The sequence below is a fragment of the Mobula hypostoma genome, chromosome 6 (assembly GCF_963921235.1).
Source record: "Mobula hypostoma chromosome 6, sMobHyp1.1, whole genome shotgun sequence".
Classification (NCBI taxonomy): Eukaryota; Metazoa; Chordata; class Chondrichthyes; order Myliobatiformes; family Myliobatidae; genus Mobula; species Mobula hypostoma.
In genome coordinates, this window is record NC_086102.1 from 30,942,014 (window position 1) to 31,045,753 (window position 103,740).

General features: G+C 40.8%; 2 protein-coding genes across 4 annotated transcripts in view; both read left to right on the plus strand.

Annotated features, from left to right (window-relative positions):
- LOC134347769 (uncharacterized) overlaps window positions 1-13,429 on the plus strand; it is a 21,792-nt gene extending 8,363 nt beyond the window's left edge. The window contains exons 5-10 of the mRNA XM_063050173.1: window positions 3,905-3,978; window positions 4,224-4,421; window positions 6,187-6,324; window positions 8,118-8,207; window positions 10,516-10,659; window positions 13,301-13,429. Of these exons, the coding sequence (XP_062906243.1) occupies window positions 3,905-3,978; window positions 4,224-4,421; window positions 6,187-6,324; window positions 8,118-8,207; window positions 10,516-10,659; window positions 13,301-13,429 (773 nt within the window). The remainder of the gene's footprint in view (window positions 1-3,904; window positions 3,979-4,223; window positions 4,422-6,186; window positions 6,325-8,117; window positions 8,208-10,515; window positions 10,660-13,300) is intronic.
- Window positions 13,430-36,993: 23,564 nt separating this feature from the next.
- Window positions 36,994-102,541, plus strand: LOC134347901 (uncharacterized). 3 transcript variants are annotated; one of them, XM_063050497.1, is made up of 11 exons: window positions 36,994-37,029; window positions 54,983-55,405; window positions 64,019-64,130; window positions 64,675-64,827; window positions 80,521-80,688; window positions 83,799-83,872; window positions 84,103-84,300; window positions 88,629-88,766; window positions 93,846-93,935; window positions 95,172-95,315; window positions 100,083-102,541. In XM_063050497.1, exons 2-11 carry the CDS (start codon window positions 55,154-55,156, stop codon window positions 100,209-100,211), a joined length of 1,458 nt encoding a protein of 485 aa, XP_062906567.1. In that variant the 5' UTR covers window positions 36,994-37,029; window positions 54,983-55,153; the 3' UTR covers window positions 100,212-102,541. The 3 variants fall into 3 exon arrangements, with proteins under 3 accessions (XP_062906567.1, XP_062906564.1, XP_062906565.1); XM_063050494.1 differs by having other exon boundaries at window positions 37,008-37,137; XM_063050495.1 differs by lacking the exon at window positions 36,994-37,029 and adding an exon at window positions 37,056-37,141.
- Window positions 102,542-103,740: the final 1,199 nt, after the last annotated feature.

Sequence of the window (103,740 nt, forward strand, 5' to 3'; positions counted from 1 at the left end):
CTTTGGACTGTGGGAGGAAACCGGAGCACCTGGAAGAAACCCACGCGGTCATGGAGAGAATGTACAAATCCCTTACAGATGGCGCCGGAATTGAACTCTGAACTCCGATGCCCCAACTGTGATAGAGTTTCACTAACTGTTATGCTACCCTGGCACCCAAAATAGACACTATGCAAAAAAATTGGGAAGTAATTAGAAGCAGTGTACACGTTCAACTTTGAATTTGGGTGAATGTTTAACAATTCATTTTCAGGAACATCATTGGCAAAACCAACATTTGTGGCCCATTCCTAACTGCTCTTGAGAAGATGGCAGTGAGCTGTCTTCTACAGTGACCTGCAGTCCTTCAGCTGAAGGTTACAATACCTTTGAACAGGGAATTGCAGGATTTAGACCTATTGATGATGAAGGACTAACAATATATAGTATGTCCAAATGAGAATGTTGAGCAGCTTGGAGGAGAATCTCTGTAATGTTAAGGAGAACTAGTTTTTATCCAGTTCTTTTAACCTATGTGCAGAGATAGTGAGAAGGCAGAAATAAATAACTTAATCCTGCACTGTTGCACAAAATCTGTGTCTCTGTAATCAATGTTCCCTCTAAGCTGTGCGCTTGCGCGCGCGCGCACACACACACACACACACACACACACACACACACACACACACACATATTTTGGTACTAGTGCACAAAAGGTTGTGACCCTCGACTTTATTGCCATGTTAAGTATATTTCATGGTCGTACACAATCACATTTTCTTTTCTGGTTTCTGATGTGGATGGTATTGATAACATGGAGTTTGCAATGATTTGTCTGCAGATTTTAGAACAGGATTATTTACACTGTTTTTATTGAAGAAAATATTCAGTGTGCTCACGTTGTTGTCGCTGGGCAAAATATTGCACAGTACAAGATTTTTGTGCACACTAGTCATTACAAATCAGAAGGAACATTGTTTACAATGGTTACTTATTTAAAAGCACGCTTAAAGTTTCAAGTGTTTTTAAATAATCTTTTATAGACTTGGCTTTCTTCATTTGTAAATGCTTTCACGGGATCAGCAGTCTTTTTCAAATAGCCACAAGGATACCTCCTACCAAGACTGAAAAGCCTTTGTCAAATTTGCCTTCTCCACTGCCGTGTTTCTCCTGATTTTGAACCTCCAAGCAGACAATCACTTCAGGGTAGGGATTCTGACGATCAATAGAGCTATTGTCTTTGTTCCTAACTCATGTTAGTGTCATAGTCATCGATTCATAGCACAGAAACAGGTCCTTTGGCCCAAATGATCTATGCTGACAAATGCCTGCCTGAGTTAGACCAATTTGCGTGGGTTTGGCCCATATCCCTTTAACCTTTTCATGTTTATGTACCTACCTGGATATCTTTTAAACCTCTACCCACCTTTACCACTTTCTCTGGCAGCTTGTTCCACATACGCCACCCTCAGGGTGTAAAATCTGTCCTTTCATGTCTGCTTGGAGCTCCACCTAGTGCTCTGGGTCATCCTGATGCATCTGCTCTCCCTGCCTCACTGAGACCGTTTAAAATTTCTCCATTCCTGGTTATCAGCCACCCGGTTCTGTCCAGTATGTCAGTGATTCACCCTACATTGTCCCTTCTATCTTCCCCTTTCAGGTTGATATTAACTCCATCTGGCCTTCTCACTTCCCAGTCTCTTTGAGCTCCCCCACTCAGGGTAATTTCAGTAGCTCACTGCCTTCTCACTTTCAGTACGGCTTGAGCACTTGACTCTGCCTTCTCACTGTCTGATCCGCTCGATCTCCCACCCGCTTTTCTCCTTTTCCAGGTGATTTGCGCTTCCACCCTGCTTTCTTCTTATCAAGTCATCTTTAACTCCGTCATGTCCCTTTTACATTGGTTTCAGATCCACCTTGTCCCTTTCAGGTCTGATTTAGCTCCACTTGTCTCTTTCACGTCAAACTAAGCTCAATTCCACCTCCTTTCACGAGCAGCTTGAGTTTAACTTTGCTGTGTCCCTCTCAGATTTGCTTTACCCCTGCTTCCCTTCAAGGGTGGCTGGAGCTCTTCTGGTCCACTGCAGCTCCCACCACTGGCCTTCCCCCTGTTTCGTCCACTTGAGCTGCCACCACTGGCCTTCCCCCCATTTCATCCACTTCCCCTTGTTTCGTACACTTGAGTTCCCCGTTATGTCCGCTTGAGATCCACCTGGCTTTCTGCCTGTCACGTCCACTTGAGATCTACCTGATCTGTTCTCCCACTACATCTTCTCCCTTTCCTCCCTATCTGGTCCATTTAAGCTTAACTTTGGTTCCTTCAATGTCTACTTGTGCTCTTACCCGCTGGTTCTGCGTTCTCCTTTTCAAGGTGAAAATTTCCTACCCTGCCTTCTCTTTGCTAGGACAGCTTGAGCTCCTGTCTCTCTTTCAGGTCTGTTTTGGTTCGGGTCTGTATTAACTGCATCACGTCTTCTCCTCAGAACGGTGGTTTGAGTTCAACCTTGGTTTCTTTCAGGTCCGACTGAGCTCTCACCATTTCTTCTCCCTACCAGGCCAGGTTCAACTCAACTTTGTTGCATTAATTTCAGGTTTATAGCCATTTCACTCACTTTGTGGTATGTTTTAGTTCCATTTGGCTTTGCCCCTTTCAGGGCAGCCTGAGCTTCCAGCACATCACCTTTCTTTCCTCCCTATCTAGTCTGCTTGAGTTAACACCACATCCTCTCCCTACACAGTTTCAGTTCAGCTTTGCTGTGTGGGAGGGTGGATGAAGTAAGAAGCAGGGATAGTTGGAGATTCCTTCTTCTTCAGCCTTTTATCTCTTCCTCCTATTCCCTCCTGGCTTCTTTCAGTGGAGCAATTATTGTTCTAAGTGTGGCACAATGACACAAGAAACTACACTAAGACAAGTGACAAAAATATAACTCAAAGACCTGGGTTTCCCATCGTACTTTAAAGAAGTAAAGAACTGGTGAGGCATAGAGGTGCTGAGAGTGAAACTTGGAACATGGAGATGGAGCGCAATCGTAGGATGAAGGTGTTCAGAACTATGAAGAGATCATCTTCTGAAGAACAGAGATATCATTTGGTCTATAACTGGGAAAGATTTCTGAGGCCAAATCACAAACAAGGGAAGATCTGCAGATGCTGGAAATCCAAGCATCTTGGCCCAAAACTTCGACTGTACTTCTTTCCATAGATGCTGCCTGGCCTACTGAGTTCCTCCAGCATTTTGTGTGTGTTGCTAAGATTTCAGAGGTGTAGGGAATGGAGGCTAAAAAGTGATCAGTAACTAAAGCTGAAAATTTTAACAGCAAAGTTCAAAGTTAAAAATAAATGTATTATTAAAATACATATATGACAGCATATACAACCCTGAGATTCATTTTCTTGCGGGCATACACAATAAATCCGTAATAGAATAATAACCATAATAGAATCAGTGAAAGACTACACCAACTCAGCTGTTCAACCAGTCTGCAAAAGACAAGAAACTGTGCAAATACAAAAAGAAGCAAATGATAATAATAAATAAATAAGCAATAAATATTGAGATGAAAAGTCCAGAGGCTGTGGGAGCATTTCAATGATGGGGAGGTGGTGAAGTTGAGTGAAGTTATTCCCTTTGGTTCAAGAGCCTGATGGTTTAGGGGTAATAGCTGTTCCTAAACCCGGTGGTTTGAGTCCTGAGCCTCCTGTCCCTTCTCCGTGAAGGTAGCGGCAAGAAAAGAGCATGACCTGGGTGGTGGGGGTCCCTGATGATGGATGCTGCTTTCAACACATCGTGTAGGGGTGCTCAATGGTGGGGAGGGCTTTACTTTGATGAAGTGACTGTATCCACTTCTTTTTGTAAACTTTGTTGAAGCAGAATCTCATATTTGTTTCTAATAGTAACACGCTGAAATAATCTGTCAAATTTCAGTTTTTCAATATTTGGAGATCATGAAAGATTTACTTGCAAAGTTGTTCTCAGAACACATTACATCAGACGGCAAGGTTAGTCAATACTTCCTTTTTAAAATCCTATTCTTTTGCTAAACAATTTAAAATTTTCTATTCCTATCTAAAACTTCAACCTCTGTTAAATAAAGAGCTAAACAGCTCTTTAAATGTTACTGATTCTTGTAATTATTTTATAGATAGCTTTAGCTCATTTGGTTTGATGATGGAGTAAACATAGGTTTCTTAGTTGCAGATATGTCCAAAATTATAATTAACAATTTCATTTTTCTTTATTGCAGATAGTAGATTATCAATCCATGGCTGCAAATCCAGTTTTTGAGGAGTATTGTCAACATACAACGCAGTTACAGCATATCGATATTAGCAGTCTCAGTAGGATAAAGAAGCTGGCATTCTTCATCAACCTGTACAATATATTAGTCATTCATGGAAATATTAAGAACGGACCTCCAAGAAATGCATGGCAAAGATATCAAGTATGATGGCAGACGTAGTCTTTACTTGTTCTGAGCACATAGATATATTTTCTTCCATAGAGAGGTTGCTTCCTAGAATGGGTTCACGTGCGAGTCAGGTCAGGAAGTGATGTGAAAAGCAGTAAAAGCCAGGGACACTCAGCAGGGTCAGTGATTTGACCCTCAACAGGTCAGGTTGCGCCTGTGGAAACAGAAGCTGAGTAATGTTTCAACCAAGTTAAAACCACTTTCTCCAGGACTGGGATAAAGAGAAAACATTTAGTTCAAGTTCCCAGTAAAGAGACAAGTGATGTTTTCTTTATCCAAACTTTTACGGTTAGTATTTATAAAGTCTTGGAGCATACAGCACAGAATCAGGCCCTTCAGCCCTTCTGCCCTATGCTAGCCAAGTTCTCACTTAAGCAAGTTCCATTTGCTTATTTTTAGCCTAAATCTCCCTAAACCCTTCCTATCCATGTAATTCCCCAAACGCCTTTTAGATGTTCTTAATATACAGTACCTGTCGCAACCACTTCTTCTGGCAGCTCATTCCATATAAAGACCACCCCTTAGGTGGAAAAGTTGCCCCTTAGGGTCCTATTTAATCTCTTCCCTCTCACCTTAAAAGTATGGACTCTATAGTTCTTGGTTCCCCCAACCCTGGGGAAAAAAGACAGGGTGCATTAGCTATTACTTAGCTGAGTGCATTAACCCTACCAATGCCGATCATTAAGATCACCCTCTCATTCATCTGTTTTCCAATGAGTAAAGTCCTACTCTCCCAAACTTCTTTCTATAACTCAGTTCCTCAAGTCCAAGTAACATTCTCTTTAATCTTTTCTGTACACCTTCCAATTAATGGTATCTTTCCAATAGTAGAGCAACCAAAACTGAACACAATCTTTCAAATACTGTATACCCTCATCTATGATTTGTGCAACTACAAAATAACATCCTAACTTTGTACCCAATGCCCTGACTGATGGAAGCAAGAATACCCAAAGCCACCTTTACTACCCTGTCTATCCGTGACGCCAATTTCTGCAATCTATCTACTCCTAAGTCCCTCGGTACTACATTGCTCCTGGGGCCTTACCATTCACTGTAAAATTCCTACCCTGATATGTCTTCCCAAAATGCGACACCTCGTACTTATCTAAATTAAACTCCATTTGCCATTCCTCAATCCACTTACCCAGCCGATCTAGATTCCTCTGTATTTTCTGGCAACCATTTTAACTGCCATTTACATAGTTCATTAAAAGGACAAAATAACCAGATGGTGGCCCATCATGCCTGCGTCAATGTTTTGAAACTCGATATATAAAGGTTCCATCATTTGTTTTTTACCCCCCCCCCACATAATTCTTCCTTATATTCATTTCCTTTTGAAGGTGATAGCTAAAACTTTATCTAGCAGTCTGTATTAGTTGGTGCATTTGAAATCCTAAATATTTATTGCATAACGGACACCTCCAGACCTTTTTGTTAATTGATAGAAATCTGTGTCCTCGGGTTATTGAAATAACAGCCATTGGAAACAATTTTTCTTTGTTTACTCCATCTAGTTTTGCTGTGATTTTAAACACCTCTTTCAGATATCTCCTCAATCAAGAATTATCCCTCACCATATTTGCTGTCTTCTGATTGAAGATGTTGAACAGATCAAATGCCATATTAAAATAAATATAATAATTTATTTTGAGGAGTTTTCCAAAGTGGATACTTTTTTATTTGATTTATGTTTATAATAATGTCCTCTGAAATCAATTTTGTACCGTTTCAGTTTTTTAATTCCATAAGTTACAAGATTGGTGGAAAGGTGTTTTCGCTGAATGATATTCAAAATGGTGTACTTCGTGGTAATCGAAAAGGTCCAGCTCAAGTTACAAAACCATTCTCAAAAAATGATCAACGTCTTAAGGTTGCTTTACTGCTTGAATATACTGCTGAATTTATATAAATAAGTTAACTCTGTTGATTAATGTCCTTAAAATAATTATAATGATTATTCCAGCACTTGAACTTTTTGGTGAATTGTCTTCTTTGATTGCAAATCCTAGTCTTTGTTATGTTTTCTCCAAATCTCAATCTTATAAGATGATCTAGGTATCATCAGGAATATATGTTTTTACTCTGCCTGGATTGTAACTGTCCCATCAAATTATTACAGCAAAAATCTCACTAAAAATCAAAAGGAGATTTGGCAATGTGGGATATTTGGCCAATATATGAGCAAGTTCCAAAAAAATTATCTGGTAATGCCGCAAGTGCTTGAACTATTGGGTTTATCAAAATTTCAAATCACCAGTGATTGAATACTTTAAACAATAAAGGATCAAAACAACTTACTTCGAAAGCTAGTCTATAAGAGTGCATGCTTATTTTGCTCTTTAAGGCAATACTACATAGAATCTGTAATAATTGAATGTATTAAACTTTCTTCCATTTTGCACAGAGTTTCATCAATGCAAAGTGGATTTTTATAAAGGCTCTACTTGACCATTGAGCAGAAAATTAACGTCAACTATATTCTATAATATAATCTTTGATATAAACTAATTTCACTGTTTTAAAACACAAACAAGAGATAATCTGCAGGTGCTGGAAATTCAAGCAACACACACACAAAATGCTGGAGGAACTCAGCAGGCCAGGCAGCATCTATGCAAAAGAGTACAGTCAACGTCCCGGGCCAGTGAAGGGTCATGGCCCGAAATGTCAACTGTCTTCTTTTCCACAGGTGCTGCCTGGTCTGTTGGGTTCCTCCAGCATTTTGTGTTTTGTCACTGCTTTAAAAATACAGTTTCACAACTTAGGTAACCCAAAAACTCAACAACTTTATTATCTAGAAACTGAATCAATCTACATGGGAGGTTTTGGGTATATGTATGATGATGCAAATGTTAGAAATTCCCTTTCATGGTCCATGATCCATGAACCAGTCCTCACTGGGAGATTAGAACATTGACAAACTTCTATAGATGCATGGTGGAGACTATATTGACTGGTTGCATCACAGTCTGGTCCCTGTGAATTGAAAATCCTACAAAAAGTAGTGGATGTGGCCCAATCCATCACAGGTAAAGCCCTCTCCACCACAGAGCACATTTATATGGAGCATTGCTGCAGAAAAGTAGCATCCATCTTCAGTGAATTTCACCAGCCAAGTCATGTTTTCTTCTCACAGTTGCCAGCAAAAGCTACAGGAGCCTCAGGATTCATACCACAAGGTTCAAGCAGTTATTACCTCTCAACCATCAGACTGTTGAACCAAAGGGGGTAACTTCACTCAATTTTACTTGCCCTATCATTGAACTGTTGCCACAACCTGTGGACTCACTTTCAAGGACTCTTCATTTCATATTCTGGATATTTATTGCTTATTTATTTATTTTTATTTTTTATTTTTTTTCTTTTGCCATGGACTCGGAGGTCAAAGGGCTTAAATCTATTTACAGATGAGATGATGATTTTTTAAAAAATATTACTTACTGTGCTTATTGTTCATGATGGAGACTCCTCTTCAGTGAGGTTATCAAAAGAAGATTGATCAACTGCTTTGAGCAACAGATCAATTAATTCCTAAAGCATGACCTTGAGGGTCTAATTACTTGGCATTTTCATCATTCATTCAGCTCCCTCTGCCCTTGGCACTTAATGGTGTTTTTCTTTTGCTATCTGAAATGCACTGTAACACCTTCTTTAATTTTTCAGGTTGCACTGGAGGGGGTAGAGCCACTTATTCATTTTGCTTTGAACTATGGAGCAATTAGCTGCCCTCCAATCAAGATTTACACCGCCGAGGTTTGTTCCAATTACCATTTTAAACCATGTGCTCCAAGCTGATTCCACAACCTATGGACTCACTTTCAAGAACTCTACAACTCATGTTCTCAGTCTTATTTATTGATTATTAATTTTTTTTGTATTTGCACAGATTACCTTCTTTTGCACATTAGTTGTTTGTCAGTGCTTGCGTACAGTTTATTTATTGATTCTATTGTTTTTTTTTGTTCCACTATGGTTGCCTGCAAGAAAATAAATCTCCTGGTAGTATATGGTGACATAAATATACTTAGATGATAAATTTACTTTGAACTTTGGCCTGTCCCCTAAAACCCTCACTAATTTTTATAGATGCACCGTAGAAAGCATTCTTCTAGTGTGCATCACAACCTGGTATGGAAGCTGTCCTGTCCAAGACCGGAAGAAGCTGCAGAAGACCGTGAACATGACGCAGCACATCACACAAACCAATCTTCCGTCCGTGGACTCACTTTACACCACACGCTGTCGGAGCAGTGCTGCCAGGATAGTCGTGGACGCGACCCACCCAGCCAACACACTTTTTGTCCCTTTTCCCTCTAGGAGAAGACTCAGGAGCTTGAAGACTCGTACTGCCAGATTTGGGAACAGCTTCTTTCCAACTGTGATAAGACTGCTGAACGGATCCTGACCCGGATCTGGGCCGTACCCTCCAAGTATCCGGACCTGCCTCTCGGTTTTTTTTTGCACTACCTTACTTTCCATTTTTCTATTTTCTATTTATGATTTATAATTTAAATTTTTAATATTTACTATTGATTTGCACTCCAGGGAGCGCAAAGCGCAGAATCAAATATCGCTGTGATGATTGTACGTTCTAGTATCAATTGTTTGGCGACAATAAGGTATAAAGTATAAAGTATAAAACTTTAAACTTTGAACATTCGAAAGTTTTCACTTTCTGGTGTTGTCTCCTTATTTAGGATGCATTTTACCAATGACTTATTTTATGTTGCAATTTTTAAATCTCATAAATGACTGCCTGAATTTTCCAACAGTCTTTTCTCTTTTCATATAACTTGATGATATCAGAGTATTATTTTGACTTTTTTTCTGATGTGATGGAAAGTTTAAGTCTATACTTGATGGCCTAATTGACAAAGAAGGGCAAATAATGGTCCAGCAGGATACACTTCCTCATGACACAAAGAATGTGGGTGTTGAAATCTAGAGTAAAACATAAAATGTTGAATAAACTTTGTGTGTTGCTCCAGGTTCTCGTGTCTGAATTTTGTTGCTCCCCCACAAAGTCCCTTCAAGGTATGCCCACTTTGAAGAAGTTCTCCTCCTCTCTTTGGCAGGAGGTCTGTAAGATCCTGTCTCACTGCTCCCCCTCTTCAACCACACTATCACCCAGACTCACTACTAAAACATGTCTTTCCTTTGTACTGATCTCCACTGCCTTCTTGTCTTGTGTGGCTTCCAACTCAACTTCCATACCTCCCATTTTGGTCCCAGCCAAGATCTAAAGTATTTCTGGTGCTATTTCCAATCTCCACTCCCCAATCTGCCTGTCACACCTCCTCAAATGGATCCATTTGCCAGCTCTTGCTCCACCCTTCCCTCCATCTCTTTATTGTGGCTATCTCCCCAGTATCATTCAGTCCAGATAAAGGGTCTCAACTTGAAATATTGACTGATATAAATGCTGCCTGGCTGTCTGGATTCCTCCAGCATTTTGGGTGTTGCAGGAGACATTTGCTCCTCTGGCTAACTTGAACTGGTTAGCTGATGAACTCAGAACGCAGAATTATAAAATGAGCTATGTTGCAATGTTTAAAGAAAATTTGGAGATTGATAACAGAATGTCCAGGTTCATTTTAAAGTGTATCTATAAAGGAATGTACAATTTGCCCAAAATTTCATACTAATTTCTTTTTCATCATGTTAGCTGATTTCAACTTGAGTATAAATAGCCTTTGGGTCCCAAAGTCACTGAAAGGCAAGGGCTGTCAGGGCTTCTGAATGGCTCCTGTAAGGATTACACATTCCCATGTATTGTCTGAAGGTGAAATCAAGCTCTATACTTTTCTCTGCCGTAGTTAAATGAGCTTCCTGTAGGCAATTAGCTTCTCACCTGATATCCTATCCAAAATGAGTAACATTCTGAAGGGGTTCCAGAGCCTGTATTATTTATAGGCGTGTATAACGTAGTTATTTTAAATTACTTGGTGATACGTGACTTTCAGATACAAGTCAAAGCTGCCAAAATATATTTGGATGGATAGCAGAATGCAGATGGTGTAGAACTTTGCAACCAAAACTGTGCTTTAATCCCCAATTCCAGGATGTTGACAATCAACTAAAGATTTCAGCTGAAGCTTTTCTTGACTGCGCTGATGGCTGCCAAGTCAATGTATCGAGAAAGGAAGTTGGTCTCAGTCAAATTTTTAAACGGTATAAGATTGATTTTGGTGGAACAAATGAGAAGGTAAAATATTCATGTTGACTTCCAAACTATGCTCTTGAACTAATTGAAAAGAACTGACGACAAAGTATACAATTTTCATAAAGCATCATGGTTTAAGACAATTTTTATCCATATCAATTTATTGATTAAAATGTTCAAAATTAACACAGATTCAATTAAGAAAAAATAATCACATTTCATGGTTTTAATAATGGAAGATACTTAACCTTACATGAAGGTAACTGTTAGTAGCAATTAGCTTAAAAGTAATAAAAATGGAAAAGTTTAGTTCAACTCTCCACACCAACTCACCCGAAGCATTCCCATTAATTGGCACACTAATTACCACTCTAAATATTCATTTGTTTCAACATCAGCATACCATCCAAGCCCATAAACTGATCCATCAAGAATGAGACAGCAGCCACGTGCATGGGAACACCATCCCCTACATTTTCTCCACCAGGTCATACGGTATACTGACCTAGAAACAAACACTGAGAATTTAATCCCATCACTTTTTTTTTCCAGAGTTAATTAGATTGGGCAGTGAATTATGGTTTTGATAATAATGGCCGCATCCTGAAGACTTGTAATTTTTGCAATTCTTTTGAATGAGTCTGTTGTCAAAAATAACGTGAATAAATAAACTGTCGTTAACTTATTTAGCATGATTTGTACTCCATGGCTTTATTTTAAGGTCCCATAGATTAATTAGTAATGACACCAACCTTCGAATTCAAGCTTTGCAGAGCTTGATAGTTATAAGTTTGTTCTAGGCTACAGAATTATATTAATCAGATGGTAATCTGAGTAAGATAATAGCAGATGGAATTTTATACCTGTCAACTTGTCAGATCTAATAGGGACACATACAATCAATGATTGGGCTCTGGGGAGTTTAGAGGTACAAAGGGACTTTGGTATACAAGTCCAAAGTTTCCTGAACATGGCAGCACAGATAGATGGGGTGGTGAAGAAGGCATACATGATGATTGCCTTCATTAGCTGTGGCATAGATTACAAAAAGCAAGGAGGTCATGGTACAACTTTATATAGCATTGTTTAGATCACAGCTGGAATATTGTGTGCAGTCAGGTCACTGGATGTGATTGGACTGGAGAGGAGATCCACTGAGATGTTGCCTGGAATAAAAAGTTTCAACCATAAGGAGAGTATGCGTAGGGTGGTTTGTTTTCCTTGCACACAACTGAGGTGTGCAGAACTGTGGCAGGCAATGAGAGAGTGAAAAACTGCTCCCCATGATGGAGATGTCCAAAACCATAGGGCATAGATTTAAGATGACGATTAAAGAGATTGAATGAATATATTTTTTCACCCAAGGGTGATTAAAATCTGGAATGCATTGTCTGAGAATGTCAGGGAGGCAGGTACCTTCCCAACATTTAAGAAGTTTCTGGATGAGCACTTGAACTGTCTAGGCACAACAATCTATGAAGTGCTGGAAAGGATTAGCCTAGACAGGACTTGATGGTCAGCATGATCTGATGGGCCCGTTTCTGTGCTGTATGACTCTATGCCTCCCACTGTATCGAGTTAGAAAATGTCATTTTCACTAGATCACCTGACACCCATGTTTGGCAAAGTGCTGCAATCATAGACACAGGAGCAGAATTAAGCCATTTTGCCCATCGTGTCTGCTCCACTATTCCATCATGACTGACTTATCATCTCTCTCAACCCCATTCTCTTGCCATCTCCCTGAAACCTTTGACCCCCTAACTAATCAAGAACCTCTCAATCTTTGCTTTAAATCCACACAATGACTTGGCCTCCACAGCTGTCTGTGTAAATGAATTCCACAGGTTCACTACCCTCTGGCTAAAGAAATTCTTCCTCATCTCAGACCTAATTGGACATCCCTCTATTCTAAGGCTGTGCTCTCTGGTCCTAGAGGAAACAAATCATAAGAACATAAGGGATAGGAACAGATAAGTCCTTTATCTTTTATTCATTTTACAGGATTGGAGCATTTCTAGCAAGGCCAGAATTTGTTGCTCATCTAATTGCTGTTGAGTAGGTAGTGTTGAACAGCTGCAACCCCTCTGGTGAAGGTACCTCCACAGTACTTTTGGTTGTGGAGTTCCAGCTTTTAAACCCAGTGACCATGAAGAAACAATGATAGGTTATGAGGATCATTGAGAGCATGGTAACAAGACACATAGAAAATCATAATATAGCAACAACCTTCTAGGAAAAGAAATATGTTTCCTAAATCTAATAGAATATTTTGAAGATGTTACTAACACCATAGATAAGTTTGAAAGGACTGCCACATAGAAAATAATCAATTCCATTATTTTAAAAAAGCATATAAATCCTCCTTGATTTTCACCATCACTCTGTTATTGAGAATATAAATTAATTGGTTCAATTTTCAAGATTTTGTGTGCATATCAGTAGATTGCATGTATGTATTTAAATGTAAAAGGAAACTGATTGGATGTCAAGTTCTCAGATGTCCTGAAGTGATAAGGTTTGATTAAAAAGGTAATTTCTCACTGTCAAAAAAGTGATAATTTCTCAAAGACTAAAACTTGCTTCACCCTTATTTATTTCTACAATTGAACCTAAAATATTCCTGAAAGCAAGACAATATATTATCTGGTTGAATGTATTTGTAATTTGATCATTTGTACAGTTGCTGAAATGGGTGTTGGAGCATCTCCAAGATTCACCAAAGAAGAAAGCACTGAAAGAACTCCTAGACCATGGAACAGTCAAAATTGTTTATTTTCTATTTGATTGGTCAACGAATTCTAAAGACTGATGATAAGAGGCATTGAAAGCTATTGGCTCCGTTATATTCACCATCCAGTGATCCTTACCAATATTGTCTAATATTTTTTGTTGTTGTGTTATGCTATAGATTTACCAACCATTAGGGTGTTTGATATAAATATCTGCAAGCACCTTAGTATTCATTACAGTTTGTTACAGTACTTTGCTCTCTTATGCAATTGTATGACAATGCAGAACTCATGTCTTCAAAAACAGTCTAAGCTTGATGTTTTAGTCATAAAAGAATAACTAAAAGGAATAATAGCTTCAATTTTTTTCTCCTTCTCTGACTAAAACGGTATGGAATATGTCAATTCAGCCAAATGTTTTTCAGACTGATATTACCATCTCTCTAACTATTTTTTTGTGAAGACCTTCATGATGAATTATCTGCTAATATAACTGTAACAAGCGCTTTAGTGTTTGCATGTCAGCTACGAAAGGTTGTATGGATATAACAGTTGACTTTCTCAGACTGCCAATAAAGACAGTGCAAGACAATTAATTTCAACTATTTAATTTCAGTTTTATTGAATATTTTAGAAAAAGGCCTCTTTTATTTATTAATTCATTTTCAGCATCCAAGGATCACAGCAAAGGTTAACATTTATTTCTCATTCTTAAATGCCCTTTGGGAAATGGTGATGAGCCACTTTCTTCGAGCTTTCAAGTTAGTTCTTCAATGTTGTTGGAGAGGGAGTGCCAGGATTTAAGCCCATAGACGATGAAGGATTAGGAATATATTTCCGAGTCAGGATGGTGTGCAACTTGAAAGGGAACATGCAGATTATGATGTTCCCAGGTGCCTAAAGCCCCCAGCATTATAGCTTTTAGACGTTGTAAGTTTGTGAATGCTGTGAGAAATGGAAAAATTAAGCTACAAACAGAATTTGTCCAATCTTAGAGAGCTTTTTTGAGGAAGTTATCAAGAATTTTGAAGAAGAAAAGTTAGTGGTCTTTGTCTGCATGGACTTTAGCAAGGTCTTTGACAAAGTCCGCACGGGAGACTGGTTCAGGAGGTTAAATCATTTGGCATTCAGGATGAAGGATTTGCCTTTGCTAGAGAGCAGTAGTAGATTGACTTTATTTGTACAAGTACAATGAAGCGTACGGTGAAGTGTGCCATGTTCATCAAATAAAACCAGCAAGATTGAGCTGGGCAGCCTGCAAGTGTTGCCACACTTCTGGTGCCCACAAACATGCCCCCAACTCACTCACTACACATTTGTCTTTTTGGAGTGTGAGAGGAAACTGTAGCACCAAGAGGAAATCCATGTGGTAGCAGCAGGAACTGAACCCCAATTTTACAGCTGGCGTTGTAATAGCATTATGCTCACCACTTCGCTAGCATGCCATCCCATAACGGGAAGCCTGTGATCAGTGGTGTGCCACCGGAATTGCTGTATCCATTGTTGTTTATCTTTCCAATATTTTTATTAGTTTCTACATAGAAGAATACAGTACAATATATATAAAAGGTCAAAAAAGATTTTAAAAAACTATCAATTACATTATATCTATTCATAATAACCATCTCATTACCCCATATTCATGTAAGTTAATCAATAATTATATTGAAATATACAATTTATTACCAAAAAAAAAGAATCTAACCCCTAACCCCTACCAAGACCGAAGCTGTTTATTAAGGAGGAAAAGGTTTCTCATATAATAAAAAATAATAATAGTCAACATCTGAATTTAAACAACGAATAATTCAGAAAAGGTCCCCACAATGTTCGAAAGTCTTGACAAGATTCAGAAATTGAACAACGAACCTTCTCTAAATCTAAGCATGACATAACGTCGCATAACCATTGAGCATGAGTAGGAGGAAAGCATCTTTCCATTAAAACAAAAGTGCCTTCCTAGCTATAAGAGAGCTAAAGGTCAAAAAATGTAAATCAGATGTCTTCAGCTTGATATTTTGTCCTGCAACAACACCGAATAGGGCCATCAGAGGATTAGGCTTAAAATTGGCTTTGAAAAGTAAAGAAAAAGTTGACAAACTTCCTTCCAATATTTTTCAAGACTCAGACAAGTCCAAAACATATGAATTAATGAAGCTTCTCCATTATTACATCTGTCACAGTAGGGAGATATATCTGAATAAAAACGAGATACCTTACCCTAAGTCATATGAGCTCTATGTACCACCTTAAATTGTATGAGGGAATGGCGAGCACATAACGATGAAGTATTAACTAGTTTAAAATTTGCATTCCAAGTTTCCTCAGATATTGATGTCTGTAAATCTTGTTCCCAGATATTCTTAATTTTGTCTGAAGGAATATTCCTCATCTCCAGTAACATGCCATAAATATTAGATATTGAACCATTATGAAAAGGTGTCAAATTGAAAATTATATCTAGTAAGTTCTTATCTGAGCTTATAGGAAATGTGCATAATTGAGATCTTAGTCTCTGATTTGTAAATATCTAAAAGGTGAGTTTTGGGTAAACTATATTTAGCTGACAATTGCTCAAATGAAAAAGGATTTCCTCCAACAAACAAATCCCAAAAACATTTAATACCCAACCTGTCCCATTCTTTAAAAACTAAATCAGTCATGGAGGGTTTTAAAAAAAGTTAGAATAAGTGGGACTTGAAAGGGAAAATCTCAATAAACCGAAGTGTTTTCTAAATTGTATCCAGATCCTCAGAATATGTTTAACTATTAAATTTTCAGTTAGCTTACTTACAAATAAAGGAAGTTTTTTGTTAAAAACAAAAAAAACTCAAAGAATCCTGGATCATTTACATTTGGGGCATACACATTGGCAAATACTATTAAGTTATTATCTAGTTTTCCTGAAACTGTAACAAAATGTCCATTGGTATCAGACACAATGTTGGACAAAGGAAAGTGTATTATCTATAAGAATCAAAACTCTTCTAGATTTGGCCTGAAAAGAAGAATGAAAACAAAGTCCATTCCAACAGCTAAAAAAATGTAAATTATCACATTTGCGTATGCGAGTTTCTTGTATCAAAATAATAGGGACCTTAAATTTCCTAATATAAGCAAAAATCTTATTACGTTTAACAGGGTGATTTAACCCTTTCACGTTAAAAATGAGTAAATTAATAGTTTGGTCCATTTTTAATATTATTTAAAGGACGGGTTAAAATGTAAGTTAAAGCCGACCCATAAACCTTGAGAAATGGTTTCTTAACTTTTGGGAGGAGGAGAAGATGGCGGTGCGATGCAGCGCCCGCGGCCGCTCTGGAATGATATGTGTATTTGTTAAGTAGGGTACCATGCACAATTCTGATTTGATGGAGACAGACGTGAGGGCACGGAGGAACATCTGGAGAAACTTCTGAAATGCCCACTTCGCTGCCACTGCTACTGTGTGGTAACCGGAATCTCTGGAGGAGTAGGCCTCTGAGTCTTCGGCTTTGCCTGTCTTGGTGGCCGGGACAAGGTTGAAGGTGCTTGACAGAGGATGGCGTTCGGGAGGCTGTATCGGAGGGGCTGGTTGGAGGCTCTAAGTTTTCGGACAGACTCAGTTGGCTGTGTCGGGTGCTTCCAATGCATCGGCAGTTGGCAGTTGTCGGTGCCTGGAGGTTTATGGCAGGGGAGTTTCTGGATCGGGACTTGAGACTTTTTTTACCGTGCCCACGGTCAGTTCTTTATCAAATTATGGTATTGTTTTGCACTGCTGTAATTATGTTATAATTATGTGGTTTTGTCAGTGTTAGTCTTTGCTTTGTCCTGTTTTGTGTGATATCACTCTGGAGGAACGTTGTATCATTTCTTAATGCATGCATTACTAAATGACAATAAACGAGGACTGAGTGTCCTCATAATCTAAATCTAAGCAACAAGTTGGCTAAAAATTCGAAAACAGCTTCTGAGAGAAAAAACCATACCCCCGCCTACCTCCCAAAGAAAGAAGGCAGACCAATAGAAAGCCGACATCTACAACTACGGACACCCCCCCAAAAAACCTGGTGGTCGCTCCAATTAGTTTCAAGGTTATTTATATTCCAACCTAGACAAAACAATATCCAAACAAGAAATTCAATTCTCATATATCAAAAATACAGTATTAAAAAATACAGAAGGAAATTAGTTACAAAGATTTACCAAAAGTGAAAGATGCAATTATTTATACAGAAAGACATTAAACATTTAATCTTGTATCTTCATGAAAAAACAGACTAAGCAGTTAGCCTTCAAATTTAAAAGATCTTTGTGCTTAAGCATTCAAATGAAACCATTCGCAGGATCCATCCTTAATGAGATTCTCAGTCAAACTGGGTAGCCAGGAGATGGCTTGAAACCCTTGTTAAAAAAAAATCCAACAAAACTTGTTTAAACTTAGCATGTCCCTGCATAACCTCAAATGAATAATCTTCGAGAATCTTAATATTCCAACCTATAACCAATCATGCTCCTTCAACGGGATTCGCGAATTAAAAGTTTCTCATTTAATCTTGTGTCTTCATGTAAAGACAAATTAAACAGCTAGCCTTCAGATTTTAAAAACCTTTGTGCTTCAACAGTCGAGCGAAACCATTTGAAAGATCCATCTTTAAGTGTGATTCTGAGTCGGGCTGGGTAGCAAAGGGAAGGCTTGAAACCCTTGCTAAAAAACACAGACATAACGTTGTTGAATTTAGCATATTCCCGCATAACCTCAGGCAAGTAACCTTCGACAATTCTAATCTTACGATCATTATAGTCAATCATGCCTATTCAACGAGATTCACGAATTAACAGCTCCTTTGTTTTAAATTCATGAAAACAGATTATTACTGATCTTGGTTTATTTCCCTTAGGAGGTCTAAACACAGGAGATCTGTGAACTCGATCAATCATAGGCAAAGACGTCAAAATTTCCGGAAATAATTCTTGCAAAAAGTTTGCAAAAAATTCCATAGGATGATTACCTTGGATTAATTCTTTGAGACCCAGAACCCGTAGGTTGTTTCTTCTACTTCTATTTTCTAGGTTGATCATCTTCTGTCTTAACTTTTCGTTGGAATTCAATTGCTTTTCACAAAGCTTTTGCAATTCATCCACTTCCGTTTCCAGAGATGACAAAATTGCTTCATTATTTTTTATGCATTTATTGTGTTTATTAAGAGTTTGTTGAATAGAATCCAATTTACCAACTATTTATTTAAATTCAGAGCTGAATTGTTGAAACTTCTCAGAGGCCTGTCGTGTATGACTTTGCAGCAGATCCATAATAGAATCCAAAGAAGCAGGGAGATCATACTTTTTAGGTTCTCTGGCACTCCTTCCAGTCATCATGAAAGAATATCACACTTAAAAAAGAAGTTTCAGGACAGGTTGGAAATAGCAAGATAACTAGTGTTGGAGCAATGGCAGATTGCTGTTACTCCATCAGCCACCACCAGGAAAATCTTCTATTGTTGTTTATCATCTATATTAATGATTTAGATGATAATGTGGTAAACTGGATCAGCAAATTTGTGGATGACACTATGACTGGCGGTGTAGTGGACATCAAAAAGGCTATCAAAGCTTGTGAATTGATCTGGACCAACCAGGAAAGTGGATTGAAAACTGGCTGATGGAATTTAATGCAGACATGTGTGAAAGGGGAGGACTTAGTGAATGATATGGCACTGAGTTGTGCGGTAAAACAAACAGTTCAGGGAAAACAGATCCATAATACCTTGAAAGTGGTACATTGGCCTTCATAAATCATAGCATTGAGCACAGGAGTTGAGATGTTAGGTTGAATTTGTATAAGACATTGGTGAGGCTGAATTTGGAGTATTGTATGCCATTCTGGTCACCTACCTCCAGGAAAGATATCAATAAGCTTGAAAGAGTGTAGAGAAAATTTATAATGATGGTGCCTCAACTTGAGGACCCAAGTTATAGGGAAAAGTTGAACAGGTTTGGAATTCATTCACTGAAGTGCAGGAGTGTATGCATGTGTATTACCTCTGAGGTTGGGCAAGACTAGCACTGGAGGTCATAGGTTTAGGCTGAAAGGTGAAATATTTAAGGGGAACATCTTCATTCAAAGGGTGGTGCGAGTATGGGATGAACGGCCAGTGGAAGTGGTAGTTGTAAGTTCCATTGTAACATTTAAGAAAAATTTGGATAGATACATGTATGAGAGGAATAAAGAGCTATAGCCTGCGTGCAGGTAGATAGGGCTAGACTGAAGACAAGGCTGGCATGGACTAGATGGGTCAAAGGGCCTGTGTCTGTTATGTTGTGCTCTATGACTCTATCCCGTTTAAGAACTGCAGTGATGGGAAAAATTCTGATAATTTAGCTGTTCTAAGCAAAAGAAACAACAATAGACATTACTGGCAGAGAAGAGGCCTTCAATGACTACGTTTATGTTAGGTTTTGCCACAGTTCATTTTCTTTTCCCACTTAACTTTATTGAGTATTAAGATGTTGTAATGAAATATAACGAAAAGTAATTTCCCTCCTACAACTGAGCATTTCACAATTAAAGACGAAAACTTCAGAAAGCCAATTTAGTGATTCAGAAAACAAGATCAATTTAAAGTGAGGATTTGAGGAAAATTGAAAATCAAAACATGTTGGCATGAAGAGGGAGCAAAACAAAATCATAGAATGAGGAAATAATTCCTTTCCTGGTCCCCAAACAGAACACAGCTAAGTGTTTTCTCTTCCAACATTAGTCTTGATAGATGTTCTTAATATATCTTCCTAGAAAAACCATTCGTGTTTCAATTTCCCATAATCCAAACCCTTCCTCCCCCCCTCCCATGATTCCCTTGTTTTAAGTGGAGATCCGTACCTATGAGATGTTTTTCTCAGTGGCCACTGAGTGTATGTCCATGGTCTTCAGCTGCTGTAGCTCATCCACTTTAAGCTTTGATGCGTTGTGCATACAGATGCTCTTCTGCAAGCCACCATTGTAATGCATGGTTATCTGAGCTACTGTTGCCTCCGTGTCAGCTTGAACTAGTACGGCCATTCTCCTCTGACCTCTCATTAATAGGGTGTTTTCACCCACAGATCTGCCACTGACTGGATTTTTTTTTGTTTGTTTTTGCTCCAGAGACTGTATGGCTGAAACTCCAAGATTAGCAGTTTTTGAGATACTCAGACCACCCTGTCTGGCATCAAGAAATGTGAACTGAACTTCTAAAAAAGCAATTGAAATTATTTGTTGTTCTGATTCCACATTTTGTATTTTTATTCCATAAAATTCTGCAGGAGTGAATTTTCATTTATATCTCAAATTTTCTGGTAGAGATTTGTGAAATTCCATTAGGGCAATTTTCCATCGCCCAAACAGCAGTAACTCAGGGTACACTATATGTAGCAGATTACAGGGATAATTTACAGTCATTTTCTAGGCATTCAATTTTAGAAATTAATATTAACAAGAGATTTTGCTGGTGTTATATTTCTCAGATATTGTCTTGTCAAGTACTTTCGTTGTCTGTTCCTATTGTAGATTTCTAGCATCCATGTTTTGTTTTTGCTTTTCAAATAACATAAAACATAGAAGACTACAGCACAGTACAGGTTCCTCATCCCACAATGTTGTGCTGACCTTAAACCCTACTCTAAGGCCAATCTAATCCTTCCCTCCTACATGAATCTCCATATTTTTTTATCTCCATATGCCTTTCTAAGTTTCATAAATGTCCCTAATGTACCACCACCCCTAGCAGTGTGTTCCACACACCCACTAACGTCTGTGTAAAAAACTTAACTCTGAAATCCCCGCTATGCTTTCCTCCAATAATCTTTAAATTATGCCCCCTCTTATTAGCCACGTATTTCACCCTAGGAAAGAATTTCTGGTTATCTACTTGATCTATACCTCTCACCATCTTGTACACCTTGATCGTCATTTCTCTTCCTTCTTCACTCCAAAGACAAAAGCCATAGTACACTCAACCTATCCTTATAAGACATGCTCTCTAATCCAGACAGCATCCTGCTAAATCTCCACTGCATCCTCTCTAAACCTTCCACATCCTTCTGATGAGGTGACCAGACTGAACAGAATATTCCCAGCACAGTCTAGTGGTCTTATAGAGATGCAACATCACCTTGCAGCTCTTGAACTCAGTCCACCAACTAATGAAGAACAATGTATCGTACGCCTTCTTAACAACCTTATCAACTTGCGCACCAACTTCCAGGGATCTATAGACATGGACCCCAAGACCTCTCTGTTTCTGCACACTACTAAGATTCCGGTATAAAACATACAAAATGCTGGAGGAACTCAGCAGGTCAGACAGCATCTATGGAGAGAAATAAAGAGTCAAGATTTCAGGTGAAGACCCTACAAGAATCCTGATGAAGGAAACAGGTGGAGAAGCGGATCGGGGAAACTGATCGAGAGGGGATCGGGGAAACGGATGGAGAAGGGGATGAGGGAAATAGATGGGGAAAGGGAATGGGGGACAGATGGAGAAGGGGATCAGGAGAGATGGAGAAGGGGATCTGGGGGTAGAAATATGAAAGTGGATTGGAGGACGGATGGAGAGGCGGATTGGGGGATGGCTGGAGAAGAGGATTGGGGGATGGTTGAAGAAGGAGATGGGGGGTTGGAGAATAGGATCAGGGTGACGGATGGAGAAGGGGATTGGGTTTACAGATGTGGAAGTGAATTGGAGGATAGATGGAGAAGCGGATCAGGGGTTGGTTGAAGAAGGGGATCAGGGTGACGGATGGAGAAGGGGATTGGGGAAATGGATGGAGAATGGGATTGGGGGATGGATGGAGAAAGGGATCAGAGTGACAGATGGAGAAAGGGTTTGGACTGATAGACGGAGGAGAGGATCGAGGGGGGTGGTTGGACATGGGGATCGGGCGGATGGATGGAGAAGGGAATCGGGACCATGGATGGAGAAGGGGATTGCGGTGATGAATGGAGAAGGGGATCTGAGGGTATAGATGTGGAAGTAGATTGGAGGACGGACGGAGAAGTGAATCGGGGGGGGCGCAGATGGAGAAGGGGATCGGAGAAATGGTTGGAGAAAGGGATTGGGGGAATAGATGGAGAAGGGAATCAGGGGATGGTTGGAGACAAAGATTTGGGGACAGATGGAGAAGGGTATTGTGGGGATGGAGAAGGGGGTCGCGGTGACAGATGGAGAATGGTTTCAGGGGTTGGATAGAGAAAGGGAGTGGGGTGATGGTTCGCGAAGGGCATTGGGGGATGAATGGAGGGAAAAGGGGGACAGATGGAGAAGGGGAATGGTGGGTACAGATGGAGAAGCAGATTGAAGGAATGGTTGAAGAACGGGATCAGGGATTGATGGAGAAGGGGAATGAGGGTACGGATGTAGAAGCAGATTGGGGGACAGATGGAGAAGGGGTTCATGTGGGCAGATGGAGAAGAGGCATCAGGGGGATGGATGGAGAATGCGATCTGGCGGAATGGATGGAGAAGGAAATCGGGGGGGGGAAGCGGATCTGGGGGGGGGTACCGATGGAGAAGGGGAGGTATGCGGCAACCAATCAACAGAGTAGGAGTGCGTAAAAAGAGCTACCTTTGCAATTAGGTCCACAATCAAGGTTTAAAAGGCAGAGCTTTGTGGCAGTTTCTCCGAGTTGCGTCGTAACCAATCAGCAGGGAGGGATTCCTTAGGATGGGAGACAGGTAACTCAGTGACAGTCAGGAGGAGGAAGGTAAATGCACAGCCAGTGCAGAGTATCCCTGTGATCATTTTCCTCAATAATAAGTGCAGAACTTTAGATACTTTTGAGGAGGACGACCTACTGGGGGGAGCCACAGCGACCGGCTCTCTGGCACCGAGTCTGATGCTGTGGCTCAGAAGAGCAGAGAGTTGGGGGGGGAGGGGCGTCACGTTATGACGTGGGATTGAGACGTGTAATTCCAGCTCTCCCGTAAAAAATCAGCAAAGTACCATTTAAACAACGTAAAGTTAATAAATACTTTCCGAAAACTACTTATAAACTTCCTATGACTACTCTACGATATGCCTCGTAAACCGCAACAGAAGAAGTCTGTTGTTGTGAAGTCGCCGTGAGATGGGAAGAAAAAAGGGCCTACTGCAGCGATGGAGCCTTGGATTCAGGTTGGATCTCCTTCAGAGGAGACGCATTTTATCTCTGGTGTAGAAGAACAGGGAGCAATGGCGGCAGTAGCGGTCTCTCGGAAGAAGATACCGGAAATGTGCATGCGTAAAGAAGTACGCATGCGCAAATCGACACAACTTAAACTACAAGAACCGACGGCCACTGCAACTGAAAGCGACTCAGAGTCAGAATTGGATATCACGGAGAATACAGACGAAGAAGAGGAGGAAGACCTGGAAGAGACTGGAAGTAAAGGAGACGACGGAGACATAAGAGAGGCCTTATTAACAGCTGAACTAAGAAAATTAAGAACAGAGCTTAGAGACGTGAAGATGTGCTATGATAAAGCTATGAAAAGACAGGATAAAATGGATAAGAAACTTCAGAAAGATGGAAAGAACAATGGAGCATATTAACGATAGAGTGGAAAAAACAGAAAATGATGCGATTGTCTGGAACACGGAAAGAAATCGACTCTTGGAGAAAGTGGACGTGTTGGAAAATTTTAGTAGACGTAATAACATTAAAATTGTTGGTCTTAAAGAAGGTATAGAGGGGGATAATCCAAAAGAATTTTTTCAAAAATGGATCCCGAAAACCTTGCAAATGAAAGAGGAAGACCGATCAATTGAAATTGAGCGGGTACATAGAGCTCTAAGACCAAAACCACAAGATGACCAATATCCACGATCAATTTTAATAAAATTCTTAAGATTCCAAGACAAAGAAAAGATTCTACAGGCGGCTGCCCAAGCTACCAAGAAGAGAAAAGGGCCACTGATGATAGAAGGGAAGAAAATTTTTTTCTACCCTGATATAAGTTATGAACTTTTGAAGAGAAGGAAGAAATTTAATCCAGTGAAAAAAGCCCTATGGGATCACGGTTATCGATTTATATTGCATTATCCTGCAACCTTGAAGACTTTTCTGGCTGGTGGAGAAAAAAGATTTTTTGACGATTACCGGAAAGCGGAGGAGTTTGTGCGAGATTCTTTGAAGATTCACCAGATACAAGAACAAACTTAGGGGAGCGAGATGGATTGAAGATGAAGACTGGATCAAGGATTAGACCTGTTGGATTTTTAGGCGGATGAATATATAAATATATTATTATTTATATGAGGGAGGGGAAGAAAAGTTAAAATTTGAGGAATATTAGTTGGGAATAATGATATTAATTTTTCTTATATATATACAATTTTTTTGTTATGGGGGAGTTGGAAGAAACACTGACCAATCGCTACGTTATTCATGTGTGCAACGTGGCAATAGCCACGACCCGCACAATGGAGGGGGGTAGTGTTGTGTACCTTTTCATTCACAACATTAGTGGGGGGGTATTTTGTTTTTTTTCTTTTTTTGTATCTTATTTTTTTTCTTTCTGCCTGGATGATTGGGAGGGAAACACATAGCAACATGGTGAAGTTCAAGAGATTCCCCAGGGAACTATGAGAGTTGAGAAGCTAAGTAATGTTTTAGATTTTAAGAGATAAATATGAAACATTTTTGAATATTTGGAGCCCTTATCTATAGCTCCGATGATAAAGATCTTGGTTCCTTGGGGAAAGTAACAAATATATATTAAATTTATTTTTAATCCCATGGAGCACGTGCAAACCTTCCAGTATTCAGGCAGTTCCCTTTTTTTTCTTCTTTTCTTTTTAGGTAAGAGTATATATCAGGGGGGGGGGGAGGGACGGTTAAGGGGAGGGTAGATACATTTTTTTCCCATGTATTTACTTTGAAACTCAGTAAAAATTATATTAAAAAAAACCTGCTGTAAGATAGAAATACCCATGAATCTGAATGGAGATTCCTATTCTGCAAATAAAATGTATTTTTTTAATTAAAAAAAAAAGAAGAGCAGAGAGGTGAAGAGGATTGCACTGTTGCAATCCTCTAGAGAGATTCTCTAGTCAGAGGAACAGAGACAAGATTCTGTGGGTGCGAGAAAGACCCTCCTAGTGCACGGGTCAGTGGTGTCTCAGACTGGGCTCATGGCATTCTCAACGGTGAGGGTGAGCAGCCAGAAGTCTAGGTGCTTACTGGTACCAATGGCATAGTTAGACAAGGTGAGGAGATCCTGAAGAGAGATTTTAGGGGCCTAAGTAGAAAGCTGAGAAACTGGACCTCCAGGGTAGTAATCTCTGGATTGCTGCCTGTGCTGCCTGCCAGTGAGGTTTAAAATATGATAATCTGGGAGGTGAATGCACGGCTGAGGAACTGGTGCAGGGGGCAGGGGTTCAGATTTATGGATCATTGGGATCTCTTCTGGGGAAGGTACCTCCTGTATTCTGGATAAGGTCAGGGTAAGGGTCTCCTTCACCAACTGAATATGATGCTATTGTTGAAATTGATTGACAGAAGATAAGTTGTATTTTTAATGTTTGGTTCAAACTGTAGCAAAATTCTCACTGCTACTGCGACTTCAGTTTAAGGTTAAATGGTCAAACATTAAGCTGAATTTGACATTTCTATGATTACACTGAACCGTCTCTGGTTGTTAAAGAAATTTGATTTAAATTGATTGGAAGTCAGTCAGACATGGATTTCGAAATAAAGAGAGTGTTATTCATGATATCATGGAGAGCGGAGCCTCTAACAGTCGGTATCAAACTCCAAATAATATAGAGAGCACAACTCCTTTTATGCATGTACAAATGGATTGCAAAAGTAAAGACTGTTCTGTTAACCTTGTGAATTAGAAAAGATAAGCTAGGTTCACATGCCGTTCTCTTCTGATAAGCTATACCCATAGCAACAGCCAAAAATTAAAAATTCAGTCCTGTGTACATCTTTGTATTAACAAACAGTTTGTCTCATATCCTTGAGTCTAATTCTTGCAAGAAAAGCAACTGCAAGTATTTATTCTAAGAGTCATCTTTGCTGAGAGCCAAGGCCATATCAATAACGAACTAAGCTGCAACTTGGTTTCCATACTCAAAATGCCAATTAACTCTTTTTCTATCAAAATCTTTAACTCACAATATTTTCCTCCACACTGGGACAGAAGATTTATTTGTTCTGTTTTCTCAAAGTGACCTTGATATAAAGTGGTCAGTTTCATTATCGATGCCCAGAATCTTCATAATTATTATTTCTGTTTTATTAACAAATTTATTGAATAGTGAGGTATGATGACATTACCAGAGAACATAAGAACATCAGAACATAAGAAATAAGAGCAGGAGTAGGCCATCTGGCCCATCGAGCCTGCTCTGCCATTCAATAAGATCATGGCTGATCTGACCATGGACTCATCTCCACCTACTTGCCTTTCACCATGTGGTAAACCATATGACTGCTCCTGTGGCTCCTCCCACAGACCCCTGAATAAAGGCGATTGTGCTATTGCTCCTCCTCTCTCAGTCCAGGGCAGATACTCAGCATGGTGGAGGTCACATTTTACTGCTAATAAAAGCCTTTCAGCATTTACTCTACTTCCAGTCTTTTGGAGTTATTGATGGTGCATCACCCCAGAACCCCTAATTCCCCTACTATGTAAAAATCTATCCTACTACTACGTTGACTCAGGCCTAGGGGGCCGGCTTCGGACACAATGATGGACTCTCCACTTCTCCCTCTCCCTCATCAGTGTGTTCAGTTCATCTACATTAGCTGCACCGCTGTCTTCTAGGAACGTGTTGACCATAGTCTTGGGAGGGTGCCCAGGGTTCACCCTCCCATGCATGGGCTCCCATATGATGACTAGGCTGGCAGGTAGCTCAGGGTGGCGTAGACAGTGCCCCGCTAGTTGCAGTCTTCTCGCCTCGATTTTAGTGGAGAGCACCGGTAGGTTGTCAGAGAGCTCAAGGTTCGTCATGTGCTGTTGCCAATTCACGTCAAGAGCCATCCGGAGCATTCGTGTATCGCAACCATCTAGAAACTTTTGCATCGTCTTGGTGAGTGTCCACGCCTCGCATCCATACATGAGAATGGACTCCATGACTGCTGTGAAAATCCTCCAACATTTTCTTAGATATATTTACTGAAGTGGCCTGTACTGCTTCATTGGGCAGAGAATTCCACAGATTCCCGACTCGTTGGGAAAAGCAGTTCCTTCTCATCTCCGCCCTAAATTTACTCCCCTGAACCTTGAGGCAATGTCCCCTAGTTCTAGTCTCACCTACCAGTGGAAACAACTTACAGGCCTCTATCTTATCTATCCCTTTCATAATTTTTTATGTTTTTATAAGATCTCTTCTCATCCTTCTGAATTTCAGCGAGTACAATCCCAGGCGATTCAATCTTGCCTCATAGTCTAAACCTCTCATCTCTGGAATCAACCTGGTGAACCTCCTCGGCACTGCTTCCAAAGCCAATATATCCTTCCTCAAATAAAGAGACCAGACCTGCAAACAGTACTCCAAATGCGGCCTCACCAGTCCCCTGTACAGTTGCAGCATAACCTCCCTACTCTTAAATTCAATCCCTCTAGCGATGAAGGCCAACATTCCATTTACCGTTTCAGTAGCCTACCGCTCCTGTAAACCAAGCCTTTGTGATTCATGCACAAGCACTACCAAGTCATTCTGCACAGCAATGTGCTGCAATCTTTTACCATTTAAATAATAAGCTGATCTTCCATTTTTCCTTCCAAACTGGGTGATCTCACTTTTACCAACTTTGTACTCCATCTGCCAGACCCTTGCCCACTCACTTAACATCTCTCTGTGCAATTTGCTTTTCCACTCAATTTAGTGTCATCAGCAAACTTGGATACAATACACTCGGTCCCCTCTTCCAGATCGTTAATGTATATCATGAACAGTTGTAAGCCCAAAACCAGCCCCTGCAGTACACTACTCACCAGTGATTGCCAACAAGAGAAATACCCATTTATTCCTACTCTCTGCTTTCTATTAGTTAATCAATCCTCTATCCATGCTAATACATCACTCCCAACTCTATGCATCCTTATCTTATGCATAAGTCTTTTATGCAGCCCCTTATCGAATGCCTTCTCGAAATCCAAGTAATGTCAACTGTTCTCCTCCATCCACTGCACTTGTTATGTAAGACCATAAGATATAGGAGCAGAAGTAGGTCTTTTGGCCCATCAAGTCTGATCCGCCATTCAATCTTGGGCTGATCCACTTCATTCAGTCATCCCCACTCCCCTGCTTTCACCCCATACCCTTTGATGCCCTGGCTAATCAAGAACCTACCTATCTCTGCCTTAAATTCACCAAATTACTTGTCCTCCACAGCTGCTCGTGGCAACAAATTCTGCAGATTTACCGCCCTCTGACTAAAGTAATTTCTAAGCATCTCAGTTCTAAAAGGACGTCCTTCAATCCTGAAGTTGTGCTCTCTTGTCCTAGAATCCCTTACCATAGGAAACAACTTTGCCATATTTAATCTGTTCAGGCCGTTTAACATTTGGAATGTTTCTATGAGAACCCTCCCTCATTCTCCTGAACTCCAAGGAATACAGCCCAAGAACTGCCAGATGTTCCTCATAAGGTAACCCTCTCATTCTGGAATCATTCCCATGAATATTCTCTGAACCCTCTCCAATGTCAGTATATCCTTTCTAAAATAAGGAGCCCAAAACTGCACACAATACTCCAAGTGTCGTCTCATGAGTGCCTTATAGAGGCTCAACATCACATCCCTGCTCTTATATTCTATACCTCTAGAAATGAATGCCAACATTGCATTCGAAGAACTCCAGAACTCAAAGAACTGCAGAAAGTTTGTCAAACAGAACCTGTCTTTGATGAATCCATGCTGTGTCTGTTATGGTCCAGTCCATGAAGTCCTCGTTCCGGTTCATGGTCCGGTCTGTGAATTCCTTGTTCCGGTTCATGGTCTGGTCCGTGGACTCCGCACTCCGGGTCTTCCAGCTGTCCCTTGTTTCAGTTGGGCTTAATCATAGGCACCTGATGCTCGTCTTGAGGCTGGGAATATAAGTGGCCCTGGGGTTGAATGTGGGTGCTGGGCTCAAGTAGGAGAGGTGTGGTGACGTGACGTGACGTGACGTGACGTGACGTGACGTGACGTGACGTGACGTGACGTGACGTGACGTGACGTGACGTGACGTGACGTGACGTGACGTGACGTGGCGTGACGTGACGTATCCAGTTATGGTTGATGGAAATGTGACTGCAGTAACAAATAAGGAAAAGGCAGGGTTGTTGGCAAACACTTTTGTTATGGTACATAGTTCTGATAATTTGTCTGAGAGGGGAAGAAGAGATAGATAGAGAACAAAAGCTGAAAATATGGAGGCTTTATGTAGAAAAACTAACCTTGATGGTGTGCAAGATGTCCCTTTCAGCATGGGAGAATTAAGGAAGGCACTAGATAAAACAGGAAAGACTGTGCAAGGTAAAGATGAAATATGTTATAGTATGATAAAACACTTGAGTGAAGGAAGTCTGGAGAAACTACTGCTTCTGTATAACAAAGTCTGGGATGAAGGGAGAATACCAGGGAGCTGGAAAGAGGCAATAGTTATTCCAGTAAGGAAATCTGGGAAAGATGCCAGCTGCCAGAAAACTACAGGCCAATTGCCTTGATGTCACATGTATGTAAACTTATGGAATGTATGATAAATGAGAGGTTAGTGTACTTCTTGGAAAGTAGAGGTATGGTGGCTATGTATCAAAGCGGGTTCAGGAAAGGAAGGAATACTGTGGATCCAGTGTTGTGTCTAGAGGATGAAATAAGAAAAGCTCAAGTAAGTAAAGAGACAGTGGTTGCAGTTTTTTTTTGATGTTGAGAAAGCTTATGATATGGAAAGAGGGGCTCCTAATCAAGCGAATGTGAATTGGGGTTGGGGATTGATGTTCATTTGGGTTAAGGACTTTTTAAACGGGAGAACTATTCAGGTGAAAATAGGATCACAGCTATCAAGCCAGTATGTTGTAGAAAACGGATGCCTCAGGGGAGTGTAGTGAGTCCAACTTTATTCTCCATTTTGATAAATGATATATTCATAAATATTCCAATGGAAGTGGGGAGGTCATTGTTTGCAGATGATGGGGCTTTGTGGAAAAGAGGGAGAAATGTTCAACATATAGTTATGAAAATGCAAGATGGAATTAATCAAGTTGAAGAGTGGGGGACAAAGTGGGGTGTTAAATTTTCAGTGGAGAAGACAAAAGCCATCTTCTTTACAAGGAAAAAGTTTAGGGGACTTAATTTGAATCTGTATGGAAGTAACGTGGAGAAAGTTGAAAGTTTTTGGTTTTTGGGAGTGCACTTCGATTTGAGATTAACATGGAGAGAACATGTTAGATATGTAGTTAGTAAATGTAAAAATGTGATAAATGTCATGAGGTGTCTTGCTGGATTGGAATGGGGTGCTGATTTTGCATCACTGAAGTATATTTATGTAGCATTAATAAGATCAAGATTAGACTATGGAAGTATTCTATATGGGTCAGCAGCAAAATCTGTGCTGGCAGAACTGGATATTGTACAAGCTCGGGCTCTAAGAGTGTGCTTGGGAGCGGTTAGAACTTCCCCAGTGTGTGCACTCCAAGTTGAAGCAAATGAAATGCCATTGGGGCTGCGGCGTAAACAGCTGGAGGCCAATTACTGGATTAACTTAAGGGGGCATGGTGATAGCCATCCTACAGAAAGGGTGTTGCAGACATGCTGGGAGAAGGGGAGGACACAAAAAGAAAATTTTGGCTGGACTGGAGAGAAAAAGCAAAAGATATGGGTGTATATGATAAAGAGTTTTGTCCAAGTGTTGTATGGCCTGTCAGACCTTTCTGGGTATTAGAAAATCCCTCTGTAGATTCAGAATTGCTTAAGATGAAGCACAGTAATAAGATGGCTGATATACTCAGTGAATATCATAGTTATAGGGAATGTGTGTATAAAGGCATACAGATTTTTATGGATGGATCAAAGGATCCAGAAACAGGTGCAACAGGGTCTGCAATTGTTGTACCAAGTTATCGAGTGGAAATTAGCAAGAGAACACTTGATTGCTTGAGTGTATATGCAGTTGAAATGTTTGCCATATTGTTAGCACTAGAATGGAGTGAGCAGGTTGATTGTAATAATATTGTGATATGTAGCGATTCTGTATCGGCCTTTGCAAGCATTAAGGCGGGTACAGCTAGAGGTCACAAGGATCTGCTTTATGAAATCCTGTTTACAAATTCAAGACTGGCTAGACAAGGCAAAAATATCGCATTCGTGTGGGTTCCAGCACATTCGGGTATTATGGGAAATGAGACCACAGATAGGCTGGCAAAAGCAGCAGTCAAGAAAGGATCTATAGAGGTCAATGTTAAACTATCAAAATCAGAGGGGAAGAGCATAGTGTGGAGAAGGATAAATCAACAGTGGCAGCAGCATTGGGATAGAGCAATAAAGGGAAGACATTTACATTCAATTCAGAACAGATTAGATATGGGAAGAAGTAGGGGAGTAAAATGGAAAGTGCAAGTAATTATAAGTAGACTGAGAATTGGGTACAGCAACCTTAATGGCACTCTGGCCACATAAATAAGCATCCAACAGGTTTTTGCGATCTATGTCAGGAGACTGAATCAGTAGAGCATATCCCTATTTCATGCCGGAAATTTGCACAGGAAAGGCAACAAACGTTAAACAATTACGCAAAATAGGACTGGTAGAGAACAGTGTCAAAGGTTTATTGGAATGTGGGGAGAGTGACCAGAGGAGGAAATGGTTGTTTAGTTTTTTAAGAGTGACAGGACTGGAAAGACGGCTTTAAAGTGAATGGACAATGAAGAACAATAAATCCTGAAGATGGCAGTAATGCAACAGTGTGGATGCCAACTGCCGTAAAAACTCAAAGAAGAAGAAGTGTGGGTGCTGGTTTGTCTTGTCAGTATCCTGTCCTTGCCTCTGTGCGGTAAGTCAGGCTGTCTTTGCTGTTACCCTGTGGTTGGATCTGTTCCTTCCTGTCCTTGCCTCTGTTGGGTAAGCCGGGCTGTCTTTGCTGTTATCCTGAGGCTGGACTGTTCCCTTCCCTTTCCCTTCCTTCTGGAGCCTTGCCTGCAACCTTGTCAAGTTTAACCACTGGAGTGAGACCGGAGCCTTGCTGTGTCAAGATAGATAGATAGATAGACATACTCTATTGATCCTGCGGGAAATTAGATTTTGTTACAGTTGCACCAACCAAGAACAGAGTACAAACGTAACAATAGAAAAAACACAAACAATCAAATAATAATATGTAAACCATGCCAGACGGAAATAAGTCCAGGACCAGCCCATTGGCCCAGAGTGTCCGACCCTCGAAGGGAGGAGCTGCAAAGTTTGATGGCCACAGGCAGGAATGACTTCCCATGACACTCAGTGCTGCATCCTGGTGGAATGAGTCTCTGGCAGATAAGGAACTGTATTGTTGAGTTGGAACTTTCACTGTGTCCATGCTTTTGCTAGGTAGGTCTGGCCATTTGCCGCTACCTAGTGTTGGGAACCTATTTGTGTCCATGCCTATATTAGGTAGGTCTGGCTGTTTGCCGCTACCTTGTGTTGAGAACCATCTCTGTCTCCCAAGACCAAGGCTCTGTGTTCTGTGTTCCTGTCTCCCAAGATCAAGTCAAGGCTTCGGGGTTTCGTCCTGCCCTTGTGCCTTGCTCAGCCCAAGAGTACCTCATCTAGTCCAAGCCACGCCCAAGTACCTCGTCTAGTCCAAGCCACGGCTTTGTGTTCTCGTTCTGTGCAGGAGTTCCACATCCAGTCCTGTGGCCACATCATATCCTTGCCTAATTCCGGGGTCCAAGCCCAAGTCAAGACCTAGGTTCTGGGGTCCCTGTCCAGTCTCTGGCTCGGAGTCCTTGTCCAGGTTCCAAGTTCCTTATTCCCACTTTCCTAGTCTAGTCCTAGCCCAGGACCTGTATCCTAGTCTCGCCCAGGGCCTGTGTCTTGTTCAATGTTATTTCTTCCCCACTTCCCTTGCTTTCTTGACACACCTAGTCCTGTTCCTAGTACTTCAGTGTCTGTGTTTTGAATTTGGGTCTGCCATCAATGCCGCCCACCTTATGACAGAACAGTCCTGCCAAATATGGACCCAGTGACACAGACACTGCTGTTTTACTCTTGCTATCCTAAGTTCCCTCCTGTTGAATGCCCCCACCCCCCACCCGCCCATGTCGTCCTTTGTCCTGGAGAGCCTGTTCGGTTGCCAGGAGGCTCCCATAGAGGCGGGGGGCGGGGGGGGGGGGATACTGTCATGGTCCAGTCCGTGAAGTCCACGTTCTGGTTCACAGTCCAGTCCGTGAACTTCGGACTCTGGGTCTTCTGGCTGTCCCTTGTTTCAGTTGGGCTTAATCATGGGCACCTGATGCTCGTCTTGGGGCTGGGAATATAAGTGGCCTTGGGTTCGAGTGTGGTTGCTGGTTTGTCTTGTCAGTATCCCGTCCTCACCTCCATGGGGGTGAGACAGGCCATCTTTGCTGTTACCCTGAGGCTGGACTGTTCCCTTCCCCTTCCTTCTGGAGCCTTGCCTGCAACCTTGTCAAGTTCAACCACCAGAGCGAGATTGGAGCCTTGCTGCGTCAAGTTAATGAACTGTCTATCATTGAGTTGGAACTGTCTCTGTGTCCACGCCTTCACTAGGTAGGTCCGGCCGTTTGCCGCTACCTAGTGTTGGGAACCATCTTGTCATGTTCAGCATTCTGTGTATGATTCCCAACCCTACGTCCTGTTCCCAAGAAGGGGTCCCGGCTCTGTGTTCCATGTCCCCATCTCTCAAGTCAAGTCCAGTCCAGTCCCCATCTTCACCCCCCCCTCCCCAATCTACACAGGGAGCAAGAATCTCAGACCAGTTGAACAAGCTCAAGGGCTGGGGCCTGGTAGAGTTATCTAATTTGACTGTGGAAAGTGGCTAAACTGGAATGGGGCTAGATTGCTGGGTTGTTTCAGGACTAACACTGATCTGCATTTCTCTACTCTATTATTCCTCTCCATATTAGCATGGCCAAACAAAAAGGGAAGCTTCAACAGGTAGGTGCAAAATCTTCTGGGAGTTAATTGTAATTCTTCTTAACTGTTTCTTTTGTGAACAGGTGTGGGACTCGTAAGAGTGGTCAGTTCATCCCTTTCTTCTCCATCAGGTTAAAATTATTAAAAAGAACTATCACTGGCCAGTTAAACAATACCTTGATAGGGATTCATTTCTATTATGTGTGCTGTAACATATATAAAATGCTGGAGGAACTCAGCAGGTCAGGCAGCATCTATGGAGAGGGAAAAATGGTCACCATTTCAGGCTGAGACTCTTCATCAGCTCTGACCTGCTGATTCCTCCAGCATTTTCTGTGTGTTACTCTGGATTTCCAGCTTCTGTGCTTATGGGCTGAGTTGTATTTACCATCAGAAGTAATTTCCTCATTGACTTGTATTAGCAGTTTTACTCTGCCTCAACAGAAAAAAAATGCTTATGTGGTTGGGGATGGAGCAGGTGTGCATTCTATAATTTCCTCTGTTCCAGAAAAAAATAACTATGATTTAGAAGATGCTTATTACTTAAGATCATGGGAGTGTGATTTTGAAATGTTCATATACTGAAAATACAATTGTTAATGGCAATGAAATAAAACATTAATAACAGATCAGAAATATGAAGAGGAGTAAAGCATAAGACTTCTCAAGCTTATTCTACCTTTGAATAAGATCATGGTTGATCTTCCACTTTCACACCCTGTTTCTTTATTTCTTCATGAACCTTAATTCTAATGATTGGCAGAGAAATTCTGGAACTTCTGAAATTTAGATGTTGTCATTGATAATGGTAATATGCAGAGGTGAAGCAAAAGGTGCGGGACCAACCCCTATCCAGATGACTCAGCTTACAGTTAGACTGGAACTTCAGAGTTGTATTGTGTGAAGCACTACTGTCTGGGTTATGTGCCAAAGTAAACCTTGTGGGAAATGTGTTTCCTGTGGATTTCTGAAGTTCCAAAGAATCACTGCAGAAATTTCAAAGACACATGGAACATAAATGAGCTCAAATCAAAGTGTGTCCTCTTTATTGAAGGATTGCTGATAAACAGCCTCTCTGAAACTTACAATAAACATTGCTGTCAGAGTAAGTCACATGATACAATCTTCAAGATTTTATCTCCGTGAAAGGAGCAATTGTTCTTCACAATATATTTCATAATGTTACATGTTTTACACACTTAACTGAGCCATTAGTTTGACTAATGACTTCCTGTGACTTCTTCAACGGTGTTGGTGCCACCATGAAAAGGTTCTATATGTCCCAAAAGTCACTGGAATATTATTTTATTCCAGTCTCCATTTTGTTGCAACATCATGCCTTATTAGCAACATTGAGGTTCACCTGAGATTCACTTCAGAAACATCTTCCAATGTACAGTAATATACCCAAAATGCTGGAGGCACTCAGCAGTTCTGGAAAATCTAATCTTGTGGAGTAGGAGGAAAAATATTGGCATTGACAGAAAATTGAATAGTTGACAGAGGCAGAGAGCGGGCCATTATTTCTCATTGTTAAGTTGGGGGGGGACGGAGAGAAGGGGAGATAGATGGAGAAGGGATGGGGGACAGTTAGAGAATGGATGAGAAGGCGGTTGGGGGACAGATGGAGAGGGGTATCGGGGAGACGTATGGAGAAAGGTATGGGGGATGGGGAGGGGGACGGATGGAGAGGGGTATCGGGGGAGAAGGATGGAGAAGGGGACCGGGGATGCAGAAGGGGATCGAATGAGATGGATGGAGAAGTGAATCGGGGATACGGATGTAAAAGAGGATCAGTGGGAGATGGAGAAGGGGATAACAGGAATGCAGATGGGGAAGGGAACTGGGATGGATGGAGACGGGTTCATGGGATTGGTTGTACTGGGGAAGAAAAACGGACGAATGAAAATTACAGCAACACACATCAAAGTTGCTGGTGAACGCAGCAGGCCAGGCAGCATCTCCAGGAAGATGTTCGCGAATGAAAATTGCGGTTGATGAGGGTGATATGATCAGCGTGGATGGGTATGAGGATCGCGTGGTGACAAGTGTGCAGAGATGCGGGTCGGTCAGGATGAGAAGGGGTAAACGATGGAGATTGTGATTGGAAATGGACCTAGATGAGGATCGGGTTTGTTGAGGAGTGAATGTGGATGAGAGTCTGGCTGGATGGTGGAAGTTTGGGATCTTGCATCCGTGAGCAGTTCTGTCTCCGCATTCATATCGAGGAACAGATGCTCCAACGGATTCAGGGCTGGGATGACCTCCCGGCAGCCGCACCGCCCGCTCTTTGACAAGGATCAACATTGCCAGCGCGACTCACACATAGAACCGAACAGGCTTCTGCTCCTGTTCCCTTTCTCGTCCGGACAGCATCTCGCACCCAGATAAAAGTTCCGGCACTGATACCAATAAATATTCGTTTTTTTTAATCTATTCGTAATTAAATTCAGCCAAAAGAATCAAGCACAATTCCAGAGGCTTTTTTTATAGGTAAAATCAAAACGTGAAGCTAGAATGGCATTCAATAGGATTTTCATAGTGATATCAGTGGAATGTATCCGCTGTCGGACGTATTAAATCACGGGACCTCAGAGATCACCTATCCTCTCCTCACCCCTTTCAGGTTGGTGCATCGTCACGGATCTGCGTTAGGGCAGGGACAGTTCCTCAGCTCCGTGCGGCGGGGGAGGTAGTAGTTTGACGAGAGCAGAGGAAGGTGCAACAACGCAGAGTGAGTGAGTCCCCGCGACAAGGCTGTGTTTGTGTGTGGGTGAGGGACGGGTGTGAGTCGTCGTGTCCAAAGTCGGGAAGAGAGCCCCCTTGTCAAGAGTGGGCGGGGGAGTTGTGAGTCCCCGTGCTAAGAGTAGGGGGGAGGATGAAGATACCCCGTGTGAATAGTGGTGACGTACGGGTGATGAGTTCCTGTGTCAAAAGTAGGGTGAGAAGTTCCTTGTCAGGGGTGGAGTTGCTGAGCAGTCGCTGTGCTAAGACCATAAAACATAGGGGCAAATTAGGTTAATCAACCCATCAAGTCTCTACCATTCCAACATGAATGATTTATTATACCTCTCAATCCCATTTTTCTGTTTCCCTTAACCTTTGACGCCCTGACTAATTCAGAACCTATTAATCTCTGCTTTAGATATACCCAATGATTTGGCCTCCATTACCATGTGCCAATGAATTCTACAGATTCACCACCCTCTGGCTGAAGAAATTCCTTCTAATTTCTGTTCTAAATGGTCCTCCCTCTATTCTGTGGCTGTACTCTCTGATCCTAGACTCACCCGCTACGGGAAATATCCTCGCCACATTCACTCTATCTAGGCTTTTCAATAGACTTCAGTGAGATACCCGTCATTCTTCTAAACTCCAGTGGGTACAATTCAAGAGCCATTAAATATTAGAACATAAGAAATAGGAGCAGGAGTCGGCCATGTGGCCTGTCAAGCCTGCCCTGCCATTCAGTAAGATCATGGCTGATCTGACCATGGACTCCTTTCCACCTATCTGCCTTTTACCCATAACCCTTAATTCCCATACTATGCAAAAACCTATCCAACCTTGTCTTAAGTATATTTACGGAGGTAGCTTCCACTGCTTCACTGGGGTGATTCACCATTCTGGGAAAAGCAGTTCCTCCTCATTTCCGTCCTGAATTTACTCCCCTGAATCTTGAGGCTATGTCCCCTAGTTCTAGTCCCCTTTACCAGTGGAAACAGTGTTCCTCCCTCTATCTTATCTATCCTTTTCTTAATTTCATATTTCTATAAGATTTCCACTCATTCTTCTGAATTCCAGCAAATGCAGTCCTGCGTGACTCAATCTCTCCTCATAGTATAACCCCCCTCATCTCTGGAATCAACATGGTGAATTTCCTGTGCACTGCCTCCAAAGCCAGTTTATTTTTCCTCAAGTAAAGCATGCAGTACTCCAACTGCGGCCTCACCAGTACCCTGTACAGTTGCAGCGTAACCTTCCTACACTTAAATTCAATTCCTCTGGCAATTAAAGCCAACATTCCATTTGACGCCTTGATAGCTTACTATCAAGCTTACAACCAACCTATTGCGATTCATACACAAGCACTCCCAAGTCCTCTGTGCAGCAGTATTATCTAACCTAAAATCCAAAGCACTGTAAACATTCTGCCTAATATTATGGAACTCTTTTAAAAGTAATGCAACTTGCGTAACAAAAAGTAATTACTTGGATGCAAGCAGGTGGCAAAACCATTATAGAAAATACTCAATTCAGTTTCTAATTTTTGTTATTTTAATTTAAAACAAAATAAGATGGAAAGGGAACCTTTAATATTTTAAGGGAGAGTACGGTGGGTTATTTTGACATGGCTGTTTCTAGGGTGTGCCAGGTGTGAAATGTCAATTAATTTAATTTTCATAACAATCTAATGTGGTTTCGTGCAGTAAAAAATAATATGGGCCAAATGGATAGCACTTGAAAATGAACTTTGGAGGTGCAGGACCACGACATACATGATCAGTCCATTTGTCTGGAGGAGAAATATAATTTTAAAACAAGTAATATTAAGCACCACTTCAACATTATCAGTCTGGTAATTGATCTCCAGTACTTGTATCGCAAACATAATTAGATAAGTAATGTTTCTCTTGAAGCAGATGCTGCAGCGCCCCAAACTGAAGACCCCGTGATCTGGTCTTAAATAAAACTAAAAGTGAATCAAGGGAACTGGGGTTATACAGTACGGCAGTGCTGATGTAAAAATCAGCCACTCACTGAATGAGGAAGCAGACACCAGGAGGGTGTGACATGGAACACTCTTGCTTCAGTTTCTAAAGTTAACATGCCAGTATGGTTGTACTTGGTTTGGGCTCGTAATTTATATCCCATTGTATGGAGCTATTTGCCAAAGCCTGGAAATTGTGCCAAGGTAGACTTGCCTACCATATATGAAACCTCAGTTTTGCTTAGAGGAGTCTGTCTCAGCAGGTCTGAGCCTTTGGACTCTGGGCTTGGAACTAATTTGGGGTAGATTCTTCTAAATCTGCAGCTACATATAGCTCCCACCCCGAAAGCCACACTGAGCTGGGAGACTATATCTGGGACAATCCAAACACAGTGTGGTCAAAGATCGAGTAACCTACTGCAGGCTCGTTAGGAGAAGGCCAACTCAATGCACTATATATGCTTCAATGAATGAAAATCTGTGTGATGCAGAAAATATTCATGTTTTTAATCTACTAAGATTATTGCTCCACAAAGAGGAATAACTACAATGGAAGCGCACACATAACAGAAATGATAGAGGAGACTGATGATGATATAAAGAGATTGTACCTATCAGGAGCAATTGATAGTTTGACAAAGATGGATGTATATTCTCTAGAAAGATAAGCCTACTGGTGACCATGCAGAAATTATGAACATTGTGAATGTGTATGATGATGACTGAGATTCTACTTATAGTGCAACACACACAAAGCAATGGAGGAACTCAGCTCCTCATATGCTAATCTTTCCCTCTTGGAATTATTCTCGTGAACGTCCTGTGAACCCCCTTCAATGCCAGCACATCCTTTCTTAGATGAGGGGGCCCAAAACTGCTGACAATAGTCCGATTGTGGTCTAACCAGTGCCTTATAAAGCTTCAGCATTACACCTTTGCTGTTATATTCTAGTCCTCTCAAAATGAATGCTGACATTGTATTAGCCCTCCTTATCACCAACTCAACTTGTAAATGAATCCTGCTTGGACTCTCAATTCTCTTTGCACCTTCCATTTCTGAAATTGCTCCCAATTTAGAAAATGGTGTACAGCTTTATTCCTTCTACCAAAGTTCCTGACCATACACTTCCCTACACTAAATTCCATCTGTCACTTCTTTGCCCATCCTCCAAATTGTCTTCAGTCCTTCTGCAGTCTCCCTGTTTCCTCAACACTACCTATCCCTCCAATTATCTTTGTATTGTCCACAAACCTGGCAACAAAGCCATCAATTCTGTCATTCAGAGCATTGACATATAACATGAAAAGAAGCGGTCCCAAGACTGATCCCTGTGGAAGACCAGCAGCCAACTAGAAAAGGCTCCCTTTATTTCCACTCAACACCTCTTGGAACAACCTGGCCAGAAGCATAGATCATCAGTTGTGCAGCTGAGATGTTGTGTGATTCCCCAGTCTTTACAGTATCCATTGTTCTCAGCCATTTGCTGATCATACGTGGAGGTGTTTAGGATCTTGGATGGAAGCCAAGATGCATCATCTGTTGCAACTGTTTCAGCTCTTTCCTCAGCCATCTGCTGTAGGAATGTTGATTGGGGATAAATGTAAGGGCAGGAAATAGCTTCTGGAGATTCTGGGATTTAGATGTTTCAAAAGGGACTGGGAGGTAAAAGAAACATACATCAAAGTTGCTGGTGAAAGCAGCAGGCCAAGCAGCATCTATAGGAAGAGGCGCAGTCGACGTTTCAGGCCGAGACCCTTCGTCAGGACTAACTGAAGGAAGAGTGAGTAAGGGATTTGAAAGCTGGAGGGGGAGATGCAAAATGATAGGAGAAGACAGGAGGGGGAGGGATAGAGCCGAGAGCTGGACAGGTGATAGGCAAAAGGGGATACGAGAGGATCATGGGACAGGAGGTCCGGGAAGAAAGACGGGGGTGGGGTGACCCAGAGGATGGGCAAGAGGTATATTCAGAGGGACAGAGGGAGAAAAAGGAGAGTGAGAGAAAGAATGTGTGCATAAAAATGAGTAACAGATGGGGTACGAGGGGGAGGTGGGGCCTAGCGGAAGTTAGAGAAGTCAATGTTCATGCCATCAGGTTGGAGGCTACCCAGACGGAATATAAGGTGTTGTTCCTCCAACCTGAGTGTGGCTTCATCTTTACAGTAGAGGAGGCCGTGGATAGACATGTCAGAATGGGAATGGGATGTGGAATTAAAATGTGTGGCCACTGGGAGATCCTGCTTTCTCTGGCGGACGTAGATGTTCAGCAAAAGAAATGGGGTAGTGGCTCAAACCTCTACATTAGGGCTGAACTTGGAACCTTCCGATTCAGCAGCATTCTTAAGCCGGAACTGATCAAAATAAGCGTCTCTGGTAAGTGTGCTAACAGGTTTGGGACTGAACTTAACAGTGGCAACACCTACCACTTAGGCAAATGTTACCTTGACTTCCCTTTTGTAGGAACCAGACATTTGCCCAGGACTTCTCTTTTTTATTTCAGTTTTTTAGTATGTCAACACTCGTAGTAAAGGGAAATTAAATAGTATTATGAAATATAATAGATTTTTCAAAACACTTTTAGTCTTGATTAAGGGTCTTGACCTGAAAACTTTGACTATACTCTTTTCCATAGATGCTACCTGGCCTGCTGAGTTCCTCCAGAATTTTGTGTGTGTTGCTTGGATTTCCAGCATCTGTACATTTTCTCTTGTTTGTCAATAAATTGTATTGTTTTTAATTCTGATAGAACTTTTTTATTGGAGTTGTTTTGTGAATGCTTTATATCCTGTGAACTTGGTTATTCAGTCAAGTAGAAGTTGAAAATACTGTAATGAGGACAAGATAGTCAGCCAGGTGGACAAGCTAAGTCAGTAGTTTATTTATTTCTAAAGCTACGAATAGGCACTGGGTGGAGCTGGGGGTTGAAACTGGAGTCAAAGGAAGCATCCATTTTTTGCTGGATATGAAAAGAAAAAAAATTGAATCTGGTTAGATGTCAAAAATAATCTCAAATAGAAAATATAAATAGACTTTAAACTAAAAAAAGCAGGAAAAAATTAAAATAAATAGGTATAATCATAAAATACAATTGAAATCGGAGAGAAGCAGCTGCTCTGTTGTGACATAACTCTTCAAGGTAACATGCAGCCAATGAGCAATTTGCATTTCTGTTATATTGTGCCTAACTCTTAAAGTCTGAATTACTTCATACTTTTTAAAATTCTTTTGGAGTGCAGGCACTATTTTACCTTGGGAAGCTTCCACAAGCAATGAGGTAAACATATAATTTGTTTGTCTATAATTATATTGGTAATAAATTAAAAGTTTTTGCTCCCTTGGTGTTCACATTGTGCTGTGCGTTCTTTTACACTGGTGAGACTAGATAGTCACCTCAAGCAGGGCTTCCTGGTGGCCAAACATTTTAATTCCAAATCCCGTTCCTGTTCCGACGTGTTGATCCATGGCCTCCTCTTGTGCCAAGGAGAAGCCATCCTCAGAGTGGAGGAGCAACACCTTATATTCCATCTTGGTACCCTCCAACCTGATGTCATGAATATCGATTTCTCCTTACAGTGAACAAATCCACCCCCCCCACCTTTCCTTTATTCCCCACTCTGACCTTTCACTTCTTCTCAACTGCCAATTACTTCCTCCTGGGTCCCCTCCTCCTTCCCTTTTTCCTATTGCCCACTGTCCTCTCCTGTCAGATTCTTTCTTCTCCAGCCCTGAGCTTTCCCACCCACCTGGCGTCGTCCATCACCTGCTAGCCTCTTCCCTCTTCCTCCACCATTTAACCTGACATTGTTCCCCTTCCTTCTCAGTCCTGAGAAGGGTGTCAGCCTGAAACGTTGACTGTTTATCCAGCATTTTGAGTGTGTTGCTTCGGGCTCATTTAATATTGTATCTAACATCTGCAGTTCTAAAGTGATTATCTCAGTTGTCTTTTTAGGCAGCCTCCCCAGGATTAAGGATAACTTGCTTTATTCTAACTGATTCCCGATGAGTCTGACTGGTTCCCATAGATTCTGTCACTGAACAGACGGGTGTGGGCAGTTCTGGAGGTGGTGCATTCTTTCTGTTTTTGTCACTCTTTGTTGAACCAGTTTTGAAAGATCTATATTTTATAATTGCATATAATTTCCCTTAATATTCAGTGGTGTTGACTTGCTAATATTACTGAAATGTTCCCAGTAATTGGACTCAATTCTCAACTCCTCCTCCATTTTGAGCGGCCAAGGTCTAGGGATTAACTCAAATTGCTGGTGATGTGATGCTTTCTCAGAGATAGTATCCTCGTATCATGTCCTCTGTCCCCTTGGTAATTGCTTGCCATGATGAAGCTGAAAGCAGGATGTTCAAGAACTTGGCATCAGATGTGGGCTGGCTTTGTGTAATTGGGGCCTCAGTGCTGTGGGTGTTAGCTCGAGAGAGAATGCTCCTGTTGTATGGTATGTTCTGGCAGTGGATTTGGAGGACTTTACAGGGACTGTGTTAGTGGCATTTCTCCAATGCTTTTACACTGCTCTGTGTGATCCACATGTTAGTCAGATCAGTGTTATGTTGATGTTAGTCTATTGTGTTTGACACTCTAGAATTTGGTTTCAACCTACAAACATCAGAGTCAGAAGCAAGAACAGTGTGATAGAATCATATCTAAAGTTAAATTGAAATCTTACTTACACAGTAGAATTTCCAATCCTCAAAGTTATTGTAGCAAAGATTCAAATCTAAACAGCAGCAAAGCTTTCTGTCCATTCCAGGTATTTAACCTCTTACCTTTGTGAACTTCCCATCCACACAAAAATTTCAAGAAATCCCCCTTCGCTCTGCTAGTTTATTTAATTTTCAAAGCGTCGAAGTACAAGACTAAACTTTAAAATACTGAAGTGATCGGGTTGCAGGACTGTAAAGCATGTGATGGAAAAGTTCTTGGGACATTTTGGGTCTTTTCATGACTTTGCTGGGGTGTGTGCAATTGACGACAGGCTTAAGGCTGATTTATACTTGTGCGTACTAGCTTACGCTGTAGCCTACGTAAGTGGGCTATGCCGTTGTGAGCATTTATATTTGTGCGTTGGTGTGTCTGCGTCACTCTGCAATTCATCACCAAAACCCTAGTTGGCGGTGGGGTTTCTATGCTACTGTGTTGAGTCTCTTCGTCTTGAAACTCAACACGAAGAAACTCAATCTTCAAACAATGGCGACTGAAACTGAAAGAGGATGAATTTTCTGTGCTTGTCTGGCCACTGAGAGACTAGGAAATGCATTTCAAATATTTTCAGATGTGGGCAGGTAGATTTGATGATTTGGTTCATTGTCTCCAACCATTTATTTCGCATCAGTGTACGCACAGTATACTCAGGACTGGCAATCACTATTCGAGTTTTAGCTTCAGGTGGAAGTCAACAGGCTGTAGCAGCTAGCTACAAACTGGCGTCAAGCACAGGGTCCTCCATAATTTCGGAGGTCTATAAAGCTCTATGGAAGGCATTGCAGCCAGAGTTCCTTCCCTGCCCTTCAGTTGCCCAATGGGAAGCTATTGCAGCATACGAGGAAATGCGATGCTACCAAGCGGACCAATCACAGTTGTTGTGGTCTGTGTCGCCACGACGCGTAGTTACATTTTTGGGGAGGTGGGCATCAGGCTACAGCATAGGGTACGCGGCTACACCGTACCTACGGCGTTGATTTGACGTACAAGTGGCCTTTAGTGTTAGTGGTGTTACATAACCGGCAACAATGAATATCAATTGAGTCAGGTTATATAAAAACAACCAAACATTTATTAAACACGAATAAACAATAAAACACAAACGAAAACCTTAACCGGAGTTAACCGCTATGCGGCCATTCAACAAATCATCACTCGCTACTGGTTCTTAAAGCGATAAATGCGAAAACAGTTCTTAAAGCGGTAAAGCCAAACACAGTTCTTAAAATAGTAAATTCGAAAGTCAAACAGATTTATACATTCAATTGGGAGAGACTTCTCTGGAGAAGGATTTCTTCCTAGACGCGACTTTCCTGTTGGTTCTGTCCAAAGGATTCACGATGAAGGAAATAAACAGCTTAAAACAACTGACCTTAATTTCTAGAGAGCACCTTGCATGAACTTCCTTGCTCTTTTGGCAAGAGTTATCTTCGATGCAGCTCGCTACTTCTTCAACGAAGACTCAATAAGGTCGATCCTTTATTAAGTTGCCTAACATTCCTGACTTCTCTTAATCCTTCATATCCTGATTTTTTTTCAATCTTTAAGATAATGTTTTTTTTTAGGCATTGTAAGTGTTGTTACTTCTATTTACTCATGTTATTTTTCCTGTATAATATAACAATAAAAAGATTTGAAAAGAAAGAAGTCTTCACTCTCCAATGTTACTGAAAAGATACATTAACAAACCCAGCAGCGATTGTCAAACTGCTGGCTGAGACTTCTGTATCTTACATTAGAACATAAAACTCCGTTTAAAATCAAAACTGCGTCATACTACAAATACACAGTGGAGCGGAGTATCTCATTGACGTTCTAACTGGAAACTAACTGCGTCATCAGAGGTCTTCCCTTTTATACCTGTGGTGAGCATGTCATCACGTGACCTCGCATTGGGAAAATTACATCAGGTGACCTCCAAAAGACCATTACATCATTCTCACAAGAAAGTCACAAGATCTCCTTGTGGTATGTAACACCTCCCTCCAAGAAAAAATTTTGGTCTCAAGGAACAAAATTTTAACAATTAACAATTTACACAAAAAATACAAGGTATAAAATTTACAACATACACAATATATACAGTCTTATCTTTCAACACTTTACAAACTAATATACAGTAGGATTGTTACAAATGTTAAAATACCACTCCATAAGAACAAGTTACATTGTACGTTTAGCATCTAGATAGACAATCAGCAATCACATTATCTTTACCCTTAATATGAGTGATCAAAATATTGTACTCCTGTAACATTAAACTGTGATATTAAATTGGAGCTTGATTTCCTTAACCCTTTTTCTTAACAGTCACAGTGGCATGGCCAAATTCACTTTTAGTTAAGTTAGCTTTTGAAAGTCTCTCAAATAGTTTCTCCACTGCAGTAATATGTACTTTCCACCTCTTATTTCTGGTAACTAAATCATCAATATAGGTATCTGTATCTTTTAATCCATGAATCACACTATTAATCATCCTTTGAAAAGTACCTGGTGCATTCTTCATCCCAAATGGAAGAACATTATATTCATATAACCCAGATGGGGTTACAAATGCTGAAATCTCTCTACCTCTATCCGTCAATGGAACACGCCAACAACCTTTTAACAAATCAATCTTTGTAAGGAATTTGGCTTGTCCAACTTTATCCACACAATCATCTACCCTAGGGATTGGATATGCATCAGTTTTTTTGTCACAGCACTCACTTTCCTGTAATCTGTACAAAACCTAATACTATTATCTGGCTTAGGCACCATAACACACGGCGAACTCCAATTCGAATTAGAATGTCTAATAATATCATTCTCTAACATATACTTAATTTCTTGTTCAGCAAGTTCACATTTTTCCCTGTTCATTTGATACGGATGTTTTATGGGTTTTGCATCTCCAACATCTACATCATGTGTAGCTATCGTGTTTCTTCTAGGAACATCTGGAAGTAAATCTCTATATTTAAAAATTAACTGTTTCATCTGCTCTCTCTGCTCTGGCTGTAAATGAGCTAGTTTTTCATCAATATTTTCTAGAATTTTTGAATTTGGTAACCTGGCTGAAATAATGTTGGGTTTAAAATGAGTTTCAGATGAATCATCTGTTAAGTTTTTATCAAGATCAGACTCATTACTGATCACAACAGTCATAGTAGCAGCTTCTCTCTCATAATACGGTTTTATCATATTTATATGACATAGCTGTGTTGGCTTTCTTCGATCTGGGGGTTTTATCATGTATCTACATCATTTACCTTAGATTTAATCTCATAAGGACCATGAAATTTAGCTTGTAATGGGTTCATTTGCACCGGGAAAAGAACCAACACCTTATCTCCAGGCTTAAATAACCTCATCCTAGCTTCCTTATCATACCAAGTCTTCATCTTCTCTTGAGCCAATTTTAAATTTTCCTTTGCCAAGCTACAAGCTTTATATAATCTTTCTCTAAATTTTAAAACATAATCTAGCAAATTAGTGTGTACCTCTTTATTAATCCACTGTTCCTTCAACAAGGCCAAAGGTCCTCGAACTCTATCTCCAAACACAAGTTCAAAGGGACTAAAACCTAATGATTCCTGCACTGCCTCTCGTACTGCAAAAAGTAGTAAATGTATACCTTCATCCCAGTCCTTTTCATTTTCCACACAATATGTCCTAATCATAGTTTTTAATGTAGAATGGAATCTCCAAGGCTCCTTGCGATTCTGGATGATAGGCTGATGAAATAACCTGTTTTGCTCCCAGTTTATAAACTATCTGCTGAAACAATCCAGACATAAAATTACTACCTTGATCCGATTGTATCATTGTTTACCCTCCATTGTGGCCCCTAAAGGTTACAATAATATTTTTTTAATTTCCCAAAATATGAGGCAACGTTAATATTAGGTTTGATGTCACTGAAAGATTCTTTGTGATCTCATTGAAGTGGCCTTGCATTTTAAAAACAAAACCTTGAAACGTATGCACAAGGATAGGATGGTGACTGGTTGTGTAGGATGTTTGGCAGTGAAATATTATGTTAATTGTAGTTGACATTTGAGAAGGGTGCTGGTTCCCTGTGTTTAAAATTTAGTAAGTATGGTGATGATTTGGGAACATCGTTATTGCTTTGAGACTTAAAGATTTCAACAGGTTTGGTAAGTCATTTTATTTGTATTTTGCTACGTAGTGTTATAGAAATATAAATTACTTCACACACAGGTACTATATGAATAGCCTTAATTTTAATTTGCAAGGAGAAATGGTTTCTTCAACATAAAACCATTGCTTAGTTATTCTGATGAATTCTTTAACTATAGCACTTTCCTCATTTAAATTCAAGAATTTGTGAAGTATTTGAAACAATACTTTATCAAAAAGAAGTTAATTCCTTTGCCATTATTTGATTGCTCATCATGTCAGAAGTTTCAATTTGTGAATAGTTTATGTGAACTCAGAATGTTTTCAATTGGATTTTTTAAAATGTGTTACATCTTCTACTAAACTCAAAAACCATTAAGTATAGTGTAAATTAGGAAATAGGTTTGAGAGACAAAACAAATGGACTTCAGGTACATGGTGTTTTTTCTGTTATCTTTCACCAGAAATCTCATTCTCAATGCCCATTTCAGAAATAAGGAATATATCATTATGATAGACCGAACAGCTCATAACGGTGTGCAAAAATCAGGGAGGGGAAAAGAAGATAAGAACAGGAGTAATCTATTTAAACCCTCAGTCATGTTCTGTCATTCAGTGAAGTTATGCCTGATCTCATACTCTCATATTTTCATTTGTTGTAGGAGGAGGCCATTATGTCCATCAAGTCAATGCCAGTTCTCAGAGCAATTCTATGCCTCTATGTATTTCCCTGTAACCTTTCATCTCATATGGACATCTGCTTCATGATGATTCTTCTATGGCCATTGGATTATTTATAGTAGCCAATTAATTTATTCAATAGCATAACATAGAACAGTAAAGCACAGTATGGGCCCTTTGGCTCAAGATGTTCTAACGTATATAAACTTCATGATCAATCTAGTTCTTTCCTCCTACACAATCCATAGCCCTCCATTTTTCCTACATCTTTGTGCCTATCTAAGTGTCTTTTAAATGTTCTCATTGTATCAGCATGTACCAACATCCCTGGAAGTGAGTTTCAGACACCTACCATTCTTTGTCTACTACCTCTGACATCTCCCCTAAACTCTCCTCCATTCATCTGTCCTCTGGTATTAATTATTGCTGCCCTGGGAAAAAGTTGCTGGGAATCCACTCTGTCTAAACCTCTCATAAACTTGTATACCTCTGTCAACTTGCTTCCATCACTCCAAAGAGAAATGCCCTAGCTCACTCAGCCTTTCTTTATAAAATATGTTCTCTAATCCAGGCAACATCCTGGTAAATCTCATCTGCACCCTCTTTAAAGCTTCCACATTCTTCCTGTAATGAGGCAGCCAAAACTGAACAGTGTGGTCTAACCAGTTTCCTAGAGCAAAGCATTACTTCATGGCTCTTGAACTCAATTTCCCCACTAAGGAAGGTTTCTTAACCAGCCTATCAACTTGAAAGTAAATTGATTATCAAAGTCCATATATATGTCACCATATAAAATCCTGAGATACATTTTCTTGCGGGCATATTCAATAAATCCATATAATAATGATTATAACAGAGTCAATGAAAAGTAGCACCATCTTGGATGTTGAACCAGTGTGCAAAGGATAACAAACTTTGCAAATACAAAAAGAAAGAAATAATACATTAATAAGCAACAGATATCGAGAACATGAGATAAGATGCAAATATCTTGCGTGACAACTTTGATAGATCTATGGACTTTGACCCTAAGACCTCTGTGTTCCCTGTACCACTAAGAATCCTGCCATTGACCATGTACTCTGCCTTCAAATTTGATCTTCCAAAGTGCATCACCTTACACTTTTCTGTATTGAACTCCATTTGCCACTTCTCTGTCCAACTCTACTACTTGTCTGCATCCTATTGTAACCTATGGCAACTTCCTGGGGTGTATGGGGTGTCAGAGGGGTAGCACCTCTGCTGAGGGAGCATGTCGCATCCTTTTCAAGGCGGTTAGTCCACCTTTGGTCCCCACTTGGCACTCAGCTCTCACCTGTGGCTCCCCGTAGCTGTTGGCATGCGACAGCGGCCACACCCCAGGCAACGGCTTCGACAAGCCGGCTAAACCAGGTGAGGGTAGCCGACGGGTCTCAAACCCTCGGTGAGATAGGGAGTTGTCTATCCCAGCATGTGAAGACAGACTCCGGTGGATTGAGCGGACGAGACCATTGGAAGGTCCAACGGTCAAGGAGGTGGTCTCTGCAAGCGTCGTGGAATGTGTAGAGCAAGACAAGACCCAGAAGACGTCCTGGTCATCCACTGTGCCTAGTCCCATATCCAGCCGTCTTGACTCTGTCTTGCCACTGGATCCAGATGGGAACTGGGAAGAGAGATTGAGGCTGACACTGCGCAAGTCACCGTCACTTAAATCCAAATCACGCGCTAGTCTCGACACCATCGTAATGGTGTCGAGGTCCTCATTGACATCGACGATGGACGAACACATGGCAACTTCCTGCACTATGCACGACACCCAGGAAATTATAGACCAGCGAGTCTTACTTTAGTGGTTGGTGTGTTGATGGAGAAGATCCTGAGAGGCAGGATTTATGAACACTTGGAGAGGCATGATATGATTAGGAATAGTCGGCGTGGTTTTGTCAAAGGCAGTTCGTGCCTTATGAGCCTGATTGTATTTTTTGAGGATGTGACTAAACACATTGAAGGTAGAGTAGTAGATGTAGTGTATGTGGATTTAGCAAGGCATTTGATAAGGTACCCCATGCAAGACTTATTGAGAAAGTAAGGAGGCTTGGTTTGTGGATCCAGAAATTGGCTTGCCCACAGAAGGCAAAGAGTGGTTGTAGACGGGTCTGCATGGAGGTCAGTGACCAGTGGCATACCTCAGGGATCTGTTCTGGGACCCCTTCTCTTCCTGATTTTTGTAAATGACCTGCATGAGGAAGTGGAGGGATGGGTTAGTAAATTTGCTGATGACACAAAGTTTGGGGGTGTGGTGAATAGTGTGGAGGGCTGTCAGAGGTTAAAGTGGGACATTGATTGTATGCAAAACTGGGCTAAGAAGTGGCAGATGGAGTTCAACCCAGATAAGTGTGAGGTGGTTCATTTTGGTAGGTTAAGTATGATGCAGAATATAGTATTAATGGTAAGACTTGGCAGTGTGGAGGATCAGAGGGATCTTAGGGTCCGAGTCCATAGTACACTTAAAGCTGCTATGCAGGTTGACTCTGGTTAAGAAGGCATACGGTGCATTGGCCTTCATCTGTGGGGTTGAGTTTAAGAGCCAAGAGGTAATATTACAGCCATATAGGACCCTGGTCAGACCTCACTTGGAGTACTGTGCTCAGTGCTGGTCACCTCACTACAGGAAGGATGTGGAAACTATAGAAAGGGTGCAGAGGAGATTTACAAGGATGTTGTCTGGATTGGGGAGCATGCCTTATGAGAATAGGTTTAGTGTACTCGGCCTTTTCTCCTTGGAGTTGTGGAGGATGAGAGGTGACCTGAGAGAAGTGTATAAGATGATGAGAAGGATTGATCATGTGGATAGTCGGAGGTTTTATCCCAGGGCTGAAGTAGCTAGCACAAGAGGGCACAGTTTTAAGGTGCTGGGGTGTAGGTACAGTGGAGATGTCAGGGGTAAGTTTTTTACTCAGAGAGTGGTGAGTGTGTGGAATGGGCTGCCGGTGACGGTGGTGGAGGCAGATACGATAGCATCTTTTAAGAGACCCCTGGATAGGTACATGGAGATTAGAAATATAGAGGTAACTCTTGGTAATTTCTAAAGTAAGTACATGTTCGGCACAGCATTGGAGGCAGAAGGGCCTATATTGTAAAATAGTTTTTCTATGTTTCTACCTCCAACCTTTGTGTTTTCTGCAGACTTACTAACCCATCGCTCTATTTCTTCATCCAAGTCATTTATAAAATTCACAAAGAGCAGAGGCCTCTGGAACAGATCCCTGTGGAACAACACTGATCACCAACCTCCAAGCAGAATACATCCATCTACTGCCACCCTCTACCTTTTATGGGCAGGCCAATTCCAGATCCCCACAGCCAAGTCCCCATGGATCTCATGATTCATGACTTTCTGTATGAGCCTAACATGGGAACCTTGTCAAACACCTAACTAAAATCCATATACACCACATCCACTGCTGTCTGTTCATCAATTTTTTTTGCCACCTCAAAAAGCTCAACTAGGCTCTGTGGGTCTACACACTGTCTGTAAAACCATGTTGACTATAGTTTACCAAATGCTCATAAATCCTGTCTCTAGGAATTCCCTCCAACAGTTTGCCCAGCACTGATGCAAGACTCACTTGTCTATAATCCCCAGCATTATCCTTATTACCTATATTGAGCAATAGAACAACATTTGCCGCCCTTTAATCTTCGGGTACCACTCCTCTAGCCAGGGAGAATGCAAATGTAATTTTCATAGGAAGGAGGAGGAAACTGGAGCAGCCTGTGTGGTGTGCGGGGGCAGGTGAACATTTCACACACACCCAGTACTGGAGGTCAGGGTAAACCTGGCTGTGAAGTAGTAACAACAGCTACAATGCCATTGTGCCCCAAGTGATCGCACTTTACATTTCTTCATGCATTTTTCCATAAGTAAATGGTGTTTTGTAGACCATGTATTGGTGCAGGGGTGGAACTTTTAGAGCTTGTGCAAAATCAATGATAATCTTATAAAAATTTATTTCATATACCATGGTAACTTTAAGCAGAGATTTTTTATTGATGAATGAATTAGTAACAAAAATTATGGACTTTTATAAGGAAAAAAGATGAGTCCAGTTGCTGATTTACATGTATTCATTGTTATAATATTAATAGATAACAGTGACAGTTGCAATTAAATGCATTTTAGAAAACCTATTCAAAAATTGTTCATCTTAACCTTTTAAAAAGACAATTGAAAAGATAACATAACTTCTAAATGGTATTATTACTGTAACCGTTTACTATTCAAATACTGATGCCTATACCAAGTCTGCGAGGTTTTCAAAACTTACCTTATAATGTCACATGTTCTAATAACCATCTAGCTGGTGCCAAGCTGATGTGAGACCTTTCTTGTGAAAACTGCTCTCAGGGTGTAAAAAATCATTGTCTGCTTCATTTGGCAGTAAAGTTAATTATATTTCTTTTTATGAGTGGAGCTTAAAGAATCGAGGGTTTAAAAACAAATTTTTGTGCATGCCATCTTGGGCACACATTCCATAAGTTTACCAGCTTTGCTTTAGTGAATTGTTATAACAGGAATCTGTTAAAATACCACTAAAAGTTCACACCTGAGCTTGGGGTTGTGACTGTACCTCTTGCCTCTAGGGTATGCTAAGTCCTGAAGTGTAGTTTATGTGCCAAAAATGCACGAGGACTCTTGATTTTACAATCTGTTATGTTATGACCTCGCACTTTGCTATCTGCCTACACTGCCCTTTTTCTGTAACTGTAATACTTTATGCTTCTTTCTGTTATTCTTTTCCTTTGTACTCCAGTGCATTGATGTGATGAAAAGATCTGTATGGATGGCATGAAAAACAAAGTTTCTGGTATCTCAGTACAAGTGAAAGTAAAAACTAATTTTGCTACTATTAACAGTTCCACACTATTCATAACAGAAATACTACGGATTTTCAAGTACATTTACCAAATTTGATTCGTTACATGTATACAAACTCGTATCACTTTGTGAACATTTGTAGAGCTAAATATGTTAATGCTACCGCACCAATATTTTGAGTGTTCAATCTTCATCTGTAGCTTCTATAACCCCACTGTTATTCAGCTTTCTAGTACAGTATGATGGACTCTTGACCTCACAATTTACTTCATTATGATCATGTACCTTACTGTCTATCTGCACTACACCTTACATGTGGCTGTTGTACTTTATTCTGCATTCTGTTTTTGTTTTACCTGCACTACTCAATGCACTGTGTAATGATTTGATCTGTATGAACAGCATGCAAAAAAAGCTTTTCACTGTATCTTGGTATAATAATAAACCAATTTTATTTTTATATTCTTTGTCTGTTTTCTTTCCTATCAGGTTTAATCTCACTCCTTTCAATAATACATATAAGTAAGATGTCTTCTGTTCTGTCTTGTACACTTCTTTTTCTCCTTTATGCAAGGGGCAATTTAGAGGAGCCATTATTCTTACCAACTTGAGTAATACAGTATGAAGTGGGCCTTTCGGCCACGCTCTTCCGGATGCCCATCTAAGCTAGAATCACTTGCCCATGTTTGACCCATATCATTATAAACATTTCCTATCTATGTACCTGTCCAAGTGTCTTTTAAATTTTGCTATTGTACCTGCCTCAATTACTTCCTGTAGAGCTTATGCCACCCTCTGCTTGAAGAAGCTCCCTTGAGTCCCTTTTAAATCTTTCCCCTCTCATCTTAAACCTATTTCCTCTAGTTTTGATTCCCCTTACCTTTGCACTAACCTTGTCTTTGCCCCTCATGATTTTATGTATCTGCTCAGTCTCTTATGCACCAAGGAATGAAGTGCTAACCTGCTCAGCATCTCCTGTAATAGGCCCTCAGGTCAGATCTCCTGTGCACTCTTTCCATCTTAATGACCTATTTCTTATGGCAGGGTAGCCAAAACTCTGTACCGTGTTCCAGATGTGGCCTCGCCAACATCTTGTGCAACTGCAACATAACATCCCAACTCCTATACTCAATGCTCTTGCAATGAAGAAGGGAAAATGGCTTCTTCACTGATGCTGCCTGATTTCCCGAGAGCTTTAGGTTTTTATTTAACCCAGTTTACATTGCTTACATTGAATTCCGATTTCCATAGTGAAGTTGGCAACAGCTTTACCTGTATGCTGGAAATGATAAAGTATGCTTTGCTTATCAGGGTAAGAATGAGGAATGAATAGTTTTTTTATTGTACCAGGTTCAAAGTAGTACTACTCCCGCTTCAAGAGTATATATTAGTTGTGAAATATTTTGGAATGCTGAAATTTTTGAACCGTGCCCTATAAGCATCAGCATTCTCGTTTTTGCTGTATTCTGAATTCATGTATCTCAATTGGTGATTCTAGGCATCAATAATTCACTGTCACGCACAAGTACGAAAAGGAGCCCATGGAATGAAGCAGTCCTGACATGCAAATGCTTACCAGTTGCTACCCAAGGCAACAGTGAAACAAGGAAGAAAATAAATGTACAACAAGTAAATTGACAACAAAATCATTTGGTCAAGCAAATCTAAAATGGAGCAGGAAGAGCAAGTGGTCATGCAGGAATTGGTAGGCAGAATTACTGTTTATACCATTACGGGATGTCTTCATTGCCTTAGAGCAAAGGCTCGTCTGACCAATGAGGGTCTCCCATTCGTTGAAGTAAATATAAAGGATAATCCTGAAATAAGGGATCAGATTATCAACCTCACTGGGCGTCACACTGTACCACAGATATTCTTCAACAACAAATTTATTGGAGGAAATGAAGATTTTCAGAAATTGGTAGGTACAACCGGTGCTGAAATTAAGGCATATGATTTTACATCATCTCAATCTTGTGCATTACTGCTGTATTTTATCAATGATAAATATTAAAAGTGAAAAGTAGTTATTAGAAACAAGGCCAGCATAACTAGTTTAGACATTGAAAGTAAAAGAATATGTAGCTACTGCAACTAGTTTGAGTTTGTCAAATATTGTGATTAGTCATTGTTCATGTTTTTATTGCTGTTCACTGAACTTCATAGTTGCTGATAATATGGCTAAACAAAAGAAAAACTGTCTGCATGTGTGTTGTTTGGATTTCCAGGATATTGTAACTTCTAAATGCAATTTGTTGTAGAAATTATAACGTGTACCAGTATTAGCATATAGGACAATATCTATTGCATTGGCTCAACTAGTTTAATCTGCTGTAACAAACAGAAACAGTTCAAATGAATTTGGCTGTGTTCTTGTTCAACAGTGCAAATGGCTTGCCATAGAATAACGTAAAATGCTAGGTAAATCTGAAGTATGAAAAGAAAATGTCTGGGTAAAAATAAGTAGACTATGAAACGTTCAACATCTATTTTGTTAACCTATTATGTTACCATGCTCACAAGAGGTACAAAACAATTATGTATGCTGATCAATACTGAAGAAATATAACCTGAAATTTAGGGAAAATCTGAGTTTCATTTGCACATCATCTTCAAGTGAGTATCGTGAGCATTTTTGGGCCCCTTATCTAAGAACAGATGTACTAGCATTGGAGAGCGTCCAGAGGAGATTCATAAGAATGATCTCCGGAATGAAACGGTTACCATATGAGAAGTGTGTGATTGCTCTGGCCTGGAAGAATGGGTGGGGGGGGGGGGAGAAATCTCACTGAAATCTATTGAATATTGAAAGGTCGCGATAGAGTGAATGTGGAGAGAATGTTTCCTATAGTGGAGGGAGTCTAGAACCAGAGGAAAAGTTCAGTTATTATCAAAGTATACAACTCTGAAATTCTTCTCCAGGTGGCTACAAAACCAAGAAAGAAAAGAATGGCATCACACACAAAACGCTGGAGGAACTCTGCAGGCTGGGCAGCATCTGTGGAAAAGAGTAGAGTTGACGTTTTGGGCTGAGACCCTTTGGTGGGACCTGGAGAAGGGTTTCAGCCTGAAACATTGACTGTACTCTTTTCCCCAGATGCTGCGCGGCCTGCTGAGTTCCTCCAGCATTTTGTGTGTGTTGCTTGGATTTCCAGCATCTGCAGATTTTGTCTTGTTCGTGATAAGAAAAGAATGGGCAGCACAATCATCAACCGCCAAAACCCTCCTCCCTGCACTAAAAACTAATGAAAACAGAACAAGCACAACAACCACCCCCCCCCAACCTCGCTCCCCCATACTCAAAAAAAAAATGAGAAAGTCAGGGTGAAAAATACAGAATATAAAAAGACTATAAGTGTGAAAGAAGTCTATAGTCCAAATCCATATCCAAAATGCAGAAAACATGGGTAACATTCTCCAGACACAGTGGCAGGCCTTTCCCTCTCCTTAGCAGAGCGACTTTCCCCAGCAATGGAAAGGCCGTCTCCCCTCTCCACAGCAGAGTGATCCCACCAGTGATCAAAAGGCAGGCAGCCAGCGCTCACTTTCTGCATTCACCTTGATGTTTCAATCTCCCTCGTCGCTTTAATCGACGAACAATGGAAGCTTTAAGAAGGACGCCCCTTTAGAATAGAGATTAAGAGGAATTTCTTTAGCCAGAGAATGCTGAATCTGTGAAATTCATCGCCACAGATGGCTGTGGAGGCCAAGTCATTGGGTATATTTAAGGTAGAGGCTGATGGATTCTTGATTAGTAAGGGTGTCAAAGGTTACGAGGAGAAGAAAGGAGATGGATCATAAATCGGCCGTGGTGGAATCGTGGAAGGGACTCGGTGGGCCAAATGGTGTAATTTTGCTCCATTTGTGTCTTACGGATGAAACAATTGGTTATAGCTGACGGTGCACAGCTGCAGCAACTTGGGTTCAGAGAGTTATAGAGAAGCACAGCACAGAAACAGGCTCTTCAGCTTAACTAGTCCATGCTGAAATGATTTAAAGTGCCTACTCCCAATGACCTGGACTGTAGCCCTCCATATCCCTACAATCCATATACCTATCCACACTTTTCTTAAACTGTGAAATCAAGCTCGCATGGACCACTTGCAGATCATTCCATATTCTCGCAACCTCTGAGTGAAGAAGCTTCCTCTGCAACATTTTCATATGATGTAGTCTGACCTTTCCGAATCTTTTTTCTAAAATTATATGATGAGAGGAGCGAAGTTAGCGACATTATGGGTCTTGTCTGATCTAGCCCTGTTTTGCCTTTTTTGGGGTTTTTTTTTTCCTCTTTTTCTTTTGGGTTTTTTTTTGTTTATATATTTTTTCTTTTTATTTCTTTGTTAATGTTTAATCTCATTATGAGTTTGGAAGTCTTTATTTCTATGTTACTTAAAATTCATTTTATATATGCTGATGAACATTTTTCCAATCTCTTTGTACCAACTTTGTTATTGAGTTTATCATTTTGAAAAATTAATAAAAAGATTTAAAAAGAAAGAAAGAAGAAGCTTTCCCTCATGGTCCCCTTAAACTTTTCACCTTTCACTATGAAGCCATGACCTCTGGTTGTAGTCCCACCCAGCCTCAGTGGAAAAAGCCTTCCTGCATTTACCCTGTGTATACCCCTCATAAATTTGTATACTTCTATCAAATCCTGAGTACAGTCCTAACCTATTCAATCTTTCCTTATAACTTGGGTCCTCCAGACCTGGCAACATGCTTGTAAATTTTCTCTGCATTCTTTTAAACTTGTTCACATCTTTCCTGTAGGTACTATTGGTGACCAAAATTGCATACAATACTCCAAATTAGGCCTTACCAACATCTTGTGCAACTTCAACATAGAAACATAGAAAATAGGTGCAGGAGTAGGCCATTCGGCCCTTCGAGCCTGCACCGCCATTTATTATGATCATGGCTGATCATCCAACTCAGAACCCTGCACCAGCCTTCCCTCCATACCCCCTGATCCCCGTAGCCACAAGGGCCATATCTAACTCCCTCTTAAATATAGCCAATGAACCGGCCTCAACTGTTTCCTGTGGCAGAGAATTCCACAGATTCACCACTCTCTGTGTGAAGAAGTTTTTCCTAATCTCGGTCCTAAAAGGCTTCCCCGTTATCCTCAAACTGTGACCCCTCGTTCTGGACTTCCCCAACATCGGGAACAATCTTCCTGCATCTAGCTTGTCCAATCCCTTTAGGATTTTATACGTTTCAATCAGATCCCCCCTCAATCTTATAAATTCCAACGAGTTTAAGCCCAGTTCATCCAGTCTTTCTTCATATGAAAGTCCTGCCATCCCAGGAATCAATCTGGTGAACCTTCTTTGTACTCCCTCTATGGCAAGGATGTCTTTCCTCAGATTAGGGGACCAAAACTGCACACAATACTCCAGGTGTGGTCTCACCAAGGCCTTGTACAACTGCAGTAGTACCTCCCTGCTCCTGTACTCGAATCCTCTCGCTATAAATGCCAGCATACCATTCACCTTTTTCACCGCCTGCATGCCCACTTTCAATGACTGGTGTATAATGACACCCAGGTCTCGTTGCACCTCCCCTTTTCCTAATCGGCCACCATTCAGATAATAATCTGTTTTCCTATTTTTGCCACCAAAGTGGATAACTTCACATTTATCCACATTAAATTGCATCTGCCATGAATTTGCCCACTCACCCAACCTATCCAAGTCACCCTGCATCCTCTTAGCATCCTCCTCACAGCTAACACTGCCGCCCAGCTTCGTGTCATCCGCAAACTTGGAGATGCTGCATTTAATTCCCTCATCCAAGTCATTAATATATATTGTAAATAACTGGGGTCCCAGCACAGAGCCTTGCGGTACCCCACTAGTCACTGCCTGCCATTCTGAAAAGGTCCCGTTTATTCCCACTCTTTGCTTCCTGTCTGCTAACCAATTCTCTATCCACATCAATACCTTACCCCCAATACCGTGTGCTTTAAGTTTGCACACTAATCTCCTGTGTGGGACCTTGTCAAAAGCCTTTTGAAAATCCAAATATACCACATCCACTGGTTCTCCCCTATCCACTCTACTAGTTACATCCTCAAAAAATTCTATGAGATTCGTCAGACATGATTTTCCTTTCACAAATCCATGCTGACTTTGTCCGATCATTTCACCACTTTCCAAATGTGCTGTTATCACATCCTTGATAACTGACTCCAGCAGTTTCCCCACCACCGACGTTAGGCTAACCGGTCTATAATTCCCCGGTTTCTCTCTCACTCCTTTTTTAAAAAGTGGAGTTACATTAGCCACCCTCCGATCCTCAGGAACTAGACCAGAATCTAACGAGTTTTGAAAAATTATCACTAATGCATCCACTATTTCTTGGGCTACTTCCTTAAGCACTCTGGGATGCAGACCATCTGGCCCTGGGGATTTATCTGCCTTTAATCCCTTCAATTTACCCAACACCACTTCCCTACTAACATGTATTTCGCTCAGTTCCTCCATCTCACTGGACCCTCTGTCCCCTATTATTTCCGGAAGATTATTTATGTCCTCCTTAGTGAAGACAGAACCAAAGTAATTATTCAATTGGTCTGCCATGTCCTTGCTCCCCATAATCAATTCACCTGTTTCTGTCTGTAGGGGACCTACATTTGTCTTTACCAGTCTTTTCCTTTTTACATATCTATAAAAGCTTTTACAGTCAGTTTTTATGTTCCCTGCCAGTTTTCTCTCATAATCTTTTTTCCCCTTCCTAATTAAGCCCTTTGCCCTCCTCTACTGAACTCTGAATTTCTCCCAGTCCTCAGGTGAGCCACTTTTTCTGGCTAATTTGTATGCTTCTTCTTTGGAATTGATACTATCCCTAATTTCTCTTGTCAGCTACAGGTGCACTACCTTCCTTGATTTATTCTTTTGCCAAACTGGGATGAACAATTGTTGTAGTTCATCCATGCAATCCTTAAATGCTTGCCATTGCATATCCACCGTCAATCCTTTGAGTGTCATTTGCCAGTCTAACTTAGCTAATTCACGTCTCATACCTTCAAAGTTACCCCTCTTTAAGTTCAGAACCTTTGTTTCTGAATTAACTATGTCACTCTCCATCTTAATGAAGAATTCCACCATATTATGGTCACTGTTACCCAAGGGGCCTCTCACGACAAGATTGCTAATTAACCCTTCCTCATTGCTCAAAACCCAGTCTAGAATAGCCTGCTCTCTGGTTGGTTCTTCGACATGCTGGTTCAAAAAACCATCCCGCATACATTCCAAGAAATCCTCTTCCTCAGCACCTTTACCAATTTCGTTCACCCAATCTACATGTAGATTGAAGTCACCCATTATAACTGCTGTTCCTTTATTGCACACATTTCTAATTTCCTGTTTAATACCATCTCCGACCTCACTACTACTGTTAGGTGGCCTGTACACAACTCCCACCAGCGCTTTCTGCCCCTTAGTGTTACGCAACTCTACCCATATCGATTCCACATCTTCCCGGTTTATGTCCTTCCGTTCTATTGCGTTAATCTCATCTTTCACCAGCAACGCCACCCCACCTCCCCTTCCTTCATGTCTATCCCTCCTGAATATTGAATATCCCTGAACGTTGAGCTCCCATCCTTGGTCACCCTGGAGCCATGTCTCTGTGATCCCAACTATATCATAATCATTAATAACAATCTGCACTTTCAATTCATCCACCTTGTTACAAATGCTCCTTGCATTGACACACAAAGCCTTCACGTGCTCTTTTACAACTCTCTTAGCCCTTATACAATTATGATGAAAAGTGGCCCTTTTTGATGCTTGCCCTGGATTTGTCGGCCTGCCACTTTTACTTTTCACCTTACTACTTTTTGCTTCTACCCTCATTTTACACCCCTCTGTCTCTCTGCACTGGTTCCCATCCCCCTGTTGTGAACTAACCTCCTCTTGCCTAGCCTCTTTAATTTGTTTCCCACCCCCCAACCATTCTAGTTTAAAGTCACCTCAGTAGCCCTCGCTAATCTCCCTGCCAGGATATTGGTCCCCCTAGGATTCAAGTGTAACCCGTCCTTTTTGTACAGGTCACGCCTGCGCCAAAAGAGGTCCCAATGATCCAAAAACTTGAATCCCTGCCTCCTGCTCCAATCCCTCAGCCACGCATTTATCCTCCACCTCATCGCATTCCTACTCTCACTGTCGCGTGGCACAGGCAGTAATCCCGAGATTACTATCTTTGCGGTCCTTTTTCTCAACTCCCTTCCTAGCTCCCTATATTCTCCTTTTAGGACCTCTTCCCTTTTCCTACCTATGTCATCCCATCTTCCCATCTTCTGCACTCAATACATTGATTTATGAAGGCCAAGGTGCCAGAAGCTTTCTTTACGACCCTGTCTACCTGTGATGCCACCTTCAGCAAATTATGTACCTGTGTTCCCAGACCCCTTTGTTCTACCGATCTCAGTTCCAATCTCAGGTGTTACGATGTTTTCACATTCTCTCTGTGACCACATTTGGTTTCCCCCCACAAGTATGCAAAGTCTTAGGTAAGTGGCCATGGTAGAGATGGATGTATTGAGGAAGTGTGCGTAGAGTGAGATGCGATATGTGTGCCTACTTGATGCCCAATGTAGCTCGGTAGTCTGAAGGATCCATTTGCATCTTGTATGATTCTGTCACCAGCAGAGTATCACAAACAGCTGGGTTCCACTTTGATCTAGTATAACAAAAGTTTCTTGGGTCAGTTTATTTTTAGCAACACAGACAAAATGCTGGAGAAACTCAGGAGGTCAGGCAGCAGCTATGGAAATTAATAGATAGTCGACGTTTAGGAGGGCAGGAACAGCAGAGGAGAGGGCAGTGGCGTGGGTGTAGACATATCCAGCCCTGAGACACCAGGTAAGATCATTTAATTCCAAACAATTGGTGTATTGATCATTGCAAAATGTCTTCCTGCTCCCTTCCCCTTTTCCCAACCAAGATTCCCCTCTCTTTGCCCCCTTCTCACTCTCAGTCCACAGTAGAAACACATCAGAATCATGTTTATCATCACTCACATATGTCATGAAATTTGTTTTGTTTTGTGACAGTGCAATACATAAAATCACTACGATACTGTACAAAAGTCTTGGGTTCCCTAGCTAGATAGATGTGCCTAAGATTTTTGCACAGTATTGTATATCAAAAATGAAATATTAAGCAGAAAGAAGTTGGCATTCTGATATAAAAACAAAATGCTGGGAATACTCAGTTCAAGCAAAGTCTGGGGAGGGGAGCGAGGGGGGGAGAGAGAGAGAGAGAGAGAGAGAGAGAGAGAGAGAGAGAGAGAGAGAGAGAGAGAAAGAAACACAAGCTAAGGGTGAGCTGGAACTGTAAGATTCTATGTTCATACCTTTGGGCTGCCCCCTTCCCTACCTGCTTCCATCCACCCAATACTCACATTTCACTCACAGACCCCCTTGCCCTTCTGATTCCATTTCTTCCCTAATGATTCCCATTTTCATCTTTCCTATCAGGTCAGGTTCAAGCACAGGCTTGCCTTTGTGTCCCTGCTTATCATTCTTAGAAACTCTCTCCAACTTCACCCCCTCTCTCACTTTCAGACTTCATTCATCATCGAGTCATACAGCATATAGACAAGTTCTTTCACCCATTGGTCTATGTAAACCAAGATTTCCATCTCAACTAGTCACATTTCCCATTGTCCCTTTTTTTTGTACACTTATCTGCTTCCACCTATCACCCACCTGCCTCTGTCTCCCAATTCCACCCATTCCCCTGCTGGCTTCATGTTTTGCTTTTCATGTATTGCCTACTTCTCTCTGTATTACTCCTCTGTTCTCCACTTTATACTGGCCATCTTCACTCTCCTTTCCCAGTCCCAGTCCCAGAACATCAGCAGTTCCTTTCACTCCACAGATGCTGCTTGGTTCACTGATTTCCTTCAATTTGTTTTGTTTTTTTTTGCTCCAACTTCCAGCATCTACTGTATTTTTGTGTATTTACTTCATGGTAAAGCTGACAGTTTGTATTGTGGACGATAATAGTGTTTTCTTATTGTCACATGTACCAAGATACAGTGGAAAAGCTCGGCTTGTATATTGTTCATATGGATTAAAATCATTACGTGGTGCATTGAAGTAGAACAAGGTAAAACTGTAACAAACCAGGATAAAGTGTAAGAGCTGAAGAGAAAGTGAGGTGCAGGTAAACAATGCGCAAGATCATAATGAGGTAGATTGTGAGGTCAAGAGTCTATCTTATCGTACAAGAGCTTCGTTCAAGAATCTGATGACAGCAGCATAGAAGCTGTCTTTCTGTTAGCAGAAATTTGATTCAAAGGACTCATCTGAATATTCTGATTACAGGACTGTAGTACCTGTCATGATATGGAATATTCCAAAGATGCACTACAATGGGCATGTGGCAATACTTTTAGGTGTATACTTTAGATGGAGATGTCTCAACCGGTTTTACTTTTAGCTGAAATGAACAGGTATGCAAATTATCTGTTGGATTACAATAATATGGCAGTGAAGCCATAAATTATTTGCTCTCATCAGTCACAGGAAGAACTTAACAAACTGATTGAACTAGTTAAGCATGAAGCCGCACCTTCTGATGCTCCTCCACTCCCTGAACCAAAAGTTGTTGAAGATGAGGAACCAAAGGAAGGTAAGTAGAAAAAAACGTATGTACTCATGCTAAGGTTCCTGTATGACCCACATACAATAGGCAACCATGTCTAATTTGACTTTACATTTACTCCAGTTGTAAATAAGTACTTTATTTCCTCAAAATTTTGGTTGCTTTAATTATTCAAAGAAATATTAAAGGCCATATCAAAATATCCTTCTGAGTTCCAAAATCTTATTGGTTTAGTAGTTAATGACCATCTGGAACACCCATGTTATCTATATTTGAGAAAGAAATAATGCAATAATATGCTTGAACTCTAGTTTTTGTTTTTGCTATCAAGGAGAAGCCAGTCACAATGGTTGTAATACTTTTAATCCTGATGTACATATTAAACCTAATCTTTGCTCCTACATTGGACCTAATTGTGCATGAAGCGATGTGGCCTCCTTTCAAAGGAACATGGATCCAATAGAAAGTGCACTTCTATTGTGACCAAGGATAATTAGAAAGTATGTAATGTAATAAAATAATTTTAATGCAGTTGTTGAAATTTGCAAATCTGTGTTTGTTTATTTTACAGAACTGAAAAGTGAAAGAGATGAATTTGCAGATCTGATATTGGAATTCAAACATAGTGGCAATATTGGCAGTCACTGGTCATGTCTCAAACATCACCACAAGACCTTTACTGGCAAAAACCTGGTTGCCTGGCTGGTCAATTATAAAAGCCTTGGTGAGACTGCTTGGTGGGAATCAAATTAAAGCGGCTAGGTGTGAGGAGGTTAGTTCACAACAGAGGGATGGGAACCAGTGCAGAGAGACAGAGGGGTGTAAAGTGAGCGTAGAAGCAAAAAGTACAAAGGGGAAAAGTAAAAGTGGCAGGCCGACAAATCCAGGGCAAGCATTAAAAAGGGCTAAGAGAGTTGTAAAAGAGTGCCTGAAGGCTTTATGTGTCAATGCAAGGAGCATTCGTAATAAGGTGGATGAATTGAAAGTGCAGATTGTTATTAATGATTATGATATAGTTGGGATCACAGAGACATGGCTCCAGGGTGACCAGGGATGGGAGCTCAACGTTCAGGGATATTCAATATTCAGGAGGGATAGACACGAAGGAAGGGGAGGTGGGGTGGCGTTGCTGGTTAAAAAAGAGATTAACGCAATAGAAAGGAAGGACATAAGCCGGGAAGATGTGGAATCGATATGGGTAGAGCTGCGTAACACTAAGGGGCAGAAGACGCTGGTGGGAGTTGTGTACAGGCCACCTAACAGTAGTAGTGAGGTCGGAGATGGTATTAAACAGGAAATTAGAAATGTGTGCAATAAAGGAACAGCAGTTATAATGGGTGACTTCAATCTACATGTAGACTGGGTGAACCAAATTGGTAAAGGTGCTGAGGAAGAGGATTTCTTGGAATGTATGCGGGATGGTTTTTTGAACCAACATGTCGAGGAACCGACTAGAGAGCAGGCTATTCTGGACTGGGTTTTGAGCAATGAGGAAGGGTTAATTAGCGATCTTGTCGTGAGAGGCCCCTTGGGTAAGAGTGACCATAATATGGTGGAATTCTTCATTAACATGGAGAGTGACGTAGTTAATTCAGAAACAAAGGTTCTGAACTTAAAGAGGGGTAACTTTGAAGGTATGAGACATGAATTAGCTAAGATAGACTGGCAAATGACACTTCAAGGATTGACGGTGGATATGCAATGGCAGGCATTTAAAGGTTGCATGGATGAACTACAACAATTGTTCATCCCAGTTTGGCAAAAGAATAAATCAAGGAAGGTAGTGCACCCGTGGCTGACAAGAGAAATTAGGGATAGTATCAATTCCAAAGAAGTAGCATACAAATTAGCCAGAGAAAGTGGCTCACCTGAGGACTGGGAGAAATTCAGAGTTCAGTAGAGGAGGACAAAGGGCTTAATTAGGAAGGGGAAAAAAGATTATGAGAGAAAACTGGCAGAGAACATAAAAACGGACTGTAAAAGCTTTTATAGATATGTAAAAAGGAAAAGACTGATAAAGACAAATGTAGGTCCCCTGCAAACAGAAACAGGTGAATTGATTATGGGGAGCAAGGACATGGCAGACCAATTGAATAATTACTTTGGTTCTGTCTTCACTAAGGAGGACATAAATAATCTTCCAGAAATAGTAAGGGACAGAGGGTCCAGTGAGATGGAGGAACTGAGCGAAATACATGTTAGTAGGGAAGTGGTGTTAGGTAAATTGAAGGGATTGAAGGCAGATAAATCCCCAGGGCCAGATGGTCTGCATCCCAGAGTGCTTAAGGAAGTGGCCCAAGAAATAGTGGATGCATTAGTGATAATTTTTCAAAACTCGTTAGATTCTGGACTAGTTCCTGAGGATTGGAGGGTGGCTAATGTAACCCCACTTTTTAAAAAAGGAGGGAGAGAGAAACCGGGGAATTATAGGCCGGTTAGCCTAACGTCGGTGGTGGGGAAACTGCTGGAGTCAGTTATCAAGGATGTGATAACAGCACATTTGGAAAGCGGTGAAATGATCGGACAAAGTCAGCATGGATTTGTGAAAGGAAAATCATGTCTGACGAATCTCATAGAATTTTTTGAGGATGTAACTAGTAGAGTGGATAGGGGAGAACCAGTGGATGTGGTATATTTGGATTTTCAAAAGGCTTTTGACAAGGTCCCACATAGGAGATTAGTGTGCAAACTTAAAGCACACGGTATTGGGGGTAAGGTATTGGTGTGGGTGGAGAATTGGTTAGCAGACAGGAAGCAAAGAGTGGGAATAAACGGGACCTTTTCAGAATGGCAGGCGGTGACTAGTGGGGTACCGCAAGGCTCAGTGCTGGGACCCCAGTTGTTTACAATATATATTAATGACTTGGATGAGGGAATTAAATGCAGCATCTCCAAGTTTGCGGATGACACGAAGCTGGGTGGCAGTGTTAGCAGTGAGGAGGATGCTAAGAGGATGCAGGGTGACTTGGATAGGTTGGGTGAGTGGGCAAACTCATGGCAGATGCAATTTAATGTGGATAAATGTGAAGTTATCCACTTTGGTGGCAAAAATAGGAAAACAGATTATTATCTGAATGGTGGCCGATTAGGAAAAGGGGAGGTGCAACGAGACCTGGGTGTCATTATACACCAGTCATTGAAAGTGGGCATGCAGGTACAGCAGGCGGTGAAAAAGGCGAACGGTATGCTGGCATTTATAGCGAGAGGATTCGAGTACAGGAGCAGGGAGGTACTACTGCAGTTGTACAAGGCCTTGGTGAGACCACACCTGGAGTATTGTGTGCAGTTTTGGTCCCCTAATCTGAGGAAAGACATCTTTGCCATAGAGGGAGTACAAAGAAGGTTCACCAGATTGATTCCTGGGATGGCAGGTCTTTCATATGAAGAAAGACTGGATGAACTGGGCTTGTACTCGTTGGAATTTAGAAGATTGAGGGGGGATCTGATTGAAACGTATAAGATCCTAAAGGGATTGGACAGGCTAGATGCAGGAAGATTGTTCCCGATGTTGGGGAGGTCTAGAACGAGGGGTCACAGTTTGAGGATAGAGGGGAAGCCTTTTAGGACCGAGGTTAGGAAAAACTTCTTCACACAGAGAGTGGTGAATCTGTGGAATTCTCTGCCACAGCAAACTGTTGAGGCCAGTTCATTAGCTATGTTTAAAAGGAAGTTAGATATGGCCCTTGTGGCTACAGGGGTCAGGGGGTATGGAGGGAAGGCTGGGTTCTGAGTTGGATGATCAGCCATGATCATAATAAATGGCGGTGCAGGCTCGAAGGGCCGAATGGCCTACTCCTGCACCTATTTTCTATGTTTCTATACACCGTCCTTCAAACAGGAATCAATCCCCCCGCCACCCTGGAAAAAAACAAAATCAATTCCATTTCTTTCTCTGTAAATGCTTTCTGACATAATTTTGTTTTCACTTCAGATTTTCATCTGCATAATTTTATCTTTGGATCTCCCCTCACTGATTTGCTGAAAGTGGTTAGATATGAGATAAGATTAGAAGCTTGATGTTTCTTCTTGTATACTTTTGGTTAAAGGCTGATTTAAGTGGAGATAGTTTAACTTTCAGTTTCATTGGAGATGAGGTATTAATCCACTATCAAGCTGCAGTGCCATCGTTTTAATATCTAAATGAGAATGCTACTCTTGAGTATAGCAACTATTAAATTTCACCATTTACATGTTACACTTCCAACAACCTGGGAAAGTTCCCTACAGTATTCATTCTCCACCTCACAAACTAACTGGCGTTTAGTTTCTACATCACCTTGATCTGAGGCCAATCCACAGATTTTCATCTTTTCTTGCACTGTCTCTCCTCCCCATCTTCTAGCAGAGGCTTTCTCCTATCTGACAAGCCTTCAGGCTGTCTGTGTGCGAGCCAAAGAAAATGGATTGACTTAGTCATAGTCATACTTTATTGATCCCGGGGGAAATTGGTTTTCGTTACAGTTGCACCATAAATAATAAATAGTAATAGAACCATAAATAGTTAAATAGTAATATGAGAACCATAAATAGTTAAATAGTAATATGATAATTAGCTAAGGCAAGATCTCCATGAATTCTGTATTTCCAAACATTCGTGCTGTTAAAATTTGCCAAATTTTCAACCTACTCTCTGTAACTGTTGGTACTTTTTTGAATTTAACACTCTTGATAATGGAATCTCATAGGAGGTTTCTGAGAAACCATGCACAGAATTAAAACAAAAAGCTGTGTCATGCTGCTCTTTGGCACGACTCCAACGTACCACAATCTAAATATTGTGTCGAGAGGACTTGGAAAAAGATACCTGACATCTGTTTTATTAAAGTGGTACTGTAAAAGAAAACAGCAAAAGATTGTGCATTCATATTGAATTGTGTGTGTGTGTGGGGGGGGGGGGGAGGAATCTCATTGAAACGTGGAGAGCATGTTTCCAATATTGGGAGAGTCTAGGTCCAGAGAGCACAGCCACAGAATACAAAGATATCCTTTTATAACAGAAATGAGGAGGAATTTCTATAACCATAGGGTAGTCAATCTGTGGTATTCATTGCCATAAAAGGCTTTGGAGGCCAAGTCATTGTGTATATTTTAAGAAGAGGTTGACAGGTTCTTGAATAGAAGTGTTTCAAAGGCTATGGGGAGAAGGCAGGAAAATAGGGTTGAGAGGGATAATAAATCAGTCATGATTGATTGGTGGATCACTTGATGGAACAACTTGCCTAATTCTGCTCCAATATTTTATGGTCTTATCTCAAATAACTAACAATTTAAATATGCCTGCACTAGTCTTATTTTAATTTCCCCACATTCCCACCTACTCCCCTTCTATTTTACCACTCGCATACATATTGGGGGCAATTTTACAGTGGCTAATTAACCTACCAAGCTATGTTTCACAGGGATTTGAGAGGAAACCAGAGCACCAGGAGGGAAATTCACAGTCCCAGGAGGGATAATGTGCAGTCCCCACAGTCATCACACATACAGCACCAGAGGTCAGGGTTGAACCCAAGTTTCTGGAGCTGTGGGGACAGAGCCAGCATGCTGCCCCACAAGTTGCTGGAAAGTGACTGACCCACAGTGACTGACTGACTTATTTTTGTCTCCTTTTACATTTTGAGTTCTTTTTAGTATTACACCATGCTGGTGAAATTTAATGTTGCTAAAGCCAAAAGGGAGTATTACCACTTAAGCCTCCAGATCAGGCTAGTTAAACCAAAAGGCTGCAGATAAGTTCCCCATTTTCAAAATTGATCCCTTTTCCTACCCTTACTGGGATTAAAGTTTTCCATGGGGTATTTTTACATTTGACATTCCAGTAATAATTGCAGAAGAGAAACAAAAGGAAATGTGGGCTGGCAGTCTCATCTTCAAGCAGTTAAGCTGTACTTACAGATGTAAAGGCAGGAATGTAATACTGATTCAAGTAAATGTAAGGGAGCATGCAGCAGTATCCGCAGACCCTGAAATGTGGATTGCCTTTTTCTGGTCTGTTTCAGACTGGGTTAGGGAAGTAAGACAAAGTCTGACACCATTTCTTTTTGCTGTATTTGCTCCATTTATTATAAAAATTATGCAGCTGCATTTTGCATGGTATTGTGGAGGTATACTTTGTAACAGAATATTTAGGGACAACTGGAGCGTTTTCTAAATATTCATTTTGAAAGATCAACAAAAGAAGATAGCTTTAACGAGAAGTGACAGTGCAAGGAAGGAATTTAAAACTAAAGCCCTTTTTTAAAAAAAAACAATTAAAATGAAGAGTTGAATACAGTGGAGTTGTTAGGCAGGTGTTTCTTGTTTAATCTTGGCAACCCTTTAGAAGGAAATACTACATTTCAGTTTAGCACCTCACACGTCAGGCAGGTTCTTTTTATGCATAAACTAATATCTGGATTTAGATTTCTCAGACCTTAAAGTGGAATATTTGTTTAGAGCATACTAAGCCAAGAAGTTTCTCTTCAAAATCAAGTTATCGCTTGCATCGTACACCGGGATGCTCTCTATAGTTACCTGATGAGGTAACCATAGCCTTTGTCCAGGAGCAGATGTTGTCAGGTGGCGCCCAACCTTCATACTGTGTTTTGACCCTTAACCACTACATTCTCTAGTTGGCGGGTCAGCAGTGGTGGCCAAGACACTGCCCGCCTGCTCCTGACTTCCAGCTCAACTCCTCTCGCCTGCTCCATATCCAGCAAGAGGTTCTCTCTGCTACTTCCCCCATCCTGCAAGCTGCTTAGTTCTTGGTCTTTTCATCAAGGCCCAGTGCAGACAGCAACTTCCATGCTGACCTTGCCAGGAGCCCTCTACAGCTGATCTCCACAGGGAATCTGTTGTCTTTATCCCTGCATTCCTGGACTAACGACTGGTACTTCGGGGCCTTCCTCTCATGAGCCTCTCATATCCTTCCTCCTATAGTACTTTGAGCTCCACCAGGATGATTTTCTTGCCTTCAGTGGACTACAGTATGATGTCTGAAGTGTGGTTTGCACCACCTCTGGAAACTGCAGATTCACTACATTGACCCTTGTCTCCCTTGATTTGGCAGATTGAAGCAGGTGGACTTGGGCTTCTTTGATATCACGGGTGTGACCCTCTCCCTGATGAAAATGACTGCCCTGTTTGCCTCTTTGCCAGCTGGTCTCTTTTTACACCTCTCCTGCTGCAGTGTGTCAGCTAGGGACAGCAGGATCTTCTTGTGTTAAAAACGCAAACAACAGGAATTCTGCAGACGCTGGAAATTCAAGCAACACACGCTCTGTCCGCCAGAAAAAGCAGAATCTCCCAGTGGCCGCACATCTTAATTCCACATCCCGATCCCATTCTGACATGTCTGTCCATGGCCTCCTCTACTGTAAAGATGAAGCCACACTCAGGTTGGAGGAACAACACCTTATATTCCGTCTGGGTAGCCTCCAACCTGATGGCATGAACATTGACTTCTCTAACTTCCGCTAATGCCCCACCTCCCCCTTGTACCCCATCCGTTATTTATTTTTATACACACATTCTTTCTCTCACTCTCCTTTTTCTCCCTCTGTCCCTCTGACTATACCCCTTGCCCATCCTCTGGTTTTTTTCCCCCCTCCCCCTTTTCTTTCTCCCTAGGCCTCCTATCCCATGATCCTCTCATATCCCCTTTGCCAATCAACTGTCCAGCTCTTGGCTCCATCCCTCCCCCTCCTGTCTTCTGCTATCATTTTCAATCTCCCCCTCCCCTTCCCACTTTCAAATCTCTTACTAGCTCTTCTTTCAGTTGGTTCTGACGAAGGGTCTCGGCCTGAAACGTCGACTATACCTCTTCCTAGAGATGCTGCCTGGCCTGCTGCATTCACCAGCAACTTTGATGTGTGTTGCTGTTCTTGTGTTGAAACTGTTTTGTATCCTGACATCTTGCATTTGGGGTTCTGTCTCAGACCCCATGTATGCAGCTGTGATGGTGTAGGGAGAGTGTCATACACGGACTGCAGGAGGAAAGAAATGTGGAAGGGCTCCAGTCTCCAAAACTCTGCCCAAGTCACCTTGCACTTAGGAAGATCCCATTTTGTCCTGGCACCCTGTGACACCAACTCCACTGCTTTCAACATCTGCCTTTTGAATACTCATCTTCCTCATGGTTCCATACCTCTGCCTCGACTATGTCCCGCCTATCTCTTGCACTTGCGCTCGCTCCCCTATCATTGGAAGTGTACTGAGCTGAGGCCTTGACGTCCTAGGCACAGGTTGCCAATGATGTCTCTCAATTACAGGGAGCTCACTGCCTGGTCTGTGTCCAAGTTGGTGGCCCACTTTCGGCCCAATCTTGTTGTGACTCCTGCTTAGTTTATTAGCTTGTCATTGGAGCTCCTCAGTATTAACACGACTCAACACTTTGCCACCTTGAATTCCTCCAGTACTGGTGACAACGGGAGCTGTAGCTGGCCTGATCTTGTGTAGAACTTCACTGAAGAAAAACTTGGCGGGGGGATGGCACTTCTGCAGGTGCATGTTGACTTTCCTCTCGATGCCTTCTACAGTGGTCCTGGGGAGCTCGTATACTGTGAAAAGCCAGAGCAGCCTTGGTAGACCATGTTGGTACAGCCATGTCTTTAATTTACCAGGGAGTCTGGTTTTGTTGATCTTCAGCCACTCCTCAGTCTGCTTTATAGTGTCGGTAATGTTGGTGCTGTCTGGCATTGCTGCATTCCCAAGACACATTACTCGATTGTCCACTATGGAAGGAATGACTTCTCCCTGTACTTGAAGACTGAACTTGTCAGTAACCTTGCCCTTTTTGGATCATCATGCATCTGGACTTCCTGGCCTTGAAGGTCATCTAGCCCAGGTAGTTACGTTGTCCAGGGTTTCCATTACCCATGTTGCTTGGACGTGGGTTGCAGTCTTTACTGTGATGTCATCCCTGAGCCCCTGTATTGTAGATTGTTGGATGCTGGGCTCCAGCACTGGGCCTTGGGTTATGTCTGCTGCTGCTGCTGATATGAGGAAGTTCATATCCGTGACAAACAAGATGGGGGAGATGGCACAGCTGTTTGAAATTTCTTTTTGGAGCTCTGGCCACCTGGTGGTAAAGCGGGCTGAAGTGAAGCATAGCTTGAATCCTCCTGGGTAGCTGGTGATCATGTCTCACATTACTGGTGGGATATGTAGTGGTCCAGGTCAAACTGGATGAGGACATGGGGAATTGCTCCATAGGTGTTGGTTAAGTCTAACCAGATGACTGTTAGGTTGCCTTTCTTCTGCTTGGCCTCATGGATCAATTGGCTGATTATTGAGGTGTGTTCAGGGCACCCAGAAAAAAAACGGATGCCACCTTTCTGAATGAATGTGTTGATATAGTGGCTCTCCATTAAGTAAGAGGTCAGCCTTCTCATTAGCACCGAGAATATTTTGAACTCAATCCTACGGAGGGAGATTGTCCTAAACTGGGTGATTGTAGACAAATCTTCTACCTTGGGAACAAATCATCCTTCAGCTATTTTCCAGCTTGGTGGGATAGAGCCTCTGATCCAAATCTTCATCATTTTCTTCCACAACTTACAGAGGAGTTTTGGGCATTTCAGACAAAAGTTTCTGATCCATATAGGATGGATTAAAATTTCTGCAGAAATTTTTTTTTTGACAGATTTAGCATGGGAGAATGGTGTAAGATCTGAAATAGAACTACTCAAAGCTGTACAAATACCATGTATGATTGGAGGGAAGACCAGATCCTATCAGGCTTAGGCTGATTGCCCAGAACCCGCACTGTATAAACGAGCCCTAGTGCAGACAGATTGAGGCCTTCTACACTCATCTCATGGTAGTGTTGTAGTTAGCATAAGGCTAATATAGTGCCAGCAATCTGGGGTCAACTCCCATCACTGTCTGTAAGGAGTTGGTAAGTTCTTCTTGTGGCCACGTGGGTTTCCTCTGGGTGCTTGGTTTCCTCCCACATTTCCAAGACGTGTGGTTTGGGAGTCTAATTGGTCACTTGAGTGTAAATGAATGTGTAGGCTTGATGAGCTGCAGGGGCTTGTTTCAATGCTGTATCTCTAAATAAATAAAATAGTTTGTTCAGAAGTAGAATTTAAGGAATTTGGAAGAGAGCAGAAAAAAGTTTTAGCAAAATAATTCTAGGGTTTAGTGTCTCAATAAACAAAGGCACAGTACCAATGATGGAAGACTTAAAATTGGGATGCTGATGGTGCCAGAATTAAAGACCTTTGGAGGAAATTGCAATGGTTAGCAGGAAGAGAGAATAGAAAGTTTTGTAAGTGAAGGTGAGAAGTTTTAAATTGGCCTCAGTCTGCAAATGCTTCATAGAAACATAGAAAATAGGTGCAGGAGTAGGCCATTCGGCCCTTCGAGCCTGCACCGCCATTCAGTATGATCATGGCTGATCATCCAACTCAGAACCCTGTACCTGCTTCTCTCCATACCCCCTGATCCCTTTAGCCACAAGGGCCATATCTAACTCCCTCTTAAATATAGCCAATGAACTGGCCTCAACTGTTTCCTGTGGCAGAGAATTCCACAGATTCACTACTCTCTGTGTGAAGAAGTTTTTCCTCATCTCAGTCCGAAAAGGCTTCCCCGTTATCCTTAAACTGTGACCCCTCGTTCTGGACTTCCCCAACATCAGGAACAATCTTCCTATATCTAGCCTGTCCAATCCCTTTAGTATTTTATACGTTTCAATAAGATCCCCCCTCAATCTTCTACAAACGTTTGTAAATTCCAACGAGTATAAGCCTAGTCAACCCAGTCTTTCATCATATGAAAGTCCTGCCATCCCAGGAATCAATCTGTTGAACCTTCTTTGTACTCCCTCTATGGCAGTGTAGGTCAGGACTGGATCAGGGCAGATGAGTTCTCAATGAACCCAAATTTACTTTTGAGTTGATGTACTATAGTGACCAAAAGACCCTGGAATAGCTGGGTTTAGACCTGATACTGTCACGGGTAAATATTTTCAAAATCAGATGAGCTGGGCATGGTGTGGAGGATAGGTTGCCATCCAAATGTGAATGTTGTTTATCTCAATTGTGGTGTGAATATTTAGTGTATCAAAAAGGATTACAATTTTGTGAAAGTGAAGAGGGAAATTGTTGGCGGCTAGGGAATCTAATGTATTGCAATAATAGAAGACATTCAGTTCTTCAGGTCTGCTCTGCCTTACAGTGGCTGATCTCATGTCTGACTTCATATACCAGCTCTTTCCATTTCCACATTTTGTTCGATAGAGAAAACTAAAGCCTGTTGCTCTTGGATGAACATTAATATTGACAGGCGTTTAAAGTTTTATCACCCTCCTTTTGATATTTTGTATCTCGTTATTCAGATCTACACTCCAATTCTCAAATGCTTTGAAGGCTTTTACCATTTTAGTTTTGTGTGATCCTTTATCTGTTCACTCAATTGGCTGCATTTTGGCATGGAGCATCTTTTACCCTTAGGGCTGAAAGCTGTTTCTATATGAGATTACATTCTTTGAACACCTCCTCTTTAATATACTTATCTACTTAACTGTTTTTTTCTGCCATGGGTAATCAATCTCTACTGCCTTACCCGAAGTATTTTTTATCCAGACCTTAAATTTCAGTGGCTGTTTTGTGTTTCCTCCTTTTTAAAAAAAAAATATTGAACTTGCTCACATTCTGATTCATGATCTAAATATTTATGTTCCAGTGATCTGCTATCTAACTTTGGTTTACTTCTCATTGGTGAACCTAAAGTGTCTTGCCTCTATGGATATTTTGCAAATGATTATCCAGAGTATGTTTAAGGATTGCACTACATGAGCTAACTTGCTTATCACAATCTAAAGGAAAGTTAGAATTTTGTCATTGAAACTTTGCTGCCTTTGTAATATATCTGCACAGCCACTACAATGGATCAGTTGGCAACTCAAAATAGCTTTGAATAATTTTCTTAAAAAAAACTGTTTATAAAATTATCTTCCTGTTTGCCTTTTGTTATACTCTTGCATCAGTGAAGTAATTTCATCGCTCATCCTCAGAGCTACTGTATCATTTCCAATATTTTTCTGACAGACCTAATAACCTTGTATATTTAGTTACCAGTTACATCTCTACACAATATTCAGTACTTCAACTACAATTCAGTTTGTTACATATACTTCATGCATTTATGCTTACCTCCATACCCCTAACTGTCCTTCTGCATAGTTGTACTTTCAACTGTAGCATATATAGTAAAATTTCTAAATAAGATTTAACCCTCCTTTCATTTATTTTCATACTGTAAATTTATATTTTTCCCCTGAATCTTTCAATCCCACCTGCCAACACACACCTTCCCCACTTACCAGATTAGTTATAGAGATTATAGAGATCATAGAGTTATAGAGTCATACAAGCATAGATACAGGCCCTTCAGCCCCGCTTCTCGAAGCAAACTGTGTTACCCAGTGAGCAAATCCCATCTGCCCGGGTTTGGCCCATAGCCCTATAAACCTCTCCTATCCATATACTTAGCCAGATGGCTTTTAAATGTTTCGAATGTGTCAAGCTCAATCACCATTTTTTGGCAGCCATTTCCAAATATGCACCACTTTTTCCTTGAGGAAGCTGTCCCTGATGACCCTTTTAAAATCTGTCATTGCAGATCCTGAGCCTGTGCCCTCTTGTTTTGAACACTCCTCTCCCTGGCAAAAAAATACATGTGCTTTCACCCTGTGTCCCTCATGAACTTGTATACTTCTATTTATCTGTATTTCCAGGACCTTGGGTTCAGGCAGATTTGGAAACGACTCAGTCCCATTAATGATGCCATCAAAGTGTCTGGGGGTATCAGTACCCATTTGTTTCACATACTGTATGTGATGCCATCATTAGCAGGATTGAGTCTTCCGATTCATACATGATGACATCTATTTGGTGGAACATTTGGAAAGGAGCACAAATCCTTCAGATCCATACAGAGCTTTGGTTTGCCACCTAAAACACTTAGACTTTACAGATGTACCATGGAGAGCATTCTAACCAGCTGCATCACTGTCTGGTATGGGGGGCGGGGTGCACAGGATCTTGGTAAGCTGCAGAGGATTGTAAAATTAGTCAGCTCCATCATGTGTACCGGCCTCCATAGTATCCCAATACATCTTCAAGGAACTCTGAGTGGTTATGCATCTTCAAGGACCCCCATCATCCAGGACATGGCCTCTTATTGTTACCATCAGGAAGGAATGCAGAAGCCTGAAGGAACAGCTTCTTCCCCTCTGCCATCTGATTTCTAAATGGACATTGAACCCACGAACATTACCTCATACCTTATTTTTAAATTTCTGTTTTTGCACTACTTATCTTAATTAAGCTATTTAATTAACACACACCGTGATTGATAAGTTCGTGGCCTAAGGTAGAAGGAGTTGAGTTATACAGCTCTCGTTACATGCACATCACATGCAGGTCAACTCTTTGAGTGATTATGCAGAAAGTTTGAAGTTAATAACTCATCGCCTACCTTAGGCCATGAACTTATCAATCAACCTGATGAGTTATTAACTGATGACTATTCAACCCCTTGATGAAAGTTTTCATGTTTCATTGTTTTACAACATTGAATCACAGTGGATTTAATTTGTTTTTTTTTTGACACTGAAAAAGACTTTCATGTCAAAGTGAAAACAGATCTCTACAAAGTGATCTAAATTAATTACAAATATAAAACACAATAATATTCACCTCCTTTAATGTGATGCACCAAATCATCATTGGTGCAGCCAATTAGGTTCAGGTGTAACATAATTAGTTAAATGGAGATCACTGTGTGCAGTCAAGGTGTTTGGATTGATTATAGTAAAAATGCACCTGTATCTGGAAGGTTCAAATGCTGGTGAGTCAGTATCCCGGCAAAAACTACACCATGAAGACAAAAGAACACTCCAGGCAACTCCACAAAAAGGTTATTGGAAAGCACAAGTCAGGAGATGGATACCAGAAAATTTCCAAGGTCACTGAATATCCCTTGGAGTACAGTTCAGTTGATCATCAAGAAATGGAAAGCGTATGGCACAGCTGTAAATCTACATAGAGCAGGCCATCCTCAAAAATTGAGTGACAGTGCAAGAAGGGGACCAGTAAGGACAACTCTGGAGGAGTTACAAGCTTCAGTGGCTGAGATGGGAGAGACTGTGCATACAACTATTGCCCAGGTGTTTCACCAGTTGCAGCTTTTAAGGAGAGTGGCAAAGTGAAAGCCACTGTTGGGGGTGGGGGGGCGAAACTTGCATGAACCTCGGCTTGAGTTTCCAGAAGGCATCAGGGAGACTCTGAAGTCAGCTGGGAGGAGGTTCTATTGTCTGATGAAGCCAAAATAGAGCTTTTTGGCCATCAGACTAAATGCTATGTTTGGCATAAGCCAAACACCGCACATCATCAAAAACATACCATCCCTACTGTGAAGCATGCTTGTGGCTGCATTATGCAGTGGGGATGCTTCACTGCAGCAGGCCCTGGAAGGTTTGTGAAGGTAGAGGGTAGAATAAATGCAGCAAAATACAGGAAATCCTGGAGGAAAACTTGATGTTGTCTGCAAGATAACTGTGACTTGGGAGAAGATTTGTTTTCCAGCAAGACAATGACCCCAAGCATAAAGCCAAAGCTACACAGGAATGGTTTAAAACCAAAGTTGATGTCTTGGAGTGGCCAAGTCAGAGTCCTGCCCTCGATCCAATTGAGAATTTGTGGCTGAGAATTCACTCACAATCCCCATGCAGTCTGACAGAGCTTGAGCAGTTTTGTAAAGAAGAATGTCCAGATGCACAAAGCTGATAGAGACTTTTCCAGACAGGCACGAAGCTTTAATTGCTGCCAAAGGTTCATTTACTAAATACTGACTTGAAGAGGGTGAGCACTTATGCAATCAATTGTTTTGTGTTGAATAATTGTAATAAATTTAGACCAATTTGTAGAAATTTGTTTTCTCTTTGACACAGAGTCTTTGCTGTTGATCAGTGTCAAAAAAGCCAAATTACATCCACTGTAATTCAATGTTGTAAAACAATAAAATATGAAAACTTCCAACAGGAGGGGCTGAATAGTTTTTATAGGCACTGTATATATTTACTGGAATTCAGTTTTTTTTCTTTATTTGTTATGTATTGCATTGTACTGCTGCCACAAAGTTAACAAATTTTACAACATATACCGGTGATACTAAACTTGATTCTCATTCTGATCTCTCTATCTATACACAATATAATACAAACACATAGATTTTTTTTTTGGATCCAGTTTCAACTCATGGAATTTTAAAAATGCAAGGTGAGTGGATGACAAATTGAGAGCCAAAAGCAATGTAGCTGAGAGTTGAATAAGAGCATGTATCACCCAGAAATTTCTGTCTGCAGCAAGCACCTCGTGCTCAAAATGTGAACTTGCATTATGCTGTTCCCCAGAATGAACTTGTGAATAGATAGTTTCATTGACACACAGGGTTGTCCACAACCTGATGCCTTTAGGAAGGGTTGGGGAAGGAGGCACTGGAGAGGAGGAACAGTTCTGAATGTTCTGAATTAAAGATAATTTTAAGTGTTTTTGTAGCTATTCAAACTATTAAAAAAATTAGAAGTTAGATATTTAAATATATTAATAATCTTTCAAAATTGAATTAGTTAAACACTTGTCCCTTTCAGCTTTACCCATCTATTGAAATGAATTGAAAGGTAGTACCTGTTATGATGCTGCAAGTCATTCATGAAGATTCTCCTCTGTAAAGAACTCCAACATTACAGCACAGTTAACAAAACCAGCTTGTATAGTAAGCTGTCAACCACTGCTTTGGGAGTTATATCTGAATCAGGTTTACAGTAATATCAAGCGAGTCAGAGTCTGCAGAAGATCTGTGACAAACTCACCGAGAAGCTTGGAACAACCTACCAGCCAATTATAAAACTGCACGACAGTGTACCTAAGAGAATTGATACAGTTTTAAAAGCAATGGGTGATCACAAATACTGATTTAGCTTCTTTTTACTGTTTGTTGCTTCTTTATAGTATTTTTTGATATTTAGAAACCTACATTATTTTTGAAAGCATAATATTTTTTACATTTGCCCCAGGCTTTTGCTCAGTACTTTGTGTATGTGTGTGTTGGTATGTATAAAAATAGTGAGATAGTGTTAATGGGTTGGTCAGTTGTACGTTCAGAAATCTGATGGTGAAGGGTAGAAGCTGTTCCTAAAACACTGAGTGTGTGTCTTCAGACTCTTGTATCTTCTCCTTGATGGTAGCAAGGAGAGAGCACATCCTGGCTGATGGGGGTCCTAAATGTTGGATATACGTATGGAAGTCATGAGTTTCTGACAGTAATGCAGGTCAAATCTTTCCTGGCCATTTCCATTATCTATGGATAAAAATTGCTTTAGATTTAATCATTTAAATAATTTTACTAAATTAATGTTTATTTAATTTAGACAAAGCTGCAGCAATTGAAATTGGAAACAATCTGATAAACAGAAAGTTTTTTAACCCTCTGAGTGAAAAAAGATTTGAAGATAGTGACGCCCTGTACAGATTGGTGGAGGATGACTCTGCATCAGCATTAAATTCTGGAGCCACAGCAGAATATCGAGCAGTTTCCGGTATGTAATATTTTGAACTTTTCCACTTGTTATGTAGCAGAGGATTCGTAGCCCAGCCTGTCTGACCGTGATAGATATTGACCAGAAGACCTCAAGATATAGGAGCAGAATTAGGCCTTTTGGCCCATTGAGTCTGCTCAGCCATTTCATCATGGCTAATCCATTTCCCCCCTGCCCCCCGCCCCCCCCGCCGTATCCCTTCATGCCCTGGCAAATCAAGAATCTATCAACCTCTGCCCTAAATATGCATAAAGACTTGGCCTCCACAGCTATCTGTGTCAACGATTTCCACAGATTCATCACTGTCTGGCTAGAGAAATTCCTCCTTATCTCTGTTCTAAAATTTCGCCCCACTTCTATTCTGAGGCTGTGTCCTCCAGTCTTAGATTTTCCCACTTTAGGAAACATCCTTTCCACATCCATTCCATCAAGGCCTTTCATCACTTGGTAGGTTTCAAATAGGTCACCCCCTCATTCTTCTGAATTTCAGTAATTACAGGCCCTGGGGTCATCAAACACTCTTCGTATGACAAGTTGTTCAATCCTGGAATCATTTTGTGAACCTTCTTTGAATTCTCAATAGTTTCAGCACATCCTTTCTAAGATAAGGGGCCCAAAGCTGCTCACAGTCCTCCAAGTGAGGTCTCACCAGTGCTTTATAAAGTCTCAACATTACATACTTTTATATTCTAGTCCTCTTGAAATGAATGATAACTTTGCATTTGCATTCCTCTCCACAGACTCAACCTGCAAATTAACCTTTAGGGAATCTTGCACAGGGACCCCCAAGTCCCTTTGCACCTCAGATTTTTGTATTTTCTCTCCATTCTGAAAATAGTCAACCCTTTCATTTCTTCTACCAAAGTGCATGACCATACACTACCCAACGCTGTATGGCATCTGCCATTTCTTTGCCTATTCTTCTAATCTGTCTAAGTCTTTCAGTAGCCTGTCTACTTCCTCAAAACTACCTGCCCCTCCACCTATCTTCCTATTGTCTGCAAACTTTGTAACAAAGCCATAAATTCTATCATTCAAATCATTGACATAAAAAGAATCAGTCCCAGCACAGACCCCTGTGGAACACCACAGCCGACCAGACAAGGCACCCTTTATTCCCACTCTTTGCATCCTGCCAATTAGCCACTGCCTTATCCATGCTAGAATCTTTCCTGTAATACAATGGGGGTGTTAAGCAGCCTCATGTGTGGCACTTTATCAAAGGCCTTCTGAAAATCCAAGTACCCAACATTAACCAATTCTCCTTTGTCTATCCTACTTGTTATTTCTTCAAAGAATTCCAATAGATTTGTCAGGCAAGATTTTCCCTTGAAGAAACCATGCTGACTATGGCCCATTTTATCATGTGCCTCCAAGTACCCCCAAACCACATCCTTAACAATGGACTCCAACATCTTCCCAACCATTAAGGTCAGACTAATTGGTCTGTAATATCCTTTCTTCTGCCTCTCTCCCTTCTTGAAGAGTGGAGTGACATTTAATCCAGTCTCCCTGATAAATATCTCATAAAGAATTAATTAAATGTAATTCAACAATAATTTGTAAGATTACCCCCAGATATTTTAAAATTCATCATCAAGTTACCTCTACATAAATGATTAAAACATAGGAACTGGGAGGTGCAGCTAGTTAGAATATTGTTTGTGGTTTGAATCCATAGCTAATTGGTGAAAATTCCGTATTGTAAGGTTGCTACAATCTTGTAAGATAACCAAGTAAATTCAGCCAATTTAAAAGCTGGTAGTTTGCATCAAGCTGTTCAACAGAGAAGATGAATTAGTTCAGAGTGTAGACTAAATCAAATTGTTGCAGCAGTTGCAATATTCTGATGTTGGGATTAGGTTCTTGTAGATAGACTGGTATATGTGGATATTAAAAATGGAAGGTTGACAACAGCAAAATGTGCAATTTTAAGTACTGTATTAAATGTAAAATTTCACCTAAGCAGATCTGTGTTAAATTTAACTTGTGATAGTGGTAAGGAGACATACAGAATTCAGCAGAATCTGTTAATTCCATTTAATTTCAAACAAATGTCTTCACCTGACCTACTTTTATGGTGCTTAGCAAAATTGCTTTAGTGGCTAGACTGAAATATAAAAACAGTGTTTCAGATCAGAATCTTTATTTTCTCTGAACAGAGCTTCAGCTTTAAATTGCTGGCAAAAGGTGCTTTTTTAGAATATTCTTATTTTCTATACTGTTGATGTCTAACAGGAAATTAGTAAACAAGCTCAGGCAGCAATTCACAAGTTAATATGTTTATTTTGGAGCATTTTATTAAATCTGTTCCCATACAGTTGTACTGAGCAGTACAGTTCTGGTTCATGTCTCTGGAGATGGCCCAGAGCATTTTGAAGCCAATTGCATCTTGCAAAAAAGAGGAGCAACTTTGATAATGACAGAATTTATTTTGGTGTCATTGATTGAGGGATTGGTAAGGATGTACTGGTTAATACTACTTGACACACTACTGCATAATAACTTCAATTCTACAGGGTCTTAATTTGTGTAGCATAATTTTCTGTGGCAGCTAATTAACTTCAGGAACGTTAAAGTCTTTTGGAAATGTATATACATCTACTGATTTGAACTACTCTTGTGTCTTCAGAGAACTGTAATAAATGTTAAATATACCTTCATCATGGTGGAGTAAATGGACAAGAACAGGTAGGAAAAAGTGGAAGTAATTGAAGAGATAAAAGCACAGCTGAGGGAGGTTGTAACCCAAGGGGGAAGATAATATAGCAATGCATAAATACTGGAAATAGAACAGAATCTGTGTCTGTGACACAAGTTTTTCCACCCAAAACAGAATAGAAAGAGCAAATTCATCTTTTTAAACTCAAGAATCAAAGTGCTGGCTAATCCTCAGAGGGGTTACAGTCACCCAATCTGTTGCCACACTAACAAATCACATAAAATAAAGTTGAAAGCAGAATTGTGATTTTCTGTGACAAGGTTGTCCAATTTAGGTGAAATTTTGGGATTCATGTATATCATCTCCGGTCAGAGGTAATACTATGCGTTGTCATTTTTCAGTGTTTGTTTTTTAATGTTAATTCACTGAATAATCTTTCATACTTTAGCATCTAGACATTCTGAAGTTATGAGAGATTTAATTCTGAAGCTGTTCTCAGAACACATTACACCTGATGGCAAGGTTAGTCAATGCTTTTTCTAGGAAAAATTCTTGTATCTAAAATCCACTGTTTCTTATTCAGTTTGCCTTAATTATTTTTCACTTTCTTCACTTACCTTATGAACTGCTTTAAAATGTTTACTTTGATTTGAGAGGCAACTACTAAATAGGAATTTCTTCCTGATACTTGATCACCAGATTCCTGAAGGAACTTTGATCTAATTAACAAATAACTCTTTTTACTTTTGTAGTTTGTGGATTACAAATCCATGGCTGATAGTCCATCCTTTGAGGAGTATTGCAAACTTGCAATACAGCTTCAGCGGCTGAAGTTTGATGATCTCAGCAGAAATGAGAAACTGGCATTCTTCATCAATGTGTACAATGCATTAGTAATTCATGGAATTATTAAATACAAAGCACCAAAGAACATGTGGCAGAGATATAAAGTAAGATCTCAAACACTCAGTTTTTATTTTGCTCTGAATATCAACACAACTGTACAGTAACACTTTCAATGTATAAAAGGTGCGAGGTGCAGAGGGAGGGAATTGAGCCAAGTTACGTTGTTCAGGGACACATTTGTATAGATTAGTTTTAATGCAGTGTTATCACAACCACAGTATATAGTAACAAAGCCAAAAATAGTTTTACTTTACCATGGGCCATTGGGTATGTGCTGCATGAAACCTGCAAATGTTAGAAATGAGAACTAACTAAAGGTCCATCCACATCAAAGCAGAATGGCAAAATTGTTTTTTTCTTTACCCAAGAGTAAATTAACATCTGGCCAAAGTATTGACAGATCTTAGGAGATGATACATGACCATACAATCCCTGTGTCTCTTCTTCACCCTCTGACTATTGATCCTTTATTCATTGCGGGGGAAAAAAGAAGCATTTCCTTTTCACCTGTTAGTGATTCTAAACCCTTTGAGAGAATATCCCTAGCTTCCTGGTCTAACCTTAATGCCTCAACTCTGCAATAATTCTAGTGAATCTCTTCGGTATCCTCTTCAAAATCTTTATTGTCCTTATGTGGTCAAGACAATACAACAACTGAGGATAAATAACTTTATTTATTGAGTTAGCATATCCTTTGGGTTTTTCACTCCTTGTCTCTATTTCTAAAACCTAGGGCCAGTATTACATCCTTACGGTCTGCTGCTCTCTGTGGTCAACTCACTAACCTATTGTACCACAGTAGAATTTTATCATTCCAGTTTATACTTCACCCTGTATCCTTCAGGACCTGTTGAACCAGATATTTGTACAGACAGCTTTTTTTTTAAAGAAAAGAGTTGGAAAACTGCATTAATTCCTTTATTTTGGCCTTAGCTTGGTGAGGGGAGAAGTAATTTCTTCTTGTATCTAAATGGCAAGGGTAAAAGGACCTGTTATATATTCCAAATAAGACCTGTTAAAAAGGCTGTTATATATTCCAAATAAGAAATTTTCAAATGGAAGAAGGATACTACCGTGGCTGACAAGTGAAACCAGAGCCAAAGTAAAAGCAGAAGAGAGGGCAAACAAGGAAGCCAAAGCGAGTGGGAAGAAAGAGGATTGGGAAGCTTTTTTAAAAACTTGCGGAAGGTCATTAGGAAGGAAAAGATGAATTATGAATCTCCTGGACCTGATGGAATGAACCCTTGGGTTCTGAAGGAAGTTGCTGGAAAGATTGCAGAGGCATTAACAATGATCTTTCAAAAATCGATAGATTCTGGCATTGTACTGGATGACTGGAAAATTGCAGATGTTACTCCGCTATTTAAGAAGGGTGGGAGGCAGCAGAAAGGAAACTGTAGACCTGTTAGCCTGACATCAGTGGTAGGGAAATCGTTGGAATCGATTGTTAGGGATGAGATTATGAAGTACCTGGAGGCACGTGACAAGATAGGCCAAAGCCAGCATGGTTTCCTGAAAGGAAAATACTGCCTGACTAACCTACTGCAATTTTTGGAGGAAATTACAGACAAAGGAGATGCAGTAGATGTGGTGTACTTGGATTTTCAGAAGGCCTTTGACAAGATGCCACAGATGAGGCTGCTTGGCAAGATAAGATCCTATGGAATTACAGGGAAGTTACTAGCATGGGTGGTGCATTGGCTGATCAGCAGAAAACGGAGAGTGGGAATAAAGGTATCTTATTCTGGCTGGCTGCCGGTTACCAGTGGAGTTCCACGGGGATCAGTGTTGTGACCGCTGCTTTTTATGATGTATGTCAAATGATTTGGACTATGGGATTAATGAATTTGTGGCTAAATTTGCCAATGATACAAACTTAGGTAGAGGAGCGGCTGGTGTTGAGGAAACAGAGAGCCTGCAGAGAGACTTAGATAGTTTAGGTGAATGGGCAAAAAAGTGGCAAATGAAAGACAATGTTGGAAAGTGTATGGGCATGCACTTTGGTGGAAGAAGTAAATGGGCAGACTATTATTTAGATAGCGAGAGACTTCAAAATGTAGAGATGCAAGGGGACTTGGGAGTCCTTGTGCAGGATACCCTGAAGGTTAACCTCCAGGTTGAGTTGGTGGTGAAGAAAGCAAATGCAATGTTGGCATTCAGTTCTAGAGGTATAGAATATAAGAGCAGGGATGTGATGTTGAGGCTCTATAAGGCACTCATGAAACCATACTTGGAGTATTGTGTGTAGTTTTGGGCTCCTTATCTTAGAACGGATAAACTGTCATTGGAGAGGGTTCAAAGAAGATTCACGGGAATAATTCCATGGATGAAAGGAACGTGAACATCTGGCAGATGTTGGGCTGTATTCCCTGGAGTTCAGGAGAATGAGGGGGGATCTCATAGAAACATTCTGAATGTTAAAAGGTCTGAACAGGTTAGATATGGCAAAGTTATTTCCCATGGTAGGGGATTCTAGGACAAGAAGGCACGACTTCCGGATTGAAGGATGATAGAACAGAGATACGGAGAAATGACTTTGTCAGAGCGTGGTAAATCTGTGGAATTTGTTGCCACGAGTGGCTGTGGAGGTCAAGTCGTTGGGTGCATTTAAGGCAGAGATAGATAGGTTCATGATTAGCCATCAAAGGGTATGGGGAGAAGGCAGGGGAGTGGGGATGACTGGAAGAATTGGATCAACCCATGATTGAATGGCAGAGCAAACTCAATGGGCTGATTGGCTTACTTCTGCTCCTATATCTTATGGTCTTATGTTTAAGGTTTTTAATCCTTTTAATCAATACCTATGTCTGTCGACATCATTCAGCTAGAATATATGCCAGTCGTCTGTAGAATTCAACATATTGAAAGCATACTGTCATTATTTTCTGCAAATATATTTTCTCAGTAACCGTTCAACCGTGCTCCTACCTTAAACTCAGTGGATTGATTTGAACACCCAAGAAAGCATTATTTTTGTATAAAACCGGCAGAAATCCTTTGAGAACTTCAATTCCCAGGGCCTAAAGTCAAGTGTGAACAGGCAGGAGTTGGATTAAAGTTGAAAGTCGGAAATGTTAACAATCTTCTGCTTCTATAAATACTTTTTTGCTGATTATTTCCATCAGTTTTTTTACATTTCTAGTGCACCATAATTTTTGGGGAGTGGAGTACCTGTCATATTTGCTCTTGTTTCCCATTGTTCACCATTGAAATATCTATTCCAGGTGACAGATCAAATTAATTACCTATTTCTAATCTGGTACTGCATTTGCAGTTCATAATGCTGCCTCCTCCTCCATACTGTGAGACCAGCCAAAGATTTGCTGAGTATTTCCAGAATTTTATACTTTTATTATACCTAGAATCATAGCAACATCATTTTTCAAACTTCCCAGCAGTATTATTGTTTCTGTTATCAGATAATCATAGCCTTTACTTTGAGAGGCAAAATTAGAACCTCAATGCAGCCTGGATACATTTTTGATATCATGGTGCAGCTACTGTATATGTTGCAATTATATTCTGTGAAACTAATGAGATGTCTCTACTAGTCATTCCATGTCATCTTTCCATAGAAACAAGCTTTGTCTTTATACTCTACTGTGTTCCTAATCACGTTTTGTAGGAACTTCTGCCTTATATTCATTGCCGATTTAACCAAAAGGAAACATCTTTTCAAATTTGTTTGCATCATTCAGTGTTATTTGCAATGATCCCAATCATAACTTGTGAAAAGTAAAAAAAAAACTTGGTGGATCATACATTTGTCTACACTGAAGGCTCACTCTAGGGGAATTCTGTTTTGAAACTTGACATAGTCTCATTTAGGATCCACCTGTCCCTGTTTAGTAGTATGGAGGGTGACGAGGATATTTTGTTGAGCATGATGAGGCAGAGCTGGGACATAAAACTCTCCATTTCATGCAGCCAACAGGATAGAGATCTATCTGCTCTGTTCCAATAACATCATTCACTCCGATCGCTGGAAGAGCGTCCCTATGCTAATATAATAGTTCTACTTTCTCTCCTGTGAGCTTGCTACCTAGTAACAAATTATGTTTAATACCACCATTGTACCTGTGATTTCATACTAGGAATAGTTCTAGCTCAGATTTGAATATGCAAAACCCAGTTTATCAGATGGCAAGTTTTCTAGTCAAAAGTAACAAGGGGTCTTGATTATTCATTCATTATAAAATGGTTTTAAGAAAATAAGTGTGAAAACATGGTGGAAAAGTACCATGCGTTCATTACCATTGTCTCCTCAGTGAAGGTGCTAGTGATGTAGAGCCACACAGCCAGATTAATTTAATGATCTATTATTGTGTTAAAGGAAACCTCATCTGAAAATTATTTCCATGCTGTTTTTTAGTTTTTTAATACTGCAAGTTATGTGATTGGTGGAGAAGTCTTTACACTGCAAGATATAGAAAATGGTGTACTGCGGGGGAACCAAAAGGGCATTGCTCAATTGACAAAACCTTTTTCAAAGGGTGATCCACGTCTCAAGGTTAGTTCATTGTGTGTGTGTGTGTATTGATAAATAATTTTATGATAATTCCCTATCAGGCAGATAATTATTCTGCAAATTTATTTTTATTGGCTTAATTTGCTATTCCTTGAGCTACATTATATAGTAGCGGAAAATGTGCTCCGGAATTGTGATACTTGAACAAGCTGCACCCGGTCAGAGTGCCAAGCCAGAGCTAATTGTACATGTCTGTCTTCCTTAGCAACATCATTCAATCATTCAAGCCCAAAAGGCAAATGGCTTATGATCTGTATCCTGCGCTGATCACGTGAAAAGGCATGTGAAATGAAAGGTTACAGACTCATAATTTAAGGTCATCATCACCTTTGAAGGCAGTAAATATTCATCCTGAGTGAAGCAGGGTTTTACTTAAACTTTTAAGTGTATTTCCAGCTCACAATGCAGATCGAGGGATTAGAAACATAGAAACATAGAAAATAGGTGCAGGAGTAGGCCATTCGGCCCTTCGAGCCTGCACCGCCATTTATTATGATCATGGCTGATCATCCAACTCAGAACCCAGCCTTCCCTCCATACCCCCTGACCCCTGTAGCCACAAGGGCCATATCTAACTTCCTTTTAAACATAGCTAATGAACTGGCCTCAACAGTTTGCTGTGGCAGAGAATTCCACAGATTCACCACTCTCTGTGTGAAGAAGTTTTTCCTAACCTCGGTCCTAAAAGGCTTCCCCTCTATCCTCAAACTGTGACCCCTCGTTCTAGACCTCCCCAACATCGGGAACAATCTTCCCGCATCTAGCCTGTCCAATCCCTTTAGGATCTTATACGTTTCAATCAGATCCCCCCTCAATCTTCTAAATTCCAACGAGTACAAGCCCAGTTCATCCAGTCTTTCTTCATATGAAAGACCTGCCATCCCAGGAATCAATCTGGTGAACCTTCTTTGTACTCCCTCTATGGCAAAGATGTCTTTCCTCAGATTAGGGGACCAAAACTGCACACGATTGTTCAGTGTTGTTTGGTTTTCAATCTATGCTTAGCCTTGTGTTTCGAGTCAGAGTCATGTAGCACAGAAGCAGGCCCTTCAGCATGTGTCAAGCCAACCATCTTGTACCCATCCATACTCATCTAATTTAGCATCTCTTGGACCATATCCTTCAATGCCTTGGTAATTCAAATACTCACCTAGATATGTAAATATCATGGAGACCTATCCTCATCACCTACTCAGGCAGGGCGTTCCAGAATGCAGGCATCTTTTGATGAAAAAACTCTGCCTCCATTTAAACCTCTTACTCTTTGCTCTTTGTACCCTCCATATTTAGCAGGAAACTTTTACTCAAGGCAGGGTATCTATCCTGTCTATGCTGCTCATGATTGTGTATACCTCCATTCTTTAGCCCAGGCAACACCCTGGTGAATCCCCTCTGTGTACTGTCCAAACCAGTCAGGCTCCTCCTATAATGTGGTTAACAGAACTGTACACAGTACTCCTTTTGTGGCCTAACCATGTTTTATAAACCTGTACCATAACCTCCTGCACTTGTATTTTTTGCCTTGGCCAATGAAGACAAATATCTCATACTGTATACTACCTTCTCTACTTGTGCTGCCACCTACAGCGATCCTTGGAATTGTACACCTTAAGTCCTTCTGTTCCTTAACAATCCCCAAGGCTCTACCATTGCAATTGTGCGACTGATATTAGTCTTAAAAATGCATCACCCTGCTCCTGTCAGGATTAAATTCCATCTTACTAACTGATCGATGTCATACCTTAGCCTACACCTCTATAACATGAGTGATTTTGGTGTCACCTGCAAACTTAAGAATACCTCTCGTATTCATATCAAAATCATACAGTAAATGTCCTAACACTTCCCTTGGTGAACCATTGGTCAAAAGCTTCCAATCACATAAACAACCCTCCATGATCATACTCTGTCTCCTGTCATCAAGGCAATATCTGATTCATTTTTCCAATTTGTTGTGGATCCCATATATTTTGGACCAGGCTTCCATATAGGACAATCTCAAACTTTGCTGAGGTCCATGTAGAATACGTAGCCTAGTACAGCACTGGTACAAGCCCTTAGCCCATGATGTCTACACTGACCATGGTAGCAATCCAAACTAACCCCATCTGCCTGCATATAGGTCATATCCCCCTATTCCCTGCCAGTTTGTGCCTTTCTAAATGCCCTTGGCAGCACATTCCAGGCACCTACTTCTTTTCCACTCAGGCCCCTTGGCTTCCAATGCTCCAGAAAAAATGTCCCAGTCTTTCCAACCTCCCCCTTTAGCTAATGCTCTCTAATCCAGGCAGCATCCTAGTGATCTTCATCAACACTGTCCCAAAGCCTCATATTCTTCATGTAATGCAATGACCAGAACAACAGAGTATGCCAAATGTGGCCTAACTAAAGATTTATAGAACTGCAACATAACTTCCTGATTTTTATACTCAACATCTGACCAAGGAAGGCAAGTGTACCTTCACTACCATCATACCTACTGGTATTGTCACTCCTGGGGAGTTGTGAACTTGCACCCCAATATTTCTCTGTACGTCATTGCTCCAAAGGGTCCCACCACTTTCTATATACTGCCCTCTGTATTTGAACTCCCAAAGTACGACACTTATCTAGATTAAACTTCATCTTCCACTTCATCAATAGTTGGACAGTTTGGAGTTCCCTACAAAGTCTTAACAACTTCAAACAGAAGTGCTCCCAAGTCTCCCCCTCCCCTAGCTTGGCCAATTAGCTCAATCGACTTTATTGCTGGTTTGATAAGCACCATCAACATTTCACTTCCTCTGATCCTGATTTGCTGAGCACCTACCCCCTCCCTTTCACAATCACCATCCCCCACTTCACCCCAGCCCCATTCACCTTCTTCAGCCTCCTCCCCTTCACTCCATCTCATCCTGTATTTCTGTGAAGCAAGAAGACTATTTGGAAAACAGAACATTAGGAAAGCTGCAAGCTCTAATGGTGTCTCCCCTGGTACTCCCAGACCTGTCTTCACTGAGATATTTCTAACAATTCCCTGCAATTATGCAGGATTCTGGACTGCTTTAAAGTTGCTACAGTTGTTCCAGTTCCCAAGAAAGACAAGATTGCTGGACCTAATGATTATAGGCCAGTTGCTCTGACTTCAGTAGTTATGGAAACCTTTGAATGTCTGATGTTGGTCTACCTTAAGTACACTACTGATCCTCTTCTTGTTCCACTAGTTTGCTTATAGAGCAAATCCCTCAGTTAAGAATGCACTTAACTTGTGCCTTTATTACTTTCTTCAACGTTTGGATTTCCTCAACACTTATATGGGGATCCTGTTTGTGGATTTTAGCTTCACCTTCAAAGCTGTTGTTCCAGAGTTGCTCAACAGCAAGCTAACCCAGCTAGCTGTACCATACAGTATCTGTCAGTGGATTACAATCTTCCTGACGGGCTTCTCCTTGACTGATCCAATGTCTATCGGCACAAGCTTTCCCAAGGGCTGTTCTTTCATCCCTCCTGTTCTCACTTTATACAAATGATTGTACCTCTACAGACAAATCCATTAGAATGCCAAAGTTTGCGGATGGCACGGAGGTAGTTAGTCTCGTCTCTAATAATGATGTGACCCACTCTCAAAGAGAGATGGACCGTCATGCAGCATGGTGTGCTCGTAACAACTTGGAGTTTAATGCTGTCATGACAGTGGAAATGAGGATTGACTTCTGCCAACAATCCCCCTACCTGTCTCCCCCCGCCTTGAAAATTAATGGTCATGCCGTGTCTATGGTCAAGTCATTTAAATTCCTGGGGACTACCATTACTGATATATCGAAGTAGGACAAGCACATCATGCTCATCACTAGGAAAGCCAAGCAGATTGTTCTTCCCAAGCCAGCGTAGGAAACTTAACATCTCAGGCTGTAACCTAATGAATTTTTACTCAGCCATCATTGACAATGGTTTAGTTTCTCGCCACCAGCTCCCTCTCCAAGTCCAGGTAGCAGCAAGTGGTCCACTCAGCGAAGATCACTGGCTTTCGGCCACCAATATTAGAAGACCTACTCATCACCAGAATGAAGAACAAAAATTTACCGCTGACTCCACCCACCCTAGCAGTCACCTATTCACCAAATTGTCATCAGGGAGACTCTACAAGTCCATCACCACCATAATTACACATCATCTCCAAAGTTTCTTTCCTGTAGCTGCCCAGCTTCTCCAAAAAAAAACTCACTCAAGATTTAATAACCTAACTGTCTTTGTAGAACATCTGTTAAATAGTCTCCTTGTCCTGTTGGTAATTATGAAGTTTGTTCCTATGTTCACATTTATTTATGTTTGGTTATTAATGTTTGTGCATGTTACCATTCTGCTAATTGTTGATGGCTCATGGCTGTTTGCACTATTGTCTTGTAGATTGTTGGTTGCTATTCTGTTGTCTGTTATGTTATTGTCCTGTGTTTTGTGCTTGGCACCGAATAGCAATCAATTCTGGTATGTTTCACATACTGGCAATAGTGATTTTGAGCGTCCTCACTTCATCTGCAGGTTTACTAATCACACACCTACATTTTTGTCCATCTTGTTTGTATACATCACAAACAACAGATGTCAACACTGCTTACAGACCTCTAGTCAAAGCTCAAAGTAAATTTATTATTTAAATACATACTGTATACATTGCAAATACTATCTTGAGGTTCATTTTCTTGCAAGTATTTACAGGGAAAGAGTGATACAATAGAATTTTACAAAAAAATTGAGACTGACAAACAAACAATGTGCAAATAAAAATAATACTGAGAACGTGAGTTGTAAGGAATCCCTGAAGGTGAGTCTGTAGGCTGTGGTATCAATTCACAGTGGTGGTGAATGAAGTGATCCCTGCTGTTTCAGGAGCCTGATGGTTGTAAGGTTATGTATAACTATTCCGGAACCTGGCGGTGTGGGACCTTAGGCTTCTGTAGCTCCTGCCCAATGGCAGTAGCGAGAAGAGGGTATACTTGGTAGTCGGAATAACAATTGTTACCTCATTTTGAAAAACATTTCACTCATTATTTCATTAATTTAAGTTGAGCTCTAACTTTTCAGGCTGCACTGGAGGAAGTGGAGCCACTGATTCATTTTGCTTTAAACTGTGGAGTTCAAAGCTGTCCTCCCATCAAGACCTACTCTGCGAAGGTTTGTTCCAAATACCATTTCAAAATGTTGCAAGGTTTTCAGTATCACTTTCCACTGTCAATACTCTGGCTTAAATTTAGAATGATGTTGGCAAATCCTGTTTGGGTTGTAACCATGTAATTAAAAAGTTTTCAGTTATTTGAATTAGAATTTTATTTCACATTTTAAATCTTGGCCTGCAAGAAAACTACAAGGCCATGATAGGTAAACAAGCAGCCCAATCACTTTCAACTTGAATTAGCCAGGTGATAAACTCTAAACAGAATTAGAAAATGGCTCCTCATGCCCCTTCCCGCAGAAAAATAATGATTTTACCCGATTTTGAACTTGTGTTGTAATGCAAGTTAACCATTAGATCCTAAATGAAGCAAGAACAGACAAGGACATTAAATAACACCAGTGGAAAGTACTGAGAACTTCCGATAAAATGGAGGCACACTTAGTTGCAGCAGCCTCTCTGGGTCCACCGAATTTATCTTAAATATTTGTCATGTGATTGCAAGACCTTGATGGAATTGATAAGACAAAATATTGTAAAATCAGTTAATTGGCAAGACTGATGGCAGAGAACCTGTGTGGCCCTGGTGTGTGGATCAGGCTCTTATGCGCGACATGCGCTGGTTGTAGCCTCCCAGGGGAGAGAACGGGGGTATGGTTGGTATACTAGATTGAGGGCTGGTCCCTACCAGTCAGTTCTCCCATCAGTGCTTCTGTCCAGTATTTGCTCCCTGGAAGACAAACTGGATTGGCTGATCCAGCATGAGATGAGGAACTGCTGCATGTTTGTTCTTGCAGAAACATGGCTCCAGGACTGATTCTAATGCACCATCAATCTTGAGGGCATACCACCCAGGGACTTGTGCTAATATTATCTTGTGGCTGTGCGATCGTAACTATATGTGCCCTGTGTGGCTATATGGATTGTTTTGCACGTTGACCCTGGAGAAACAATGTTTTGTTTGGCTGTATACATGTGTGTGGTTGAATGACAATCAAACTTGAACATAGAACAGGGTCAGGCTGTTTTTCCACAAGTAGCAGCCTCCTAATGCTTATTGGTACATGTGATACAAGCCATTTTCAGAGGGTTTCTAGAGCCCTGCAAGTAGTTTGTACCTAAAGTTTAGCTGTTGTTTCAGTACTTGCATGCTTCTAAGCAATGTACAAATGCATTTTTCAAGTGGTAATAAGGTGTAGTTTGCTAAATTAAAACTGTATCTTGATACCCAAATGTAGGACATCGAACACCAATTAAAGATTTCAGCTGAAGCTTTTCTTGATGGTGCTGAAAGCTGTCAAGTTGATGTGGCCAAAAAGGAACTTCGTCTGAGTCAAATTTTCAAATGGTACAAAGTTGATTTTGGTGGAACAGATGAAAAGGTAAGGAAGTAATCTGCAATTTTCATCTCCGGACTAAAAGTCACCATTTTCAGTGAACCATGTAATTGTACTTTGAGGTCACTTTGTTCCACAATATACAATGAATGTTTGCCCTGACGAATAAATCCTTCCCTGGTATGACTTCCCAGAATGTATTTTACATTTGTCCAAATTGAAAACTTTGCTAATTCTTAACCTATTTATCTAGCTGAATAAGATCCCTTTGTAATTTTTGATAACCATCACTGATACCACCTATTTTACTATCATCCACAAACTTAGTAGCTATGCTTTGTACCTGTACCTCAGAAAGCATCAACATAAACAGAGGTCCCAACATCCACCTCTGTAGCACACCACTTGACAAGGGATCCAGTCCAAGAAATGACCTTTGACCATCACTCTGCTTCGTATCATTGAGCATATCTCAATCCAGTTAGCCATCTCTCTGCGTATCTCAAGCAATCTAACCTTTCAGTTTAGCCTGCCATATGGGACCTTATCAAAGGCCTTGCTAAAACCCATAGAGATGGTGATTACTGCCTTGTCCTTATCTATCCTCCTGCCAAAACTAAGATTTGTCAGACACAATTTCCTACACACTAAACCACACTATCCCTGACCAGACCTCGTCAATTCAAATTTTAATAGATCCTGTACCTCAGAATCCCATCCAGTAACTTTCTCAACACTGACATCAGATTTACTGGCCTGGGTTTGCTGCCCTTCTTAATTAACAGTACATTAGCAACTTCCAGTCTTCTGGAATGTCAGCCAGTATCTCTGCAAGCACCTTTGTACTTTGTTCCCTAGCTTCCCACAAGATTCAAGAATGCAAACTTGGTAAGGGCCTGGGGATTTTTACACCATCTCACTGGCAAGTCATATCTGGTCATAGACAGCACTCCTTTCATAAGCTGTTATTTTCTCTGTAGTAACATCTGATGAAAATATTCATTAATAATCTTACCCATCTCATGTGGCTCTACACATTGATGGTCATGTTGATCTTTAAAGGGATTATTCTCTTCCTACACAGCATTTTACTCTCTTAATATACCCATTGAGTCTCTTGAGATTTTCCTTAACCAAGACTGCTGTTCCATCACATTTTACTGTACAATGTTTCTTGTAAGCCATCAAGGAACTTGCTTGTTTTTGGTTGCTTAAGCTCAGTCTGTACCTTTTTTCTAAGAGCCTGAATATCTCTTCAACCAGTATTTCGTAAACTTGCCAGCCTTCTCCTTCAAGAGCACACTTCTCTTCAATACTTAAAAGCCTCCCACTTAACAGTCTTTATGGGCTAAATATCCCACCTAATAAGACCCCTATGTCCAAAATTGACCTTGCTCCAGTTTGAAAGATGGACCAATTCTTGGACAAGTCCTTTGTTCATAACTCTGTTAGTTTTAGAATATTAATAGTTATAGTTACTGTGGTCAAAGTGCTCCCCAGCTGACACTTAAGTCACTCAATTGTTCCCAAAGTTACTTCAAAACAGAGGTAGAAAGGTTTCTGGGCATCAAGATAATCAAGTCATATAGAGCTAGTGTAAGAAAATAGTGCTGAGTTAAAGGATGAGATGTGTTTTCAATGAATGACAGCGCAGACTCGAAGGAGCAGTAAGCTATCTAGTCCTATGGCCCAGTGTTTGAATGAACATTAACAGTGGGGTAAACTCAATCTTCATTAAATTATTTACTTAAAGATGCAACACGGAATAGGCCCTTCTGATCCTACAAACCGCACCACCCAGCAACCTTAGCGTAATAGAGTTCTAGAGAAGTGCAGAACAGAAACATGCCCTTTGGCCCATCATGCCTTGACCGTTTAATCTACCTGCTCCCATCGACCTGCACCTATCCAAACTTCTCTTAAACATTGAGATCGAGCTTGTGTGCACCACTTGTGCTGGCAGCTCAAAAGTTTCCCCTCAGGTTCCCCTTGAACTTTTCACCTTTTAGCCTTAGCCCATGACTTCTGGTTGTAGTCCCACCCAACCTCAGTGGAAAAAGCCTGCTTCCATTTATCTCAATCTTGTATTCTTCTATCAAATATTCTCTCAATCTTCTACTTTCTAAGGAATTCAGTCCTAACCTATTCAATCTTTCCTTATAACTCTGGTCCTCCAGACCCAACAACATCCTTGTAAATTTTCTGTAATTCTTCAACCTTACTTATGTTTTTACAGTAGGTAGGTGACCAAAACTGCACACAATAATCCAGATTAGGTCTCTTCAACATAGCATCCCATCTCCTGCACTCAGTAGATTGATTTATGAAGGCCAATGTGCCAAAACCTCTCTTTACAACCCTATCTATCTGTGATGTCACTTTCAACATATTATGGACCTATATTCACAGATCCCATTGTTCTACCAAAGTGCAACACCTCACACATGTCTGTATTAAAATTCATCTGCCATTTCTCAGCCCATTTTTCCAGCTGATGCAGATCCCTATGCAAGCCATGATAGCCTTCCTTACTGCCCACTATACCCCCAATCTTGGTGTCATTTACAAATCTGCCTCTTATTTTCTTAAACCAGGGCCTCAATATCTCTTGAAAACCAAGGTTCCATACTTTTATCTTTACCTTTTATTCTGACAGGAAAATACAAGCTTTGTACTCAAAATTTTGCTTTTGTAGGCCTCCCACTTACCAAGTATACCTTCGCTAGAAAACAGCCTGTCCCGATCCACTTTTGCCAGATCATTTCTAATACCATTAAAATTGACCTTTCTCCAATTTAGAATCTCAATCCATGGACCAGACCTATTTTTTATGCATATTTACTTTGAAACTAATGGAATTGCAGTCACAAAGTACACAAACTTCTGTCACCTGCCTTGTCTCAGTCCCTAATAGCAGATCCAGTATCACACACTATCTTTGGGAGTTCTATGTACTGAACAGGAATCTTCTCTGAACACATTTGACAAACTCTATCCCAGCTAGTCCTTTTACAGTATGGAATTCAGTCAATATATGGAAAGTTGAAATCACCCACTATCAGCCTTATGTTTTTTGCAACAGTCTGCGATCACTCTACAAATCTGTTCTGTTGGACTGCTGGGTGGTCTGTAATATTCCCATGAACATTGTCATACCTTGCTTATTTCTCATTTCCACCCATAATGCCTCACTAGGTGAGTTCTCCAGAACAAATTACAATTAGAGTTCTTAAAAAATTAAGATTCTTAAATTTAATCACAGAACAATTTACAATGACCACTTAACCTCCTAACTAGTACATCTTTGGAGTGTGGGAGGAAACCAGAGCAGGCGGAGGACACTCACGGAAGGATGTACAAACTTCAGATTCTGAACAACTTTGTATAAAGGAGGAAGTCGTTTTCTTGGTGTTCAAATATTCCGTGTCACAAATAGATTAAATCCCATTTCTCAGCATCCAATCCTGCATTCAAGTTCAAAGGTTTATTTACTATCAAAGTATACAACTCAGAAATTCTTTTTCTCTAGTTAGCCATGAAACCGAGAAAGAACGGCAGCATGATCATCAACCCCCAGATCCCTCCTCACAGAAAAAAATGAACAAAAACAGAACAGGCACATCGACCCCCAAATCCCCCTCCCCCACACAATAAAACCCAGAAAATTCAAGTTTAATTGTCATTCAACCATATGTGAATACCAATAAATACAGCCAAATGAACCAGCATTACTGGCCAGGTTTAAAGCGCAGTACTAACAGTCACACACAGCTCAAGGCACATGTCAGTGAAGTAGTCACACTGGAAAAAAAAATAGTCCAAGAACCTGAGTCCAGGGACGTTGCAGCAATCTGCAGTCGAACACAAAACAGTTTTGCTTCTGTCCAGCGAACAATGGGGGTGGGGGGGGGTGGGCAGCAGAGTCTCCAGTTTGGTCCCAGTGGAGCGCACCAGTTCTGACACCTCTCTCCTGGGCAGCTGTAAACAGGTGACACTGCTACAATCGAGGGCATGTAGCTCCCCCACTGTCTACTAAAATCAGAGAACTGGACTTGCAGCATTCTGCATCTACATTGTCCACTGGGGTCTTGCAATCACCAGTGAAGAGACAAAGACAATCACTCACCGTTACACTGCACATCACCTTCATGCACTGACTCCTCCAAAGCCTCTCTGATGCAAGCAGTTGCACAAGTCCAGCTCCTTCAGTTTCTCCACCGACGAGCAACTCGTTGAAGATAGACCTGGAGTACTTTGTTCTTAATGTCCATTAGGGTCTTGCAATTGTAAAAGATGCATTTAGAAAGGACAATAACACCTTTGGTTGACTCTGTAGAAGCTGCTGTAATTGCACGCACTGCCATCTTACCTATATCTGCCATTCACAAAGCGTTCACTAAAACATGAGGACTTCTGCTCCACTGCCCTTTCAGACAGTGGATTACTTTGTTCACCTCTAATTATTATACTTAAAAAAATAAAAATCGTGCTAAGGCCAGTTGGTTAGATATGATTACAGTCTGAGCACTACATCATAGAAACAGGCTCTTGCGCTCACCTAGTCCATGCCAAACTGTTACTCTTCTTGGTTCCTTTGACCTGCACCTAGATCATAGCCTCCATATTTCTCCCATCCATGTATTTAGTGACCAGAAATATTAGTTCAGACTGACAGATTACCACTTCCCTTAAATATTAAAACTTCCAATTTATTTTGTTTTTAAAAATGTATTCCTATTTTCACTTTAAAAAAAGTATATTCCTCAATGTAAAAGACTGTGCCTTATTTAAAATAATTTGTTCTCTGTTTAGTTGCTGCAATGGGTGTTCGAGCACCTACAAGATTCACCAAAGAAGAAAGCACTGAAAGAACTCAGGGACCATGAAATCGTCAAAATTGTTTATCTTCCATATAACTGGTCAACAAATTCTAAGGACTGATGCTGGCGGGGCATGGAACTTATTGCCTGATGCCTAAATTATCCAACTATGCTTATCCAATCAAATCAGTTTGAAGTAGCTTCACTTATGAATTTCTGACCTTACAGATTTAATCCACTGTAGACTTGTGCTGTAACTTAATCAATGTGATGGCGTAATTCAGATTTCCTGTTTTTGAACTACTAATTTCCATTCTTTTGATCATTCTTTGAAAATGATTTTATTTCTGAATTTAATGTTGATTAATTGATTGCAAAACAGTAGTTTTTTACAATTTGAATTCTTAGTTTCAATAGAGAAATCTCATCTATTTTAAGGTTTTGTTTCATGGAATTAAATGGACCATGAGAACTTGTTTCAACAATGTAGGTCAACAATTTTTTTAAAAATATCTCTGTGTAACACCAAACAAAGAAATTCTCCTTGACCTTGTTTCAGCTCACTTGGACTAGAGTACATTTTGTATTGGTGTCTTTGCCATTAGCAACTGTTACCAGGCACTTATCCAAGAAAGAATTACTCAACTGCCAGTGGGTTTTAGAGCTAGAAGACATTTTAAAAGCAAATTGTAGGTGAGATTTATTGGCAAGATATTGATACAGCATAGGGATGAAAATCATGGTTTTAAGTAGTTTGAAAAGAAAGTTTCAGAAAAGAAGAAATCTGGCAAGACTTAATCCTTTCTAGCACATTTGGAAAAAATGTTACTGTTGTCTACAGTAAATATTTCCTTTCAGAAATTCCTACTTTTGCATAAATTATTAGGCTCAATTTAAACTAATACAATCAACCGCTCATAACAAGATTTACTAACTTGAACTCAGCAATTACTTGTTAGACCACAAGACACAGAAGTAGAACTAAGCCATTCAGCCCATATTCTTCTCTGCCATTCCATCATGGCTGATTTATTATCCCCCTCAAACCCATTCTTCTCCCTTTGCCCTATAATCTGTGACACCCTTATTAATCAAGAACATCTCCATTTTAAATATACCAAAGTTCTAAACTACCAGCTACATTGCAGCAAACACACGGCTTCAGAGGGCCTATGCTTCAGTTATGCTGGCATTGCATATTTTTTTTTGTAACCACTTGTGTTCAACACCAGACATAATTTAGTGGCTGGATGGTTCAGGCAAGTTTCACATTGCAGTAAGAGTTAGTTACTCTGTTTGTCTCATTATGATGTAGCTTATAGAAATAACACCAGGGTTTGGTCAATAGTTTTACCCAACACAGATGGTTCTTGCCAAAGTCAGGACAGCCCCAAATAATTACCAGGCAGGCATCTGCACATTTGGAGGATACACCTATTTAAACTCAATTTTAGTATTTTCCTTTCATAGAGTACATGGGAATGCGTATGGTCATTTTAAAATGTCTCAGGCAGATGTTACAAGATGACATTTATTTTAAACAGAAAACTTTCTGTTGAATGAACCATATCAGAGCATAAAGTTTCGCTTCAACTTATCTGAACTTTCCAAACCAATGAATTCTGTTCAGTGTTAGTGGTTACAAACAAAAACTTTTGTTGGCCAGAAGGAACTCGTCTATAAATTAGTGGATTTGAATGAATCAAGGACAGTGGAAGTTGACAAAGAACTATAGTTTACAAATTAGGGAATTTGGATGAATCAAGGACAGGGGAAGCAGACAAACCAATCATCTTTGATCTCCCCCCCCCCCCAATCTTTTGACCTCTGAACTGATTCTTTTGCTGGGATAATCTAACCAGAGCAATTTAATGTGGACACGGAGCTTCAGAGAATGGCCTGCTAAACCCAAGATCATTCTCGGACAAGTAGCTATTTATTATGTAAAGTGCCAGACCTACCAAAGCAGCATTCTAATCTCATTAGGTTCAGTGTCTGGGTTGCTTGGTTTAACTGGTTTGGACCAGCCAGAGTTAGAAGAAACAAATAGACACCAGTGGGAGGTGGAGGAAAGAACCATAAAACATTGGTGGCAGCCCTGGAATAGAAACAGGAAGGTGAGCCAGGTAGGTCAGGTGACCTTGAGCCAATGAGGGGGGAGGTCCACCAATTCAACTGATGAGGAACACTGTAAGAGTCAGGAGCTCCAAATACTTAACAGCGATAACTCCCCAGCAACCAGAGACGAACCATTGTGGATAAGGAAGACCCCACGGACAGATGGAGATCAGGACCACGAGGAATGCCCAGCCAGTGTAGATTCCTCTCTGGAGTAATACCTTTTCTTTTCATTGACTGCTCAGGGAATTCTTGTGGGTGTGTGCACAGTTAGTTTGTGAACCCAAGTGCTTTTTAGTTGAGACAATAAAGGTTACTTGTTGGTTAATACAGATTCTCTCTGATCATTATTACAAGGGGTGATTCTTATAACACCAGCATTGCCAGCTTAGTTCAAGCAATTTCTAGTGGGCCCCTTGAAGGAATGTTTGCTTCTACTTGGCAAGGTTTAAATTATTGGGCAATTTAATCTAATCTAATCTAATCTAATTTAATTGCCACTTTGAAGTTAATATTGGTATATATCTGTTGAGACAAAAGTGCTGGGGTTAATTCTTTATGTAGCATTGGAATTACAAGTAAATAATATAAAGCAGCTACAACTCTATAATATAAAGCAGGATACTAAAAGTTTTTCAGTTACAGAGTAAAAGGGAGGTGAGAGTTGATATTGGACCACTGGAAAATGATGGTGGTGAGGTAGTAATGGGGAATAAAGAAACGGCAGATGAACTTAGTACTTTGAATCAGTTTTCACTGTGGAAGACACTAGCAGTCTGCCAGAGGTCCATGAGTGTCTTGGAGCAGGAGTGAGCACCATTATCTACAAAAGGAAAAAAAACCACTAGGAAAACTCAAAAGGTCTTAAAGTGGATAAGTCACCTGGGCGAAATGGACTACATCACCGAATCCTGAGAGAGGTTGCTGAAGAGATAACGGATGCATTGATCATAATCTTTCAAGAATCACTTGATTCTGGCATGATCTCAGAGGACTGGAAGATTGCAAATATCACTCCGCTCTTTAAGAAGGGAGGAAGGCAAAAGAAAGGAAATTATAGGCCAGCTAGCCAAACCTCAGTGGTTGGAGTCAAGGTATTTGGAGACTAATGATAAAATAAGTCTAAGTCAGCATGGTTTCTGTAAAGGAAAATCTTTCCTGACAAATCTGTTAGTTCTTTGAGGAAGTATCAAGCAGGGTGGACAAAGGAGAGGCAGTGGATGCCATTTACTTGGATTTTCAGAAGGCATGTGATAAGGTGCCACACGAAGCTGCTCAAAAAGATGAAATCTGATGGTGTTACAGGGAAGATACTGGCATAGATAGAGGAATGGCTCACAGCCAGGGGGCAGTGAGTGGGAACAAAGGCAGCCTTTTGTGGTTGGCTGCCAGTGCCCGGTGGTGTTCCTTAGGGGTCAGTATTGGGACTGCTACTTTTCACATTGTCAATTATCTGGATAATGGAATTGATGGCTTTGTGGCAATGAAGGTATGTGAAGGGGTGGGTAGTGCTGAGGAAGACGTGACTGCAG

Excerpts from the sequence above, each read along its gene's own strand:
- LOC134347901 (XM_063050497.1), top strand. The coding sequence starts at position 55,154 with ATGGAGCAGGAAGAGCAAGTGGTCATGCAGGAATTGGTAGGCAGAATT. Across the intron at positions 55,406-64,018 it reads ATGAAGATTTTCAGAAATTG|TCACAGGAAGAACTTAACAA; the intron begins GTAGGTACAACC and ends TGCTCTCATCAG. Across the intron at positions 95,316-100,082 it reads TTGGTGGAACAGATGAAAAG|TTGCTGCAATGGGTGTTCGA; the intron begins GTAAGGAAGTAA and ends TTCTCTGTTTAG.